General features: G+C 37.9%; 1 protein-coding gene and 1 long non-coding RNA gene across 2 annotated transcripts; one reads left to right on the top strand and one right to left on the bottom strand.

The window, feature by feature from the left end:
- Window positions 1-5,909: 5,909 nt before the first annotated feature.
- On the top strand, window positions 5,910-51,566 carry LOC139140374 (prostaglandin E2 receptor EP4 subtype-like). Its single transcript, XM_070709581.1, has 3 exons — window positions 5,910-8,585; window positions 49,903-50,095; window positions 50,945-51,566. The coding sequence occupies exons 1-3, from the start codon at window positions 7,809-7,811 to the stop codon at window positions 51,058-51,060; spliced, it is 1,086 nt and encodes a 361-aa protein (XP_070565682.1). The 5' UTR covers window positions 5,910-7,808; the 3' UTR covers window positions 51,061-51,566.
- A 54,191-nt stretch (window positions 51,567-105,757) lies between these two features.
- LOC139139631 (uncharacterized) lies at window positions 105,758-106,290 on the bottom strand. Its single transcript, XR_011553847.1, has 2 exons — window positions 105,941-106,290; window positions 105,758-105,823 (listed from the first exon to the last, which is right to left on the bottom strand). It is a non-coding gene; the product is annotated as an uncharacterized lncRNA (long non-coding RNA).
- Window positions 106,291-120,537: the final 14,247 nt, after the last annotated feature.

Raw genomic sequence — 120,537 nt, 5'->3', positions numbered from 1 at the left:
ATTCCACATATTCATCGGTCAATGTCTTTTGGATTCATTAAGTACTTTCTTATTTTCCTCTCTGATTGCCGGGTGGAAAACCCCCATTCACCGTTTTGATTACGACAGGGTCTTGGGGGACGAACGTTTTGTCGTCTGATACAAAAACTCTTTACGTCATCACTTAATTGGCGAAAAAGGAGACTACAGACTCTTTTGAACCAGGCATGTTATACGCCCAGTCTCGATTCTCAGAGGTTGCCAAGTCGCCGTGAGTTCACGAGGGTTTTGATAAAGTCGAGCTTGAAACCAATATGAGCTTTTACAAATTTCTATTGAGTTGACGTATCGCGATTTGCAATATTAAACGGCTTCTAGATTGAATATGTCCGTTTCACGGCACCGGGCAGACGTCATTGGAAACTTACTTCACAGATTAAGATCTTCAATCAAAGTCTGTCTGCAGCGCTTGCCAGTTTTCACCGGCTCGGCATACACTAGTCGTTTTATTCAGTCAGAGATCTGCAATTTAAATTAGACAATTCGGAAACTTTGAAGTGAATCAAAGGGAGACTGTCCGCTAGTGATCGCTTCATATACAGCTACTCAAAAATATTATCCTCCATTGTTGTCTAGACGATAGTGACTTTAACCCTTAAAAATATTAACTTAATGCTCGATGATAGCCATTTTCGGAGTACGGCCACAGTCGGCAATTATCGGCCATTTCGATAAATATTCTGTTCAGGCTGTAGCGAAATATTTTTGCAGTTTTCCTGGAGAGAAAAGACTCCCTTCTTGAGCAGCATCGACTGAACTCGAACTGCACGTTTCATTCTATGGACACAGAATAACACGCTGATGAATCATTGAGAAGTCCCATAAATTTTAACCGAATAAAAGACAAATCTTTCAGTTTTTCTAATCATGAATTGGTTTTCCACTCCTTAGTCATGAGTTCGTTTGGTCAGAGTGTCCCGACGTCATTATAGAATAATAATATCAATTGTAAAATGATATTCACGTCAAAATGGTAGCAAATAACGTCATCAGCTATGAAATTGGTTAATTCAAAATTTCAATGCGTTAAAAATCACCGGCTATTTGTGAAAGATATCCTAGGAAATTCCCACTGTGAATTTAATATAATAACGAGATAGCTGAATGTTGACACAACTCCATTTTCGTCCACCAATGGTCCATTTCACAATGTCTAAGCCAAACTCTCTTAACCAAATACAATGATTTTCGCACTTAGAAGGGTTGGGTTTGAATTTTCATTTAATTCCATATAGAGTAGCCTACATCATTTCTTGTATTTACCGGAAATTGCGTCATTTAACTATTTCATCATCATATACTTGCAAAGACGTCTTACGTTGACACCTCAGTCATAATAATAATTATAACAATATGTATTGCACAACTGTCACCCCAAAATACATATATACCTTTAGTGTACGATTCTGGCTACTTGAGTAATATGAATATTCATTGGCGAGTCTTATTTGCATAACTAAACAATACTCATAATACATTTTGCGCAAATAATTACATTTATGTGTTGTGCTATGTCTTACTTCAAGCATTGCAGTCAAATATGGTGACGGTTCTTCTTTAGGGACGGACCATTAGATTTTTTGGAGGTCAAAATTGAACAAGACCTTGAGAGAGAAAGTTGTTCAATATCATTGTAGGCCTCGTATACTGGAAAATAAAAACAAAATTCTTGAAAAAAACGGTGCGTTATGCCTAGCCATAAATTAAATCGTAAACGGGAAGATGATAATATTAGTTATTATCCTGACTTTAAATACCCCTCCTAAGAATGGTGTATCCCTTAATGGGATTAGCGTCATCAGATGTAATACGGTATAGCCGAGGGTCGACTAGCGTACCCGTATTAAATCACCCGCAAAGCGCAAAGGGAAACGTATTTGTTGGGGGCCATCACCATGGTAACGATATTATAATCAACGGTACTTTCCAATGGTGAGGGTTGAAGTGGACGCTGCAATTTCATGACCAGTTTTACGGCTTTGACGACATGTAGTCTGCAAATTGATTGTGTCCAAGTACTCGACGGAGAGCGTGACATTGAACTCGGAGATTTTAGCAATCCGTGCTAACGACCAATATCTACACCGAAACGACCACCTAGGTATAGAGAATGTCGGTTTACAACGGTCAAGGGCAATCCGCGATAAGCTGAGAATCAATTGCTCTGCCTTGACCTTACACTTTCTCTTGGAGAAAACATTATGCCAGAGAAACAAACAAGGAAAGGTTTAATTACTGTTGTCGTATTTCGGTATATGCATCCACTTTGCTGTGGTTTAAAATGTATTTTGGAAGTCCCTTTATGCAGATTGTCTCCAAATGCCTGTATGAATTAGAGTTTGATTAACTGGCGATAGTGTAGTTTTTGTTCAAAGAACAAACCTTCGGTATACCTGTCTGGTAGCTTTTCTGCGACACGATAAACACTGTGCAGAGGACTTCTCCATAGCACCGTTGTTAAATAGTTTTGAGATAATAATGAACAAATCCGAGTGATCGCGCAGTCATTTTGTACGCTTTTCTTCTATGCAAGTAGAGAATGTCATTTTGAAATTGAAAACGACCATTAGCACTCCCCCCTCAGTGCAAATATGTCATCTTATATTCTAAACCATAGCTAGTTAATATTCCAAGCGTGTTTTAACTCAAATGTTATTTTTCTGTAATATTTGCAATATGCTCTGAGTGGCTTACATTTGAACCTAGGCATACCTCGGCAAGTTTCTGTTTTATATCTGAAAACAATTTACATTGCGTTACCAGTGCGGTCTACCATATCAATTTTCCGGACAACTGACAGTATGTTCCGTTATTTGTCCTCCCCGCTATTTTCTCTTTGGCTTACAGATATTTTAACAGTAACCGTAGTTTGCAAATTAAACATATAATTTACACACGTTGTAAAAGTATCTGGAAAGTTTCGGGTCAATGTGACAAAAGATACCTCCTCTACCTATTCATGAGACAACGCAAATACGATCACATTGCAATAGCTGTATCTTTTATAGTGTCACTCAGCAGGTTGAACATTTCCCATGACCACCCCCTGGCTGAGAAAAGAATTCCCGGACACACCTTCACGTACCTAAATTAGTTCGGCCCAATAATCAATGATAATTACAGTTTTCTCGAGTAGCTGTTTACTCGTACTTTCCTTTCTCGTTAAGTCTTTCCTTCCACGCTCTGTTCGGTTTTTTAATTCAGCAAATGGACCGCACTGTGCTCAATGCAGCGTGAAACGCGACACAGACATGCCTCATTTTGATATCATAGGGAAATGCTTGCTTGGTTAATCAGCAGATAGATTTTCAAATATGTCATCGCGTGTCTTTCACCGGGGAAGATGGAAAATTAGGTCAATTTCTCGTTTTCCTGCACCTTTGAAAATGCACTTTTCTCTGTCTCTTCAAAAAAACAACCATGCGACGTAGGTGGTGCGAATGGAATGCAGGTCAGAGGTAGCTTGAGTAAATGACTAGCAGAGAAACACCACAGTAAAAAGGTATTTTCTGGGCAAAATGGCTGTAAGCGTTACAAATCATGCGTGTCTTAAGAGCACACAAAGGCAAACTTTTATCTACTCAAAGCTAAATACTGTAGGTGGGTTTGACCTTTGAACTTGAATGGCGAGACGGCCTTGCCATTTGCAGATACAATATTTGACAACTGAGATCTCACGTATTTAAACATGGTGCATTGGTATGCGTTTTATTGCGCGAAATGACTTGGGTTGATAATATTATGTAAATATGATTCTGATTGACATTCCCACGGCTAAGTTAGCGTCGCGTTGGTCGATTATGTCTATTCATAAAATTAAAGAATGATATTCCTGTACAAAATTCAACAATGAAACCATTAAAATTTATATGAAGATATCGACAACACGTAAATTTGGCGTCCAATGACATACAAGAAAATACGACAAAAAAGATAGTCAGAAGTCATAAATTCTGTAGAGAGTAATTTCCTTTAAATGCACATGTTCATCAAATTCGACAGAAAAGGAAAGTTAAACGCCAGAAAGAAACAGGCAAACAAATATATATATATATATATATATATATATATATATATATATATATATATATATATATATATATATATATATATATATATATATATATATATATATATATATATATATATATATATATATAATATATATATATATATATATATATAGACATCCTACAGTCAAATCAAGTCAGTACGCGCCTCGAAATATAAGAATTACTTTGCGCTCGAGCTGTCCGTACGGAAACTAAGAATATAAATCAGGGGTCACCTTGCAAACTTTGATACTAGAAAATTTAATGACCCGAAATTTGCTGACACTTTATTTTTTCCTGAGATCTTCAAAAGTGAGCTGCACAAGCGGTAGACCAAAAATTTACTGTAAAAGTCCCAATATCTGTCCTCAAAGCGCATTAAACCTCAATGCCGAGCATAAATCCAACAGCAAATATCACGCCACCTCACTTCATCCATCATCAACCCCAAGCAAACCATAACCCCATTCTTCAAATTTGTCTTCCAGGATGAATTATTTGTTCCCTTTGATTTTTCCAGTGATTGGTCGTATTCAATTTTCATTCCAGCGCGACAAGGGGGAAACTGACTATTTTCAACGACGACCATGAAACGAAGGAAGAAGGTTACAATGTTATTTCTGATTAATATTCCGATCACAAGCAAACCAGCACTACCGAGTAAATTGTATTTGTTTAGGTTGTACACTCCGGGGTTTTAACACAGAATGTGCGAACACGCTTGATCACAGTTTTCTAAAAGAAAATATGATACACTTATAAAGTTACGACATTTGAGTAAAAGATTATGTGGACATACCACGCACAATTTAAGTTTCAGGTCGAGAGGACATCAACATTTATGTGGTTCCTGACTTAATTCGCCTTTATGGAGGGATTGACTTTACAAATTTATGTACGGATAATATACATTTATGTCGTGAATTAAAGTGCGACGTGAAGAGAACGTGTGGACATGCAGCTCTTAGCTGAATATCTAAAATCTTGAATGTCAGTCAGATCTCACGATACCTGTTGTTTCCAGTCACAACTAATCTGCCGACAACGGCAAAACTCTGTGCCGCAGCGATGGATTACGTAGTTTAAAATCTACTCTACTTTCTTTTTGGAACTTTGAGTGCCTGAATTTTATAATTTTGATCAAGTCTCTGCAGGGACATAAGCATAATTTTTTCTCTAATGACTAATTTTCGGTGCAGGTTCATGTCTCAAATACAAGAAATTGGACTTTATTCCAGAAAACCATTCTGGAAAAGTGCGTGCATGCATATGCATGCATGCATGCAAGCATCCATGAATCCATATACAGATACATAGATACACAAATACACACATACACATACATAATACATAGATACATACATACATACATACATACATACATTCATACATACAGAGAGGCGACTCGTCAATTAATACACACACGTTCTTATTACATACATGATACAATTTCAATGCATATATCAGTTCATTGAAAACAACGGGAAAACTTCATCTCAGCATGCCACTAACAGATATGCTGAGTTTCAAACCTCACGTTATTATATATTTGTAATGTGTCCAGTACATTCAGGTTTTGATGATCTAAATTTTGAGCTCCATGAATCATTTGTCGTTTTTTACATACTACCTACTCGTTTTATTGACGCCACTGGCTGTCCATGGCATTTACATCGCTCGATTCCGAAAAATCGGCGCTAAACCAATCGGGAGAGGCTTGGCAACGATTCCAAACTTCTAATGATTATATAATAAAGTCTTCACGATTTATGACACATGTCGTCATCCTTTGTTTTTTTGTTGCTGTGCACTGAGTGAAGTGGCTTCTTCAAAGTCGTATCCCACTTCAATTTCCCACGACCTTTGGACTCTTAACTTTTTCTCTAGTTTTCTCGTTCGGGTACGTACGTCAGCGGATAGATACTCCCATTCTGATCACCTGCAGGCATTATCAAAGGCGCGAGATCCATCACTTCGATGTAATTGCTCTCTATCTGCATCTGACAGAGGATGCCCACAGCATGCGCCTTGTTTTTTGATGTGCACACTCGAAAACCAACAAAGCCGAGGTTGTAATGTTTCAAACAGCTTTCTAAAGGAGGGTATTTGGCAGAGCTAGTCAGCCGTGGCTTCGTACGAGTCCATTTGAGTCTGTTGTTGTTGTGAGCAGACAGCAGTACGCCCACTCTCTGTTCCACATCGCACTCGGTGGCGCAATCTACTGAAAGACAAGCCAAAGATACGCTGCTCATCACATTGTCTCAACCAAAGCGGATGGCATCCACGGCTTTCATCAGTCGGACATTTGGGAATTGACTCTGACTTACACAAGGTGCGACTGCGAGGCTTGGATTGCCGTATCATGAATTGATGTCCTATGAGAGCTGTGGTGAAACTGTAAGTTCCAGTGGAAGGTACATGTACAGATTTCCAGACGTTCTTCTTGCCTAACACTCTAGGTTTGGACCCTCGCTTTTAGTTCTATGTTCAATGTACCACCGCAGCGACCGTTGCAAGCGTTTACTGTTCGCTCACATATGCATATGTACAGTCTATAAGTCGACCTTTTCTGTACAGATGACCATGCCAACCCATTGTACTGGAATGATGTGCGTGCAAGACCGACACCTCGATACGGCGACATATAGCATATAATATACAACCAACAACAGACTTGACACGCAGGCTATCCCGGGGTGAGGATTAAGGTCTCTGCCTCTCTATCTGTAGCAGATAAAGCCTCGTCATTCGTGTATATATGGTTAACCCAGGATCGCCTAATCCTTTGTCAACACTCAAACTAACGGATTCCAACTGCTCAATCGAAAACGATAGGTGAAGGTCGGAAGCCACTATGCAGAATTTGATGTCTGATTTTCAAATCTCTTCGGTGGAAATTTAATGACTTCAATTTCTTGCATCGCAACACAAACAAGGAACGTCTTTGATAGAAGCGAACCCAGCGGATGTCCGTTACCTTGGAAACCGGAGTCGCGGTTTGTGTAAAACGGTGGGGGAGAATCGTGGCCGACTGTGTGTCCCTCTGTGAACCTGAGCACCAGTACGCTGGGAAAGAAACTTGATACGACGGCGTGGAGGTGCACTTTAAGCGCCATTAACTTTTATCGGTGAATCCGTCGATACCGTCCTATATTTCATAGTGGTGTAAAGTGCATCCCATGGTACTATAGCGAGGAAAAGCGCCTAGTGACATAGATTCACTGTCACTATTGTTGTTACCCTGTGTTTATGTGTTGTCAGATCAGCGTGGATTTGAATGAATTCTCTATGAGATCAGGCGATACCCAGTCTGGCATCACTCACGTGTTATTCGTCCATTGTCGTCTTGTCAGGCGTGCTAAGTCGATGATATTGGCATGTCATTAACAAACATTCACTGTTTTTGCCAAGGTCGACCTCGTCTGTAGAGCGCAAATGCAACGATGAAGTGTCCGGTGGTACGGATGTAAACCCAATTAACCATCTTTTCAAACGGCGTTAGTGTTCTTTCGGATACACATCTTGGCTGTAACTGGCGGCTTCAGACTGGAAAATAAATCTCGTATCGCGGTACAAGGAGGATAGCGAAAAAGTGTAAACTATTAGTTCACACTGGTAGGAGAACATTAAATTTCTATTTTCGCTCCGTGCCCGTGGTTGTCTGAGACAGCGTAGTTAATGTGACGAGCAATACAATGTCTGAAAATTTGAATCGCCATGCCGTATCGTGACGGCTCGCAATACGAGACCGTCACAAGTCCGGCTTCGCCAGAGCGTGACGTTTCCGGCGCTATTAGTACAGTCTTGGAGGTTATAACGCTCGTCGCTAACATCTTGCCTTTGCTGGTCGCCGTCAAGGTGAAGCGACGGGCCGACAGAACCGTGACCGACTACTTAATAGCTGCGCTGTCTACCAACGACATGTTGGCCGTGGTGACGACGCTGCCGGTCTCGCTTCCGTCATATTTCAACCGACGATGGCTTGGAGGTAAAATGACTTGTGAGTTCTACCAGTTTTGCCTGTTTTGGTTCCAGATTTCGGCCATGCTACTGGTCACCGCGATGTCCTTCGACAGATTGCTGGCCGTGTGGCGGCCCCTGTATTACCGGCACTGCCGACGAACATTCCGAGCTCTGTTGACAATTGCCATCATCTACGGCATCACCATGGTGGCGTCCGCCTTGCCCTTGATCGGACTGGCGCCGCCAGTCATGGTGAGCTCCTCGGGTCGTCTCTGCCAGTCCTGGTTGCTGATCCGCTCAGAGAACTGGCACCAAACTGTACTACCGTTTACCCTACTGGCAATCATCTGGATTCTCATGTTTGCCGTGTTGCTGTGCAATTGGTTCCTCTTGAAACACTTATTACAATATAAAAAGCGACTGAAGCAGCCCAATCTTCAAACGTATCTTGATAAGAAATCGTTCAAAGATTTCACGCGACTTGTGATAGTTGTTGCAATATTGTTCTATCTGACGTGGCTACCTGTTCTGGTAAGTACCCTATTTACAACATGTTATGCATCACAGTCATCCCACGCTCATCCGCTCGCCTGTCAAAATCTCCCTGAAAAACCTTCTTAATGTCTTTTTCTAGATCCTTGTCTCCAGACAGCTGCGTCTGACATCTTATCTCCATTACATCTGTGTTTACCTTGTCAGTTTAGTTTGCCCGGTATCTTAAAAATGTTCGGAAAACCAGGAATATCTTACGGCACGAAGGAGACACACCGAATTTCAGTTAATATTAAATGAGCTCTGCGAACAGGATACAATTACCTGTTAACATGAATGTCGCGAACTGTTGTATGAAAAATGACAAGCAAATAATAAACCCATTATGCGGCTATCCGTCGTTCCCAATGGACTATAATGCACTGTATTAACTACAATAAATAATTCTAACTAAGACATCATTCAAATTCTCTCATTCTCTCCCCGGTGCGACCCATTTCCATGGCAACTTAATGGAGGAGGCAAAAGAGTACCCAATTAACAGAGGAGAGTTCATGAGTGTTGGCCCTGAATATCAAACATCGGAACCTGGGGATGTTTTGACACTTGACTCTGAACACAACGGCATTGCGTTTTAGTCGCTATAATTGAATGTATCATAATTGAATTAAAAAACTAAATCAATAGACGCTTGACATCTAACCGTTTACCCCATGGCGTGTATCTCTTCTGCGGGGTCCGACTCGAGGTGTAATTCTCACGTAATTACTTGTCCCTCTTATTATGATTCATTCTTCAACCTAATTATCCAAAGTTTCACAATCACACAGTTCATTTGTGTGTGTGTGTGTGTGTGTGTGTATGTATGTATGTATGTATGTATATATATATATATATATATATATATATATATATATATATATATGTGTGTGTGTGTGTGTGTGTGTGTGTGTGTGCGTGTGTCTGTGTCTGTGTCTGTGTCTGTGTCTGTGTCCTTGTGGAAAGTTAAACTCCAGTTCTTGATGATTGTAGGATTCATGAAATTTAAGTAACAAACGCAAGTTTTGTACTGGAAGTGATCTTTTTTTATATATATATATATATATATATATATATATATATATATATATATATATATATATATATATATATTATATAATATATATATATATATAATTTGTCTATATAATTTGTCATTCACAAGCCATTTTTTGATGTGGTGATTATTTTATCGGTACAACATGTATATTGAAGATAATAACCTCATTTACTCAGAGGGTAAAATCAAACAGAAATCGTCGATACAATTTCTTCACTGGTATTAATTACAATTTAATATGGGAAGATAAGATAACCGCTTCACGTTTACATTAATGCGTTTTCTAGCATCGTGCCCTGGAGGATAGGTGCAGGTGGCCTTTGCGATATGCCGGCTCAGAGAGATTACTTTATCGGAGCTCACAATGGCTGTACGATGATAGCTTGCGATTTGAAGTCTCGGGTAAAATTGCATCGGGATTGAAAACCAGAGATGGCTGCTTAATTCTACGCTCTACGCCCAATAAAATACCACCTTCGACGTTAAGCAACAACTGGCACGACATGTTTGTTTGAGTAATTCTGCGCACAGAGATGCGTGGATAGGTTTGCCTTCACCGTCGTAATGTGTGTCTCGCAAATGAACGCCAAGAGCTTAAACCACAGACACTCAAAACGAGTGTCTACACTTAAATTTCAATCGTCGTTCTCGGAAATCTCCATCTAGTCAGATAACTCCCGCCAGTTTTACGAGCGAACATTTTCAAAGGAGAACGCAGGGAAGAGATACTTCTGATTTGCTCTGATAATCAAACCAGAGAAAGCGGCGTAATCAAGGTCACGATTAAGCAAAATAAACAAAAAGGAGGTTACCACCTCAACTGCTGTACACTGAGTACATCAAGGAAATTAAAACAACGTTTTTCGATCGGAGGGCAGAGGTTGTTTCAGGTCATAAGAGGATTACTTAGATGTCACTTTTCTGAGTTCGATCGAAGGTCTATTGCAGCTTCTCCTGTCTATGATTGCTGATAACGAATTCACTCCGAGGTTATCCGAATTGATCTGAGTTAAAAACACGCCTCTGACGTATTTGAACTTTCGCCATCTAAATCTGCTCCGCACGTGCGAATCCAACACAAATGGAATATCTCAATATCAGATGTCGAAAGAACAAGATTGGTGATTTTTCTAATTTATTCCGTGCCCAGGAAGGCTTGTTAAAGTGCAAACAGCAAAATATTAGTAAAAAGTACATTTATATATTTTCGCAAAACTGCCTCCCTGAATGTCTCCCTTTCCCCAGTCCCATGATCTCAAAGTTCCTGTTTACCTATGGGTTATATGGATGCCAGTATTTCTACAGATGCTCATGGTCATACAGTTTGCTGTCTTAAAGGGCACAGGTCATCAGTCGAAGGGACGCGAGGAGTGAGTCCCATGGCACGCACAATTTGCATGCTGCGGAGTTTATAGCCGAACATTTCATTTTTCAATAAAGGAGATAAGGTAGATGTATCGGAGGGCTTTTCTAATACGGTCGTGATGCAATTATTGAGATATTTTACTGTTTGATCCGACCATCTACTCACAGTACTGTCCGTCTGGATATAAGGACACTTAAAGGAAATTCTTTGTTTGCCGTCCTTTGATTTTTGAAAAACTTACCAGCCAGCTATGGGAAAAAAACCATACAGACAAAAAACACAAGTGTTCTAACATAATCTCAATTTTAACTTGGTTTTTCTTGGAAGAATGACGTTATATTTTAATAGTGTTAACATTGTGTTTGTTTTCTTGATCTTCTCTGAAAACCTATCAGCACGCGGACGGCAAACAAAGAATTTTATTTGAAGCGCCTAAACTTGAATAAAAGACTGATTCACCCGACAGAATAACACACGTACACATGCATCATGCTCAGTCTCTTTCCTCGGACACAAATCCGCGTAAAGTTACAAAATTAAGAGAAAACAGGGCAACTTGGATCAGACCAAGGTCACTACTTGTCGATCGACTCTGATTAGAAACCGCTATGGAACTGTGAGTGAAATATTTATCTGTAAACAAACATTTGGACATGCGCAAGTGACGGCCCTCTCCTCTTAACGGAAACAATGACTTTAGACGAGAACAAAAAGTTCTAGTTTCCCCGTCACGTCTTTTTTGTACGATCGCATTTCAACAGCTTGTTTTTGAGATGAGAGAACCTTGAGTGCGGATTTTCTTTTCTCACTCCACAGTAGTGAAACGTTGGCTCCATCAGACACTCAACCTGTCCACTCAATCTCTATGCATACAACGTTTATACGTTGCTATTGTTGAAGAATTGATGGCAGCCCAAGCGTGAATTCGTTTTGACAATCGACCATTTCATATATTAATTCGTGTTTTGTGTCCTGTGAAACGTTAACAAGAATGCTTGCATAAGTATCGAATGGTCTGAATGCGTATACTCTAATAATAACATTATTATCACTGCCAGGGCATTGAAAACATTGCTGAACGAGCGTAACAGTATCACGATTGTTCAATGTAAAAAGTGGTTTTAACGAGACCGTGCAATGTTTTTTTGAACTTCGCTATTCGACTTCTCCCGTAGAGAACAAGAATATGTAGATTGTTTTAGAATTCGCCATATTTTCACCTTTAATCGGCGGGAATTTCCCTGGCAACAACATCGCTTCTTTAATTTCGTGGCTAATCGCTAATCAAAGGACACTATCAGTTATCTTTTAAATATCTTGCATAGCAAACCAATTAAAGTGTTAGCTCGGAACACGTTGCTAAACTACCGGCGAGATTACAGGAAGGGATACAGCTAAGCTTGTGTGGTTTTCGAAGTCGATGCATACACTTAACGGCTCTCCCTGTACCTGATACAAAATAGCCGTCAGGAATACAGCAACTCGACTTGAACGGTTAAAATACTTTGGCAGTTCGAATTGGCGAAATAATAGAAAGCTAACTTCGGAGAGAGAGAGAGAGAGAGAGAGAGAGAGAGAGAGAGAGAGAGAGAGAGAGAGAGAGTTGATCCATCGAAGCAGAGTGTGTGTTGATACATAAAAGTAGATTAGTACAACACCTATAGATTTTGTCTGTTTCTCATTTCGCTTTCAAGAACTGGCTGAGAGACGATCGATCAGAATCCATCATTGTGTGGTCATCGGCAGAACTTCAGTGTTAAATGTGATGAGGTGGATATCGAGCAGTGGTATTCTTTACTCAGTTTCAGATACCAGTGTAAAAGACAGTGATATCGCCTAATAGACAACTCATACAGCCATAGAAAAACCGCCGTGCGAAAAGCTGTGCAGACAAGGTTTTATGGAAAGTAAACGTTTCATGGAAATAAACCAAGAAACGACTCTGCTTCACAGCTATAACTCACCACCCTGCCATTAAAATTCTTAGTAAATTGAGCGACTACTGTGCCTTACGTGCAGTTAGTGAGACAAGTAATAGCGCTGTGAACGTGATTTCACCCAGGTATCGCTTTACCTTCATTCAATCATTATTGTCTGACCGCAGCATCTTCCACAAATGACGACGCACAGGCGGCTTTGATAACCCTTCGCTCACCGTGAATAGAGGGCCAAACTGTATCCATGGAAACCAACACTGCCTTCAAGCGATCATCTAAAAATTGACGCGAATTTGCTCGTCTCTTTGAGAAATGTTCATTCGCCCGCACAATTTAAAGCGTTACTCGTAAAGGTTCAGGAATAAACCTAGACATCTCTCATTTGGAAAACTTTCTGTACTGAACAATCAATAAAGGATGGCAGAGTGTCATTCTCCATACGCAACAGTCACTGGGCCTGGCTTCCCTAGCGACCGTGGCTATTAACACGGTCTATTCACTATACTTTTTAATATATGATCTTTATTGTTATTGAGCTTGTCTATTTATCTGGCAGTTTCAAATTTGGTCGTTGGGACACCGAGTGGCTGTCACGGTCCTCCATCCAGGCCATCATGCAATTCGCGGGGACTCTGGAGAACATAACGTTAAATCACAGTAATGGCGTCCATAACTAAAGTTTCCGGCATAACAGCGATCACTATACGGTCTAATGAGATTTTAAGATCCAACCGTGTATGATGCCTGCATGTCTGTTGGACGTTGTGTTCGTCCATTTGTCTGTCTGTCTGTCTGTCTCCATCTCTGTCTGTTTCTCCGTCTGTGTGTTTGTATGCCCTCGACAGCGACAATGTCAATTCTGCATCACCCGGATGTTAAAATGGTATCCAAAGTATTCAGTGAGTTGTGAAAGGGATCTCGTGCAAATGGAAACGACAATTCCAAACTTACGAAATTAAATAAACGGTAAAGAGAAGAGTATGATGGAAAACTCACTTTAGAAACCACTTGTTAGACGTGCTTTGATATTGCTTTCCTAAGTGCCATAGGTAGGCTTCATGGAGATTTGTCTCTGAGACAGAGTGTCTGAAATTCTCTATTTTCATTGATTTCTTTTCGTGTTATTAATGTTTAGTTAGACCAAGTATATTCTCAATATCCCCCGGACATTCGGTTGCTATGAAATTAGCTTTGTAGTTTCTAATCGTGTTACCTTCTGAATTTGCCCGACTTATTGTGTAGTTAGTATGTGTTTGAGGACATCAACGTTGTCTTTCAATTTTTTTTTTCTACGCAGAAACTAACTACTTACCAAACTACTTTTAAATTTGATTGCGGGTTCCCATGGACGTGTTCCTTTAAACTTAGGCAAGTAATGATGAAATCAGTAGGATTGTGTTTTTGAGGATATTTCTGTCCGGTTTGGGTCAAAACCTCTTGCTCTTAAATACTTGTCACATTATATTTAAATTTGACTTTTCATGTTTCTTGAGATGAGCATTTAACATTTTGTTCAATTGCGACCAAAACCTTTAGTTTGCGATTCGCTGATCAAGTATATTATGTATCTGGTGTTTGTCTCCCAGGTAGACGTCGTGACTCTGTTGAAAATTACCACCATGGGATTAAATGATACGCATCCATAATCACCATTGTAAGCCACACATTAATGGTGATCATTGACGCTGTTTTGAGAGCTTTTATAGAAACACGGCAGGGGAGACATTTGCACTTGACAAGGTCGTATTTCGCGATGGAATTAATAGAATAAAAAATTCAGCACCTTAAAAAAAACCCCGGACACCTAGATTAATATGTGTAAACGGTGAAATGTTCAGGACAGTCTGTGGATAAAAGCATATTTATAATCTCATTTGGCACAGAAATATTTGTATATTTAGAGCACCCTGATTTTACGATACACCAGACAACAGTCCTTGGAAGTACTACGCCACGACTAAAACGACGGTGTCCAAAGGCGTCACCTTTAAATGTCATGTGAAAAAATTGACGTACACAAGAGACTCGCAGTCACAGTGCATTTCAAATTCCGCCGTTATATCCACGCCTTCGTAGATGTTACCATAGTAACAGCTACGCCGTCCTGTCGTTTGGTGTGTCAGGTTTGCCCTTTGGTTCCTCGTGCCTCTGCTACTTAGTGCAGCGACGTTACACCGATAGCAGCGTGTTCGCGACATAAATAGTTTGCTTTGGTTCGAGGCACATATTGGTTTAAGAACTATTATCTTCTGTCACGAACATTTAACAAACCAAAGACCCGTAGGGGAAGTTGTCCCGCATGATTTAAGTTGGTTTCTGAGAGATCATCAAACTAAAGTGTCATATCTGAAGTATCGGTCGAGTTGATTAATTTCTCATTAGAGCCAGCTTGTCTGGTTTCCCTTTGACGCAAAATTGATAGGTGTAGTTGTGTTTCAGCTGTCCTTGACGTTGTTGCTCCGGGTGCTTGTATCGTTATCGAGCAGTCGAAATTTATATGCCCCACAAGTGCGTATTTCCTGGAATTTCTCTACGTCTGAATTCGGTCAAGGCACAGCATAATATTGCCTCCATTAGTTGCGACAACTTTCAATAGAATCAAAAACGCATTCAATAGCAGACTGAGTACTTATTCTATATCACTATCAACGAAGTTAAGGGTGACCAAGAGAACCCCAGGTAATATATGAGGCGCCTCTGATGGGGGAATTCAGACATAAGTGTACATGTGTCCCTACCCTATCGCCTATTCAACTAAAATGATACCCTCCTCTTTATGAAGTTCGTAAACCTGACTACCTAAAAACTTGTTGAGAAATTTTGTCGTTCAATATCATTCAGGCAATAGTGGGTTCAACTAACCGACATAGCAGAGGAGCTTACATTTGTGACGTCGATACTGATGCACACATTGCAAAACAATTGGTATTGGAAACGTTACTTGAACTGCAACAGCGTACTAAATGCAGCCTGGTGTGTTGCCAATATCAGCATCATCGTCAATAATGACGTTATCATGAAATTCTGAGTTACTGTCGCTGCTTTAGTGGGAGTCACCATTGCTAGATTGACATTGTCGTCATCATCATCATCATCATCATCATCATCATCATCATCATCATCATCATCATCATCATCATCATCATCTTCCGCGTCATCAGTCAGTCATCATTTACCGCTATCTGTTTAGCTTAATCTTCTATTCAAGCGTTCAGGGTCCTCAAAATTATGACATTGTCCTAGCGATTTGTAGCCGTAGTCCTCTTTTTGGTCAAGACTCTTTTGAATGTCTGGTCAGACTATTTCTACTGTAATTTTAATTTTATCTTAGCTTACTGGTTTTCTCATTTAGATTTATTCAAAGCATAAATGCATTCACTTTGGCAACGATATTTCTGGCGTCATTTTGGTGACATTTCTGTCGTCTTTCTGTCGAGATAGTCTCATAATAAATCGCTGTTCTGATGGGTTTGATTTGAAAAAAGGATTTCTCGTTCAGCTTTGTTCAGATGTTTGAGAAATTAGCATTATTGTATTTTTTATAATATCGGGCGTCTCTTTTAAATCAAATATTTTCAATACATTGACCGGGTATTTTTTCCGTTCTAGTGTTGTGAACCTTTGTTTGCAGGATCCATCGTATTCTCATTTATTTTTTCGGAAAATGACAGGTTTCACTGAGGAACTAATTTCCTCCCTACATGTGTCTTCATTACGACTGCTTTAAATTTGATGATCAGAAGTCGTTGGTTATGAAATGTCTATTGTTAGGGTCATGTAGCTATAGATTTAACGGAGAGTTTTGCAGTAATACCGGGAGCGTTTTCCTCATTAGTGGGTATTTCTACGGATCTAGTGTAATGCTGGAAAATTGCGTCGTCGTTTTCTATGTCAGCTCTCTGGGAAGCAGGCCTGGAGGAGCAAAGAATCCACTCAGACAGGAGTAGAGGAAAACCAACCATAGCGATCGGTTGGAAAGAAAGTGACCCCCACGTGTATGTGTTAGGCATTCACGTTCAGAAATAGCGTTATAAACGAACAAACAAACAAACAAACAAACAAAAAACATGTAGCACGACGAAATTTTCCCTTTTCGTTTTCATGGGCCAAATAATAGACAGCAACAGTGATCGAGAGCAGCGACAGTGATAGATATTCCGTCGACGTGCTAATGAGCCTTAGCACGTGACTTGTGGAAACTTTGCCCAAGCCGGTGTGTTTCCAAGTTCAAAAGTGCTAGAGGAATAGATAACAGGGCTCCCCTGAACTTCTTTGATGTCGGCTTAATCTTGATAGTAAATCCATATAAACAAGGCATGATTGCATTTGATGTCATTTGGAAGATATTTTCAGTGAAAAATCGAGATAATTCGTGTCAGCTGTTGTCGTGTATCATCAGATTGCTACGTTAATTAAATTGTAAAAACACGCCCATTCCTGGAAGTGCGCCACACAGCTGTTGTTCAAGCCCACTAAATGACTGAAATCTTTGCAATGTCGAAAAATGGCAGATTTATTTTTTTTTGCTATTCACTTTTGCTATCGTTTACTTCGAGAATAACTCTATAATTTAAAACTCGTGTTGGAGTTTTGCTTCATAATATGTATCAGCACACATGTTCGTCACTACAATGTAGATAAATAATTTCAGTTCGGGCACTTAGCTACTTCTATCTCAATAAGATCCATTTGTGTAAGTTTATATGTTCATAACATATACAAGTAACGTTAGTGAGGCCGACTTGCTTTTGATTTGTACATTCCAAACGATGGTGCGAGTTGCTGTACAGCGACCGCTATGCTTAAACTGCCGGATCCTCCTCATGTTTCTAAACGTTTGGCTTTCTGTCGTCCAAAGTCGCACTGCGACGAGAAACATAAACCACAGTCCGCCGTTAGCAGTTACAATAAGAGTTTTGGACAGCAAGCTGTCTGACAGGAAGTTAAATGGCTTTATACATTGATGTGTCTCCGAAAACCTAACTTACGTAGGAAGTTTTGAAAAGTGAAATTTGGCAGTCGACTGTTAGTCTGGGACCTCTCCCCGGTTACGGTGTACGCCACACTCCCAGCATACCGTACACCTTAACCGATGAGACATTTTAGACATTCTAGTCGAGTTTACTAGAATGATGATAAAGGTGTCATGTTATGGTTAGATTTATCAAACTTCCATTCCGTTTTTCATGAAACAGAAATGAAACATGATATAAATGTGAGTCTTAGAGTTGACGTCTAACCTTGGATAACTGCTGGTAGCGAAGCTGGATTTGAAATTATTTTCCCAAAACGATAAATTATTAAAATATAGATACACAAAAGAACAGAAATGGGCGAACGTCTTTCTAGTAGTGAATTCCCGCTGGCAAAACACAGTATTTGATAGACAGATAAATAATTTGTGTCAGTGTGGCATTTAAGCTAAGCAGGGGGAGTAACTTGTGAAATGGATCATTGCATCACGGTCCAACATATTCAAAATTGAGATCAGTCGAATCGCAGTATCAATTCATGACATCGGTACAGTTAAATGACGGCGAACAGATGTAACGTAAACAGATGCAACGTCTTATTTTAGTCATATATATATATATATATATATATATTATAAGAGAGAAAATTATACATACAAACACGCGTGCGTTCCAAAATTTATATATATATATATATATATATATATATATATATATATATATATATATATATATATATATATATATATATATATATTATAGGAGAGAAAATTATACATACAAACACGCGTGCGTTCCCAAAATTCTTTTTTGTTGTCAATGCAGGCAAAGTATAGTGCTCAATGCATTTCTGCAGGACGATAGTAAAGTGCTGGAAATGGCCTTGCGAATGACACAGTAGCCGATATAAGTTCCACGATTTCAATATATAATATATATATATATATATATATATATATATATATATATATATATATATATATATATATATATATATATATGTATATATATATGTATATATATATATATATATATATATATATATATATATATATATATATATATATATATATATATATATATATATACACAAACACGTCGCCACCAAAACAAATATATTTATCAAATTTTAACACCACCTAAAATAGAATGGTACGTCCCAAACATATAAATGAGAGTGTTGCTAAGAATCCTTTCACTTCTGTCTGATGATTGCAGGATGCATGAAACTAAAGTTACAGATATTATTACTTTGTACTTGAAGTAATTTGCGTTTATTAATTACAAACTTATTTTACTTATTTTCTCATTCACCAACAATCAGGATTAAAATCAATGTACACTGTGTGTTTGCTTCTATGCCCATGCGCTCTTTTCTCAGAAAACCGATTTCTCATCTTTGCCCATTTTTCTAAGAAACAATGATTAAGTACCAGCTGCTACTTCTTGAAGGTGCAGCTTGAAACAAATTCAGTTATTTGACACCTTAGAGAGACTTAATTTGTCGTGCGGAGTACAGCTGCTTTGAGTTCGAAGTTTTCTGTAGTCTTTTATTTTAGCATCCCTAATTTACGGCGCCGCTTTTCTTTGAACCGTCGGTGTATCGTTCAGAAATCGTCAAAGCCATCGCAAAAAGGTCGTTGAAATTAAACTCGGGCATCTATCTCTATATACAATTGCCAGATAGCTATTGATTCTAGGTTCCACTTTATTCTCCGTCGGCGGCAAAGCCTGAACTGTTTAGCGAACGACCCTCGCAAAGCGCGTTGCACACATGTCTCTGAGTATCGGGAAATCAGAGAGCGCCGTTGCAAGCAACATGTAAAACATCTGCAACAATTAGCAGGAAAAAAATAAACAAAAATCGATTGAAAAATATTCAACAATACTTTGCCCTTGAGAGGGAACGTGCAATGAATTATTCTGAACTTGAAAAAAATCTAAAAGCAGAACTTGGAAAACTGCGCTATCGGCTCGCCTTGAAGTGTGTTGGCGCCAAGACCCACACCTGAATGATTATGTTCAGAACATATCCGACAAGGCCGCCGGGTTTGTGAAAGATTTGACACCTGCATCAGCGAAAGGCAAATGCACTTACCGCAGATCAATCCCGACTTTGACTGTAATGTGGACTATGAGACGGTCACTCGGAATTATTAAGATTGCCAACTCTGCGGGCCATTCTGGTAGGCGCGGATTTTATCGGTGGAAATACCGTGTGGTACGTCGATCGGGTTCATTCATCGATGAACACACCTTGGTATTTGAAATTTAAGCTTGTAACAAGATAACGTACAGCTAACTGTCGACAATTGTAGTTTTCTGAATCCAGTTGGATGTGGTTTTATGTTACGTAACTGATCCATGACTCTTCCATGCTATTACGTACGAAATAATTGGTCTGCAGTTATGCAGAGCTTAGACAAAAATTATTTTATACAACATCAAATGGTTTAGTGCAATCTGTTCAAACCATGGGCGTTGCTGTGACATGTTCCTTAAAAAACAATGTAGCTGAATACATTTAATGCTAGAATATATCAACATCAACTTTTAAAAACCCTTTCTTTGAGAAAACGATCATGCACGTATATATAATGATATAGATAAAGTTTCTGCAATAATATTTAGACACATTGAGGTAGAACGCGCTATAGAGGACAGATATTCGGACTTTCAAACTTTTACAATATTTTTTGGCCCACCATTTGTGGGGGGGGGGGTCATATTGAAGCTTATGGAGTAATTAAAGTTTCGCTGGCTTAGTTTTATTAAAATCGGGTATTTTATTTTCCTCTATAGAGATAACACAGGATGGCGGCCATTTTGAATTTCAAATATCGGTAAATATTGAATTATCTGTTTGTAACAAAATTTCCACGGTGACCCCCCGATTTTTATTCTTGATTTTGAACATGAAAGAAAATGGTTGAAAGTTTGTTGAGCAAAGTTTGAGAAAAAGTTTAAGTCTCTCATTTTCGAGGCGCGAACTACCTTAATGATGAAAGGGGATCTCCTAAGGAATTGTTTGTGCGATGTTGCTGTTGAAACTGTTTAATTAAACAATTTTTCGAGTAAAAAAAAGTTTGATAGAATAAAGTGGATGACAGTTTTCGTTTTCTTACATGTTGTGTCATGAGTTTAACATTCGGGAACAGTTTGTACACGTCGCAAGATACCTTTATGGACACTAAATCGCAGAATGTGATGTAGTAAAATCATGCCATTTGTGTTGTACACGAGTTTTACAGCATCGGGTCACATTTTAAGATCGCCTAGGCGGTAGTTATTGGAAGAGTTCGAAGACATCAAGTCTAATTCGGGTTCAGATTCGTCTGGAATTACTGAGTAACCTTAAAATCGCTCAATGACTGTCGATCAGTTGGTCTCAGAGCGTGACCCAGCTCGTCGGTAATTCTTAAGGAGTGACATCACTCCATGTATAACTGCTATGATGCCATCGATTTCTGTATTACATCGATTTAAGCTGTACCTAAGTAGGGGCGTCACCATGACGACTAGCGATGAAATATCTCCCTGGGTTTGATGGCAAAAAATCTTTAACAAGTCGAATGTTAACCGAATGAGGTAAATGAAGCATTTGGCACGATCCTAAGGTAATTTCATGCGACCTTAAGATCTGTTTGAAAGAAATACATGTAGATGTGTAGTGTTAGGAGGAAAGCTGGTAATACTTGGATTTAGTTGTAGCTCCTTATATATCATATGCAGTGGTCTGTCACAAACGAAATTATGTTACTTAATTTTGAGTGATCGCCGGTTGATACTGACAGAAGATCTACACCCGTCCGCCAAGCTTCAAATAGTTGACTTTATTCTAAAAGTTTTCTGTCAGCAATGTAACAAATTTTGTGAGGTAATATGTATGAAATTATTTAACAAAGTGTCCTCCAACTACGGGAGCTCAACCAGTGTTCTTCGAATACTTCACGGCATCGCTTCTGTTGCTGGTTAAAGAAGCAAATAAATAGTTGACTTTTACACAGTTGACCAAGCAGTACCACAGTACTGGAGATTTCCCACAATGCATCATGATTTGTACACTCGGAGAATCCCCAGTGAAGTCTACCGCGTCTCCCATGTGTACACGAATTCACAGACTAGTTTTTAAAATTCTGAAAACGTACTTTTAAGGACACAAGTCTTCTCAATTCCAATTTTAAATGATTTGGAAAAGTATGTTTGATTGAGAGAGAAGATAGCATTTTGGTAAAATTTTCCACTGATTGTGTCTTCAGCCATACATAATAATGTGATGGAAAGTAGGGAGACTAGTTGCACCTGTTGTATGAAACAAAAGGATATTAATCCCCCCAAACAAAACAAAACAGAAAGACAAAAGAAATTTACATGCTAAATTTTCACAGAGAATGATCCCTTTAGTTTGTCATAACTTGCTTTCCAAAAGCATGGCATTTGTAGTACCGGCAGAAAGTGACTTTTATGGTCATTTAACGGTTTCTTTGAAATTTGTACTGAAATATCTAAACGTACTTTTAATAAATATACTTAATCAATTAAGACAGAATTGAAAAAGTCATAAAATTTCTTACGTCGTGTGTACAAATCAAACTGAATTGTGGGTAATATGTGACGGCTTTTTGTAAGTAGACATGGCTGACGCGCCTCTTTCACCTTATATGGATATATGCAAATATGCCGTGACTGAGTTTCATCAATCCAGGAGGCACTGTACTTTACAGCAATAGTTCCCACTGAATATTATATCAAAAAAAATAGTCAATAGATGGCAATACATGTGCTATTGTAACAATTCGCCAACGTCCTCAATTGCGTTCGTCAACCGCACAGAGTAAATACAACAATCCAATTAACATTTGTGTCTATGGTGACAGACAAGTACCTTTGATGTCAGATTTACGGATATGTCAAACTGGGAAATGTGTTTTTCTGTGTGAAGAATGACACGGCGATGAAGTGGGAACGTTGCGTTCTAGAAATACGTTGCTTTGTTATCATAATTTGTCCGTTTCAATCCCGGCTGAATTCCATTTTATTATGTATCATCTGAAAAACCAGACTGGCACCAACGCCTTTTGTGTTTAGGCCCATAGGTCTTTTCGTTCGAATTATCTTTTCCCAAGTTCTAGATGACAAAGTAAAAGAGTTACGGTATTTTGTGGAACGTATTCGCAGTTCAATTGTAAAATAATGTTTCATGCCATCTTCCTGTGTAAATATTTCCGATAAAAGGAAGCACTTCATAAAAATTCCATGTATATAAAACAGATCGTTCCAAGTGTTATATTTTCTCAATAAATCGAACATTGGAACGTTACTGTCGGCAAGTGTACCAATATTTTACACGGGCGATAAGGACATGCCTTAAAATTGAACCTGTCAAGTTGACTTTGCGTTCTCCTATGATATTATTTATATTTAGACACTTATCAACCGATTTTGCTGGAATTTCAAATTGCTTGTTAACAGCATGCACGGGATGGCAATATCAGAAGGCTAGACGGTTAGGCACCAGTGCATTATATGACAAATAATATCTGTATGCAAATCCTAGAGCATCGTCCATTGTGAGACAAGGGTGGGAGACCTACAGAAGAGGGACCAAATCGACTACCGCCTACTAAGTTAATTGAGATTATGCATTGAAGAAAGATAATATCATGTAGGGCTCAGCCCTTGGTGTCGCGCCAGGGGTTAAGATTAGATTTTTTTTGTATTGATTCATGATAAGTAATAGAAAAGGATAAAATATAATTAATTGTTACTTGCTATATACGTTTGTACGACCATTATGCCCAGTTTACCCTCTGATGACAACACTTCACACAGGTACACGATTTCAGACCTTGCAGGTATAGATTTCCTGTTTATGTGTAAAAATGTTGGACATAAATTGACAATTTTTACCATGATAACTACCTATTGTGTTTAACAAGGGACGTATTGTGCCATCATTATCGTTCCAATAGTAACTGCCCAGCTTCCAATTGCAAGCTGAAAACTAGCGTTCCGTCTAATAACTGTCCATTTTGCATCTAGTTATTGACACAGAGAGCGCTTTTCTAAAATTCAATCTCAGCATTCGTATGTCCTCGTTCACATGCACGACAGTTTTCTCTCTTTTTTCTAATTTTTGGGCGTGATAGTAACGATATTTTGTAACAGTAACAAGACGGGTAATAATACCTACTGGCTAATAAAAGAGATATATTTCATTAATGGCATGTTATAAAACAATACTTTGCACGTTTCGTATTTGTCTATTTACGAGCACTCAAAAAAAACCCATGTCGGCGCCCGTGAATTCAGTCGGGTACACTTCCGGTTACTCGCCTCATGAACCTGCGCATGTGTAGTCAGTAAGCAGCTAGCACGACTATAAGAATTGGCGGCAGTTCAAAAACGGGCAGCGAGTAAACAGATTTTCTCCGACGTCTTATGTCAAACCCACTTCGCGGGTTACTTTGACATATTTCAGCAAGTCTGATCATTTGATCAATAGAATAGAGGTGATATCGTCCGTCTGAAAATAAATTTAGATGATATAGGCTAATACATCTCACGATTTATTTGTATGCTTATTGCCCGCCAACAGCGCTGTTCGGCGGTTATGCAGTATTTTTCCTTAGAAAACGATCACTGCTCTTAAAATGTCATATATTTTATTCTTTGTACTTTCCATTTGAAAAATATCAGCGATTTTGAGTTGACAGCTGAACTTTAGAATTGCCTTCACATTCCATGAAATCACGACGCGTAATAACTAATCTAACGCAGACTGCATGAGCAGTCGAGACTTGTTTGTGTCTGTCAAGTCACTTATGCACTAGCTTATTCACAAACTATGCCTGGAAACAAAGATGAAACAAAGCCCTCAGTGCCAGTCCTCTCTGTTTTCTTCCGTTGACAAATGAACGGTGTTCAGTTTGGTTAGATGTACAATACTGGCGTCACGGTAAACTGTACTGGAATTCAACGTTACTATGGAGATTGCATTTTTAGGCCTATACCGACACCCAAGAAAAAGCAGGTAGCTAGCTACTATAGGGGGTGTGCCCAGAGCTCTTCAAATGTGCTTTCAGTTTGGATATACTGTTGGGAATTAGTCAGATAGAAATCATCCGAGTTAAACAGGTGTTTTAAATCAGTTAAAGGATTAGGTTCAAATTGAATTTTCCGTCTGTCGGCAGATAACCAGTGTTCAGTAGGCCCTATAATAGGAACCCATATTCTACGAATACCCATCGACACAAAATGCTATTCTCGGGGACTATTTTTGTTGATTATCAACACTGAAAACATTAGATTGGAAAGATTGCCAGGTAAACCACAAAAGTTTCGTCGTTTTACTTAAGATGCGGACACTGTCATTCAAAAATAAAATATCTCAGGTATAGCCCCGGTTAAAGCACCGGGAATTAAAAAAGCCTGTGTTGGCACCAGATTGTCTCATCACAAAATTTACCCACCAGATTACAATTTCGATGGAAAACAAAAGGCTATCACACCTCAATAATCCTCTTACAGACTAGAACAAAGGCGATCCCATGTGTCGCGAACAGTGCCTTTAATTAAACACCCCTTGCCGACTCAATGCAAAAATTAGTGTACAGGGAAAGCTCACCACTGGGCCATTCCCTTCCTCAAGTCGCCAGCACTCCACATGAAGTACAATGGCAGGTTCTTTACTCCCCACAGGCTCAATCGTCAAGTTCAGTACTTCTGCAGCCATTAGTTGGACATCCCTTGACGTAACGAGTTAACGCTTGTCACAAAGACAATGTAGCATGGCATACACATACCTGTGAATTTGTTTCGTGGTATGATCCAACAAGGCACGCGTACATTATGCATGATACGCATGCGTGCATGGATATGCCAAATCAAAGTAGACACCGAAGATGCAATCATGTCGCTAGTATAGATAGTATAGATCATATAGATAGTATAGATACTCATTTGTACACTTCATGTATAAATTCTTTAAGATGTTGTTCAGACACTCATGAACGAATGACCGACAATATATTTACAGCTTTCAGTAAGGTTCAATAAGGATTCACGTCATCAATTTTTATTTTTTTATTTTTTTTCGCTTTTTCGTAACCCTGTGTTCACACTTTACGCTGCACATACCATCACTTATGAGACCTAAGTTAATAATTTCAACCCCTTATTTGGATATAACAAATAGTATCGTGTGCAACCATCGTGATCCAGCATGAAAGAGTGACATTCTCTGCTGCGAGACACGAACACAAGGTCAACCATATCAGAGGTGACAGCTAGAGTCCTTTGATGGACTCATCACTGAGTGAATGGAGACAACGGGTAGCTGACACCAAAGACCCTCCTCCTTACCCAGGTGACACATATAGCATAAGAAGCATCGAAGCAACTATGCTCTCCGATGCAATAGCCATTAGATACACGGATTCTGTTAACTCCCCATACACTTGTTTTGATGAACTTTTCATGAATGATCAAGTAGCTGCTTCCTTACTGACGGAAACGTCTTTGTGCAAAGACTCCTTGCTGTCTCTTACTTTCTTTATTTAACGTAAGGTGAAACCCGGAAAAAGTTGCCGTGGATAAAGAAATCGTTCTACACCGTACACCTAACCACTGGGGATTGTGAGTGTATCACCTTGTTGATAACCTTTCATCCCCAGTAAGGCCAAGCTGGCAATAGATCACCCCTTCATTGCCATTGTGTTTCATCTCAAACAGGCGAGGAAATTTCCGTCAATGTGATTGGGAAAGCTTCAATGTGTGGTTCGGTCGTCATATAGGTACATGGTTAGGCGACAGCTATTAATGTGCAACGAATTACTTGGCTGTTTGATGGTTCCGGCATGCAGCAGTATTCGTCATGCCGTATTGCCAATATTGTCTTTTCGATGGATAGCCTTAATTTGCTCATCTTCCCAGCTCTGTTACGATATTGAAGAAACGGGCATGTTTCACCTCCGGGGAAGCACCAAACCTTATTAACCTATCAGTTAGGAGGACATAATGTATTGGATACTCCGTTTACATGTCTAACAAGCCTGATGTAGTAAAAGAATGAGTTTTCAGAGAGGTCGGATAGCTCACGGGTATTCACTCGTAAGGCTTAGAAAAGAGGATTAAAGTTCATGTTCTTTGACATTTGGCAAAAGCGATGCGATGACATGATTTTCTGTTTTACCCAACCTCTACGACTTTGATATGATTCTACTTCAGCAACAATTGTTGTGTTTTTCTTTCACTTCGATACACTTTCTACTCCCTGGAGGAACGAAGGTGAGACATCGAGTTCATTAATTTTAATGATACATCGTTTATAGTGAATAGCTTATAGTTTGTAGTGTTAGCCGTCAGTGTGGGAACACTGTAGCGAGGTTTTTAGGGGGGGGGGGGCCACGCCTAATAAGAGGTAAAAGACTTGGCGGGTAGGTCTGAAAGTGATGCGGCCATGGATCATATACAATCTCATTATTACCGTGGAGGGGCTGACAATTCATTTCTTTCCTGTCGCAAGTCTCGACACATCACGTTTGGCAATGAAAACTGTGAAACCGTCATTGTGGATCTGTGCCCAGGTGCATTTCATTATTCAGTTAGGTATAAGCTTACATCATTATTTATCAAACGGAATCGCAACTCATAGAAGTACACATGAGGTAAAAAATAAAGGGACAATCATTGTGTGTGTATATATATATATATATATATATATATATATATATATATAATATATATATATATATATATATATATATATATATACATATATATATATATATACATTAGGTAAAAAATGAAGGGAAATCATTGTATTTATGTATGTATGTATATGTATATATATATATATATATATATATATATATATATATATATATATATATATATATAAATATATATATATATATATATTTATCCCCTGCAAACGCTGTCAATGCTGGACAAGGCCCCACATCACTGGTAGTGATGCCGTGCCCCGGCCAGCTACAACACCAGCAAAATTAAGGAATACCCAACTCATGTCTTTGTGGGAGAAATGGGCCACCAAATGGGTGACCATTTAATGAGAAACTGTAACTGTAAAATACATCAAACAGGCCACTAATTGATGACACGCAAGCATAATACAAAACGTGTGACCTTACAATAACTAACCTACTTACACTTGTGATAAAATTAAAGTTGCAAAGATGAGATACATCAATTAGGCCACAAAATTGGTGACCAATAAACTGACACACAAACAAATTTCCTTACAATGATTAACATGCTGCTAACTGTGAAATACATAAAGTGGGCCACAAAATGGGTGACCAATTAACAGTCTAACAAAGAATTCACCTACATAGGTAACTCATTTAATCTTGCCCCAATCTTGTGGGGCCCAAACACAATCCATATATGGTAAAATGTGGTGGAAAGGGGAGGAGGAGGGCGTTGTTAAAGATCAGATAAGGTCCAGCTGCCGAAATGGCAGTCTTGCCTGGAGGACGTCTCAGGCCAAAAGAGGATGGTACAAGCCCACACGATGACCTCTTGACCCCCGCCACAGGCGGCGCTGTATGAACGTTTGCAGGAGATAAAATTCCTTACTTTTGTAACTTCTTTTATCCCCTGCAAACGCTGTCAATGCTGGACAAGGCCCCACATCACTGGTAGTGATGCCGTGCCCCGGCCAGCTACAACACCAGCAAAATTAAGGAATACCCAACTCATGTCTTTGTGGGAGAAATGGGCCACCAAATGGGTGACCATTTAATGAGAAACTGTAACTGTAAAATACATCAAACAGGCCACTAATTGATGACACGCAAGCATAATACAAAACGTGTGACCTTACAATAACTAACCTACTTACACTTGTGATAAAATTAAAGTTGCAAAGATGAGATACATCAATTAGGCCACAAAATTGGTGACCAATAAACTGACACACAAACAAATTTCCTTACAATGATTAACATGCTGATAACTGTGAAATACATAAAGTGGGCCACAAAATGGGTGACCAATTAACAGTCTAACAAAGAATTCACCTACATAGGTAACTCATTTAATCTTGCCCCCATCTTGTGGGGCCCAAACACGCCACAAGACACACCTTGTCGGCCCCACAAGAAGAAAGTCCACGTCACTGCAGCCCCTGCGAACAGTGACTTGTCTTTATTGTTACATTGACCCGTGCCGTGTTGAGAAACTGGCAAATGAACTATGACTCATGCATGTTTCACAGATGTATGCAAATTTATACTGGCACAGCACCAGTGTCTAACTAGCAATAGCTTAGCCATCCTACTTATATACTGTGCTTGGCTACGCTACTACCCTCTGTTTTATTGCAGCAATAGAGGTAAACCCGTAACAATTGTAAAGTCTGTAAACTACGTTTTGTACTTTATCTACAAACGAGTCTTGTTGACCCCCCTCTTTGTCCTACTACCTTCGGAAACAAGGAACAAAACTCGAACTGAGTAACTGTATTTCCTACTGTGGCTAAACACAAACCAAAGAGAGACTTGCTCTAAAAAACAGAGATTAAAAACCCTTTGAGGGAAAATTCTCTCTGAAAAAGCCTAGTCAATCATATGGAATCACAATGCGTGGAATGCAAAGATAGCAAAAAACATTGTTAGCAATGTGAAATGGAATCTGCTAGTCTGGAGGAAGCGCATAGTGTGAACCTAAAAACTTCCTGAACTTTATAAACCTATTTCTAACCAGCTTCCTCCCCACCCTACAAAGCATACTTGCTCCTTATCTGTTGACACTTGAACATTTTTCGGGACATCAGATAATAAGCCAGCATGGCACAACTTACTGCAGCTCCTGCGAACAGTTACTATGCTAAACTTGGCCTTAAACTGATGACCTATATAATACTTATTTCACAACTTAACTGATTGTACCCAACGACCATTTAGGCAAATAGACTTCATACGTCCAGAACCTCTAGATGATTGCTGGAGAGCCTGTTTTTAAAGTAGCAGTAATGCACTCATATTGATAAAGGAAGGTTAACAAATTGTCACACTGGCAAACCAGAAAACACAGCTGATTTCCCGTTAAATTGACTCTACTTGAAAGGGAAGCTGGCTTACAACATTTGACTCTGTACCACGCACGGCGCACAGTTGCTGTACTAAAACTGGGTCTTCAACTGGCAAGTAGATTCCAAACATCTGAAACCTCTGATTGGTTATTGGAAGGCTTGCCTTTGTAAATATATGTGCAAGACATAGCAAGATAGATGAGCCATTACTATAACTTTGAAGTCTTATGAACAATAATACAGCTTCATATTGATCTAGAGAGGATAAACTTATATATCCTAAAGAATAACTGAAAACACTAAAATATGTCCATTTTGTAAAGTTGATGTTGTTGATTGTTGCCTTGTAGCCCTAGTGTCTGATGCAGGATTTGAATATGCTGAGCGGCAATGATGTTAGCTGCCTTCTTCTTTTTGTACAGTTTTTTTTTTTTTTTTCTATGAGCCATGCCTGTTGGTGAAAACAAAGGGAGAACTAGGCAGAAAAAGAATTCGACAGTCTCAATAATGTGGTTGCATTATACCTATTACATAGCTAATAGGTTGAGTGGCAGACAGAATCAAACATGGGAAAACCATTAAAGGAGCCCGGGCAGTAACATGCTGACACTGCCTCCCACATATGACAAGCGGATAAAATGACACTGCTGCTGACCCAGCCGATCCAACAATGTGGGGGAAAAACACAGCTGGGAAACAAATTCCACAAAGGGAAGACGCTGTACCCACAGCAACACCCTACATATTGGACCAGCACAGCCAAATCCAACCATGAGGGAAATTCCACAAGGGAAAAATGCAAAGCTGAACATACAGCAACACCCAACATAGTGGACCAGCACAGCCGAATCCAACCATGAGGGGAAAACCCAGCTGAAAAACACACTAAATTCCAGAAAGGGAAAAAGTGAAAATGCTGTAAACACAGCAACACCCCACATTGAGAACCTGTAATGGGCTGTGAGCCCAGCAAAATCCAGCTTAATGGGAAGCAATAAGCAAGGCTGCCAAACATAATTCGCATGACTCAGTCTGACGCCACTTTGTTGCAGCAAAAGTTCGACCACAGCAATGAAATGTACAGCAAGCAAACTTTATGAAGTACAATCTTGACAAATGTGAACTGGCTGATCTTGAACACATAACTAGTAATGGTAATGAAAAGCACACTAGTTGTAACCCAATGTTGGGCGACAAGTCTCTCGCGGACATGAAGTTCACCGCGAATTTATGATATCTCTACTACTATTGCTCTCATAAATTTGAACTGACAGAAATTACTTCGCGTAGAATCCCTCAGACTGACAGCATGTGAATGCTCCAAAAGAAGTGCATACGTCATTTGCCTTAACAAACTGTTTTAACTGTAGGTGAAAACAGGTATTATATACTTACTTTAGCCCCATTTGTGGATAAGGTAATTGTTACCTACATGGAGTGATGTCAGCGTGACTCTACATCTGCCTTTTGATTAAAAGGACCGTGTTATGGATAGTGTTCTGCAGATATGCCTGTTGTTGATGCTGTGGTATCTCAAGTAGGCTGTTTTGACAGTGAGAATCTCAAGCTGAGTTGAAGCCCTTGCCACTGTTGTAGAAGCTGATGACAATGATGCTGTTAACTGTCTGCTGCTGAAGACAACTACCATTGGCAGGAACCATACCTGTAACTGCTCTTTTACTTGAGGCACTGGAGCTAGCTGCCTGCTTCTGTGCTACCTTTTTGCTTCGAGCCATGGCTATGAGCAAGGAAAAGAAAACTAGGCAGCAAAAGGAAATTACCTGACTTCCACTGAATAGTTTACAATAAACCAAACCGTTCCAAACTTACGACAGCTGGTCACATGCTAAACTACTGCAAATCTAAAACAGAAAACTGAAATTGCAACGCTCCTCAATTGGACATGTGCACGACTACAGGTGATGAGGAAAGGAAAAGCTCTGGTTGAGTGGTAGCAAGATCCAAGGCATGGAGAATCCACTCAGGGACGCTGCCCTGAAAATACATCCACCCCTTCCGCAGCCAAAATGTCATAGTTGCATGCCCAGCCGGTCCCAACAATGAAGGGGCCCTACAACTGAGGGAAAAAACAAGCTGAATAACACAGCTGAACCCAACAATGTGGGAAAAAAACAACAGCGCTACGAGAGCAGCTGACATTCCACCAAAGTGGAAAATGAACAAGCTGTAAAAACAGCAACACCGACATTGGGGACCTGTAATGGGCTGTAAGCACAGCAACAACTTGAACAAGCCGCGTGGGGAGAAGTATGTAGCAAGATTCACACATAATGATTCCCATGTCCTGGTTTGATGCCACTCTGTCGACACTTCGACCACAGCTAAAACTTTAAAAAAAAAATTAAAATGATGCCAATGCTCGACAAGCGCGAAGTAAAGCACAACGTACACTCGTACACTCCGATAATCCCGGCGCATACACGGCGCGTTAGTACCCCGTCACTGTAGAATACTTGTAGCGATGACCGCCATAACCCGACATGTGACCAGAAAACACAAAGGGATTTCCCGCCAAAGCCTCCCTCAAGTTGTTGTACAGGGCGTCTGCACGTGCATTGAAGTCCCGGATGTTTTCTGTACACGGCCCCGGGCACGATGCAAAACTTAGCTTACAACTAATGAAAATACCCGAACGTTGAAATGCCGATGGAAATTCTGCATGAATAAAATAACCCTATGAGCAATAGCCTCTTGTGAATCATGCACACTGCAGAGATCGTTTGTACCGATGTCGAAAATACAAAATCTGGCGAAACGTCTCTCACGTACGATGTCCTCCGAGAAAGTAACCTCCGCTGGTACCCCTCACAAACACGCTTCGAACAAACAGAAAAAATAGCGTCAATGACACTGTAGCTCCCATCCTGGACTATTTAGTGTTTGTTCTCTGGTCAGATATTTGAACATGTGTGAAAGGGATAAAGTGCAAAATGAAATGTACTGGAGACAGTGAAATATGTTTAATGTAATTATTCAGAATATAAAATGGAAAAAATACAGAATTAGATATATCGAATACTGTGATACAACCATTAACTCAACAAGTCATTTACAATGACATAGTCCCCACTTGTAATAGGAGTATTAGTCTTGATGGGGCAGGAAAATGTGGTCATTAAGAAGTATCACTGGAGTGTATATGTTGGGATCTATGGGCACATACGTCTATGTCGTTGTTCCCAATTTGAAACACATGAGGCATGTCTAAGTTATGGTTCTAAATCGGGAAAAAGATCAGACCTCTAGCAGTATTGGCCAGCCAAGAAATACATATGCGCATTATAAATGAGGTACAAGATGTGACATCTTAAGGTCTAATATCCTATCAAAATTGGAGGGTATAGAACTTGTGGTTACTGAAATATGCATATATATGTATAATCAAGGTCAAAGGTCATCGAGGTCACATGACATTTTGAAAAAAAAAATTATATTGCTAATTAATCCCTATATGCCAAAAATCAGATCTCTACTCTATTCGCTTGCCCAGAATTAGATGTGTACATAATTAATGAGGTAAAGCGTGTGTTGTCATAAGGTCTCCCATCCTACTAAATACAAAGGACATAGCACTTGTGGTTACTTATTTATTGACATAAACATATATTTTAGGTAAAAGGTCATCGAGGTCACATGACATTTGGTCAAAAAATTTCTCTCCTATAGTTATCCTATATACCAAAAATCAGACATCCAGCTCTATTGGCTCTCTCAGATGAGATATGCGCATAATTATTGAGGTACAGTATGTGGCGTCATAAGGTGTCCAATCATACCAAACATGAAGGGTGTAGCACTTGTGGTTACAGAGTTATGGAAAAATATGTATATTTGAGGTCAAAGGTCACCGAGGTCACGTGACATTTTGTCAAAAAAAATTGTATTGCTAAGTTATCCCTATATACCAAAAATCAGACCTCTAGCTCTATTGGCTCGCTCAAAATTAGATATGCACATAATTAATGAGGTACAATATGTGGCGTCATAAGGTGTCCCATCATACCATACATGAAGGCTGTAGCACTTGTGGTTACTGAGTTATGGACAAATATGTATATTTGAGGTCAAAGGTCACCGAGGTCACGTGACATTTTGTCAAAAAAATTGTTTTGCTAAGTTATCCCTATATACCAAAAATCAGACCTCTAGCTCTATTGGCTCGCTCAAAATTAGATATGCACATAATTAATGAGGTACAATATGTGGCGTCATAAGCTGTCCCATCATACCATACATGAAGGCTGTAGCACTTGTGGTTACTGAGTTATGGACAAATATGTATATTTGAGGTCAAAGGTCACCGAGGTCACGTGACATTTTGTCAAAAATAATTGTATTGCTTAGTTATCCCTATATACCAAAAATCAGACCTCTAGCTCTATTGGCTCGCTCAAAATTAGATATGCGCATAATTAATGAGGTACAATATGTGGCGTCATAAGGTGTCCCATCATACCATACATGAAGGCTGTAGCACTTGTGGTTACTGAGTTATGGACAAATATGTATATTTGAGGTCAAAGGTCACCGAGGTCACGTGACATTTTGTCAAAAAAATTGTTTTGCTAAGTTATCCCTATATACCAAAAATCAGACCTCTAGCTCTATTGGCTCGCTCAAAATTCGATATGCGCATAATTAATGAGGTACAATATGTGGCGTCATAAGGTGTCCCATCATACCATACATGAAGGCTGTAGCACTTGTGGTTACAGAGTTATGGACAAATATGTATATTTGAGGTCAAAGGTCACCGAGGTCACGTGACATTTTGTCAAAAAAATTGTATTGCTAAGTTATCCCTATATACCAAAAATCAGACCTCTAGCTCTATTGGCTCGCTCAAAATTAGATATGCGCATAATTAATGAGGTACGATATGTGGCGTCATAAGGTGTCCCATCATACCATACATGAAGGCTGTAGCACTTGTGGTTACTGAGTTATGGACAAATATGTATATTTGAGGTCAAAGGTCACCGAGGTCACGTGACATTTTGTCAAAAAAATTGTATTGCTAAGTTATCCCTATATACCAAAAATCAGACCTCTAGCTCTATTGGCTCGCTCAAAATTAGATATGTGCATAATTAATGAGGTACAAATCCGAGACATATGCGTGAACGGATGGACTCACGGATGGACGAACAGACGGACATGACCCAATCTATAAGCTCACTGGACTTCATCCGTGGGGACTAAAAATTGTGTCACTGCATCCTTTTTGCAATATGAATACGATGAGAAACTAAATTTTTATTTTTCGTGGCCTTATACATGGGAGTCTATGGAGATCTGCCTTATACATGGGAGTCTATGGACGTGTAAACTAAAAATATGCAAATTTCACCACGATTTGCCCAAATTTGGGAAAGGTCACTCCTATGCACTTCCATACCAAGTTTCAAATCAATCGGACTTGTTGTTTCAGAGCAGCAGATTTTTTGACCAAAAATGGGGGAAATTACAAAAAAATTCATGAAAAATAGCAAGTCCAAGATACTGACCCAAGATGTGCACAATCATTTCATGTCAGCCCAAAGTACTTACATGCTAATTTTTCATGTAATCTGCTCAGTGGTTATTGAGTTTTTTCAATTTTGACTGTTTTTACATTTTTTCACTTAATTTGCATATTTTTGGCAATGACAACTTCATTTGAACAAAATCTCATCTACAGCTCATCATCCATGTACACACCAAATATCAAGATGAAATGTACAGCGGTTTTTGAGTTTTTGATGTTGACGGACAGACATACAGACATACAGACATACAGACACACAGACATACAGACATACAGACATACAGACATACAGACATACAGACATACATACATACAGACATTTCCCTAGCCTATAAGAATAGCTTCCATTGCCATATATACATATGGCTATGGGAGCTAAAAATGAGTGAGTTACGGCGCGTGTATTTCCTAGACGGCGTATGAAAGAATGCCCCAAAAGTACTACACGGATAGGGGCATGGTTTCTTGTGAAGAAAGGAATGTTATAAATACCGTTACCGTTGTTAAAGATCAGATAAGGTCCAGCTGCCGAAATGGCAGTCTTGCCTGGAGGACGTCTCAGGCCAAAAGAGGATGGTACAAGCCCACACGATGACCTCTTGACCCCCGCCACAGGCGGCGCTGTATGAACGTTTGCAGGAGATAAAATTCCTTACTTTTGTAACTTCTTATATATATATATATATATATATATATATATATATATATATATATATATATATATATATATATATATATATATATATATATATAACAAATAAATTTGGAAATTAACCAGGAGCGGTCGCCTTCGTCATGTCGACGTCAATGGCGATGATTTTAGGAAAGTAAACATCATCACGGAAAAAAATTGAAGCTTTGTGTTTTAGGTGACGTCACACGCGTAAGCTGGTCAATTCCAGAATTCGGGTTGTCCAAGAAGGAGGTGGGATTTGTAGATGAAATATACACCATGAAAGAGATTGACATACAGATGCATCACAGCATCAATCAATTTTGCCAGGGACATTCGATGATCAACTTATCCGCTTCTCTTATTAAATTTCCAGGCACCTTAGTTTAATAGTCATGCATCAGATTGGACAGTCAGGGCAATGCAAGCTGACCTTGTCATGATGAGCCGTGGCAGAGATCAACGAAAACGTAACATCCAGCTAAATTGTTACCCGCTCTCATTTTCTTGCTAAAGGAGATTCTCACTCTCCATCTCTCTCTGACCGAACTGCACAAGTATCTTGAAAGAGTTTGTTCCTTGATTTTAAAATGGTTGAACATTTGGACAAGTGCGACTGTCGGCAAAATGTGCTCGTTTGCGTTGAAAGTAATTGACACTATCTCTCACATGCAGAATGTACAAAGGTATAGCAGCAGTGTACAATGAGAACCTTTACGAAATAAACACAAATCAAACCTTATTACTACAATCCACGGCATCGTTGACGTATTAAAGCGATCGTAACATAACCCAAATGATTAAAAGCTAACGCACGTTAGCAATGCTGATATATCCGCCTACGTTGTTGCATTACCTTTGTGGAAGGTGATTTAACGTATATTATCAGTTCTTTTCGACGATACAGAGATACCATACATCTCGTTACGGCGGCTCTCGTGTTCAGATGGCAATAGTCAGCCATCGAAATTATCTGACTCTATATCGTCGCAAACTTTACACCGATTGCACAGATTTAGTACACCCACTTATGAATCGTCGTCCGAAGCCGGTTATAACAAGGCCCTGTACCAAGCCACGCGATATCATCGTAATGGTAAGCTCTTACGTCAATATACCCTGCTCTGTCGGCGTAGAAATGATCAAGACGTAGGCATATAATCCATAGACAGTCGAGAAAGATCTCTTCTATCTATACGTAATCTAACATGCCCTTAGCTTTCATCGGCAGATGTATTTCGGCTAATAGACAGTAATAGGGACCGTTTAATAGTGGTTTTTGCACGTACGCTTGTTCCTCCGTGAAGATGGGCAATTGACTTGATAAAAGCGTTAGCACTGTGTCAGGTACAATGAATTAGCCTTCTGTATGCACGGCCGACATCGTGGCTGGCTCCATGAATCCTGTGACGGATTGTTAAGTCGCGTTAAAAAAGGGGTGATTTAAAAGCGTGATGTATTACACGCAAGATTTGATTTCAAAATGACATATTCAGGTCTACAGTACGCTTACAAGTCTCTCTTTAAATGATGAACGTTCATACCTGGAAGCTCGACTTGAGACCCGTCATGTTTGCGCGCAGTCACATTTTGGCCTTACGACATGAAAAAAAGAGTCTGTGTCAACCAGAACAGATCAAATGGTTATCAGTCGATTGATCAATTAGAGGGGAAAATGCGCTGGTAATCGCGCGCGTCATTTATAAGAACCTGCGCGTCATGTGTTTTTTGTCACATCAGCACAACTATCATTACAACTATCCTTGATATCCCTGTTTGCTAAAAATGCTAAAAGAAGGGAGTATTATGCAGCCAGTGAGAAAAGACAATAACAGTTGCATCAATAGTGCCAAACCATCAAAAAGAAAGAAAAAAGGAAAATGAGAAAAAAAAGAAAGAAAAAGAAGAAGAAATAAAACAAAACAAAACAAAAACAAAACAAAAAACCCGCGTCGCGGTATCATTTCTGCTGGATGACAAGGACCAGAAACAATTTCTGTTTTGGCTTTAAAGCCCAAATAGCTGCAGAAGGTGTAATAAACCGATCTCAAAATATCTTCAGTTTTTCGAGAGTTTTCTTTGAATAAGACCCATTTTAGACTGAAAAGTGTATAAAGTGTCATAAGTGTCAAAAGTGGCATGTAAATTCAAACGGTTTTAACATAATTTTAGACTTCTCGCCATTTTCAAAAAATAACCATGTGACGGAGAAAATAAAGATTATAACAACAAAATGTTGGCCTTCGTGTTGTGCATTTAAGTGAATGGCATCATGCTTGTTTCCTTTATGGTCACGATATGTATGCGCAGGAAATACTGCATTTTTAGCTACTATAGACTATAGTCTATAGAAGCTATTGGGATGGGTATTTGTCCGGCTTTCGTCGTCAGTATGTATGTATGTATGTATGTATGTATGTATGTATGTATGTATGTATGTATGTATGTATGTATGTATGTATGTATGTATGTATGTATGTATGTATGTATGTATGTATGTATGTATGTATGTATGTACGTACGTACGTACGTACGTACGTATGTATGTATGTATGTATGTCCGTCCGTTTGTGAGGCGTCCGTCCACTCAAAAATCTTGAGAACCGCAGTACTTACTGATTTGATATTTGTTGTGTAGATGAAAAATATGATTTTGAGAAACGATTTTTTTTTGATATTGTTGAAAATAGGCAAATTAATGCCAAAAAAGGCGTTTTTGGTAAAAAATCTTCTCCTTCATAACCGCTGGTCAGACAGCTTTGTTATTTGGTGTACAGGTCCCTAGGGATAACCCGACTTAGATTTGTTCAAATTGTGATGAAATATGCAAATGTGTATTTTTAAGGAATTTTTTTGTCATTTTTGGTCAAAATTTGACTTACATTGTATGTAATTCTTGTACTGTATAAACCCTATCAATTCACCCAGAAAAAAAATAAGAATTGAATTAATTAGGAAATCATTAAAGCCAAAATAATTTTAGTGTAGAATTATCAGAAAGTTCAACTTTTTTTGACAGTTCATAGTGAAATGCTTACCATCTTGAGGATTAAAACACGTAAAGGCAACTTTCCTGAATCCCAACTTTGACATATTCTGAACTGTCATTTATCGTGCCCTGTATGTTATCTAATAGTTTGTCATGATAGGGTGGTCAAATAAATAGAGATAGAGAAAGTTCTAATTTCCATTTATGGTTGACTTGGTAAGGATAAATAAAATTACTTTTTGAAGAAAAAAATAGAGTGGTCAATTAAAAGAGTGGTCAAAGTGATAGGGTTTTTATGGTAAAGCTGGGCTGCAAGATTCCTCATGTGCTATTTATAGCAGTTATGCAATCTGTGTAAACAGTGCAATGAAAGTGTTACATGATTCCTTATAATGCTTTTGATGACCTTGAACTTCCTTAGTTTCAAACATTTGTCTCTTCATTCTCTGAGTACGTACAGTCTCAACTTATTCAACAGAACTTACTTACAATGTTAATTTGAAAGTTAAATTGTGCTTGGTTTAGGATGAAAATACTTATAAAGATAAGCAGCTTAAGATTCTTTATAACCTGACAGATATGCTGTTTTTTCATGACGTAAATCTTGATTTAAGCAAGTCTTGTTTACTTTAATTAGAATGTAATTAACTCTCGTTTATTAGCTACTATAGACTAATATAGTCTATAGAAGCTATTGGGATGGGTATCCAGCGTCCACCATCAGTCTGTATGTATGTATGTCTGTATGTATGTATGTACCAGTATGTATGTATGTCCGTTTGTGAGGCGTCCGTCCACTCAAATATCTTGAAAACTGCAGTACTTACTGATTTGATATTTGTTGTGTGGATAAAATATATGATTTTGAGAAACTGTTTTTATTAATTTTTTGATATTGTTGAAAATATGCAAATTAGCACCAAAAAGGCGTTTTTGACAAAAAATCTTCTTCATAACCACTGGTCAGACAGCTTTGTTATTTGGTATACAGGTCCCTAGGGATAACCCAACTTAGATTTGTTAAAATTGTGATGAAATATGCAAATCTGTATTTTTACGGAATTTTTTTTTCCATTTTTGGTCAGGCCATCCTGAAATGAGCTATCAAAGATATCCACCTTCTTTATCAATACATGTGTCACATAACACAGCAGAGCTCTGTCGACTGTTGAGTCGCTCGTTTTTTCAAAACCGCTGGTCAGACAGCTTTAATATTTGGTTTACAAGTCCCTAGGATGACCTTATTAGTGAGATAATTTCATTCAGTCAGGAAATACTTAATTTTGTATCCATGTCTATAGTAGCTTCAGGGACTTTGGCCCTATGTTTTATACATTTCCGTGGGGCGCCATTTTATGAGTGTGGCACTCGTCTATTTTTTTAACCGCGTAGGAATGGTCCAAATCAGCGAGCAGTGATACTCATGTCCGTCAGTTAGCACATTTACACGGACCGACTTTGGTTTGAAAATAAAATCATGAAAATAATGCATACAATTCACAGCTATTGGTTTTAATAGCTTAAACCTTGAACTCGGATGGACCATGGTACAAACAAACCAACCTGGACAAACATGCACAGGATTACGTGTATTTCTAACCTCGTTTTTTCACATGGTTTTGCTATTACCAGAACCACACGATCTATTTGGCATACTGAGTCTGCAGAACGGTGAGCGTCCATTTTATTCAGGAGTAACTATTACAACACTTTTCGGGTTGGGCGCATCTAAATCACTTTGAGCTCTTACGTTTACTGGTCACCCCCTTGATTATTTTAAAAAAGAGAAAAACTTCATCATTTGATATTCTTATGATCATTATTGTTTCATATGGGAAATGGATTTTTATTCTAATTTAAGGAATAAGTTTACGTCACCATGCTAAAAGATATTTCATGCAATGATGAGATGGTGTGCCATCTTAAATTACAGCATCAAAGTACACTACGGCGACTAGAGGCAGCGTGATGCGATTAGTCGACACTCATATTCAGTTGCTCAGATATGACATAAAATAATGTCAAAAGATCATAGCTATCTCCCTTAAATTGTAATTTTCTCCACACATTTAAGATCATTTCATGGTTTTCCATTATACCGCAGGCAACATTTCAAATTGTACGTCGCCTTGGCCCGACACATTACGGAATTGGTTATTTGTATCTAGACACTCAAGCAGAATATTCTCTCTTTGTCATATTTGATGATTGAGGTTGAAGACTGGGGCTCTCTATTTCCGATTCTTGACACTGAACGTGCCTGCCTTTGCTTCAAGTATTTCCAAAAAGCTGTTTTTGCTCCATATGACTTGATGAGATCTGCTTTGATGTAGCCAATGATTTCATCAGGTGCATCTATCGAACTGATCTATGCCGCTCGTTGGCATAGAGACCACCCCATCGCGATGTCGATCATGCTCAGTATGCTGTACTGTGTTAAGATTATATATTCACGCGGTGAGGCCGACGACAGAATCGCTGCAGAGAGTACAGCTTGCAACAGTCGAAACCCGAGTCTGTCATTTTTTGCAGTAATATTCACAGTACAGTAAATCACTCCTATCGATCGTGTCGGTTACCTGTGAGTTCTGTCACTTTCCAGAAGACACGCGAATAATTTTCTCGGTTTGTTTGTCACGTGATCTCCGGAGGTGCTAGCAATTCTCTGAATATTAATAGTAATTGACACTGAATGGAACTGTTTACCAAAGATTACACGCGCTTTTAAAGAGATTTCCGCGACTGTTAATGGTGTTCAGGTGAAAGTGAATAAATACGACCGTTTATCCCCGAACGCTTTCTGTTCGTCCGTTCCAGGGCCGTGACGCGGGAAAGTAAAATCGATCGGTTACGGAATACTCAGTAATGGTTGCAGTCGATTGGATGAAACCAAGGATAGGTCCATTGTGTTTATGTCGGTGAATTTTTCACAACACGCAAGAACAAGAAGAGGTTTAGGGGAGAGAGGTTTAAAACTAACCGAGATGTAGAGTCATTATGTACCCAATACAATTTGTGAGACACACAGGACAATTGGTTGAATCATTGAAGGTAAAACGTGCCTCGTATTTATTCAAACTTTTCCCATGAAAACTTAAAAATTATTTGATTTCATAATCAAAAAATGAACAACAGAGGTCACCATGCGAAAATTTTTGGCTTAGAGAAATAAATTACCCCAAATTTACCGATAATTGACATTCAAAACTACCGCTATTCCCTGTGTACGCTATTAATGAAAAAATAAGATTTTCTATCTTCACGCAAACAGGAGGGTGAAAACGTCACTCGCTTCATAGGCTTCATCAACAAGTTTTCCACAAAAACAGCAGAGGGATGAGTAGAGGGTGCGGTAAAAATGGCCGCAAGAAAATGTGTTCCCGGGAACATTATACAACGTTATATGTTGTATTTCTTTTGACATCATTTTTTGATAACTTCGTACAACATATGAAGTCTGTAATCTGCCCTCATAGGGTGCTCGAGAAAATAAACCTTCACACCGTCGGACAGGACAGAACAGAACAAAAAACCCAACGATGATGCATTTTCTAATATCCACTACATCCAACGTTTGTCATCACACACTACAGGGCTTATCTCTTAGTATGGCAAGGTAATTTATAAGTTATATCGAGAAAGTGTTATATTTTCTCTGAAATAACGACTCTTCTCCTTCACGTAAAAATCACAACGCCCATTTTCACACAAAGACTCAGCCGGTATGCTGTTGACATTTTATTTGCAGCAGAGCAATGTTTAAAAAATCTTGACTTTTTTGATATATAAATATATCAACGAGATACAATTCCCTGATCTGAAATGATTAGAAATGGAACGAGTTCTATAGAATGACCTTGAGCATCATTCCTGAAATATATCTTTTTCACAAAAGTAAAGATATCATTTACTATGAAGCCTCGTTCAGGACGCTTTGTGTCTTTTCAATATTCCCCGTGAACTTGATTTTATTGGGTCTGGAAAATGTTTGGACAAATGAACAATTTCAGGAAATATTATGTGACGCGGGAGACAAGTTATGAAAAAAAGACAGTTAATATCCCGATTCTTCTAGTAAATCCATATTGTGCCCATGGATATTAACTCTTAAAGGGACTATTGTGAATAACAGCAAATATGATGTCAGAATATGATATATTTGTTTACTGGATATTGACGAAAAAGGACATAAAATATACACTAGCGGCGACGTCTTATTTTGTTGGAAATGAACACTTCACGCTGGTTTTCGCTGGAAATTACTCAACCTGAGAGACGTCATAGAGGAAAACCTCGTTTTGATTTTACGTTAACCTTTGCCCTCGCCCATCAACGAGGTGAAACGAAGATACCGTTTTAATAAATCAACGCGTTGATAAAGTGTTTGTGGGTCGTCTCTTAAGCGTGACTTTATTTATCATCGGCTGAGTGTTTGTTCGCGCTTCTGTAAATCGATAAACGAAAGCGAAAAGTTGGGTTGCCTACAGGAACCACATCGAAAACCGTGCCTTGTAGGTAAAGGACACTTTTGATAGGTCGATAAATGCCTTTGGAACTTTACACTAGATTCTGTATGCCTTGGTATTACATGCAACTGTTTTTTAGTGGTTGCTGATACTGTCGAGCGCCTCCTTAAAATGTACCTGAATCTAAATCTGCGCAAAAACATATCTGACAATGTCCGAATTTCAATGCCTGCTGGCTTGACCCAGTTTGCTAAATCCCCAATGTATTGACAGAGGGCCTGCATAACATCTAAGGTGACGAAGATATATTAGAATTTGAAAGCGATCAGGGTTTGTCAGGCGCTTGAGAAGCAAATCGTGTAAGTGTCATAAGGTGATCGATCGACTTGGCACCAGGCAGTGCGCAACATCGCCACTCTGATTTGCGAAACACGAATCTTATACATTTATTCATATATCAAATTTTGATTACGATTTCTGATCAACCTCAGAGATATCACCAATATGTCAACGCGTATATACATTAGGTGCGCAAGTCTTTGCCTCAGTAACGCATGGGTTTGAGAACCAATCGATGAAGCCACTGATAGAGCCAGACGAAATATGCTGCTTCTTGGAGTTAGAATTAAAAGGTCCACGTCAACATCGTTATGTTTTTGAATCCAAGAGGGATGCTAGGGGTCACAGCGCCTCCATCGCTGTATTCTAGTCATCCTCAAACTGTACATATACAGCTATTAAGGCATGTTGATATTTTGCAATGCTCAAACTCAGCATATCTACACTGTAAAGGATGTACTTTTAATTTTTTCTTCAAAAATGAAATGATCACTGCCGAAAGTCTGATTTTAATAAAATTCCCCTGTATGAATTTAATGTTGTTAAGAAGCTTATCAATGCTGTGTAATAAGTGAACTCCGTAAAGTGCAGTCGGATGAGCTTCCCTTCCGCACTTGCTAAGCCGCGTCCATCGGATATATGCCTCTTTACGCACTGTCGTACAGCCTCATTCCACACCAGGTAATCTTATCGAGTTGTTTTCCGGTTCGTTAATTTCGGCGCTGCCTCGGGGGCCTGCCTTGCTTTCCCGATGGCCGCGATGTCCAATTTACTTAGCGTCTCTCCAGTTAGGTTCACGTGATATTCCAGATACTCAAGGATTGTCAGTCTCCTCGGTCTGCGACGCGTAGAAATGGCAGGATTTTAATCTGCGCAACTACGGTACGCGGGTGTCAGGTGACGTATTATCGAGATATTATAGAGTCCAGTTTGAGCCATTGCTTTTCAGTCACCTTGCAACGTGGTTCAGCATGTATGTCCCCAATCTCTGCAAGATCCTTCATCAAAACAACCTCAAGATGAGACTCTATACAGTCTCCGACATAGATTGTTCGATCAAGTGAATACATAGTGTTACACAGGGCGTATACACGCACACACTTCGCAAGCCGCTACGGACGGTCCTTGCATGCCAATATTCACTATTATGTTTTCATAATTGATCATAAGGTAGAAACTAAATGTTTCGTCGTGTCCGCCATTTTTGATGCGTGGCTTGCGCAAAAGAGAAGACAATATTAAAGCCTTAGTAATATAACAGACACAAAAAACTTGCTTTTTAAAGATTTTTTCCCGAGTCGTACAATTTTTAGCGCTTGATTGTACCATGTGCAGACATGCAAGCGAGAAACATTTTACCTTTGACCTTTGATTAAAGCCATTTCTAGAACTGAACCTCTAATGCGTTAAAGTTCTGCTTGTATGGGCCCATATGAGGAGGATGTACGCGAAAACCGAATAATGCTTCTAAATTAGGGCATAGAACTGGTAATATCTCATGCAGAAATCCTACTGCGCAGAGTCCACTGTTCAGGACGAGCCCGAGCAGAAACGTTCCCTCGTCGACATTTTCAAGGGGAAATACAAAGAGACAAACAATACACGAGAACTGCAGTAACGACTTAAATTTTCTAAATTTCACCGGCGACTAAGACTAGGTCTAGCCTCTACTAAACGTTATTGAAATAACTTGCAGAAATCCGATTAAATTGCCAGAATCACGGGTAATTGCACTCCCGATATTTCAAACGTCAGAACGCGTACGAGACGATTTCACACAACCTGCCATGAGTTCAGTGAACGTGATTGTCTCGATCGCTCTTAATCAACAGGTTTTGGGAACCTAGTTATACTTTGAACGAAAATCTTGATAAGTAAGAACTCGCCTGGAAACTGAAAGTCTTGAACTTTTTCTAAACCTTTCCCTCAGGAAAATGTCAACCATGCTCTTTCCCAAAATAATAAGAATAAAAATCAGGTGTCACTGAACAAATTTTACTACTAGAGAAACAAATCACTCACAACATTTACCGATATTTTAATTTTTAATTCAAAATGGGCTCGCCCCTGTGTTAACTCTATGTAGAAAATTAAATTTTCGATTTTTAGATTTTTACGTATAAAACTAACACAATGACATTTTTCCTTACTTCTAGAACTTTAAAATGAGTAGCCACAAGCGGTAGATGATGAGAAAAATATTGTCCAAAATTTCCCCGGGGTGCATTTTACCTTTAAAGAAAATGGGCGATGATTTTTCTACTAATGTTACAAAAACAATCGGCATGTTATTTATGAATAAGCTAAAGGGACAATCGCAGCTGTAACTTATAACATATTCGTTGCAATTTTAGTTCTTTTAAAAACAACCAAATTTCATTATTCTTCTCCCTAAAGCATGTTGAATACAGACTCTAACTTAGCTAAGACAATGTAGTGTGTACACTATGTAATATTATTGGTGAAAAATGTTTTATGGTCCGGACTAAAAATAATATATCAACAATAAGATTGACTTTGACGTATACAGCCTTTGTTCACTTGGCACGTTCAGTAATGTAACATTAGGCATACTTTCGGGAGTAGAACGAGAAAAGGTACGTCACGAACAGAAACAGAAATACCAGAAAGTACACCTAAAGTTACAGCAAATGTATGTGACCTGTGAGTGCGTTGTTACTTTGGGTGACCCTTGGAAATATTGGAGAAATCGTTGGGTCGCTGTATTTACTGAACGATAGACATCGTTGGCGATGGAGGGACTGTGTTGGAGCCATTCCATGCGTACAGCAGTGGCCTGGTAATGGGAATGCATTTAAGCTGATTTATGTTTATCTGACGATCGGAAGTGCAGGACATTTATGCCATGACATTCTCAAAACATTCTCAAAATACAGCGAGCAATTTAATGAAGCGGTCAAGTTTTGATTTTGCAAATAAACATCGTGGTACTCGGCAACCTCTCTACATTTTTATACGAAACGATCATGATACCGTTGTGTCCTGTTAAAGTGTGCGATTTTCTTGTTTAAAAACAATGTATTTCGTGCACGATATCTAGATGCACCTCATCATCATAGCTGCAACATTTAAATTATACGATGTAGATTATGACAGACATGTTTTAACTTTCATCAATCACCATCGTACCTTGGATTCAGTGTTTACATTGGTCGTACGGGTCCCATACGACCTTTGGGCAGTTCCGACGACTGTATCCCTTTAAGTGGATGATCCCTAAGCAATATACGTCTCTTTTGTCAACCTTTACATTTTGCAGGATTGGTTTCCAAATGCAGGGAAACGTACATTGTGTTTATCCCCCTTATGAAACGTTGCTTAGCAATGAGTCATTTAGTATCGCGTTATCGCAACCGACAGACCAGAGAATTTACAAGTAATTGGTGTACATTCAAAACACAGGGTCTTGCTAATTGGATGAAATCAGTACAGAAATACGTGGATAGTATATGTTGAAAGTATGGATATGAAAATGTTTTGAAGAAAATATTTTTGAAGGCGTATTACTACAAAGTGAGTGTCCTCTTCCCCACTCCAATGCTTTTTTTCGATCCTTTGAAATTGCGGAGTGCAAGCGACAATGAATACAAAGACCATGGAAATATAGAATTCGAATCGTAGTAACATGACTTATGATTTCAGACACTGGAAGCTAATCTACGTCTCAACTCGACGCTTCGTAGAATTCCTCAGAGTTTGTAGAAACAATTTGGAAAAAGTGGTAGCGCATTTATACATGTACTATGACCATCTTTGATCGATGAAAATTGATGAAGTGGTATCACACGGCGATCTTAATCTCCGTCGATTCCCGATGGACAGACGCCCAAGGGAACTGTTAGAGTCTGCGAACGATAAAATGCACATATCAAGACTTATTGAATAGTCATTGTGACAGCAGACTTTACAAATTGCCTGAAAATGATAATACCAACAGTAGTAAATGCAGGGTTGTGAACTCCTCTCATTACTTGGGGGCTTAGTACACTTAGTACAACATTTTGCTAGGAAAGAATTCGTCCTGACAACATGTTATGCAAAGGTGTTCTGCTTGGGAAAAATGTGCGTTTTGATGGAGCACATTGATCGCACCTTGGCCGTATATCCCATGAAACGGCGCGCCTGCTTCATCAACTTTCATTCTTTGATTTCGCACCTTGTATTTCGAAATTTTCACACGTTGAAACTCGTAGGTGTTCACACGGTCTTTGTGAAGTGACCGTGGTGTAGAACAAAAGTCTACAGTTACAGCTTATGAACAGTGAAATATGCATTATGCAGTGTCTTATAACAGGACTTCAGCTGAAACAAGTTCCGGAAAGCTAAAACGACTTCATTGCCAGCTTATTAACAGCGGGTATATTAGCTAACGACATTTTCAGGAGTAAAGAATGACGAAAGATTGTTTGCCGCGCCGACTATTCATGCAATCCCGGCGCACGTACTTTCTTGTGGTATTCTGTCCATTGGCGGCGCTTTGTGATCTTCCGCCGAATTCACTTCAATTCTTCAAGACGGCAGGGGACGCCTCACCTCCCGGCAAAGTAAAGTACTACCTAGTGATGTTTTGAAGTGTTGGCGGCACATATAGAGGCGCATGCGAAAGGCACGGTGGCAGCAGTTCAACATGTGTGCAATTAAAGCTACCGCTTTCAACAGTATTGATGGGGATCCAAAAGCTCAGATGTGACTTTGACCATAGACCCTAGAGGGTCCATGCTTTAACCAGATGATCTGACAACCTCCAACGCCAGCAGAATCAACAGTAGCCATCGCTCAAGAGAAACTACCATGACTCCAATGTAATCTAATATGATTTCAAGTCTATTCAAGACTTGTTATTTCGCTGTGAATTTTCGCTCTCGATATGTCAGGGATTACTGGTTGCCTGCCACATACAGAGCATTTTAAAGGGTCAACCACCAGTGGCTTGAGCCCAGCCAAATTTGTCAAGCGGTCAGAACCTACTTTAACTAGGATTTGAGTAATTAACATAAATTTACCTATTGACAGCATGTTGAAATAGAAAACACATTGCAAAACATATGCAACTTGTCATTGTCAACAGTGTTATTGACAAATGAATGATATTGTAGTCTGGACTAGAATTCAATTGCTGTCTGTAACATCGGACATTGCACGCACAGGCTTTGTTGACAAGTTGAATACTAGTACTCGATATTTCGACATGTTTGCGGCAATGAACTTTGGAAACAGGAGCCAGTATCGTCGAGACAGAGGCAAAATACTTAGAAGTACATCAAAATTTACAGCCATTGGAGCTGCAGAGTTCCACCGGGACGCTGTAGGCAAACCAGAATAAATATTTTGCGGAAATTGCGAGCAACAGAAAAGGGACAGGGGTCGAGAAGAAACCGAATTTAACGTTGATGGCTTTCATCCATATGTCTAAACCCCCAGAATATATTTGGTACATAATACCGTGCACGGACAACAGGGGAGGTATCATATACATATTGGGGAAAGCATTGATATGGCCAGAGTTGGTGAATTACAAAAAGTACATGTAATTTTAAACGACATGTTTTGTATCTCTTCTTTCTTTCGCGCAAAAACTGACTTTTGTGAGCGCATTATTTACAGTTCACGGCCAAGGCACCAGAGTAGAACCTACGCTGTATAGCTGGACGCGATCCAGCTGGTCACTCCGGGAGTCACCCCCTCCCGGAATAGAAGATAACTCCTCTATATCGTGTTCACTTTAATACACGGAAAATGACCGAAATCGGTCCGTAAGAGTGCATAACTGTTTGTCTAAGCATAAATTTTTAACTGGTTGTCAATATATCATAATTTGTTTTTTGTCACTACAATCCTTTTAATAAATTGATCGCCATTTATTGTCATTTTCCTGTCATTCAAACAGGTCGTCGGGACTTTAACACAGTGCGGTCTGAGAGTCGACGAGCTGATAGCCCTGTATGCATTTTCCAGTACAACACTCAACGCCCTCCTCAACCCGTTCGTGTACTGCGCCCTCAGTAGACAGTACCGGAGAGGATACATGGAGATTTTTCATGGAATTTTAAGTTCGTTGCGGATTCAACATCTTTGTGGGGGTGAGTGTTTGCCCATGTTTGCTATAAATAACTTGTAGGGTTTTGTATGTTATTACCATCTGTGCGGACCATATCCCTAAGTGATAGGCAGCCATTGAAAGTTCTTCTATTTGAAGAACACACAACTACATTATATTTCTTGGAGAAATTGTTTGCCTTAGTTTATGTAAGAGCCGTTTAGGCAGACATGGCCGTCATGGCTTTCGCTTTCACTTTACGGCACAATCGTAAAAGGGTGACAAATTTTGTTTAACGTACTATCTTTTGCAATTTGATCCACTCTAATACAGTTTATCTTTAAAGCCTAAGTTTTGTCATTTTATGAAGTCTATGTACATAAAAGTTAAAACTATACAACTCGGTTGGCTCAAAGATAAAAGCATGTCACTATCGTGACTTGAAAATCGTATGTAGTTTCCATACAGTGTCTTTGTGATAATGAATGTGAACACATTTGTTTTCGTCTGCGAAACTGGTATGATCATGCTATACCTATCCTTGTTGACTGTTTCTTGATTAGTGCGCATTTAATAATATCACGAGTTAGAAAACCATGCTAAAACTCGTAAACTTAACATTTAAGATTAAAATATACGCAGATTAAGCTCATATAATTAAACGGTCTTGTTTGTGTTTGTGCGTTTTTGTCATACATGTACTGGTGCTGATGTTGTGCTATTCTGAAATTGGCCAAATCATGGACACCATGGAAAAAAAACGAGGCCGTTTGTTATCGAGAGAGGCTTGTAGGAGACCCTCATTGGCAATAAACTGAGTGTAGTGTCGAAATACTTTAACAACAAAATGACCTCTCGCCTCACCGGTGAGTTTCTTGTTTTCCCACGACAGCATGTCACCGGAGAGAATACCAGAGAAGTAGCGACCTCAACGACGAGGAGGGATACCAGGCTGCCAGTCACGTACCATCAGCGGAGTTCGTGGAACAAAAAGTAACTGTGCTGTGAAGGACGAAGATGGAAACTCTGGACAATGACCACAGATAAACAGAGGCAAAATCGAAATTTGTGTTCTGCAGTGTTTTAAAAAAGTGTAAACTTACTGCTTTTTTGTATTGACAAATGCATTGAATCACTTTTGATGAGTCGCGGCGTTGAAGTACCAATGATAGCAAACCCTGAACTCTTCGTAACGGCACTTGTGACGGGATGAAAGTGACTTAAATGGCTAGTATGACGCTCGCCAGGTAGGCATAAGCACTAGCACCGGTGAACATTTTGGAAGACACGGTGGCCTGCCACAGAATCCAACCACGTACATTCCTAAAAATTCTGTCGGAGAACCATCATCATAGTTAGGCAATCAAAGTTTCGCCACAGTTTGAGACTTGATTGACTATTTTCTCAGATTGACATCAGCTTGTTGTACACCAAGCACTCAAAACCAGTACACTTACAAAAAGAGTGAGTTGTTTATTTTGTAAATTGTGAAATAAATATATAATAATGTGCCATTTGATGTCTGGTTCGGCCATTTTGTCCGTTCGGCATAATTTGTTTTCGCGAAGAAAGCCTCCAGAGAAGTCAACCATATATTGACTGTTGTCAGCATTTTAGTTTGATGGCCAATGAAGTTCGAAAACCATGGTAAAAAGATTCTTTCTCTCTCTCTCTGGTTTGCAATCAAATCCATCGGGCCCAATAAAATCCCGGAACAGAGCCATTCCAATACACTCAAACACACAAACAAACAAAACAAAAAGAAACAAAAGGCAAAAACAACAAAAACATGAACAACGTATTCCCCTACTTACAACTTTCAATCCATGCCACCTAAAACTTTAAACAATCATCGGCTCCACAAAGTTCAGCAAACCTATTTACACCCGAATTACTCGGTTATTTTAGCCTACTTTGCTAAATACAGCGGATTCGGCCCGAAGGCCGAGCCTTACATGCTACGAACACTTGTTTAAGAGACCACAATCTTCTCGATACGCCCCATCGGTGCAATATACTGTGGTATCTAGGGTATTTTCGACCGCCGAGAGTTACTTATCTCTCGGCTGATCTCGCCTTTTGCTGATTTCTAAATAATCGTGCGATAATTGTGTCATAGAAATCACTGTGCAACATTGTTACCCACTCAATGTGATGATTGAATCAAACTATGATCACTCCCGGCAGCATCGTAATGGTAATCGTACAGGGGCATCGTTATAAAACGCTACGCCACAGCATGATGCTATGCTTGTTTACAGTGTATAGGCTACCATGTAGCAGAACCTCATGATGACGAAACATGACGTTTGCCTGCGTCTGTCGCTACAATATTTCTGACACCAACATTTTACCTTTCCAACTGAATCATTCTTGTCCGGATCAGAATTCAAGTGTCAACAACAATGCAACTCATACATGTAGACTGAGTCACAGACAAGGACTGTCAGTGACCGAGTTGACAACGTCAATGCAGTTTATCTCAACATACTTTGGGAAGAAGAGCAAGAAAATGCACTTGACGTTTAGTACAAGAATACTGAAATTCAAAAGTTGCAGCTACTGATTCTTTATACAACGAGGGAGGTTTTTTTGTAGACCGGAATGATGTGAAAAGTTCTGAAATACTGATCACCTTTTACCTGAACTGACAAAAAATCGAAAAGCTCGATCTCGAAATTCGCTAAAGATAAGAAACATCTGCATGGAAATAGAAGTTCTTTATCGTCAATAAAATTAAGTGATACTTCGATAAGGCTATATGGAACAGCAAACACAAGACCATGACTCACCACAGTTACAGTAAAAAATACATCACTGGTATTGACAAAATTCTTAAGTACAAGTACAGAGGCACATTTGGATCAAACGAAAATATTCTCGGTGCTTAAACATGGCATATCTCAGAAAATATTCAACAGTAAGGATTAGACAATTAGGTCCCGAGGGAGGGAATATTGTCTGGATGACATGAGTATATATACGCCCTTCTAGAATTCATTCAACATTTTTAATTTTTCAGCAATTTAAATGTTTTTCTGTAAACATAGCAAGGTCACCATTTTAAACAAGTTTTGCTGACCCCGAAGATGTTCTTCCACCTTAACCGCCTCCAAAAACCGACCGGTCTACCGGTCGACAAATCATTGAGACCGAGACAACAAAACTTTTTGTCATAAAACGAAAAAGTTCACCAAACACACTTTGGATTAAGAGCAACGAGCATGCAGGATGTCTTTGCAGGCCAAAAACAAATGCGGCGCCGAAACGTCAACTTGACTGTCGACTGCAGCGATTTCGAAGCTGTTATCCAATTGGTTGGCAGAATCGTACCGTTATAATGAAATAATACAAATAAACTCCCTAAGTTGCTGTGAATAGTGACAATCGACCAATCAGATATAACCTTGCAAACACGCTGCGAGTCAGCCGCAACTTGACTGTCGACTGCTGATAGTACGATTGAGCTGCCGTGTAAAACCTTCGACCTAGGACTGCTCTTTTAGTAGAATTTTATCTCAATGTCAATTTATTTTAGAACGTATACTATTTTGAAAAGCTGTATGCAAAATGATAAGAAAGTTACTTGTCCTTGTCCTTTTAAAAGTATAACTTCATTTATTTCTTCATTAATGTAACAGAGGCCACATTTATGCACATTTATTAATTGAAAATGTTGAAAGCTAGCCTTATATGCTTTAAAATTTTTTGTTTTGAGCACACTGCTTATCCTGTTCCATATATCGAATTAGAATACATATTTCCTCCTTTCTCTATTGCATTGAAATAAAAAGACAGTGATGAATGTTTTCATAAATTTCATTCAAACACTTCCCTTATTGTTTTCAGGGGAGTTATTCAGTTACTCCCTTACCACTCGCGCAGCTAATTTCAGGACAGCGATTTTCAGCTCGCCGTTTTTTTTCAAATCACATGCCCCGTAACTAGTGAGAGTTAGAAAATAATACTAGTGATTTTAGGTATTGTAAACATAAAGAAAAATCTTGTTCTTGATCATCTCTCAGACCCATCAACTGACCTTCCAAACCATCAAAATGCATATTTCAGGATAGCGTAAAACAACTCTAGTACGTATTCAAATTGTTTCACTCTATTTGTGACGTAAACTTGTTTTCCAGGCCAAGGACTACATCAGTTCTTGAAGAACTACTTTCTTGGTCCTCACCAGATTTTGTGTGTGTGATTTTATTATTGTTATTTTCATTGCTCTGATGCTAATATTGTATTTGTATCATATTTGCTGTTATATCTCATCTCGTCAGTCTGGGGAGTTTGCTCACTGTCGAGAGGTACGTCGAGATCTTGGACAGAATAGAGATTCACAATGTAGTTGGATGTCAATCGATGGTGGTTTATTGCTGAAATGTAAAGCTTACACATCACAGATGCCCAGCTTACTCCGAATGAAGATAGTGGGTGATCATCCTTTTTTGTAAGAAATTGTAGCATCATAAGTAGATTAAATTAGTTAAGCCTCCAATCACTAATCAGCAAGTATTTCTTGAGTGGCTAAAATAATTACAATATTCTTCCCTTCGAAAAATACATTATTAAACTTCCTCTGATTGGGCATAGCTCATATCAAATTTTACATAATCTGCATCCTTGGTAATTAGTTACCAATGACGCACATTCGATGTCCCTGACAACGAAGTTTTACTCAAGTTGAAGGAAAATTCGTAACGTTCATTAACCCTTACACAGACTTGGACAGTTCAGCCGACTCGTTCACTGACCTTTATACAGATTCCGAAATTACAAAACAATATCAAAAAGCCAGAGAAAATTCAGTCTGTAACATTGCATTATTTTCTTATTTTTTCTCATGTTAATTGCATTTGTATCTTTTGCATCATTTGTATCCCTGGTGAAATAAATAAATAGATAAATAAAAATTTTGAAATTCCTGAACTGTTGGTCTGACCAGTTAAGGGTTGGCATTCGAAATCCCTGAACGTTTGGTCTGACCGGTCAAGGGTTGGCATTTGAATCTTACCGATGCTGGGTGAGGATTTTTAAATTTATATCAGACATAGTAATTATAACTTCGAGAGTCCGAGCCAGATAAGATTTTAAATGCCATTGGGAGAATATAATGTATGAAGCTTTTAAAAAGAGCCTAAGCAAAAGTCTTGACATCCCTGTCAGTGCTGCCACAACTTATTTTCACTATGCAATTTTTTTACATGTCAAAGCTAATTAGACACGTTTGTTTGTTTGATATCTCCTAAACAAGGCTCATCCCAATTTTGATTATTTAGAGAGCATTTGTTTTTTACGGGGGGCGGTGGAACTTAAGTTACAAAAGAAATGCAAGAGGGACACTCTCCAGCATTTGTTTTTTACGGGGGGGGGGGGCGGTGGAACTTAAGTATACTTAAGTTACAAAAGAAATGCAAAAGGGACACCCTCCAAATGGAATGTCTAAATTTTGACCTCCGCAAAGTCTTCAATTGTGAAATGTGATCCCATTTTCCATCTGATTTGACTGATTAACCCTTTGCATCTTAATGCTCCGGGTGGAGCTGACTTTGAAGTAGATAATCCATATCAATAATATCTTAATTGATTTATAATTTCTCATTTCACCTTTAAACTTTCAAAGAATATACTTTTTAATCTTTATAAATAATCACTTAGGTGAAATTCCAATCCCATATTTGTTGGTAACATCTGCTTTTTTAAACACCCTATTCTCATCATGTGCATTTATATCAATTGTCAAACACCTATAAAAGCACAGATTTAGTTAGTTTAGCATTGTAAAAATATAAAAGCACAGACTCAGTTGGTCCTGTGTTGGAAAAAAATATTCATAGTTGCCTCATAGATTACAACGTATCGTGAATAAAACATTTTAGTGAAATTGAAAAGTCAAATTTCTTGCATACACATTCACTTGAAACCATCATAGTCTAATCAAATACATTAATGATTTAGTTATCAAGTGTCTACAGATACATAGATTTAGCAGTTTTGAATTTGAAAAAATATTCTTAGTATGCCATAGACTACAATGTAAAGAAATCAACATTTCACTGAAATAAAAATCAAATTTCTTGAACACATGCACTTGTAACCACCCTAGCCTAATAAAGTACAATGATATCAATAATCAAGCATCTATAAATACACAGATATAGCTACTTTTGTAATGGAAAAATAATTCAAAGTTTCCCCATGGACTATAATTATCATGATACAACATTTTGGTAAAATTAAAAATTAAATTTCTCTCATACACATGCACTTGAAACCACCCTTGTCTAATCAAGTACATTAATATCAGTTATCAAGTGTCTATAAATACACATATTTAGCAGTTTTGATTTGGAAAAAAATGATTCATAGTTGCCTTACAGACTACAATGAACAGTGAATCAACATTAAGATAGAATGCGCCTACGGGACAGATATTCGGACTCGCAAACTTTTACAATTTTTCTGATATACTTGATATATCACGTGCAGGGGCTCATGGCTTAGTTTTTCGAAATTCGAAAATGTTTATTTTTTCTCCATAGAGGTAAAACAGGGATGGCGGCCATTTTGAATATTAAATATCGGTAAATCATGGGTTATTTGTTTCTCTAGTACCAAACTTTGTATGGTGACCAACGACTTTTATTCTTGATGTAGAAAGAGAGTGGCTAAAAGATTCCTCAAAGTATATCAATAATCAAGCATCTATCAATACATAGATTTAGCTAGTTTAGTATTGGAATAAAATATTCATAGTTTCCTCATAGACTACAACGTATCGTGAATCAACATTTTGGTGAAATTCCAAAATCAAACTTCTTGCCCACACATTCACTTGAAACCATCCTAGTATAATTAAGTACATTAATATTAGTTATCAAGTTTCTATAAATACACATATTTAGCTACAACGTACAGTGAATCAACATTTCAGGGAAATTCAAATATCAAATTTCTTGCACACACACGAATTTGTAACCATCCTAGCCTTATCAAACACATTAATATCAATAATCAAGCACATAGACTTAGCTATTTTGTTTTTGAAAAAAAAATAATTGTATACTCATAGACTACCATGTATCGTGAATCAACCTTTTGGTTGAAATTCTAAAATCAAATTTCGTGCACACACAGTCACTTGAAACGAACCTTGTCTAATCAAGTACATTAATACCAGTTATTAGCAGTTTTGAATTGAATTATATTATTCTTAGTATCCTCATAGACTACAATGTACAGTGAATCGACATTTAAGTGAAATTGCAAAATCAAATTTCTTGCACACACATGCACTTGTAACCACCAAATCTGACCAAGCACATTAATATCAGTTATCAAGTGTCTATAATACACATATTTAGCAGTTTTGAATTTGAAAAAAAAACTATTCATAGTTGCCTCATGAACTATACTTTACAGTGAATCAACATGTCAACGAAATACCAAAATCAAATTTGATGCATACCTATGCACTTATAACCACCGTAATCTAATCAACAAGTGTCTATAAATACACAGATTTAGCTAGTTTTGTATTGGAAAAGATTTACGAAGTTTCTTTCTTGACTACAATGTATAATGAACCAACATTTTGGTGATATTCCAAAATCGAATTTCTTGCACACACATCCACTTGAAACCACCCTAGTCTTATCAAGTACATTGTTATCAATAATCAAGTATCCATAAATACATAGATTTAGCTAGTTTTGTATTCGATAAAAATATTCTTAGTTTCCTGATAGACTACAATGTATTGTGAATCAGTCTTTCGGTAAAATTAAAAAAATGAAATTTCTTGCACATACATTTACTTGAAACCACCCTAGTCTAATCAAGTACATTGATATCAATAATCAAGCATCTATAAATACATAGACTTAGCTACTTTGTTTTTAAAAAAATCTTAGTCTTCTCCTAGACTGCAACGTATCGTGAATCGACCTTTTGTTGAAATTCCAAAATCAAATTTCGTGCATACACATTCCCTTGCAACCACCCTTGTCTAATCAATTACATAAATATCACTTTAATATTTGCAGTTTTGGATTGAATTATATTATTCTTATTATCTTCATAGACTACAATGTACAGTGAATCAACATTTAAGCGATCCTTCTATCCGTATTTAAGCGAAAATCATGACGATTTCACGATTTCAGCAAACGATCAGGTCAATGTCTTATTGAGTATTTGGCTCAATGTCAACTCATCGTCTCATCTGAACGTGTATTGGTTGGTGATTGACATGAGCGGGTGTAGTTCACCTTATTAGAATCGAACACGCACCTAGAAAACATAGCAGAGACCCTAGGGAGAGGCCATTGCCATGGAAAGGGTACACACATTACACATGTACCGCAGATCTAACTCCTCTAAGTTTTGACTAGGGAAATGTTGATCCAATATACACTTCTGACCCCTGTTATTGTGTCCAGTGCGATTGTGACCTAATGCATTGTAATAAAAAAGTAAAGTTTTAACACTAGTATTTGGGACAAAGTGTAGACTTCTGTCCTCCGATTGGACGGACAGCTGTAGAGTGTTTGCTCTGAACTTCTAAGGGGCTGACAATTTGATATCCTGGGGGATCTGGGAGATCGATGGCGTAGCATTAATTTTTTTACCTGATCTATTGTACATATTTTTTCCACTGTCCCACCTTTATATGTCAATCCTTCTCTGGCTGATTTTTTTTCAGTGACATTCCCTTTGTAATGTTTTCCCCCTAAATATTCCAAATGGTCCATCCCTAATGCTGTCCGGTACATCTGTGCCGAATTGGGAACTGAGTGGCCCCTGCCTCCCTAGAGCGGAGGCTCACATACTACGCAACTATATCTACTCGACGCCGGGAGTTAACTCTCCTAGAGAAAACAGTCGCCATCTCATAAATAAACTCAAAAAATTCGAGCACGGTAATCATTGAGAGTCCTATGTACAGGCCTAGTGTCCCACCTATGTCACTGAAAAGCGATTCCATCTGCAAGAGAAGAGATGAAGAAGGAAAACATAAGTAAACTATAATGAGAGGTTAGTAAGTACCTATTATTATATACTCATGTAGGTAACCTATTACATTTCATCGTACTGTACGATTTCGCAGACGGCATCAGTTGACGCGGAGTACAACAATACGGATGCGGAGTCAAACAACTTGCGGCATTATTGGACGTTATTTGACTTTTGGCCTCATGTAGCTTTATGTGTGACAAGATTTGTTAGTTTTCAAAACAATATACATTAAATCATCAATATGTCATACAGTGAGCGATGGACAGTCAAAAAGATTTTATGTGAAATAATCCTGCTGAAGTACAATTTCTTCAAGAGTACTGTACATATCGACTCGACATATCACATACCGACATTTCACATTTTTTGTCTTTCATTTCCCGATCCTTTAACTCCTGACTATGGCAGGATTTTTCTTCCAACTTTTCTTAGGGCAATTACCTTTTAAATCTGTCATTGCGATGTGACAATGCTCATGTCACCTTAGCAGATTACTATATGACTAGTAAAACAGTCAATAGAACTGTACACAATTATAGAAAATGTAAGGAGAGACTATTCACGCTACGATGTAATTAGGGCAGGAACCCTCATGGAAAATGCCAGCGCCTGACCATATGGCGTGCTTCACCTGCAGTTATCTTAGATCTGAGAGTGATGGCATGCCATCACAGTGCTATTGTAAATCGATGCTCCATTTTTAACCGAATAAGGCTGCATTCACAAACGCCTCTGGAAGGGAGGGGGCGGCAGAAGTGACGGGGAACTTGAAAATATCAACGGTATGTTTGGCGGCACTTAAAGGGTTTTGGGACCTAAAAGGGGACTCAGAACAAAACTTTCTCTGGTTGATATGAAATGTGTGTTGGGTTATCAATTTTAAGCTATAACTAATTGCCTAAATTTTGGGCAGTTTTGTTTTGTGTATCCACTGTAGTTTCTTGTTCTACTTCCTGAAGCATAATGAATAGTCCAGCACAGCCATATGTGTACACTAGAATTCATTTGCCATCAATAACAATAGCGCTCTTTACATTTGCCTATACACACTATTTGCAAAACAGAATTTTGTTATTTTAAGATGCTGTGGGGGGTAGAATAAGAAAATGCCGTCAATACACAGAACAAAACATAGTTGATTTACCAAAAGGTACACCTAATGTGTCCATTTTAAGCAAACATGTTAATTGTGTTCTGTTATCTCTACAGGTGAGGGAAGTATTCCTATTTCTAAACCTTCCTTATGTGATCGCGAAAGGGACAATGGCTGTAATGTTTTATACCTTCATTTATAGTTTGGCTTGTAATTATACAGAAAGCACTTACTATTATTGTTTATCACGAAACATTACAACCTAAAAGTCAATATTTATAAACACTTATAATATATACTAGATACATATATACTTACATATCACAGATATGGCAAGTTTTGTCAGGGAAATATTTATATTAATAGTTTACCTGTAGACGACTAAACTGAGAGGTGACATAATTTTGGGTGAAATTCCAATATAATATTTGTTGTCCACATCTGAACTTCCAAACACCCTATTTGAATGAAGTACATTTGTATCAATTGCCAAACACTCATAAAAGCACCGATTTAGTTAGTATCGTAAAAAAGTATCCGTAGTTTTTTTAGAGAATCCCATTTATAGTGAATCAACATTTACGGAAAAATTCAAAAATCAAATTTCTCGTACTCATATGCACTTGTAACCACTCTATTCTAATTAAGTACATTTATATCAATTATCCAACGTCTATAAGTGCACAGATAGAGCTAGTTTTATATTGGAAAAATTATTCACAAATTTGACATAGACTCCCATGTACAGTGAATCAACATTTTCGGTCCTGGTGAAATTCCAAAATTCTTGTACACATGTGCACTTGTAACCACCATATGCTAATCAAGTACATTTATGTCACTTATCAAACGTCTATAAATGCACAGATATTGCTAGTTTTATATCGGAAACAATCGTTCATAGTTTCCTCATAGACTACCATGTATGGTGAATCGACATTATCGATGAAATCCAAAAATCAAATTTTTTGTACACACATGCACTTTTTACCTGCTACTCCAAGCAAAGTACATTTACATGAATTATCGAATGAATATAAATGTACAGATATAGTTTGCTTTTTTTAATGCGAAAAATGTAAATAGTTTGCCGAATAGACTTCCATGTATTATTGATATTTTTGGACGAAGCACTATATCGGCCACAGGTTGCCTTATTCTGAGGGGGACTTCAAAATTATAGAAAGTCAGTCGGGGGATTTGAATGCATTGTGAGTTTGTTATGGGGTGGAAAAATATTTTATTTTAAACCTCTACCCCCGGTACTGAGGTGTTTGTGAATGCAGTCTAAGGGATGGTGCTGTTTAAGAAGGAACCATGCTATCTCAATGTGGTACCTTGCTATATTAACAAGGCGTAAAAATTGCTCTGGAAGGAGCGAGGTTTGACGGGTGTGTTCTATTGCTGCACCATCTCAGAACAAGGCCAAACCCACAACTCACATTCTCTGTCACAGGGTTTGAATGGTGCACAGAGAAAGTTGTACGGAAGAAGCGTAGTTAATAATGCACGTACCGAATAGTCCTTGCTTTCACTTATTAGTTGGTAATTCAATTTCTCGAAGTAGACAACAAGACTAGCCAGATTGAAGCTGAAATAAAAGGCAAATTGAACAAAACACACAAATTATGATTCACACGTAAATGTCGATGCTGTTACGTGTGTAATTTTCGATCAGCGGACAAAGAATCTGGTTTGAATTTTTCCGGAAGCCATGCACCATGATTACGCTATTATTAAGATCTGGAGTTGGTAAACAAACTATCATTCAGTGAGTTTGTATTTGGAATCACTTTTGATATATGTACTTGGTCTGTGCGCTGAAAGAAATTGGGACACCTGAAGAATTTGTGTATCCTGTGTAGCAAGGGAGTTGAAGAGCCGCTTACATGGATCCAGCTCGCTGGCTCGAAATTTCTCATATTTCTATGGTATAGATATTTCATTCTTAACTAACTGTATATTTTACACGATTTAACACTCACCTGGCGGTCTCCATATTACTTAAGTTTCGTGTTTTGTCATTTGTTGAATGCAGAGATCTCAACAAAGGTTTCTAGAAAAAAAAAGAACGTCTTCAAAGAGTCACTCGATTTCACGAATATCAGACACACCTACATTGAAATAGTTACTATATCGTTCTGTGTTACTAAAATATATCGTACGTGCAAACTTTGGTTAACTATGAATTTTAGTCATTTCATAGCTGTTACCCGATTTCTTCCTTTTTGTGGATGGATACAGGAGCATGTCACAGATAGTGCATTTTCCGTATTAAAGGTATACTGTCACCTGTTCCAATTTTGCCACAGTTACCATGGAAAGAGAAAATCTAACCAATCACAGATTTTAAAGCGGGTGGCCGCTTTTAAAAAACAGCGCCCTCACATGGGCATTTTCAATACCAAGGAACGCCCCTTTGACCATATAGGACATTTTTAGATTACAGGTGACTGTATACCTTTAATAAGTGATGTTTGCAAGCGCAACTGCTGAGATAGCAAAACTTACCAGGTACACTTCTGCCGGCCATGAGGACTGTGATATTGCATACGTGTAGTACTTGTCCCTGTGTTAATATACAAATGGGATATCTCAATGTCAGTACATTGGAAGCCGTTTCTTGTGTATTTATGATGGTAGAAGAACGACCATTACTGACACTAATCATATAAGGTTATTCACAAAATACCGGGATTTATGTCCGAGTACATGGTGCAGCGGAGGTATTGTCCGAGACGCGTCCGTAGCGTACGATGTACGAGGACATTAATCCCGGTATTTTGTGAATAACCTTATTATTATACACCTTTTTAGTCCAATTTTACCTGAAAAAAGTCAAAATTTAGGCGTTTTTTGGATGCTTCTCGCGCACTACACTGAGCGATCGCGAGCAGACTGGGAACGCGTTCAGCGCGTCCCTAAGCGCACAGAACGAAATTTCTACCGGCGCTGCGCAGTGCACGTGGTAGAAATTTTACGTCAGCAGCATAATTTCACTCAAATTCACGGGTTTTGGACTGACCAGGATTTACTTTGTGAAGTACTGAATGTTAAGATGTATATATTTTTGTGAAAAATGTAAAATATTCTCCTCTTTTTCCTCTTGTTGACGTAAAGGTGTTTTGAGGTCAAATAGCGTCCAATAACACCTAAGGGACTGGTCAGTTTCTTCAGCATGGGGGGGGGGCACCCTGTTTTTGACTTTTGTGATAGGGGGGTCACCATGTTTTTGAAATGCCCAATAGGGGGGGGGGGGGGTCAGTGTGTTGTGAATTTTGACACAGGCTCATCATTGCCTAAACTGCTAGTGTCAGCCACAAATTTCATCATTCAGTTGTATTTTTCGGCGCGCCCTTCGGGCGCGTAACTTTAATAATCAGTCATATTTTTCAGGACACCCAACTTTAACATATCAAGCATACATACATCAGAGATATCTGTATATTCAATATTTTTCAGCGTGCTCTTCAAGCTCATTACTTTAATATATCAGATATTTTTAAGCATGCTCTTCAGGTGTATGACTTTGATATACAAGGCATATATATCAGAGATATCAGGATGTTTCATATTTTTCGGCGCCCCCTTCGGGCGCCATACTTAATAAATCAGAGATATCTTGATGTTTGCTAAGTGAAAGTGTACCATTATGAAATCTGCATTTCATATGAAAAGGATGACAAATTCCTGATACTTTTCTGTTCTCTCTATGATAATTCAGTATGAGAAAGCAACATGCACAATATTTCACAATATATATTTGATACAGTGACTTATTTTAGAGATAGAAAAATGACATTATATCTTTCCTTCTCATTGATGCAGTTATTTTCCTTTGTTTCACAGGTTTTCTGTAGAAAGATGCTTTTTTATGAACCAAATAACAGTTATAAAAGGCAGTTTTTGTCATTATTAGCTGTGCTTTTATGGTTTCAATGTTACAAGAAAAGGTCCTCTCAGACACTGTACACATCAGATTTGGCTAAAAAAGGTCTCTATGGCTCCTCAGGAGATTTAATTGGATTGTTAGCAAGTCTTAACACCCATCAAAGTTTTTGATTCACTGCTTATTCCTCTTTGATATTAATGATTGACATCCATTTCTGTACAACAGTTCAGGACATCTGGTTAAGCATAGAAAGTGTGAAATACATTCACAGCTCATTCAAAATACAGCTCATTCAAAATGTACCGTACTGTATTCAAACTTTAAGATTGACACTTTGAAATTCCTATCTTACAACTGACATGTCAACAATTTCATTAAAACATAGAATGACTATTTAAAATATAAATATATGTAAAATATAATACATACACACACACACACACACATATATATATATATATATATATATATATATATATATATATATATATATATATATATATATATATATATATATATATATATATATATATATATATATATATATATATATATATTATAATTTATGTCCCCCTTTTGTTTTACCTATGTCGTGCCCCGGGGGGGGGGGGTCACCCTGTTTTCGAAATTTGGAATAGGGGGGTCACCCTGTTTTCAAAATTTGGAATGGGGGGGGGGAGGGTCAGCCACTTTTGACTTCGGCAAAAATAATCCACCGGCTCCCCCCCCCCAGGCCGAAAACTGACCATTCCCTAAAGTTATTGTACTCAGCGTCAAAGTTATTGTGTCTCCGCCGCCTCTGATACCGAACTTACTGTAACGACGAAACTCCATAGGTTACAGACGTAGGTGTATAATAATGATAATTATCATAATCGTAATGGTCATGAATAACAACAGCGACACCATCACCATCCTCCTCCTCATCCTTATCATCATCATCATCATCATCGTCTTCGTTGTCGTTGTCTTCGTTGTCGTAATCTTTGCCATCAACAATACAACGAAAACGACGATGATGGCAATGAGATTAATGAATTCCCCATTACCATGTTCTCTGTGGTGTTTACCTGTGTTAAAGTACCGTACGATGAAGACTGTGATACCGATGAGCTACATAGAATCAGGTCTGCAATGCATTCACTGCAACTCTACATCTCCATGTTCTACAAATGTAAACACGTCGACAAGAAGCGTCCGTTTGCATTGTCAGTGCTGAAGACTATACTTGCTCTGCACTGCATGTACTACTCACAAGGCAAACACGAAAACATATATAGTCTACCCAGCTGTGTCAAAACACTCATTCGATATAAATAATATAGAACTTACCAGCAGGGAAAATGACAGTCGCAATCGAGCAGATTCCTTTGGAAAAAGAAATGCATCAGTTGTTGACATAAATCTACGGGAGAAAACACAATAGAGTAAAAACCGGAGACACGATCGTGGTGTTATCCGTGAAATATGTAATGTGTGACGGGGACTCGAGTAAAATGACTCTAACTTAACCTTGGTGACGGAAATGAATGGACTTGGTCTGTATTTTTATGATAGATTCATGCAAACACCAAATTTTGTTTTACTCATCGCAATAAAGTTTTACATGATGATGAAGGTAACCTTTTGATTACAGAACATGACTTTTGTTTTTACACCATCTCATCATCTTTGCTTTAAGTGTTTAAGACCTTGAAAGTGTTGATGCAGCAAAGGGCGACTTCAAATTACCTTTATTTCTTCTAATAGACCTGTATACTATAATTGGTCGATCGGAAATAAACCTCGTGTCTTTAGAGATTGAACGGATTCAGAACCATGTCGAATCGAATGAAATATGAACTTTTCCATCAAACAAGAAAGCTCGTTTAAGAATAGTGCTCATATTGACGTCGGTCAACGTACATGTGTAAAGGTCTACATGTGACATCTAGATGTTCCAATGGTTATGCTCTGTAGCAATTTTTATGACAATTTGACCAACGCTGCTTAAGTCAAATGTACGACTGGACCAAGATGTGTCTACGGGTCGGTCGGAATGACACACATTTGGCACTGCCATTTATTATAGTCATGTAGAGGCGGCAAATCATTTAAAAGATAACATGAAAGTAATCGTTGTCATAACCTGAGAAGTCGATGAAGTCATTACTCGCTTACCTTGTGTTTTGTTGAGTAGAGAACATGGTGGTAATTCTTCAAACCGGAATTGTTGATAGCATCTGCACTCCAGGGCAATTTTACGTCGGAGACATTCGTCTTGGCAGGCCTGGAATATTGTTCAATTATTGTCAGTAAGAAAACTAGTGCATTTAATTATACAGCTTTGGACCCATTTCTTCGAGAGAGCATACCTGTAACCTAGTGTACGGACCAGTGAACATTGCTTGATAGATATAGGCGCTATATAAATTTGTTTATCATATCCTATTCTATCCCAGCTAACGAAATTATGTTGAGCTACATACAATGACTATTATGATGATATGACATCAGCGACGAAAATAATCAATCAAAATAAAGTGACCAGATGACCTGATGACGACTGTCATTATTTTTTCGACATGCGAGTCTGTAGAGGTGATGTGCAGGTCTGCTGACTCACCGTACAGGATTACTATATGGCAATACCGTATATCAACTTCTTCTGAGCCAATTGTATATAAATGTCGACAATCTATTACTTTTATGGTTCAATGAATATTGTTTGTTAGATTCTAATGCGTAAGTTAAAGTAAGGTTAAAAAGTTCATTGCTACTCAAGGTAGGGTGCGCATTAGGACATACATCCGGACTCTCAAACTGTTTACAATATTCCGTGGGGACTCATTTTGAAGCGAGAGGACTGAATAAAGTCTTCACAGGCTTTTTTTGTGAAAAATTGAAAATCATAACGCCCATAGAGTTAAACATGGACGGCGGCCCTTTTGAATGTCAAGTGTCGGTAAATAATTTGTTTCCAGTAGGCCGAACTAGAAAAATTGTGCTGTTCCGAATACCAGACCTACCCTATTTTTTTATCTGCCGACCCTAAACCTTTTAGAGCTACGTAAACACAGAAGTGAAAAAAAAAGGAAATAAAAAACCCATAAAATCACGCGTTCGTTACTTGGCATTTGAATTTTGCTTGAACGCGGATGTCTTTTATGTTTTTGTTCCTTTTATATGTATGATACATTTTTCTGGAAATGTTGTTGCCAGTGTTTGACCGTCCAGAACCTCTGAAAAATTCATATTTAAAAATAAAAATATTTTGGAAAAAAATTCCGGTCGACCTATACCTATCCTAATTTTGAAAACCATGTCATTGGAACAGAACAATTCATTTTTTGACCGTATCAATATTTGTGCGGTAATCCCCGATTTTGACTTTGAAAGAATGGTCGAAAGTTTGCCGGAGGAAAGTTTGAGCAAAAGTCATTCTCGAGGCGCTAACCAACTTAATTGATAAAATGCATGACAACAAATTCAGACTTAAACTCAGCTATATTATTCTGTTCTTCAAGTAGATGCCGAATGACAGTTCCAGTTTCTATGACACGATTTGACTGTTAGCTTGGTTTTTGAAAAGTATACAGTAGTTTCACATATTTAACTAACTCTAGGTCAGAAGCTTTTGAAGGAAGCAGGAGATCATACCTCAACCTTGTATCGATAACCGCTACCGGTATCAGCATCTCCTTGCATTGTACTTCGGTCACCCTCACAATCTCCATAAGGATCAGGTAATCTTGTAACTACATGCTGTCATAAATGAATGAATAATTGAACAAACGGAAAGCGTTAATATCATAAACACTACAGTGACAAGATTAGCATGAAAATACCGCCTGTGAGCCGTTAAATGTACCTTGCAAGAGCCTCGACCTGGTTTTCAGCTGTAATCGACAGACAGAAGTAAGTACCAACCTCATTTAATTCGCAAGTGAAGTCACTGTACCCGGTTTGATAGTTATTCCCTCCGTGAACGGGAAACTGGGAACGTCGTAGGGCACGATGATCACACGCGCACCGGCATCTCGTCCGTAAATGCTGATGTATTCCGACTGCTCGAGGAACAGTGTCAGTTTAATCCTGTATGGTATAACACGGTATAACACGACGTGTCAATAATTTCATGTATCAATATGAGGAGTTATTTGAGATCTTGATATGAGAAAAGCCTTAAAGGAACCGAAATTTGAAGTCACACAAAGGAACTGACACATACAAATAACAAAGGTGTTTTTTTCAATAAATATCATATCATATTTGAACTTGCATTCACGTCACACCTGTCTTCCTCTGAAATACAAACAAAAAATTGTTTATTACTCAGACATTGTTGCCGCCGCAGTTGTAATTGGCAAGAAAGACACAAGAAGGCTTTAGTCTGAAAAAGTCACATCACTAATTAGTTAATAAAAACATAACACAGGCTCCTGCCTATGCATACCTGATCACTTGAACACGAACACTGTGAGTCATTAAATATCTCTTTAGAAACTAAAAAAACCAGGTGATTGACTAAAGGCACAGCCACACAATAAGTAAATTAGTCAGTTACTTTTATGTCTCTGTTATCGGTATTTTTTCCGTGGAATTAAGAAAACAAGCGTGTTGTACAAAGAAATGCTAATATAAAAGCTCCCGTATCACGCTTCATACAGAATCTAGCGTTGTGCGAATGTACACAAGTTACAAAGTGAAACAAAGAACAGCAAGTTGATCTTATCTAATTCTATTTTACAGACTCATATTGATTCAGAACCCCTTCATTAAGATTATCATCAATTCTTTCTTCCAATCTATGCAATTCTAAATAAAGGTCTCTTTCCTTATCTTTTCTGTCTCTGGCTTTCTTTTTTGAATATGTAATTGTTGAATCCCTTATCTTATATTTTAAAAATTCAAAAAGAGCACTATCACTTAAGTTTGCATTCTCATGTATTGTTTCTGTAATCAGTGTATTCATCATTTGCGTGTATTGTGTATCTTCTAATAAACTGCAATTAAATTTCCAAAAACCTGGGCCTCTTCTGCTTGTTGAGATCTCTAATGTAAGCGTTATTGCATCATGATCTGATTTGATGCTAGGAATAATATCACACTGTTTTACTTGCTTCTGAATAGAAGAAGGTATAAAAAAGTAGTCTAAACGGGATGCCGAGTTGCCCCTTCTCCATGTGAATCTATAAGCGTTTGGATTGCGTATTCTAAAAATATCTACAAGGCTAAGAGTGTCTATAAATTTATGGACCTCACTTCTGAAAACATTTCTAGTGTCAAGAGTATCTCCTCGTTTGTCCATTATTGGATCAAACGTAATATTAATATCACCCCTACAATAATTTTACTGTGAGGAAAATTTGCATGAAAAGCTGCTGATGCACTTTCCAAAAACTCAATTTGCTCACGTTCTTTGTTTGGGACATAAAAACTTGCAATAACAATCATAAAGTCATCAATACCGATTTCAGCATATACAAATCTACCAAAAGTATCCTTTACAACACTGTTGAGGTGAAACTTAAACTTTCTATGAAAAAGAATAGCAGTACCACAGCTATTATTTGTCCCATGCGAATAAATTATATTACCACCCCACTCTGATTTCCATTTGCGTTCAACTTCCAAAGTACTGTGGGTTTCTTGCAGAAGGATAATATCTGCTTGTTGTCTTCGACAAAATCTGAAAATAGCTTTTCGTTTAGTATATTCCCTTATACCTCGTACATTAAGACTTACAATTTTTACAGACATTCAACAAGAAAGAAAACAAAAAAAGGACACAAAATGCTGCCAAACAAAGAAAGCAAGAGAAAAAGAACAGGCAGCTGGAAAGTTATTCCGGAGAACAAATTTCAGTTTTCAATTTACAAAACTTGAAATGCTGTTGATAGTACTATCGAGATATTTTGAGTGTTCAAGCAGAGTACATTTGTCCGTTTACATACAGTTTTCCATTCCGGAAAGACGGCTTCTTCCCTTCAGCGTACGCTTTTTTCATGACCTCGCCGAGAGACCGCTTCTTTTGATAGTCTTCTTGTATTAAGTCCTGCGTTACAAAAATACCAGTTTCTTTAAGCGCTTTTCTTGCTTGTATTTTAATCTTCTCTTTCGCTGGTCGGCTGTAAAATCTCACAATAATATGTCCGGGAGAATTTTTCTTCCTTTGGCCTCGTACTCGATGGGCGTTCTCGACTCTGTCCACACCTGGTGCCATCTTGAATTTATCAACCAGCAATTCCTCGATTATCTGTTTGCAATTTTCATTTTCCGTCTCTTTTAGCCCACCAAAGCGCAAGTTGTATCCTCTACTGTGTCTTTCCATGCTCTTTTGTTTCATCATTTTCTGCATATTCTGTTTCAACTCTGTGTTTTCTCGCTCCAGTGTTTCCACTCTCGACGTCAGCACAGTTAGCTTTTGTGTCAATGCATGGGCGCTTTGCTTTTGCGTTTCTACCACTCGTCAAAGTTTACCTGTCTTTCTTCTACTCTTTTTCCACTCTAACCACTCTTTCTGTCGTGTTAGCGATATCTCCTACCAGTCTCTTCAGGTTGTTGTCCAATCTCAGAAGGCATCTCTCATGAATTTCCGAAAGTCTTCTTCACTCTGCGCCTCATTGTCCGCAACTGCACCTGTACCTTCCACGTCGTCGCATACTGCCACGTATTGCGTAATTGATGGCTGCGTATCTGCTTTTCCTGTGGCAGGAGTTCCATCCTTTTTTGCCTTGCTTTTTTAGCTCGAGTTCCTCTCTCCATCCTGTCAAAATTGCACTCGTCGGTGTCTCTTGAACGTATGCACTCTGCTTGTAGCACACTTTCGATAAAGTTTCGAAGTTTTCAGCAGAGATAATTTAGTGTTCTCCGGAGCAACGTGTAGGCCGGTCCTACCAGTACGCCATTACAATAGCGCCCTCATAGAATAGATAAGATAACAGATGTAAAGGTGAAGGGATCAGCTGTCAGATCTAGAGAACAGTGGTATAAAGAAGGTGAAAGAGTTCGAAATATTTTTTAAATTTAGAAAAAAGAAACTATACTAAGAAAACAATAAGTCAACTGAGAGTGAGTAATCACCTTATTCAAGGTGAAAAACAGATTTTGCATGAGATAAAAAACATTTTATTCCAACTTGTATTCTTCGTCTTCCGTAGATTTAGATACATCTGATGGTTATGGTTTTTTCAATCATTCAAATATTCCAAAAGTGCCTCCAGATAAAGTTCATCTGTGTGAGGGTCCCCTGACAAAGGATGAGATCTTTAAAGCACTAAAACGAGCTCCAAAAAATAAGTCTCCTGGTAGTGATGGTCTACCTCCAGAGTTTTACTTGTTTTTCTGGGAAGTAATTATTGATGCCTTGTTAGCCTCTCTGAACTTTGCTTATAACAGAGGAATGCTCTCAAATTCACAAAAACAAGCTGTCATTACTTTATTATCAAAAGCTGGACAAAGACCTATCCCAGCTTCGTAATTGGAGACCAGTATCTCTGCTCAATACTGATTACAAGCTGGCTAGTAGATGTATTGCCAAAAGATTGGAAAATGTTTTGCCGTTAATTATTCATGAGGATCAGTCCGCATTTATCCCAGGAAGAAAAATTATTGACAATATTCGCTTAATTTCAGATATTATAGATTTGTGTGAAAGCACTGGGCAACCAGCAGCAATGATGTTTATCGATTTCACTAAAGCGTTTGACACCTTAGAATGGAATTTTTGAACAAAGCCATTGATTTATTTAATTTGGAGATTCCTTTAAGAAATGGTTATCTGTATTTTACAATAATATTGAAAGCTGTGTTCTTAACAATGGTCACTCTACTGGTTGGTTCAAATTACAAAGGGGAATTAGACAAGGTTGTCCCCTGTCTACTGCACTTTTTGTGATAGCAATAGAGCTACTGGCTATAGCAGCTCGCTCCAATTGTAATTTAGAAGGTATAAGACTACCAAATGGGCAAAAACAAACCATTTCTGGATTTGCAGATGATACCACTTTAATTTTAAAAGATCAAAAATCTGTTAAAATTGCTTTGTCAATGCTTAGCCATTTTAAAGACTTTTCAGGGTTGGAAGTTAACTTAGAGAAGACAGAATTATTGCTTTTGGGTACTTTGAAACATCAGTGGAAAGCGATTGATGAAATAACACCCACAAATGATCCAATAAGGTATTTAGGTATCTTTCTAGGCCACAATGTCTCAAAGAATTTATATCTAACTTCAGTTGTAAAATTAAAAAAATGTGGGACAAGTTAAATATTTGGAAATCAAGAGATCTTTCTATTAGAGAAAGTGGTACTTTTAAAAGCTTTTGGAGTCTCAAACTTACTTTATGTTTTGAATTCGATTTCAATTCCAGATAAGGACATAAGTTGTACAAGGTCTCATTTGTTCAGCTTTTTGTGGAGGGGAAAGAAACACCATATAAAAAATGACTCGCTGATTGGAGGGTTGGAAGAGGGTGGACTACGTATGATTGACATTGAAATTCAAAATAAGGCCTTCAAATTAGCATGGGCCGTACGTATTGCCGAAAGTACTGCTTCATGGGGAATAATACCCAAATTTTATTTCCGTCCTTATGGGGGATTGAAATTTTTATTGAAGTGTAATTACAATATTCATAGAATGCAAACCATCATCCCCTTGTTTTACAGGGATGTTCTGAGATTTTGGAAAGAGTTACAAAATTATGTTTACCTACAACTCCTCAAGATGCTATCTCAGAGATAATTTGGAATAATGAGAATATTCTAGTTGAAGGTAAATCAGTTTGTTATGATAAGTGGATTAACAAGGGCATCGTATATATTCATAATCTTATTGATGATGATGGTAAATTCATGTCATATGCTAGCTTATTAGTAATATAGTGTTTCCACTGATTTTGTAACGTATTTGGGCATTATTAATGCCATACCAAGAGAATGGAAAGATTTAATTTTTGCTTGTAACCACATTTCAAATGTAGATATTTGTGAGAGGATTGTTGTGGATATTGGTAAAGGTAAATCACAGGACTTTTATAGTTTACTTGTTAAAAGAAAATTTGCAAGACCTACTGCTGAGATTAAGTTTGAGCAAATGGACTATGTTAAAGATACAGAAGTAAACTGGAAACAAATTTGGCATCTTCCTTACAAAGTTACCAAGGAGGAAAAGCTTAGAGTTTTCCAGTTTAAGGTTCTTCATCGTACTCATAGCAACAAATCTCTTCCTTTTCAAAAATAAAGTAAGAACTGATAATACTTGTGAACATTGTAGCCAGATTGAAACTGTAGAGCATCTATTTTGGCATTGTGAAATTGCACAAAAGTTGTGGAAAGCTATAGAAAATTTTTTGAAGGTCTATGTAAGTGTGTCATTTTCATGTAAGACCATTATATTAGGTTCTCCAAGTGATTCTAATGTACTGATCATATCATACTTATTGGGAAATATCTATTGTATGCAAGCAGATATACAAAAATTACACCATCTTTAATATCCTTCACTAAGAAAGTAAAAGAAATAATGGCCATTGAACAGAACGTTTTAAGTGAAACGAAATTTAATACGAAATGGGGTATGTTTGTGCCCCTAGTAATGTAAGCAAGCTTCTTTACCTCGTACACCTGTTTTCTGTGTTATGTATTGTTTTGTTGTCGTTTTGTGCGCTTTTTTTCTTCAAAGTAAATAAAAATTTAAAAAAAAAAAAAAACCCAAAAAAACCCCCCAAAAACCCCCCCAAAAACAGCGAGTTGATGTCAATAAGCTTCTTGTAGGCCTAAAGGTCATACAGGAGAATTTGCTGTCTTCTAATAACGATACCAAATACTGAAATTCGCTTAGAAAGACAGGAAATTATGTCATCTCTTTAAGTGCGCTACGTTAATTTGATATTACATTTTACGACTTTGACAATTTTGGAAAAGAACTCAAAGGGAATGTGAAAAAGAAACTTTGCCAGCAATTCGGGAGAGGAAAATGTTCGCCAAGAAAATTCAAGCGGTAAAATACTGAATTATTAGGCTTTTTTGTTTCTCACATAATTTTATATTGTGATGGGCCATCCAGGTTGATTGATACAGAAATTTCATTTCATTATATTCCTATTCCTTTAGGTATCACCATATATCAAACTATGTATTTGATATCGGTAATTTTACAATAAAGGATTTCAAATAGTATAGCTGGCTGCCAAAAGTACGTGCAAAATTATTAATATTTTTGAAATCTTTTCGATGTTAACTTGAGGTACTTAAACATGGCAATGGGTATTTCACGCTACAACACCGGGCGCTGCAATCTTTAGTAGATGACAATTTTCTCCACTCACCATAATTACTGCTAGTCCTGGTTGCATGGAACACTGGTAGCCCGTCTTTCCCATGATTGAATTTGAAACAATTACCGTACAAATGATCTTGAAATGTGTAAAAATCGTGACTGCAAGAATAAATATAAAATGATGAATAAATATATATATATATATATATATATATATATATATATATATATATATATATATATATATATATATATATATATATATATATATATATATATAATATATATATATATATAATATATATATATATATATATATATATAGACACACACATGCACGCACACAAAACTATGTATATCAAGTGAATAATTTTCAGCGGATATTTCTACAGGGGATTCAATGAGTGAAACTGTTAGTGTGGTATCAAAGAAATTCGTTATGTTGTTATTCGGGACACCAAGGTTAAAACGTCAGAAATGTAGATGCACATCCTCAACCTGTGGCTTAATATTACCTTCAAACCTCCATACGTCAAAATTGTAAGTCTTTTATTCAGCTGTAAGTCAGAAGTGGTCTAATCAACTTGTTAAAGAGAGATGACTTTCGGTACACTTAAAAGAATATTCATTTCTAACTTGGCCTTTGAGAAAACAACGCTTTCAGTCCTTTCTGTTTTAAATCTTTTAAAATATCTTTTATTTTGCTATCTGGGCTAAAAACTACGGTAGCCCCTACACGCCACGGAACTCTATTACTTTTGAATATAAACTCTAATTCGTTTTCTTGACAATGTCTTTAATATTTGTAAGATATTTTATCGAGTCCACCGCGAACTTTTAATTTTGTACGGGCAACTTTATTTTTAGAGTAAAATGTTTTAAAACACTTTGAACAAAAAACTTTAACTTTTAAAAAATAAACTTAACTTTATCTTAACTTTAACTTCTCGAAAGTATTTTTAGTTTTAACAATAAAAAAGTATGTTCTCAAAAGTATTTTTTTTGTAAAACAAAAGTAAAATTTTTTCAAGACAACAAACTCCCCTACACGTCATGGAAATTTATTACTTTTGAACATAAACTCATATTTTCTTGGCAATATATTTAATATTTGTAAGAAATTTTATTTCTCCACAGCAAACTTTTATTTCTGAACGGGAAACTTTATTTTTGGGGTAAACTGTTTTTAAAAACTTTTAACAAAACACCTTTAACTTTTAAAAAATAACTTTAACTTTGAACAAAATATTTGTTTCTCAAAAACGTTTTTATTTCGAAAAGAAGTAAAAATTGTTCACAGCAAGAGTATAAGATTTTTGCTGAGCGCGAACTGAGTTACTTAAATGACATAACCTTATGTTTTTAGGGCTGAAAACTTAAATTCTTAAAGAAAAGTTTATTTTTCAAGAGTAAAATTAATTTCTTTATGGAAAAAAGATTTTCTCAGAGCAGCAAATTGAAATACAGTGAATAAAACTTTTTTTCTCAATGGAGAGAAATTATTTTCTGAAGACAACAAAACTAATTCTTTCAAGATATATTTTCTACATATGAGTGTGGTTTAAGAATTTGGTAAAAGTGAACTGAGAAAGAACGAAAAAGGAAGGATGAAAAAGTCAAACTTACTTTTCTTCAGAGCGTAATTTATTTCTGAGAGGAGAAATATTTCATGTGAGGGCGCAATTACCTATAATGCATAGCACACTCTTTCTAGCGAGAGTAAACATATTTTGGAGAAGAGTAAAATATTTTTCCGACGAGCAAAACTTTATTTTAACGGTGGCGGAAGTTAAAGTATCCCACCATGCAATACCCGCCTGCAGAACGAACATGTCCCGAAGTCACTTTTGCACATCTTGCTGACGTAGAAGTCTTAGTACCCGCTATCTAACTACCCATCTTGCTGATGTAGACATCTTAGCACCCCTTATCTAGCTACCCATCTTTTCTTGCTCACGGCACTTGATCTCAGCCTTGCTTCATGCTCCTGGTCCAAGTTCATTCATTCTAGGCCATCAGGCTGCCTGCTAAGCTATCCCACCACATTCCCATCTCCTCCCTGGCTCCACTAGTCTGCTTTCCGCTGTGGGCCGTCTATTGCATGTACCCCCACTCAAGAAGGTGGTCTCCACCGGCCCGGTGGAACCACTTTCACCTTCGGCTTTTCAAAGGTCTGCAAACACAACTTTGCAACCCAAACCTTTGCCCCGGCAGCAGACTGGCGGAGACCCCTTACCCAATCTTTGATTATTTTGTGCTTAGTCGGGACATAGTTTTTGCCTAGTTTTTTACTTTCTTAGTTTTGCTTGACATTGTACTTTCCGTAGTTAGGTTATCAATGCTTTATATTTGTCCACGGTATTTCCTTGAACGTCATATTCTGTGTAGCGGTGTGTGCTTACAAATGAAATTAATTTTACTGTTGGAAAAATAAAACGTTTCTTTAAGAATTTAAGTTTTCTGCTCTAAAGACGTAAGGTTATGTCATTTGAGTAACTCAGTTCGCGCTTAGCAAAAGTCTTTAACTCTTGCTATGAACAATTTTTACTTCTTTTCGAAATAAAAACGCTTTTGAGAAACAAATATTTTGTTCAAAGTTAAAGTTATTTTTTAAAAGTTAAAGTTTTTTGTTAAAGATTTTTAAAAACAGTTTACCCCAAAAATAAAGTTTTCCAGTTCAGAAATAAAAGTTTGCTGTGGAGAAATAAAATTTCTTACAAATATTAAATATATTGCGAGGAATATGAGATTATGTTCAAAAGTAATAAATTTTCATGACGTGTAGGGGACTTTGTTGTCTTAAGAAATTTTACTTTTGTTTTACAAAATAAAAAATACTTTTGAGAAACATATTTTCTTTATAGTTAAAACTTAAATACTTTCGAGAAGTTAAAGTTAAGAAAAAGTTAAGATAAAGTTGCTCCTACAAAATCAAAAGTTTGCGGTTGAGAAATAAAATCTTTTACAAATGTTAAAGATAATGTCAAGAAAAATTAGAGTTTATATTCAAAAGTAATAGAGTTCCGTGGCGTGTAGGGGCCACTGTAAAAAACTTATTCACAAACCATTTTATATTCCTTACGTTCACGTCCTCTCCTGGATAGATGAATAAAATATCATTAAGACTTTATATGATCTATTGAAAACCATTAGTTTTGACTTATCCGCAAAAACTTTAAGGCGTCTCTTTGAGTATTTTAAGAAAAGTTTTAAATTGTCGAGACGTTTTTGAAGAGCAAATTTTAACATCATAACAATGTCATCCGCATAAAGCAGACATTTCACAGGAATATTACTCAAGATAGGCAAAAGCAGACATTTCACAGGAATATTACTCAAGATAGGCAAGTCACAATAACCAGAGTCGAAAATTGTCTGTATCAATGTAAATCATGACGTAAGAAAAAAATTAAGAAAAGTAACGTCACAGATTTTGCCTGACCATGGCATAGCGCTCTCTAGTGAAAATTTGACTATGTCTAAGCAGAAATACGAAGGCGCACTCACACATGTTTCACAGGCACAGTCCCGCAGTCTCGTTGTTGGAAAGAGGCAGTCCTTAAGAAGTACACGAGATAACTCAACCTTTGTTTCGCTGTAATTTAAGTCATTAAAGTCTCACAACAAACACATTCATATTATAAAGTTGAAAAGTAAAACACCGAAGAACAGAAAACGTGTGTTCCTGATGTGTAAAAGTAAGGCTAAATCTAAAATTGAGACATGGGTGCATGGCACTAATATGTTAATATTACCTTATGTTACATGGTTTCTCGTCGTACGTGCACTGCAGTACAAAATCTTCCAGCTGGTGTCCGTACTTGTGAACCTCGTCTTTTGTCAGCTTGAGAACATCCTCAAGGTCGCTGAAATCGGGCGTGGAACTAAAGGTCATAAATCCCCGCCAATCCGGCGGGTGCTCACCTTTCACCCTTTCGTAGCGTTTGTCTTGGTAATAGTTAAGGCGGAAATCGTCGAAGAGCCTCTTGTCGCTCGAGAAGTGTAAATAGTCGTCGTACCAACCGTCTCTGAAAACATTTGTTCTCGTGTAATCTGAAGAGTAATATGATCGACAGTACAAGTTAGATCATGTGTATGGGGTGAGATTAGTGCCAAAACAATTGTGTCATCATTATTTTATTATGTTTACATTATTTCGTTTTGTCATTTTCTTTGCACTTTTATGTTATTATGTTAACATCTTTATTTCGTTTTCTCATTGTTTTTGCATTATTTTGTTATCTTTACATTTTTATTTTATTGTTACATTTTTATTTCATTCTTTCATTTTGTTGGCATTTTATTATATTATGTTTACATTTTTATTTCATCTTCATTTGTTTTCATTTTTATATATTATGTTTGCATTTTTATTTCATTTCTTTTCATTTTGTTTGCATTTTTATCATATTATGTTTTCATCTTTATGTTGTTTTTCTTATTTTGTTTGCATTTTATTATGATATATTTACATTTCATTTCTAGACATAATGAAATAAAAATGTAAACACAATGAAAGAACGACATAAAAATGCTAACATAATGACATAAAATGCAAACAAAATGAAAAATGAAAAAAGAGTAAACATAATGAAATAAAAATGTAAACAAAATAAAAAAATGAAATAAAAATGAGAACAAAATGAAAGAATGACATAAAAAAGCTAACATAATAAAATAAAAATGCAAACTAAATGAAAAAAGAAATAAAAATGTTAACATAATGAAAAAAGAATGTCATTTTTTAAACATTATGTAACAACTTAGCCGGCTATTGAACCACTCTTTATTTGGAGTGGAGATTCAGCCGAGCCGTTCTCTCTGTGGCCTCTCTGCTAGGCGACTGATGCCGTATGTTGTGGGTTCGAACCCGGTTTAAAACTAGCCGTGGACTTCTTTTAACCATTTTGCTTGAATTTCTACGTAATAATGTTTGCATTTCTATTTCATGCACTCATTTTGCTTTCATTGTTTTTTATTGTGTTTGCATTTTTATTCGTTCACGCATTTTTAAAGTTTTTTATAGCGTTTTCTCAGTATTAAATTTTTTATTTGATTGTGTTCACATGCTTATCTATCTCATTATCATAATTTATGTTTTCCCTAGCCTAGCGCCGAAAGTTCACTTTCCTGTTTGTGTGAAATACGTTATATGCGTTCGCTATCATTTCAGTTTGTAAGGCAGATTGTGAAATTTGCAGTACTACATGTATGGTGTCCAATCCATGCCAAAAGTACTACTTGTTTATAACTTGACATGCAACTCCGTTTTCTATTTTACTACTCAACATGCTATTCCACTGCTCTGTATCCTATTCCACAACTGTGTATGCTATTCCATTTTCCTATTCACAATTCAACATGCTCTTCTGAATTTCATTTGACAACACAACATGCCATTCCAAATTCTATTTCACAATTCAACATGCTCTTCTGAATTTCATTTGACAACACAACATGCCATTCCAAATTCTATTTTACAATTCAACATGCTCTTCTGAATTTCATTTGACAACACAACATGCCATTCCAAATTCTATTTTACAATTCAACATGCTCTTCTGAATTTCATTTGACAACACAACATGCCATTCCAAATTCTATTTTACAATTCAACATGCTCTTCTGAATTTCATTTGACAACACAACATGCCATTCCAAATTCTATTTTACATTCAACATGCTCTTCTGAATTTCATTTGACAACCAACATGCCTTCCGAATCCTATTTTACAATTCAAAATCCCATTCTAGACCTAGCCTAGATTCTTTTTCCGTCTGCTTGCCTCCGTACCTCCGTCCCCACTACGGGCTGGAGGTACGGAGGCAAGCGGACGGAAAAGGAATCTAGGCTATTCTAGACCTAGCTCTGCGGAACAGGGCAGTGTTACCAAGATTCAAAATGGCGGACGCGAAATGGTCCCCTCGCACAGAGAGAAAGCGAACTTTGCATTAGTCTAAAAATGCAGCTTAGCACATTGTGTATCTAAACAAGATGAACGTGCTCGAAACTAGGATCTATCACGATTTTAAATTAAAAATTGGCTGTTTTAGGAAAAGAAACTGTGCGTTAAAATCAGCGGTTTTGTCTATGGTGCACCATGGGAGGCTTATCGTGTGCGCGGCTCATGTGAAAGACCAGGCAAGATCACGTCTGATACGGATTGGTCCCATCGCATAAAGAGGAAAAGTGGGCTTTGTGTAAGTCTAAAAGCACAGCGTAGCACATCGTGTATCTAGACAAGTTGAGCGTGCTCAAAATAGGAGATCGATCACGATTTTGCATGAAACCCCCCCCACAAATACCGATCGTTTCGGTGGAGAAACCGCGTTGCAACCAGTGGTTTTGCCCACAGGCTCGTGACTCAATGCAGGCGAACCGCCAGACGTCACTGATGCAATAACCTCGAAAGTCGACGTTCTGAGAGGAGTGAAACAAGAGAAAATTGTGAAATATGTAAAACTTCTGAAGAGAAAAAAGAAAATTATTTTGTCAACAGAAAATGATCATCGTAGATTGTTCATAGCTGAGTGGTGGTTAGAAATAAGGGACTGGTCAGTTTCTTCGGCCTGGGGGGCGGTGGATTCATGGGGGGGGGGTCACCCTGTTTTTGACTTTGGTGATAGGGGGGTCACCATGTTTTTGAAATGCCCAATAGGGGGGTCAGTGTGTTTTTGAATTTCGACACAGGCTCATCATTGCCTAAAATGCATCGTGTCAGCCACAAATTTCATCATTCAGTTGCATTTTTCGGCGCGCCCTTCGGGCGCGTACCTTTAATAATCAGACATATTTTCAGCACGCCCAACTTTAACATATCAGGCATACATATATCAGAGATATCTGTATGTTCAATATTTTTCGGCGTGCTCTTTGAGCACATTACTTTAATATATCAGACATTTTTCAGCACGCCCTTCCTGTGCATGACTTAATAAACAAGAAATATATATCAGAGGTATCAGGATGTTTCATATTTTTCTCGCCTTCGGGGGCCATACTTTAATAAATCAGAGATATATGCAGAGATATCTTGATGTTTGCTAAGTGAAAGTGTACCGTTATGAAATCTGCATTTCATATGAAAAGCATGACAAATTCCTGATACTTTTCTGTTCTCTGTATGAGAATTCAGTATGAGAAAGCAACATGCACAATATTTCACAATATATATTTGATAGAGTGACTTGTTTTAGAGATAGAAAAATGACAAGATATCTTTCATTGTCATTGATGCAACTGTTTTCCTTTGTGTCTCAGGTTTTCTGTAGAATGCTTTTTTATGACCAAAATAACAGTTAAAAAGGCAGTTTTTGTCATTAGCTGTGCTTTTATGGTTTCAATGTTACAAGAAAAGGTCATCTCAGACACTGCACACATCAGATTTAGCTAAAATGCCTCTCTATGGCTCCTCAGGAGATTTAATTGGATGGCTGGCAAGTCTTAACACCCATCAAAATTTTTGATTTACTGCTTTTTCCTCTTTGATATTAATGATTGACATCCATTTCTGTTCAGGACATCTGGTTAAGCATAGAAAATGTGAAATACATTCACAACTCATTCAAAATGTACTGTATTCAAACGTCAAGATTGACACTTTGAAATTCCTATCTTACAACTGACATGTCAAACAATTTCATTAAAACACAGAATGACTGTTAAAATATAAATGTATGTAAAATATAAAATATATTAATATTAAATAATATATATATATATATATATATATATATATATATATATTATGTCCACCTTTTGTTTTAACAGTTGTCGCTGCGGGGGGGGGGGGGTCACCCTGTTTTCGAAATTTGGGATGGGGGTCACCTTGTTTTCAAAATTTGGAATAGGGGGGGTCAGCCACTTTTTGACGTCGGCAAAAAATAATCCACCCGCCCCCCCCCGGCCGAAGAAAACTGACCAGTCCCTAATATTCATTACAGAGTGCTAAACTCGACGCTCCTTTGTTTGCAAGGCTTGTTTTCGCCCGAGTGCTCATTGGTTGAATGATTACGATTGCGGCGGATATACCAACGCTTCCCTCGCATAGAGAGAGAAAAGTACGCTTTGCGTAAGTTTACAAGCGCGGCTAAGCACATTGTATACCTAGGTGAGATGGGTGTGCTCGAAAACGATGATCAATGCAAGTTTTGGATTCAAAATCGGCTGTTTTCGGCGGAGAAACCGCACCTTCTTTCCGAGGAGCTATCATCTGCAGCGGTTTTGCCTATATACTAATAGCATTTGTGGTGGGAGGCGGTATAACACCGGTAACACACCCCTGCCATGCAGAACTTGGTCTAGAATGGGATGTGTGTTGTGAAATAGAATTCAGAATGGCATGTTGTGTTGTCAAATGAAATTCAGAAGAGCATGTTGAATTGTAAAATAGAATTCGGAATGGCATGTTGTGTTGTCAAATGAAATTCAGAAGTGCATGTTAATTGTAAAATAGAATTCGGAATAGCATGTTGTGTTGTAAAATAGAATTCGGAATGGCATGTTGTGTTGTCAAATGAAATTCAGAAGAGCATGTTGAATTGTAAATAGAATTCGAATGGCATGTTGTCAACCAAAGTTTAACCATGGACGTACCACAGCATAAAAATGTACTAAGTTAAAGGGCAAAACACTAGTCCCCGTCATAGCCGCCATGCCAGCTGTCCATGCGCTGGCAGTGGTACCGGAGACATGCTACTCTGAACAGTACCATGACATCTGTGGCGTGTCAGGCGTTAGTAAGGGAGCATTCGTTTTTTACGGGGAGGGGGGGGGTTGGTGGAAATCGGGGGGGGGGTGACTTTACAAAACCGCTTTTTAGGGGGGGTCAAATTTTACAATCAATGATTGAAGGGGGGGGTCAAATTTTACAAAGGTTGTATTGAGTTATGGAAACCAAAATTGACTTTGGAATTTCACCAAAATGTTGCCTGTGTAACCGATGTTTCGAGACGGCAGAACAGAATAATAACTGACCGAAGCTCAGCCAAATTTATTTCTCTAGCAGGGCCAACAAGTCCGAGACTGGCGTTAACCTCTCTAGAGCAGCAACAGAGCATGTAGCCCTGAGTACAGGTCTGTGTGTTCCTGGCGTATACGGCCTCCACCACAGCCCTGCAACGGTCTGTGGAGATAACTGGGGTCTCTGCAGCGAGATTCAAAATGGGGATCTCCATGGGTAAACAACTTGTCGAGTATGTTATGTTTCAGAAAATGAGCGGTTTTGGACGTTAGGAGAAGTCAATCGCATCTTTTCTGGGATTGGTTAGGAGGTAAAGGTAGGCAGGGAAAGGATTTTGCCCCAATAGAGCAGAATTTCGGCCAAAAAGACCGTTTAGTCTTCATTGCGGTCCAGATCCAGGCCGCAGAGACCTCAAGTCTGTTCAAAGACCATTGCAGGGCTTTGGTAGAGGCCATATAATGCTGGGAACACATGTGCACACACCTGTACGCAGGGCTACACAGCATGGGGCATGAAATGAGGAACCAACACACAGTCATATAATGTAACAAACAACTTCTGTATATTACTATATTGTGTCAAATATCGAGGTCTACATATAAAATAGTAAAACCATGGTAACAGTAACCGTACTGATCGACCTCCCGACGGCAGGAGTCGAACACACTTTCAGAACAAAACTCTGTTCAAACCCTTTCTAAATGCTTAACAATTTCTATGGAAAACTTAACGTTACCGCAGAGGTACCTCAGACTTGACCACGCGGCTGGGAAACACAAATAGTTCACACGCGACTTTAACTAATGTTCGATGATGAGCACAATTGTAAGTCCCGTGTAATGTCTGCACATGAAAGTCGGCGACAACACAGGCAATTCACTGCTAAGCAGCGTCCAGTTCAGCTACCACGGGAGCAGCCATCTTAGATCTTTTGTTTACTTCCGGTCGGGACATGCCGAACTAATCTGAAGTCTTCCTCTGCTAACTCCGCGCATCGACAAAAGTTCAGTGGAACGATCATAAATAATGTTCTCATGACAATCTCAGACATCTGACTGAACTCATAAACGGAATAAAGTTCACAGTTAACACACAATTTGCTGCAGAAAGATCAGCTTTCAACTTGTGGTGATATTATCATCTTAGCGTGCCAGTGCGTATATTGCAAATATACGGCACGGCTTTCACTTGTGTGAGCAATGTTCGTTCCATCGACTAAAGTAGAGGATGGCGTAGGGTTTAAATAAACAGTCCGATCCGCATAAAATCGATCTCTGCCACTCACCAGTTTCTTTACATATCTGCTGACTTGAGTAAGACTCAAAATAGAGAAATATCTGACTTAAAAAGCACACGCTGACACTCAAACCTTCCAGTGCCAGTGCAGCATGCAACGTAAAACACTCTCTGGAAAGTTCCCGTCTTGGACTCCCTAGGTATACAGTGATAACACACAAGAACTCCCAGGCAAAATAGAAAATACACAGGTCCTCCATACATAATCTATGAGAAGCTATGAATAATTTCTTTTAAATACAAAACTAGCTAAATCTGTGTATTTATAGACTCTTGATTATTGATATTAATGTACTTGATAAGACTAGGGTAGTTACCAGTGCATGTGTGAGCAAGAAATTTGATTTTGAATTTCACCGAATTGTTAATTCACTATCTTGTCAGAGGAAACTATGAATAGTTTTTTTCCATTACAAAACTAGTTAAATCTGTGTATTTATGTACGCTTGATTATTGATATTAATTTACTTGATTAGACTAGGGTGGTAACAAGTGGATGTTTGTGCAAGAAATTTGATTTTGGAATGTCACCGAATGTTGATTCACTATCTTGTCTATATGGAAACTATGAATAATTTTTTTCCAATATAAAATTAGGTAAATCTGTGTATTTATGTACTCTTGATTATTGATATTAGTGTACTTGATTAGACTAGAGCGATTACAAGTTCATGTGTGTGCAAAAAAATTTGATTTAGGCATTTCACCAAAAATGTTGATTCTCTAGTATGTGAGGAAACTTTTTCAGCCCGGGGCCACAGGGTGCGAAGGGTTAATGAATCAAATCTGATGAATATTTTTCATGGGGGGGGGGGGGGGGTCACATTTTACAATTGATGAATTGAGGGGGGGGGGTCAAATTTTAGAAATTTGATTTGGAGGGGGGTCGCTTTTTACGTTTCATTTGTCGCTCAAATTCCTCCAACCCCCCTCCCCGTAAATAACGAATGCTCCCTAAGGCCAGCAGCTTGCTTTGCTGTAGACAAGTCCTTTCGGTAGAAGGAAGACGCTCAGTAGCAGCAATAATAGTAACCAACAGGCCGTGCTTCGGCTTTTTCTGATATGTTAGCTGTGTAGAACTCTACATGTGGCGCAGGCCTGAAGAAACGCAGAAATTTTGCTGTGAAGAGCAATGGTCGCACAGGTGGCGAATTTTCTCTTATCCCATGGAGATGGATACGATCCCGTCTATGCTAAGGAAATGGTCGACGTTGTGTATTTTCGATTGGAAAACGACAGTTTAATCATAGACAGTAGTCTGGCGTCCCCTTGTCTGTGGTTACATTCGGCAAGATCATCATGGCAACGTGCAAGATTGCGGCACGGCGGGTATGAAGGAAAGCTTCGTTTGTTTTCAGCTTTCATAAACCGTTGTTTTTCAGTTTTAAGTATACATGACATGTACACTGTCGACAATGTCGTTAGCATAGATGGCATCGCTGATGACCAGGCAGCTAGACTATGGTGACATTTCCATGAGGTAAAGGGAAATATATTTTTTATTATCACCCAAACGGGATTCGAACCCTCACACACTCACGGCAACATAGCAGTCGGCTACCGTTTCCAACCCAAAAGAGTTGGTCACAGCAACCGACTTAGATGTTACAATCCTGTGCGCGACCGAGCAACACAGTGTGCATGGAGCAGACGACACACAGACACAGTACAAACACAAATATAGTAATCGGAAAAGCACGAAGCTTTTTATTGAGCTATCAGACAGACTCGGAGACAAGTAAATATCCACCAGCAGAAACTGTCCACTCAGGTTAAGAAATATATTTTTACTATAACCCAAAGAAGAAGACTCGGCGACCGTTTCTGGGCACAGTTGATCTGTGCACAGTCACTCGTAAGCTATTCAGCTCTGGGATTCGCCACAATGGACGAGTGTACATAAGTGAGGGTCTTTTTCTCACTTATGTACACTCGTCTATGGAATAGTCCCATAGCTGAATAGCTCACGAGTGACTGTGATCTGGTGCAAAATTTCCGCGTTTTCTACGGATGGAATTGTAGTCCGACCGGCGACCGCTACAACACAACCAACGCCGTGACGACATAAAACTGGCGCACGGTCCGTGGGCTGCAATTATTGCAACTACATCTAATCTAAACCAACAACAATAATGCGGCTGTTGAGGACACAAGTAACCAGGGACGAGCTGAGTAGGTATTTTCGCTCAGAGTCGTACTCATCATCAAGTGCGAGACAAACTGTCATCACATCATGCCTACAGAGTCGTCCAACTTGACATCACATTTTGACAAGATATACGGTTAATAAAAGTTCTACTCACGAGAGCAAGGCCTCGTTGAGAAAAGTTACACATGCCGGTAAATGAAATGGCTTTTAGGATGTTGAGTTTTTGAACATTGCGTATCCCACAATCGAAAGTGCAGGAGGTGTAGAAATTTGCTGAACATTTCGAGGTTCTAAAACACAACACTACCTTAGTCTCGAAGCTGGTTTGGCGAAGTTCAATTTAGGGAGCCTTCAGTAATTACAGGGGGCGGGGGAAGCGGGCGAGGGTCACTTTTTAGAAAACAGTTCAAGGGGGAGGGTCACTTTTTATAATACGATTTTCTTTGGGGAGGGTCACTTTTGACAGAAGCTGATTTTATGGCCAAAACTTTGATTGTCCGTTTGATATTAAATCCTGAATAGGAAATCACCAACAAAATACGTTCACATTATCCAAAAGTTTCAAAAACAAAGAAGATGCAGTGGTATCCACATTAAACACCTTGAACAGTTACAACTGATAAAAGACAAGCGACAAAAACATATGCAACAGGTTGAAAGTGTCTATCGATTATCAAATGTACATAAATGCAAAGATATTGCCTGTTTTATATTGGAAAAAATTGTGCATAGTTCTCTAATAGACTACCCATATACAGTAAATCAACTTTTCAGTGAAATTCCAAAATCAAATTTTTTGCACAACCATGGACGCATAACCACTCTAGTTTAATCAAAAACATTAATATAAATAATCAAGCGCACATACATGCACAGATTTACGTAGTTTTGTATTGGAAAAAAAATTATTCATAGTTTCATCATAGACCGCCATGCAAAGTGAATCAACATTTTGGTGAAATTCTAAAATCAAATTTTTACACAACCATAGACTTGTAACCACTCTAGTCTAATCAAGATCATTAATATCAATAATCAAGAGTACAAAAATGCAAAGATTTACCTATTTTTGTATTGGAAAAAAACTATTCATAGTTTCATCATAGACACCATGGATAGTGAACCAACTTTTTAGATGAAATTCAGAAATCAATTTCGTGTACATGAATGCACATTTTACTTCCCAGTTCAAGCACAGTACATTTAAATACATTATCAAACATATATAATATACAGATATAGCATGTTTTGTGGGGGAAAGTTGTCAATAGTTTGCCTGATAGACTCCATGTATTATGATTTAATATTTTTGAGTGAAGCACTAATCAGCCACATCTTGCCTTCTTATAGTTGCACAAAAAATGGTGACCCTCCCTCAAATGTATGAAATACCATATCTATTCATAAATTCTTGCGTGATAAATTGCGACTGTCCCTCCAAAATCACAAGCCCTCCCCTCTGTAATTTGTCCCTAACATAACAATTGAACCAACTGTTATGTAAATTAGCTGATACTGTTTGAGTTATTCCTGGGGAGAATACCACAGTGGTGGGGGGGGGGAAGGGTCAAGTTTTAGAATGTTGGACAAGGGGGAGGGTCACATTTTAGACAGGAGGATAGGGGAGGGTCACATTTTATGGTACAGGTGTGTGCGAAATTCCCTGGACCACCCCCCTGTAATTACTGAAGGCTCCCTTAGCTGACGACTGAGGAAAAGGCAATTCCAGTTGGAGTACAATAAGTTCCTTTTGACAAGCACCTAAGCTATCATGTATATATTCCAACTAACAAACTTGGTAATGCTGATTGAAGGAAATCAGCAATTTCTAGTGCTAGTTCATCAGCCGGTGTCAAACTATTGGAACCAGCAATTTTTTAAAAGGACTGTGGGATATTTCTACGAATTAAAAATGTTAACATAATGAAATAAAAATTCAAAACAAAATGAAATAAATAAAATGTAAACATAATATAAATAAAAACAAACAAATTCAAGGAATGAAATAAAAATGTAAACTTAATATGTAATAAAAATGCAAACATGATATAATAAAATGCAAACAAAATGAGACAGTGAAATAAAAATGCAAACATAATATAATAAAAATGCAAACAAAATGAAAGAATGAAATAAAAATGCAACAATATTTATTAATAAAAATGCAAACAAAATGAAGAGAATGAAATAAAAATGCAAATATACTAAAAATGCAAACAAAATGAAAATGAAATAACAATGCAAACATAAATAATAAAAATGCAAACATAATGAAAAAATGAAAATAAAATGGAAAAAAAATGGGAGAATGAAATAAAATGCAAACATAATATAATAAAAATGCAAACATAATGAAAGAATGAAATAAAAATGCAAACATAATATAATAAAAATGCAAACATAATGAAAGAATGAAATAAAAATGCAAACAAAATGAGAGAATGAAATAAAAATGTAAACATAATATAATAAAATGCAAACAAAATGAAAGAATGAAATAAAAATGAAACTCATAATATACAATAAAAATGAAAACAAAATGAAAGAATGAAATAAAAATGCAAACTAATATAATAAAAATGCAAACAAAATGAAAGAATGAAATAAAATGCAAACATATAATAAAAATGCAAACAAAATGAGAGAATGAAATAAAAATGCAAACATAATATAATAAAGATGCAAACATAATGAAAGAATGAAATAAAAATGTAAACATAATGAAATAGCAATGCAAGCATAATAAACTTTAAATGCAACAATGATAAAACGAAATAATGTAAACATAATAAAATAATGATAACACAATTGTGTTGGCACTAATCTCACGCCATACATATGGCAGAATGAAACTACAAACTTTAAAAGTGAGGCGGGGAATGGGGTAGAGAAAAGTGGGCAAATCGAGATATTCAACAATACATTAGACGCATGGTGAAGAAAATAGAGATTTGCCCTTTTGAAAGTCATTCGCAGAAATAGATTGCATTACTTTTTACAGAGCAGTTTAAGTCTTCGTCGTGGCCTCCAGGGCAGTCTTCAACGGTGTCACATGTCTTGTATCGGTTGATGCACAACGTTGCATTGCCATAACAGTCGAATTCCCGTTCGTTACATTGATCTGCCTCAGAGCAAGATATAAAAACGTATAAATACGACAGTTGTCCTCGGGAAGGACGAAGAACGCTTAGTCTTCCGTCCCAAAATCTCACCCTCTCTCTCTGTCTCTCTCTCTCTCTCTCTCTCTCTCTCTCTCTTTCTCTCTCTCTCGCATTCATGAAGCGCAGGATGAAATAATCACCTATGGTGGCCGTACATTTTTATACGCTGCACCTAAACTATGGAACGCACTGTCACTCAACATCAGAGAATCCTCATACTGAGAAATTTTCAAAAGAAAACTGAAAACGCGCATGATCTCCAGAGCATACCGTGCGGACTAGCCATGGAGCGTCACAGAGCAAATCACTGTGTTTGGATTTTGGCGCTCTATGAACTTTGCTGATTGAATGATTTATTGATTGATTGATTGACTGATTGATTGAAGTCTTTCAGAAATCCAAGGGGGTGACGAATCATTTGGTGAGATAACGGGCTCACTAATCCAGTTTACTCCTTACGCAAACGATGTATCAAGACTCGGTGAACTAGTACGGTTAGTCGAAATGTGTAGTATTACAGACAAATAGAAAGACAGACTAGCAACGCGGCACACCGTTTGATTCATTGTGGTCTCCGAAAACTATGGCCTTTTCATATTAAAATGAGCTTCACAGGTGTCAAACACGACAGTTTTCATCCTGTGAACACTGTGTGAACACTACGGTTGGTCTTGCTGGTGTGTATCTTGGTTTGTTCTTCGCTCGTTGACTCTTCCTCAAGATGGTCTCATTAGTCTCGCATATATATGCTGGATGGACGTGTGGGTCTACGGCACGCAAATTGTTTCAAAATTATTTTAATATTTGTGAGGATCCAGAAAAAAAATCGCTAGGGTTAAAAAAAAAACGAAGGAGGTCATTCAAGATAAAAAATAGCTATGAGTAAATAAAATGGCAGAGGAGACTGTGGTAGATAGAGAAAAAAAATCGCCGGGGTTATTAAAAAGGGGGTGTATCCAGAAAAAATTCTAGGGTATTGAAAAAAACAAGGGGGGGGGGTAACATCCACAGAAAAATCGCTGGGGTTAAAAAACAGGGGGATACTATTGTAGTGGTAGATCCAACTTAAAGAAAATCGTTTGTGTCATTAAAATAGCGAGGGGGGATTTGCGCTTGTGTAAATAAAAATGGGTTGATTAAATATTTGTGATAATCCAGACAAAAGTGGAGGGTTGGGGAATACAGTTTTTAAAATTCTTTCAGATATTTGTGGTGATTCATGAAAACGGTTAGGGCAAATAAAATTGGGAACATCCAAAAAAAAAAAAAAACACTGGGGAGAGAAAAAAACAGAGGTATCACCGTTCACTTTGGGAAAAATACGACTGATCATGATGCAAAACTTTTCAGTGGCTTATATATGACTGTCAGAAAAAAAGAAGAGAAAAGGATAATGAGAAAAAAAACGAGCCGTACTTTTTGAAAATGTGCAGTACTTGTTCGGTGAGAAAATCAAGATAGGGGGTCTACGACTCAAAATTTGTGGAGGACAGAATCAAAAAGTTAGGGGTCTTGGTATCCCGTTTTTTTTCCGTGAGCATTTCGCGAGCTGCAAAAAAGGGGAGGGTGATCCTTTCTGTCATTATTTTTGGTCAAGTAAAATAATGAAGGGGAAGCTCACTCATTATTTTCAATATATAGTCAATGGTGTACTTTATAATGACCAAAGAAAGTTTGTAACAAGGTGACCAAACTCGAAACTGCTTAATTCCTTGTCATACCACAGGCACTAAGTCGTGTGTTCAGAAAGTGAAGGGTTATCAATCGTTTATATCCGGATTTTTCGTGTCTTGTTTCCCTGCGAACTGTAAGGCGGGCGGACATAGTAATCACTGACATTAGTTGTATGCGAAGCATCAGTGACTCGATAGTCACTGATTGTTGAGATAGGGATGCTCGCACAGGTTTCTCAACGCCGATGCTTCACGTTTTGACAGCTGATGTAAGTATGATTCGATCGATGCAAGTCTCATGAAAATCGCACTCACTTTCATAAAGTAACGGACATTCGAAGTTCTCCGAATTGAGCGTGTGAGTATGGCCCTGCGTACGATGCTGTGTGTTCCCGGCGTACGGCCTCCCACCATAGCCCTCCTAAGCTCCGTAGCTAAACCGGCGATATGCGGTCCAAATCGGGACCGCACAGGAAAACCTACTTTTCTAACTATTTTCGGCGGAAATCCAATCGATTCCGATTTATGCCTACCTGAATTTCGGCGGAAATCCACTCGATTCCGATTTATGCCTACCTGAATTTCGGCGGAAATCCACTCGATTCCGATTTATGCCTACCTGGATCACTCAATTGCTCACAAACTGAAAAAAATGCCCTCTTGACGCCCCAAACCGTTAGTTTTCCAGCGATGCACGGTCGAGGGCCCAGTGGCCGGCCACTACATACGTTCATGTGATAAGATATGGCCGATAACTGGGACCTTGACCGTGCATCGCTGGAAAACTAACGGTTAGGGACGTCACGACAGAGAGCAAATTTTTTTGCAGTCTGAGAGCGATTGAGTTATTCTGGTAGGCATAGAGCGGAATCGAATTGCCGCTTTGGCTTTTGAGCCTAGCAGGGATGTGGTGAAAGGCCCTATAGCGCCAGGAACACAGAGCCTTGTCCGCAGGGCTCTACTCACACGCTCAATTCGGAGAACTTCGATTGGCCGTAACTTTATCAATCTGATTAAAATCCAGCTGTAGTGATGTGCTCGGTATTTTCGCCCATACCGTTATGGTCATTTAGTTCCGTAGTGAGGCGAGGCCATGCGGAGGTAAACGAGTACAACGGTAAGGGCGAAAATTTCGAGCACATCACTACTGCTGGATTTAATCAGATTGTAACTTTATCAAATCGAAGCCGATTTTCATGCGACTTGCATCGATCGCATCGTATACTGTAAAGTTAATTGTTCAAAGATAGAACACCTTTTAAGGCCTTTTTGTAACACTTTTTGAACGCGTCTAGACGTTCAGAAATTTAACATGACGTGTTCAACCAACGTTCAATTTTTGAACACACGTGTGTAGATTTTGAACGCTACTTAAAGGCTAGAACACATGATGCGCGCTTGTTGAACACCTTTAATTTCGGGCGTTCAGGGAGTGTTGAAGCCTTGAAAAATCATTACAGTCCACTGATATTCAGTAAAATTATTTTATTCTAATACACAAAACATTTCTAGAGTAAAATACAATAATGTACTGTAAAATTGGGCAATAAAAATTGCCACTTTGTATGTAAAGTTTGTCAAAAGAAAATACTAACGGTAACCCTCCTGTCAAAGACATAAGCAATACAAATCCCCATAAACATTGTAGATCGTTTAAAAATTATGAACAAAGTAATGACAAAACAGGTTTTACTTAAAATATTGTGGATTACGTTTTATGTTCACACTTCCTTAAAACATATAAAAAAACTCGTCTGAAAAAGCTCAAATTTGGCTTACTTATTGTGTTGAAAACACGTATAGGTATGAAATGCATTCTCAATTTTTGTAAGATGGTTTCTTAAAGACATTTCCTCTTGTATAGACAATTGTAAATTTTGAAGAAAAAAAGTTAGTCAAGGCTTCTCTAGTGCACATTGTATATAGTTGTCCACACTAAAGTAAACACAACATGTCAAGTTGTCAAAGTGTCACGGTAAGGCACAACATGCATAAAGTGGGGAAAGTGGGTCCATGGCAGGGTAAAACCTATTTCCTTCTCCAACTAAGTCCTTCATAAACAAAAAGGTTTGTTGTTTGTAATATCTTTAAATAAACCCTGAAATAAATCAGTGACATTTAAAAAAATGTACTTCTCAGAAATTAAAAACATATTCATTCGTAAAGACCTTTCAAATTCTGGTGTACCCTGCTATTAATTTTTATACAATTTTTTTTTACGAAAAATGGTAAAAATCACCCTTAAAAATGTAGATTTCATCATAATTTGAATATATATCACAATCTGGTAATCCCTAATGTCTTAAAAATGTCTGAAATGTCTTTAATGTTTTAAAATACCAAGTTGCAAATTTCTGCATAATTTGAACAAACTGAAAAAGGCTGTCTGTGGAGATCTATGTCCTAAATATCAAAGTTGTTAAATTAGAAGTTTTGAAGAAGATTTTATAAGATTTTTGACCAAAAATGACAAAAATTGCCATGAAATATAAAAAATTGAATATTTCATCGCAACTACCACAAATTTGACTATGATCATTCTTTGGGACATGTTTACCAAATATTGAAGACGTCAGTAAAAGAGAAGAAAATTTTTGCCAAAAAATAGCAAAATTAGCCTCAAAAAATATAATTTGCATATTTCATCATAATTTGAACTTATCTGATTAGGGTAATCCCCTTGGATGTGTAATCCAAATATTAAAGGATTCGTACAGGCTGTTTTGAAGAAAAACCTTGGGATGTACAAATTTGAGGACAATGCTACACATCCACCTATTTATCTGACAGAAAAGCTAAAAACCAGTTGCTAAGAACAAGAGCGTGTTGAGCTACAATACAAAATAATCTTAGGTTTGGTAGCAGCTATGATCAACTAAATGTTACAGTGCATAGGCTTTCAAAGACGTGAAGTCTCCTTCATCAGATGCAAGTGTGAACGAAAAATTGAAGCAGAAAGTGACAGAAAATTCAGAGTGAAAATATCAGAAAATTCAGTAATTCAGAGTGGGCATTTTACTCTGAATTTTCTGTCGCTTTCAGCTTAAATTTTTCATTCCACCCTTGCATCTGATAAAGGAGACTACATGTCTGTGAAAGTTTATTCTCCGTCAACATTTAGTTGATCTTAGCATGCTACCAAAGCTTAGATTAATTCTGAACAAAAATACAGAAACTTATCAAAATTCAGTTACTGACCTTGGAAATTTAAATTTACATCAGAGATGAACTGAGGTCCTCAAGCTTGTTTCCAGACAGCTACCTGTACGATTATCTTCTTCATTATCTGTACCACTAGTTCTGCAACAACTCTTTGATTTTCAGTTAAATGCAACTTTTACATCCTGAAAATAATGCAACAATAGGTAATATGGCGAGATGAGACTTTAAATGAAAGACAAGGGGCTGATGAGGGTAAGGAAAAGAGAAGACTTTCATATACAGTGCCTCTTTTCGATACTGTTACAAAATATTTGCTTCTTCTTGTCATCAAATGATTAAAAATAAAAAAGCCAAACTATCATATGCTGAAACAATACATTGTATACTCTACGATGTTTAATTGATGTTTTACATCCGATTGTGTCTACTAAAAGACATGTGTTAGCTGTTATTACGCAGCGGTACTTTGCAAGGCGTTTCGATCGCGCTCAGGTCAAGGGTTATCGCTACAGCTGTGTTGCGATGACCCTTGACCCGAGTGAGATCGATCGATAGGCCATGGCCAATGGCGTATTCACAGCTAGTTGTTGTAGGAGAGCGGCAGGCTCACCTATTTTTCACACTTAATGTACCCACCTTACATACGGCCACATCATACATCATTTGAAAGCTTATTATCTCTACTTCAAGAAAATTGACGATGTGGAGCTGCCAAGTGGGGCCATAACCCCTAATTTGCATAATTCACACGGGTACCCAATTTGCATAAATGTGATATAAAATTAGGTTATTTATTGTTAACTACTCTAAACATACTTTTAAACTATCGAGTGATATATCAAATGAAAGGTATTACATATAGAATACAAAATTGATATCCAAAAAGATATTTGAAATGGCTTTACTGAAATATTTTCATATTTATACTGACAAAAATATTTTACCCTTTTGAATAACAATATTTTAAAAATTTGAACACATACAGCCACATCATATAGCCACATTATACATCATTTGAAAGCCTACTGTCTCCACTTGAAGAAAATTAACAACATTCAGCTGTCAAGTACGGCCGTAGCCCCTAATTTGCATAAGTCCGACGGGTACCAAATTTGCATAAATGCGATATAATATTAGATATTTATTATTCACTACTCGAAACATACTTTTAAACTATCGAGTGATATATCAAATGAAAGGTATTTGCATGTAGAATACTAAACAGACATCCAAAAAGATATTTAAATTCATTTTACTGAAATATTGTCATATTTATATTGAAAAAAATATTTTCCCCTTTCCAATAACAATATTTTAAAAAAATGTAATACAAAAAGCCAAATCGTACAGCATCATCATACGTCATTTGAAAGCTTACTATCTCTACTTCAATAAAATCGACAATGTGGAGCTGTCAAGTGCGGACGTGGCCCTTAATTAGCATAATTTACATGGGTGCCCAATGTGCATAAATGCGATATAAAATTAGAAATTTATTAACTACTATAAACATACTTTAAACTATCGAGTGATATATCAAATGAAAGGTATTTGCATGGAGAATACAAAATAGATATCCAAAGAGATATTAAAATGATTTTACTAAAATGTTTTCGTACTAATGTAGAACAACATACTTTCCCCTTTTGAATAACAATATTTTAATAATTTTAACATATAGAACCGCATCACACAACCACATCAAACGTTATTTGAAAGCCTATTATCTCTGCCTCATGAAAAATGACGATATGCAGCTGACAAATAGGGCTGTAATTATTTAATTTGCTTAATACACACGAGTACCTAATTTGCATGAATACGATATACAATTACAAAAATCAATTGTTAAGTACTCTAAACTTACTTTTCAACTATCAAGTGATATATCAAATGATAGGTATTTGCATGTAGAATAGAATCATGAACTTCAAACTGTATTCAAAATATTCTTATTGAATATTTTCAATTAAATCGTAAACATCTTGACTAGTTATTAATATTCAAAATATTGTGTAGTAAATACGAATAATGCTCACGTTATTGGGATAAATATCTGAATTTGTTTTGCAATTGATTTTTTGTTTATTAAGGATACGCAGACTGGAACCTTTTCCAGTCTAATTCCCACATAGCTTAACAACAATAATACATAAAACCAATTGGAACTAATTCGGGATAATCGGGTCTTCATATTTTGCAAATTTTCTAAAACGTGTTTTGTGCTCTATAGTTAAGTGTTGAAATATAACAAGTTACTCTTAAAAAACAAGTAAAAAAAAAGCAGATGAGCTTAAATTTGCAAATTAAACCGACATTACTTCACCATCCAATTATCCCAAATTAGTTCCAATCTCGTTATAAATTATAGCTGTGTGTTGAATGGCCCTTTTGTATTATTGATGTCATTTTTGTTTCAATTTCTCTAGAAATCTTGTTTTGATGGAGACATCATTGGTTACTACATCTGTGTTACATCTGTATTTTCAGTTCAGTTATGTGGAATATGTAGACGGAAGGCACCATATTCATTTATCGTATTATTAATGTTATATAATGAAGGAAAAGCAACTCAACACACCGTTCATATCTTCGTTGTTTGCATTTTGTGTATGATATTGTGTATATTGTCAGTGTATATTATGTTTGGCTGTTTTATATAAAGTGTTAATTAGCCATGGCGATTATTCCAGTTAACAGTAAAATACTAGCACCACTTACAAGTTGGTACCTCATGCTAAAAATACAAGTGAACAAAATGACGCCCACGAGGAAAGTTCGTGGCCGCCCAATTATAAGTGGATGATGCAGTCCAACCTTTCACAGATCAAAATTCATTGACTATTTTCTCAAACAAATCTTGAAGAAATAAACAACATACATCAAAGATACGACAGATTTTAAACGGAAAATTGAGACAATGAAAGTTCCGGCCACAGCGACATTGGTAACACTAGACATTGTTTCAATGTTCACTAATACAACGCACAATGAAGCAATGGAATCAGTTGACAGAGCATTAAATCGGGAAAGATCTTCAAATGATATTGCATAATCAAACAACCAACAACAAAATACATGATAGCTGTGCTGAAAATGATCTTGAAAAACAACACTTTCAAGTCAACAGTGAATTTTACCGTCAGGTATTTGGGTGAGGTATGGGATCTCAAGTTTTACCAGAAATTCCCGACATTACATTTCACAAGACGAAATGAGAATAATTCAGCAACACACTGAACAAATATCGCTCTGACTGAGATTCAGAGACGATGTATGATTCTCATTGGAACTAAACACGAGCTTAATGAATTCATATCAAACATGAACAAATGCATCATACTTTCAAATTTTCGAACGCTCTTCTCAAGAAATCATATCGTTAGACCTCATTATCTATAAAGGTCATCGGTGGAACAAAGAGAACATTCTCGACTGCAAAACACACACAAAACCAACAGATACAGTGCGGTTCATGAAACCAAACGGCAAAATTCAAGGGCCTTGTTAAACGCGAAACATTACGATACATAAGAACAATCATGCAGCAACAAGACAATAGAGAATACAAGATATTTTCGAGATAAAAGTAATGAAATGCGACCAAACGATTCTAAATCTTGTTTAATTATTACTAACTTTGGACAATCGGATGACATTTAAATGTTATTAAATTTTCATTAAATTAATTTCAAAAGCTTGGAATCGTAAAAAGTAAAAGGGAACCAAAACATTTTCAGGTCCCCTATATGCAGATCAAAAACTCCAAGTACCCCTCTACAATCTCCCGGAAATTTCGAATCCAACCCGAATTCCTCCGCTTCTCACCGTAATTTGTGAGCGTAGCCTAATCACATACATAAGAAACGGAAATATAAGCGTTACGATGATGCCAAACTTCCCAAAACCTACAACAGTCCGATCTCCGATTCAAATGAGCATACACAAATACAGCCTGAACGAACAGTAGACATTCTGGCTTCCGTACTTGAACAAACTGAACTTCAGTAGAACAACTCGATAGGTAGCACCTACAATCATTCAATCAGTGCATATGTTTCACAATCAGTGCACATGTTTCACCAAAAAGAAAATGAAGGACTGATGAAGACAACTCTATTCTCGAAAGGTAGCATCAAAGGATCGCAGTGTCACATTAGTCTTGCTACCCCATAGGGCAGGACACGTAGATTAGGGTTACGTCTCGCCATGCAAATCAACACTATACATAAAACGGCCAAACATAACATAATATACACTTACAATATACACAATATCATACACAAATTCAAACAATTACGATAAGAACGATGTGTGGAGCTGCTTTCTCTTATAAAATGTCACCAATTGTGTCTGCTGTCAAATTAATCTTCCCTGCACAGACCTTTGTTCCTGCCAAGGCAGCGATAACTGTGGCAACCCTTTTACTCATGACAATGCTGGTGAAGAAGAGGATGATGAATTCCTACAATTACTAGATTTACTGGAAATGACATGAATGATTTGGATCATAATCATGCCATTACTTTGACTGCAGCTTACTCTGACACATTGTTTCAGCTACAGAGCTACATTTCAACAACTACAATAGTGTCGTTCATGTGGATCTTTTTGTTGCATTGATATTTAGTTAATTTTTTTAAATACCATTATTCAAAAGAGGAAATATTTATCAACAGAAATATGAAAATATTTCCGTAAAATCACTTTAAATATCACTTTTGATATCAATTTTGTGTTTAACATGCAAATACCATTACCAAAGACCATATATCACTCGGTAGTGTAAAAGTGTTTTAGTATAGTTAACAATTAATTTTCTAATTTTGTATCTCATTTCTGCAACTTGCATACCAGTGTAAATTATGGACATAAAAGGGTACGGCCTTCCTTGACAGCTCAACATTGTCAATTTTCTTCAAGTAGATATAATGAGCTTTCAAATGACGTATGATGTGACTGTATTATAGGTCTGTATGTGTTAAAATTTTTAAAATATTGTTATTCTAAAGGAAAAATATTTTTTTCCATATAAATATGAAAATATTTCAATGAACTCAATTTCAATATCTCTTTGTATATTCATTTTGTATTCTACATGCAACTACCTTTCATTTGATATATCACTCGATAGTTTAAACGTATGTTTAGAGAAGTTAACTATAAATTTATAATACTATATCGCATTTATGCAAATTGGTATGCGTGATTATTATGCAAATTAGGGGGTTATTGCCCGATTTGGTAGCTCCAAATTGTCAATTTTCTTGAAGTAGAGATAATAAGCTTTCAAATGATGTATGATGTGGCTGTGTGTTGTGGCTGTATGTTTTAAAATGTTTAAAATATTGTTATTCAAAAGGGGAAAATATTGTTTTCCATATAAATATGAAAATATTTCAGTGAAATCAATTTCAATATCTCTTTGAATATCTATTTTGTATTCTACATGGAAAGACTTTTCATTTGATATATCACCGATAGTTAAACGTATCGTTGGAGAAGTTAACAATAAATTTCAAATATTATATCGCATTTATGCAAATTGGGTACCCTTGTTAATTATGCAAATTAGGAGGTTATGGCCCTACTTGGCAGCTCCACATCGTCAATGTTCTTAAGTAGAGATAATAAGCTTTCAAATGATGTATGATGTGGCCGTATGTAAGGTGGGTACATTAAACTCCTAAAATAAGGCCCTTTTTGTGGATTCGCCGCTCGCCTATTGGTATACCAGCTACTGAAACAGAAAAGGTTTCTTCACTAAGTTAAGCTGTTTCAAAGTACAATACAATTAATTTCAAAAGTTAAAATACAGATGCTTCAAAATCTAATACCTTTTACTATTTGGAGAGAAAACTTACCCTTTCTGGTCTTGCTTCCGCATGATCACGACTTCAGGGTGCGCTTACAAGAAAATGTCGCAACTTCCGTTTTGATGCATCATGGGATAGGAAAAGGGCACCAAACTTGAACACCAAGTGTTTAGAAGTAGAACATCTCTTGCACGCCGATGTTAAAATTAAAACGTTCGTGGTGGTTTTCTGATTTTTCTTTTCAAATTTTCAAAATTTCAACCCGTAATAAACGTGTAAAATTATTTTGTATACTTCCTTTTTTAGAAAAAACATGCTTTCAGCAATTGTAGACCGGAAATATTTTTCACTTAGTGTGAAATTCGTTACACCAAAATCCGTGTACGTTTACCGGACAGCGAGGCAGTAGTAAATTTAATATAGCCATTGTAAAGTAAAAAACACAAAAGATTGTTAATTGTTTCACAGTATTGTAAAATTTCTGTGATGCTGAGTTTTTGAACACTTGAAGGAGATGGTTGTTAACACAACGTGTTCAGGTTTAGAACATCATCATTATTAATAATATGAACACTAGCCGTTCAAATTTGAACACCGACATGTACATTTTTGAACGCGTAAAGACGCGTCTAGCATCCACTATTTTTACAGTGATTGATAACCCTTCACTTTCTCAATACACGACCTAGTGGTCGTGGGATTATGAGGAATTTAGCTTTTTCGAGTTTGGTTACTGTTGTCAACTTCTTCGGTCATTATAAAGTACACCATGGACTCTATATTGAAAATAATGAGTGAGCTATGGGATCACAACCCCTTCATTTTTTTACTTGACCAAAAATAATGAGAGAGCTAAAGGATCACCCCAGCTTTTTTGCTGCTCGCGAAATGCTCACGGAAAAAACGGGGTACCAAGACCCCCTAATTCTTTTTATTTTGTCCACCCACTCCACAAATTTTGAGTGGTAGCGACCCCTATCTTGATTTTTCCCACCAAACAAGTACTCCACATTTTCAACAAGCACGGCTCGTTTTTTTTCTCAGTATCCTTTTATATCTCTTCTTTTTTTTCCTGACATTCATAAAGCCACTGAAAAGTTTTGCATCATGATGCACTTGTATTTTTTTTTGTATTTTATGAATTTTTCCCAAAGTGCATGGTGACAACCTCCGTTTTTCTCTCCCTGTGTTTTTTTATTCTGGATCTTCCCATTTTAATTGCCCCTCCTGAATCACCACAAATATCTGAAAAATTTTGAAACTGTATTCTCCCACCCTTAACTTTTTGTGTGGATCCTCACAAATATCTAACCAACCCATTTTTTATTTTACACCAGCGCTAACTACCCCCTCGTGTTTTTAATGACACAAACGATTTTCTTTAATTTGGATCTGCAACTACAATAGTATCCCCTGTTTTTTTACCCCAGCAATTTTTTTTCTGGATGTTACCCCTCCTTGTTTTTTTCATTACCCCAGATTTTTTCTGGATGTACCCCTCCTGTTTTATTTATCCCTAGCGATTTTTTTATCTTGGCTGTCCCCTCGTTTTTTTTAACCACAGCGATTTTCTTTCTGGATCCTCACAAATATTTAAAATAATTTTGAAACAATCGTCGCGCCGTAGTGGGTCATCATCTTTTACATCAATCTTAACAAGTACAAAATGTCTTCACTGGAATCTAACACTTTGGCATAACGACCTCTCCTCTTTAATTTTTACGATCAGTAACCACACACTCTACAGAGACTTTTCTGATTTCTTATGATGACTTATGGCCATGGTACTTCTGTGTCAGATACCGTACACCTTGTACCTACTGCCATGGTACTTCTGTGCCGATACCCTAGAATACACATTATTCAAGAGAAAATATTATAAGGTTATTAAAGGATTCATTTACATGCAATTTGCCAGCATGATATTCGACACGGTTGGACACCATACCCCCACGTGAGGTTTGTCACACGCTATTGGTTTTGTTCCAAGTTAAATGTCGATTTGGATTTTACTTTCCAGACGATGCGGCACGCGTCGATTTGTAAAATACCTGATGCGCAAACAAAAATGATGAAAATTAACAACGGCCGGCCGTTCCACAGTTGTATGCAACACACATACTCGGTGTATATGGTATATGATGATAGATATACCAACAAATAACGAAGCAATCGACAGTTTTAGTACATATTTGAAAAACAAAATTACATGTTGTTTTGGTAGGATAGCCGCCAGAATAGTACGTTCACTTTCATTTTCAGATGTGTATAAAACAGTTTTGACTCGCAAGCAAACACACGATGTCCTCCGGGGAAAGGAGGAAACACAACCGATCCATACGTACGTAACGCAACGGGCCTATCTTTGAGATTTTGACCAGATTTTTGTCTCCTTGTCTTTGGTTTTGATAAGACGACAAGTCGATGGCGTCGTGCTGCCTGTCGCGTAGCAACCATGAAACAGATATTGACTTTTTGTGCTTTCAAGGCAGAAGCACTGCTTCATCCCAATCAAAACATAACACGCCAGCAGTTTCATAAACACTTCCTCCCATGACGAACTTGTAAAGACGATATGACTGACCATATACCATTGAGTAAGATCTGACAGTATGAACTTTCAAATTTGGTTCAGACACACACATATTATATATTCATAAAAAATCTGAGCGGAATTTTTAAATGGTAAAACTAACCTCCCTGATGCTCAAAACTTTTCTGTTTTTCGTAAGCACACTAATTCCGCTCAGCAGCACATTACAGCAACACGAACTTTGCCCAACATACTTTCGCTTAAAAATTGGCGAAAATCCGGAAACTACCGAAGGATGCATGGTCGGCACTCTTCGGAAAATAGAGTCAAGAGCTACCTGAGGCGAGGCGTACAAGGAGGGGTTACCCAACCGCTTAACACCTTGAACAATACCCGTTGCTAGTCTGTATTCTGTTTGGCTGTGCACAGATCCGAGATACATGTATTTGAAAGGGATGCAATGGAGGCGAGTTATATGCCAATCAATCAATCGACCATGAGCTCACATCAGATTTTGTCTCGCGTCCAAATGATCACGGAGTTGACATCTGTTTATTCCACTGTCAAAGCTTGAAATGGGACAAATGGGAATTCCTGGGAATGAATCCATTTTGACAAGAGCGGATGTTTTGATTTACAGAGATTAATGCTTCGGTCCGATCTGTCACATGATCATTGCTTTTTGGTCAAAGCACGATTATGGTGGAAGAAAAGATATATAAAACATAGCGTGATTGAAATATGACATATATTCCTTTAGGCAATGCAGGGAGAGAAGGTTTATATATATATATATATATATATATATAATATATATATATATATATATATATATATATATATATATATTCTATATATATATATATATATTCCTTTAGGCAATGCAGGGAGAGAAGGTTTATATATATATATATATATATATATATATATATATTATATATATATATATATATATATATATATATATATGTTTCAGGATATTGCTCTTACCTTCTGATCTTTCTTCTGATCGATTGTCGCATTGCGAGTAAATGCAACCAATCTATAGGAGACGTTATATCCCCGGTAGTTTACTGAGCCATCAGTTCTAAACCTTACGGCGACTTTCTCAGTGTCAGAACTCCAAGCTTCAGGCAAAGATCGGCCGCAATATGCTTTGAGAAGCGATGTGTGTACACGTCTTCGAACTTAAATAAAAGGACGTTAAAAATGGATTTTACATTAACCACTATTAGTCAGTAATATCTACTTTTATCTTTTGATGGCACAGCTTTTATTTTCGCCCTTCTTACCACTGACAAGTTACTTACGGCACCTATCATTTGTGCACCCAGATCAGTGGATATCGCTGTAATATGTTGCTCCCTTTTTCAAGAGTGCGGAAGTGACTTCTCATCAACGTATAATGAAAAAAGTGATTTAACTCAAAGACGCATAGGATGAAGGTGTACATAATTATGCCCAACGTCAGTTGATACTAAAACTAATAGCTGAAATGCATGATGATGTAAAACTACTCTTAAGAAGTACGCGCCTCGAAAGTGAAATAATTAAACTTTTGTTAAAACTTTCCTAAATGAAACTTTAAACCATTCTCTTAACAAATCGGGAATAAGATTCAGGAGTCACCGTCACAAAGCTTTAATAGAGAAACAAATTACCTAACATTTACTGATATTGAAATTAGAAATGGCCACCATCCCTGTGTTAACTAAATGGGGATAATAAATTGTATATTTTCAAAAAACTAAGACGGTAGAAATTTATCTCACTCCAGCAGCTTTAAATGAGCCGACAAGTGTGGTAGATCATAAACAATTGTAAAAAATTTAGAATATCTGTCCCCGAGGCGCATTCTACCTTAACGATTGTTCGTCTTCAGGCTGACTGGACTGTAACGTAGGGCACTAAGAGAAAGATTTTACTATCAATGGTCATCACTGAGACCCTGCAAACCTGCATTTAATAAACTATAGCAATAATGGTTCGGAGATTTTTCTGGACACTCGTCACTTTGTTATTTCTCGGCCTATACAATTTTCGAAATTTATTTAGCTCTCTAGCGCTACATTCGCCCTTATTTGCAAGTTATGAACCATCGTGATTGCATACCCACCGACATATAAATATAAACATAAATAAATTTAAATAAATAAATAAATAAAAATATATATTACATATATTTAATTATAAATAAATAATACATAAATAAATTAATATATAATATATAATATATATATAATTATATCTATATAATTATTATATATTATATACAGTGCTCGATGCAAAGCAGAGCGTTATAAATAAACAAATTACTTGAAGTACAAAGTAGCATAATTACATAATATATAATTGTTATATATAGATATATAGATCTCACTACTTTGTACTTCAAGTAATTGGTTTATTATAAACGCTTGCTAAGCATCAACATTGTAATTTCGATATATATAATAATATATATCTATAATAATATATATATATGTTAATATTATATATATATATAGATATATATATATATATATATATATATATATATATATATATATATATATATATATATATATATATATATATATATATATATATATATGTTCGACTGTGGTTTTTCAGGTTGTCCCCAGTGTTGTCGGTGGCGTGGTTATGATAAATTCGTTTGTAGGATATTACACACGTACCAATCTTCTGGTTCAAATAGTTTATTATAACAGCACAACGTTTCGTCCTAAAAGTAGGACTTCCTCAGGTGCTACAGATCAAAAAGTTTCAACACGGAGTAAGTCACAGTGATATTAACGTACAAAAGTTACATGTCGGAGAAAATACTAAGTGACAGTATGGTGAAAATACAGGAGTTGTTTCTTACCTATTTGAATGGCTCAGATGTTGAATGGCAATTGGGAGAATGTTTGAATGTGTATTTATAGTGTGGCTGGGAGGGCGCTAGTGTTGGAATTTGAATAAAGACAATGGGAGTAGCTAGCTGTGAATATTTAGGCCGTCAGGTGTTAATGTCTTTAATTTGGAAATCCACAAGGATTCCAGCTTTTTTCGAAGCGGGTCGTCCATTTTATTGATTTTCACAATGCCAACTATTGAAACGTCTTGGATTGTGTGTTGATCTGAATTGAAATGGAGCGCTACTGGCATGTTTGAGTTACGACGGATGGTGGACAGATGGTTATTGAATCTTAATCGAAATTCTGTTTTGGTCTCTCCTACGTACTGTTTTTTTGCATTTATTACAGGTATAAGATATATTATGTTTTTAGACTTGCATGTGATGTTTTGTGTAATAGTGTGAACTGTATTATTTGAGTGGCTATGGAAACTGGTGGCATTTGTCGAATGTTTACAGATGTTGCAGCCCCTGGTTGAGCCACATTTGTAGAAACCTGCTGGTGCATCGGACTGTTGTAGTTCACTGTGAACTAATAGATCTCGCAGGTTTCTACTACGGCGGTGTGCTATGATTGGAGTTTCAGCGATGGCACTTTTACAACGGGGTGATTTTGTAATATATTGAAGTGAGTTTGAACGATCTGTTTGATGTTTGGGTGCCGAGGGTTAAATGTAACTACAAAAGGAATACGTGTTGGTGTGGTTTTATTTTGTATTGTAGGAGGGTGTTTCTAGGAATTGATTTGGCCCGATTTATTTGGTCTATAACCAAGCTTTCTGGGTATCCCCGCTTGATTAATGATGTTGTCAATTCCTTTAAGCGGGTGTCCCTCCAGTCATGCCTGGAGCATATTCTACATATGCGGATGGCTAATCCATAGGTATGCCTAGTTTTGTGTGCCTAGGGTGTGATGACGTAAATGCCAAATGTTGATTCGTGTCTGTTGGTTTTTTGTATAAATCTGTTTCGATGTTCCCCTCTTTATCCAAGTGTTGCGAGATATCAAGAAAAGGGACGGAAGTTTGTGAGAGTGTCATGGTAAATTTTATGGTGGGGTGTATAGTGTTGATGAATTGATGGAATGCATTGACTATGGATTTATCATGTGCCCAGATTGAGTTGATGTCATCTATGAATCTGGCCCAATCAAGTGGTGTTTGTGGCGCTTTTTGTAAGATCTGAAGTTCCAATTCGCCCATGAAAATATTAGCATAGCTAGGGGCCATCTTTTGGCCCATCGCTGTGCCGAACACCTGTAGAAAGTGTGAGTTATTAAAAGTGAAATTGTTGTGGTGGAGAATGAGTTTGAGGAACCTGATTATTGTTTTTGTGGGTGGAACCTGTTCTGTGCGTTTATCAAGTACTTTTTGACATGCTGCAATACCCTCATCTATTGGAATGTTGGTGTAGAGTGCAGTGACGTCAAAGGTGGCGAGAATACTTCCTTTATGTATTTGCCCAAGGTTTTGAATACGTTGAAGGAAGTGGGTTGTGTCTTTAATGTATGAGGGCAGAGTGGGAACTAATGGTTGTAGATAATGGTCAACATATTCAGAAAGTTTTTAGTGGGATGATTAATCGTAGAAACAATAGGCTTGAATGGGATGTCGTGTTTGTGTATTTTTGGCAGCAAATAGAACTTTTCTGGATTTGGATTCGTGCATATAAGATAATCCCTAGTATCTTTGCATATGTTGCCTTCTTTATATTCTTCCTCGATTGCTATTCTAATGATTTTATAATCTCTAACATCCGCAAGATTTCACGAGAAATGGAATGATATTTACACAAAACATCCACCGCTCTACAGAACATCCTCATAAAAGAATGCAGGTATCTTGCGACCCAACATCAGAAATCGTCAACTCCAACTTGTTGAAATTGAAGGAACAGTGTTCTCCAGACTCTTTATCAGTCATCTCCGAAGAACTCGAACAATGGGAGAAAGATATTACACGACAGATCATCCAGACTAAACAACATAAACTCCATCGATATGGTATCAACGCCCGCATTTCTGACTACCAAATCAGTCAACACATTCATAAACAGCTATTTAGCCAACCACCGGAAAAGAAACAGAATGAAAACAGTAAGACTGAAAAAATGAACTCCGAAAACACACAAATGAACTCAGAAAATTCACAAACGAACTCCTCCACTGTCATCAACTTATCAGATGTTCCGCTCACTGAAGCCGAGGTAAGTCTCCTAGAAAGGGGCCTCACATTTTGTCCCACCCCATTGAAAGTAAATAAAATTCAACTCGACACAGATGCGAGCTCCTTTTACAGGCGCCTTCGTTTAGCGGAATTTTTCCATGATGATGATGACACCTCGCAACTTACTAATGAAAACCCATTCCGCAAAAAAAGTTGCTTTTCACCACCGATAAATCGTGACCCCTTTCTGGAGACTTACATCGCCCTAGTCACGGAAGACATCAAAAAACACAAATGCACCAATTATAGCAAAGACAACCTCAAACCACATGAACGGGAAGCTTTAACGAATCTGAGAAAAAGAAACGATATCGTCATCAAACCGGCCGACAAGGGGTCATCAATTGTTATTATGAATAAAAGCCACTACGTCTCAGAAGCAGAGAAATTCTCAATAATCCAAAGCATTACAAGCAGCTCCGTTCAGACCCAACTAATAGAATAAACAAAATCATTAGAGTAGCAATCGAAGAAGAATATAAAGAAGGCAACATATGCAAAGATACTAGGGATTATCTATATGTACGAATCCAAATCCAGGAAAGTTCTATATGCTGCCAAAAATACACAAACCAGACATCCCATTCAGGCCTATAGTTTCTACGATTAATCATCCCACTCAAAAAATTTCTGAATATGTTGACCATTATCTACAACCATTAGTTTCCACTCTACCCTCATACATTAAAGACACAACCCACTTCCTTCAACGTATTCAAAACCTTGGGCAAGTACCTAAAGGAAGTATTCTCGCCACCTTTGACGTCACTTCGCTCTACACCAACATTCCCATAGATGAGGGTATTGCAGCATGCCAAAAAGTACTGGACAAACGCACAGAACAGGTTCCACCCACAAAAACAATAATCAGGTTCCTCAAACTCATTCTCCACAACAACAATTTCACTTTTAATAACTCACACTTTCTACAGGTGTTCGGCACAGCGATGGGCCAAAAGATGGCCCCTAGCTATGCTAATATTTTCATGGGCGAATTGGAACTTCAGATCTTACAAAAAGCGCCACAAACACCACTTGATTGGGCCAGATTCATAGATGACATCAACTCCATCTGGGCACATGATAAATCCATAGTCAATGCATTCCATCAATTCATCAACACTATACACCCACCATAAAATTTACCATGACACTCTCACAAACTTCCGTTCCTTTTTGATATCTCACAACACTTGGATAAAGAGGGGAACATCGAAACAGATTTATACAAAAACCAACAGACACGAATCAACATTTGGCATTTACGTCATCACACCCTAGGCACACAAAACTAGGCATACCTTATGGATTAGCCATCCGCATATGTAGAATATGCTCCAGGCATGACTGGAGGGACACCCGCTTAAAGGAATGACAACATCACTAATCAAGCGGGGATACCCAGAAAGCTTGGTTATAGACCAAATAAATCGGGCCAAATCAATTCCTAGAAACACCCTCCTACAATACAAAATAAAACCACACCAAACACGTATTCCTTTTGTAGTTACATTTAACCCTCGGCACCCAAACATCAAACAGATCGTTCAAACTCACTTCAATATATTACAAAAATCACCCCGTTGTAAAAGTGCCATCGCTGAAACTCCAATCATAGCACACCGCCGTAGTAGAAACCTGCGAGATCTATTAGTTCACAGTGAACTACAACAGTCCGATGCACCAGCAGGTTTCTACAAATGTGCTCAACCAGGGCTGCAACATCTGTAAACATTCGACAAATGCCACCAGTTTCCATAGCCACTCAAATAATACAGTTCACACTATTACACAAAACATCACATGCAAGTCTAAAAACATAATATATCTTATAACCTGTAATAAATGCAAAAAAACAGTACGTAGGAGAGACCAAAACAGAATTTCGATTAAGATTCAATAACCATCTGTCCACCATCCGTCGTAACTCAAACATGCCAGTAGCGCTCCATTTCAATTCAGATCAACACACAATCCAAGACGTTTCAATAATTGGCATTGTGAAAATCAATAAAATGGACGACCCGCTTCGAAAAAAGCTGGAATCCTTGTGGATTTCCAAATTAAAGACATTAACACCTGACGGCCTAAATATTCACAGCTAGCTACTCCCATTGTCTTTATTCAAATTCCAACACTAGCGCCCTCCCAGCCACACTATAAATACACATTCAAACATTCTCCCAATTGCCATTCAACATCTGAGCCATTCAAATAGGTAAGAAACAACTCCTGTATTTTCACCATACTGTCACTTAGTATTTTCTCCGACATGTAACTTTTGTACGTTAAATATCACTGTGACTTACTCCGTGTTGAAACTTTTTGATCTGTAGCACCTGAGGAAGTCCTACTTTTAGGACGAAACGTTGTGCTGTTATAATAAACTATTTGAACCAGAAGATTGGTACGGGTGTAATATCCTACAAACGAATTTATCATAACCACGCCACCGACAACACTGAGGACAACCTGAAAAAACCACAGTCGAACATATATATATATATATATATATATATATATATATATATATATATATATAATACTACTTAACTTCACAGTACAGAGTATGGTATCTGTTACTTAAGTTTCATGCATCCTGCAATATTCAGACAGATAGACTGTCTGTCTGACGGTAGATTGCAGGTTGCATGAAACTTAAGTAACAGATATTATGACTTTCTACTAGAAGTAATTTGTGTTTTCATAACACTCTGCTTTTACCATCAAGCACTGTAATTTCCACGAGGACATCTGTATATGCTATATATATATATATATATATATATATATATATATATAATATATATATATATTATATATATATATATATATATATATATATATATATATATATAATATATATATATATATATATATTATATATATATATATAAATTATAGGGTGAGACACAAACTACTCATACTACTAAAGAATAAAGAGCAGAATAACTTGTTGAGGGAACAACACTGTTAGAGTTCCAGACTCAACCGTCTCCCGGTTGTGAATCTTAGACCCTGCCAGATGCAGCATGGCGCCTTAATATTGACAAATTCTTGTTGGAAACTGAACAAGTCAGCCAGAGTGCAACGAAAAATAACATCAGAATTGAAAGAGAATCCAAGTATGAATAATTCCAAATTCGCTGTGAACTACCTCGTATGTAACAGCATACCTGCAGAGAATCATAGAAACACGAGGGTTGACTGTCTTCAACGCTGAAATCAATGAATTCAAACTTGACCGTTCCTTGACCGAAGTTGCTCACATCGATGGTGATGGCACAGTTGGTGTTGTCAGCATAATTGTTTGGATATCCTGGTGAAGCGAAACCCCCACTTGGGCTTGCATCGAGGTCTTGATCATAAACGGTCACCACTAACGAAAAAGATTACACTTTCTATGGAAAGCCATGACTGACTTAAGTGGTCTAATATCAGGTTGTGCTGGGCATTCAATATATTGTGCTGGGCATTCAATATGTTTTGCTGGGCATTCAATATGTTGTGCTGGGCATTCAATATATTGTGCTGGACATTCAATATATTGTGCTGGGCATTTAATATGTTGTCCTAGGCATTTGATATGTTGTTCTTGGCATTTTTGTCGCCCTGTGAAAGGGCCATGACGTTTTTTGATTCAGCGTAATTCGCGACTTTGGCGGAATTCTCCGAAGAAAATTAACTTAAACAGTGAGGCACTGACTCAAATTAGGGGTAGAATGTACTCCTAGGCATAATAGCCTGCCAAGCTTTAAAACCAAGGCCCAGTTACGCGTAGCCTAGCCCAGGCCAATCGATTATCTGATTAAAATCTGATATCGACATGGGTAGGTATTATTACGGTCTTTTCATCTTCAGTCACATCTCAATGAGGGATATACCGCAGTTAAAGTTTGTAATACGATTGAGATCGAGCCTAGCCCAAACAACAATACAGGGGCTTCGCGAAACGCCGAAGCCACGTACCTGAAAACACAACTGAACAGCAAAGCCAAACCAAAGGCTACACTGTCCGGTTAAAATTACAATTACAGTAGCGAGCAGATTTGACGTTTAAATAGAGCTGGTTATGATAAAGTTAACACGATTGGAACTAAATTGGGATAATTCGATTAGCACATTTCTGAAGAATTTTAGAAATTTGTGTAATATTACACCATATTTGCTTACAATCTTTAACATTTTTTATTCAAAATTTATAATGCTGTTGACATGTTTACTGAGTAAGTATCAGTGCATGACGATGTAATGCAATATTGTTCAAAACTATGAAATGAAAATGAAATGTGTGAGCTTGTCTGTTTCTTCATTACTAGAAATACTAGTACTAGTACTAACATCAAGTTTGTCACTCTGCATCGACAAAAGAAAGTTTTTCGATTGATTTACAGTTAAGTCGTCGCGGTCATTTAAAATGTGCCCTGACTCAATTAACTGTTTTTGAAGCCTAAATTCACGAAATAGTTAGGACATTTTAAAAGTGCCCTGACTCAAAAGTCGTCAATTAGAGAACTTTTATTGCATTTTATCGCACTCCCTAATACCATTTACACGAAAATAAACTTTTTTTCATAACAGTGAATCCGATGAAAGGGGTATGCAATAATCGCCGTATTTTTGCTGTTTTGTTCGATGAGAACAATATTTCAAATTTTACACTATTCTTTCATTTTGTAAAGTTTCAGCTGTAAAATTTTCGATTCGTTACATTTTCCTCATAATTACTCTCATCCAATTTTCCCAATTTAGTTCCAATCGTGTTGGTTGTAGTATTTGTTACCTACTCTGTTCCTAAATGTCAACCACTTGTTCAAAAATATTGCTTAACTAGCGGCAGGGTTCTCAAAGACAAAAATAATAAACAGTACACAAACTCTTTTCACACTTAACAACCAGTTTCCTATTTAATTACCCACAGGCTTGTCTCATCAGTAACAGCTGATTACTGCAATTAATGAAATCTCAGAACGCATTGGAAATTACAAATCCCAGACTAATACAGCCTTTACATGACTTTATTTTGACTCATTCTGTGTGCCAAAGCTCCTATGTCCCTGTACTATGGCTAATCGACCACGTTCATTCAACATTTACCCGATGCACAGTCAGTCGCCTGTGATTGGTGACACGAGAAAGCCCTCCTGAACTTGCGCCAATCAAGTAATATTTTCTTGTTTTTTTCACCATATTTTGACTTTAGTAGTTCTTGTTTTCACATTTTATACCCAGCGTGCCGTGTTGTGCGGCAGTGTGTAAAACAGTAGAGCAGTGAGGTCAAGCTGCACAGGCCAGTGGAAATTGGAGTGTGTTGCGTCATTTTTCCAGGGGACGCTGCGTGAGAGCGGAAATCAGTTGGTATTTTATTGCTTAGGAACCGCTCAGTTTCTAAAGGGAGGGGGCAAGTTTGCATTATTAGTTTTCAAAAGTAGATAGACCTCCTCCTTTCAGGACCAAAACTTGTGACCCCCCCCCCCTTTTTGACAGGCGAAAAGATATGATGACATTGCCCCCCCCAAAAAAAAGTTAAACAAGCATGAATAGAATACTAAGAACACCTAAAAATAACACATGCCCATACTATTGCATCATGGGTATACAAGTAATCACCATTATATAACCAACATATCAAATGCCCAGGACAATATATGAATTCCCAGGACAACATCTCAAATGCCCAGCACAATATACTGAATGCCCACCACAACATATTGAATGCCCAGCACAATATATTGAATGCCCAGCACAATATATTGAATGCCCAGCACAATATATTGAATGCCCAGCACAACATATTGAATGCCCAGCACAACATATTTGTGGCTGGGCACATTTAGAAGCAGGTTCTATATTGCGTGATGAGAAAGTTACGGTGCAGAGAATGAGAACGACACTGTCTCTCCTTTGATGTGTAACAACGAACTAACTTTATTGCGTGAAAAGAGGCGCGAAAGTCACCTCAACCTGTCAATCAACCTGAACAACTTGCAACATTGTCTCAACTCAGTCTGAGGTATTTTTGCGTCCCGACATTTCTCCGGGGGCGCCAATAAAGAGTAAACCTGCATAAGTACGTACTCTCTGTAGTTGTCTCAACAACTGAACAAATGAAAGTTGAAATATGAATAAACATAGTGTCAATGACAGAAAGTTGTCATCGATTTTTCTAAGTAAAGCTCTGGTCACTATGATGTGACATGTAACTAGATAACGACAAAATGTTCATTTATACAAATGACTGTTAGCGTTCTTACGTGACATCAGTCCACGGAGTGTTCATTTCCGACATGCAGAATGTTCTCTGAATGCTGTAATATGAATTAAACAGATCGCTCAAGCGGCGAGTAATGCAACATCTGAATAATAACACAGAAAGATTGTTGAATCATCAAAGAACAACGTTAAAAAACATGCAATGGTTCATGAACTGTTTCAAATTTTCCACTTAGAGTCTACTGTTAGGAAGAAAATCGTTCACTTTCGTAGTAATTCAGCCCAACGTCTAATCTTGTTTTGGGCTGTTACGGCAGCGTTTCTAATTGAACGTCTGTCATTAGATGCGGACTCAGTCGTGATCTGGTTTCCAGGGTCAGAATCACTAGCGGTGACATCACAGGTAGAGTTTGGGTCGTTACAAGTGATCTCAAGGGGGTACAATTTACTAATTGGACGATTTGTATGTCCGGATTTGGTTTTCACGCTAGCTGACCGAACTAGTCCGTCTTTTCCGTATCGTAATTCCTGTACCACAGCAAGATTCCAGTTGATGCGACGTTTGTCATCGTTCTGTACTAGGACCACGTCTCCTTTTTTGATCACATTACCCGTCTTACCCTTAGGGCTGTGACGCTCGCGAAGTGCGGGTAAATACTCCGCTGACCATCTTTGCCAGAAGTGCTCGTGCAATTTGGCAAGATATTTGACACGTTTTTCAAGTGTCGTCTGTTTGCTGGTTATGTACGTATCGTCCGTTAGTTCATCATCGTCGACAAGTTCATGAGGCAAACGCCCGTGTAACAGTAATGAAGGCGTTAACGGATTACACTCATCGACGTATGTGATGGGGCGGTCGTTCAAAGTAGCTTCGACTTCCGCCACATCACTTGTCAGTTCATCCAAGGTCACGCGTGCGTGTCCGAGCACTTTCTTTAGTGCGGTTTTAGTTAGGCCAATTAGTCTTTCCCAAAATCCGCCGAACCACGGGGCTCTTTTCGGGATGAAGAGCCATTCTACACGGTGATTGTTCATATATTCTCGTATTTCCCGGGAGTTGAGTAACTTCGTTATTTCTTCCGCAGCAGCGAGATATGTTGTCGCGTTGTCTGAAACCATTTTGGATGGTAGCGACCGTCTGGCTGCGAATCTGCGAAACGCGTTTAGGAAGGTAACGGTCGATAAGTCTGATACCACTTCTAAATGGATAGCGCGCGTGACAGCGCATGTGAACAAGCAAATATATGCTTTGCTTGCCTCTCTGTTTTCAGTGTTTTTAACGAGGAGTGTTCCCGTAAAGTCTACGCCAGTGACCGTGAAAGGAGGCGTTTCATTCACTCTAAATGACTGTAGAGGCGGAGATACAGGCATAGTGTAGGCCTTTCCGATCACTTTCTTGCATATCACGCAGTTTCTGAGTACCGATTTGACAGTTTCTCGTATACGCGGTATCCAATATCGTTGTCTGATGTGAGTAACTGTAGACGGCATACCGCTGTGTAGAACTTTTTCGTGGGCATGTCGAATGAGTAGCTGCGTGAATTTGTGTTTTCTGGGTATCAGCGCTGGAAATTTTGTTTCATAGTCGATTGGCGCATTGTGTAATCTCCCGCCCAGACGAAGAATACCACTTTCGTCGACAAATAAACGAAGTTGTCTCACAAGAGGTGCTTTGGTTGCCGATTTCTTGTTGAAGGCTTCTATTTCGCGGCTGTACTCCTCAGATTGGATTGCCTTGATCCACCTCTTTTCGGCTTCTCTGATTTCTTTGGCTGAGGGAGAAGTAGAGTAGTGAGTTTGACCTTTGCCCTTCACCATGGAAACGAATCTGAGTACTAAGGCGGTTACTCTTAGCAACTTTGCGAACGAACTGTAGCGATTTATGTCTATGATTTGGGCGATGCTACCGTTTGTGGGTTGGTCTGTTGCGTTTACTTGAGTGACGTCCGGCGATTCACTGCGCGTTTCTGGTTGTAGGGGGTCCGGGCTGTCGAACAACTCACATATTGGCCAGTCACCCTGCCCTAGCCAGGTGGGTCCGTTCCACCATAGGCGTGAGTTTTTGAGTTCTGTAGCTGATATTCCCCGCGTCAGTAGGTCAGCGGGGTTGTCTTTAGATGGGCAATACTTCACTTTGTAGGCAGACTTGTTGATTTCATTTATTCGGTTCTGAACGAACACCGGGAGTTTTTTATTGCCCGTGATCCAGTGGATGACAATTTGGCTGTCAACCCAAAGTACTTGCTCGGTGAAGCAAATGGTATCGCGTAGAGCGTCGACTACGTGGTTCGCTAGTCTTGTTGCGATCAAGGCTCCCATTAATTCCATTCGCTGGTAGTGTAATATCTTTCAATGGTTTGACACGTGACTTGGCCATCGCGAGTGACGTTTTCTGACCACATCTTATGTATACTGCTGCTCCGTAAGCCTGCGGACTTGCGTCAGAAAACACGTGTAGTTCACAGCGATCTGGATCAATGTCCGATATGAATTGGCGTGGAAGTTTTACATCTTGTGTACCTTCTAAGTCAGCGCGAATTTTACGCCATTTCTGCTCTAGCTTATCTGAGATTGGAACATCCCAATCAAGTTTCTCCTGCCAAGGTTCCTGAGTAAAGATCTTTGCCTTGATGTGTACAGGCGAAAGGTATCCCAAAGGATCAAAGATTGTTGACGTACAGCGAACAATCTCTCGCTTTGTAGGGAGGATATCGCTTTCCTCCAGTTTCAACGCGTACGTCAATTCGTCTGAAGCTGTAAGCCATTTAGTACCGAGGGTATTTACATCTTTTTTTGTTTCAAGTACTCCGTCTTGTCAAGCGACTGTGTTTAATTTCGAGTCGTTGGAACCGGATGACTGCATTAGCGAGTTTGCCACTCTGTAGTACTGTATGGCAGAATCGGAGTCGTTCGTTCCACTCACAACGTTATCCACGTACATATTTCTCCCGATATCAGTTGCAAATGGTGACGGGTTTGCTTCCATGTGCGTTTTGACGACTGACTGTAAGATAAATGACGAACACACGGCACCGAAGAGTACTACGTTGAACTGATATGTCTTGAAAGGGCTTTCTGGATCTGTAGGATCAGACAGCCAGAGGAATTTGGTATATTGTCGATCCTTTTCATCTAGATTCACATGCAAGAAGGCTTTTTCGATATCACTAGATATGCCGATGTTGTGTACGCGGAAGCGCAGAAGTATTTCGCTAAGTCCGTTAAGTAAAGACGGCATTCATTCAGGCTTGGCTGATCGGCAGACTGTTTACAGCTACAGTCATACACGATTCTTATTGGTGTGGTCTCAGAGTCTTTTTTCACGGCACGATGAGGGAGATAGTGTCCGCGCGATGTGTCATCATTGATGACTTCACTGATAAATCCACGTGACACCTGGTCGTTGATGATATCGTTGTATTTTGCTCGTAGCTCTGGGCTCAGTCTTCGAATCATTGAGCGCGTTCTGACGTTGCAGATACCGTAGTTGGTAGGTAGCGGTGGGTGGTTATCAAGCCAAGGTAAACTCGCGGTGTACTTTCCTTTTTCTTTACTCAGATGAGAGTCACGATATTTCTCAAATTCATCGGTCGTAGATGTGCCTGAGCTGACATCTCTGACGCCGATTGTTTCTAAGTCCCAATAACGTGACGTCAATTTGTCCTCCATGCGACTGTCAGTCATGACGTGTAGGATAGTTGCTTGAGTGACATGAGCAGAAGAATCGTGTGCACGTGGGTGCGTAGGCCCGGACAACAGGTATCCAAACTTGGATGAAACGGCAGTGGGTCCGGGTCCCCTTATGATGTCATCACCAATTATTGACCAATAGTAGTCAGAACCAATCAATATGTCAATTTCAACAACTTCAGTGTCAGCGTGGTTTGCTATAATGTTAAACCTTGTAGGTGGGGGAGATCGAGCACTGATTTATTGATGTGAGATTTCAGCGGTGTTGATATTTTCGGTACCATCAAAACTTGAATGGTTATGTTTGAGCCAGTGTTAGTTTCAAGTGTCACTTTGGCGTTTTCTATCGAGCATATGCCATTTGATTTAGCACCAAACGGTGCTAGGTTGATGAGCTCCTTATGCTCAGCTTTCAGTTTCAACTGTTCGGCACAAGTCGTAGTGATGAATGATCTTTGAGCTCCTTCGTCAATGAGAACGTTAGCTTTCATCTTTGTTTTTCCGTTGATAGCTGTTACGACCGCTGTTTCAGTAAAACGGTCCAGGGTGTGTTTTCTTTCCTTCTATTGCGAGTTTGGTGTGTACTGTTTCTATCTCAGAGTTCTTTTTAGGGTTTCGGCTTGACTTGTCTTCGTCGACGGATCACAGAGCGCGGTATGATGTCTCCTATCGCACTTCTTGCAGCAATATTTTGACTTACAAGCTGATACCTTGTGTCTACCGAGACAATTGAAGCAAAGATTGTCACGCTTTACCACTTGTAATCTTTTGGCAGGATCAGCTACAATCTGGCAGTCTGTCGGTGTGTGAGACAATGTTTTACAAAAAACACAGTTGCGCGGTCTCGGCTTTGGCTTCCCACCCTGTACCAAAAAGGTTGCTGTGCTTTCTTTAGGCTCCAATGAAAATCCGTCAAATTGCTCGAAACTGTTTTCTGAGTTGTTGCCTGACTGCAGGACTTCTATTTCCTTTCGAAGTGCTTCGCGGAGTTCGCTGAGGTTCCACTCGTTGCTACCATACACTCTTGTTATTTGTTGTCGGGTGCTGGTGGGAATTTTGTCGAGAATTAGGGGTACCAGCAGTTCTCCATAGCTGTCTTCCGCTTTCCCCAGTGCTTTCAGTCCCCGGATGTAGGACTCAAGTTTATCATAGAATGACCTGAGACTCTGCACATTCATGGTTGGTCGTTCTAGATCCCACAATGCCCTCATGTAAGCACTGATAACTTTGTGGGGCTGTCCGTATCGATTTGTCAAAAGTTCCATGGCTTGTGTGTAGTTTGAGTTCGACAATGAAAGGCCATCGATTGATTTGGCAGCTTCTCCTGTAAGATGCGCCTTCAGATATTGGAAACGTTGTACGTTACTGAGGTTAGCGTCGTCATGTACTTCCGCCTTGAAACCATCGTAGAAACTTTGCCATTTCAGGATGTCACCTTCAAATTTCTTGAGAGTCAGCTTGGGTAAATTCACGTTTTTCTGAGTTGTAGGTATAGTTGGCGTTGCAACGGCGATCGGCTCTGGTCGTTTACCAAGTTTTTCAGAGAAGCGGCGAAATGACACTAACCTGTCTGTGATTCTGGCGTCGTAGTCGTCTGTTCCCCAATTTCGTTTTCAAGTTCGGCGACATCCATTGCGGCCATAATGTCGGCATCAAGTTTGTTGAGGTGGGCCTGTTTCTTGGTGATATTTTCGATCGTCGAAATCAGAGTATTTACCCCCTCTTCGGTAATCTCATCGTGGCCTTGTCCTAATATTTCTGATGCTTTGTTGATGAGTTTCGTCATCTGACCGCGATGAGCTCTTCTAGACAACTTCAACCGTTGAATGTGATGAGTGGTGGTTTGTTCACCGCCCGTGCCGCTGGCTCCTCCTGTTTCTGGCATTTTCGAAATTGTCTGTGATTCTTGCACCGTATGCAGGTAACTGAGCTTTAGTCACACAATCCTGGTCTCGGCACCAAAAATGTGGCTGGGCACATTTAGAAGCAGGTTCTATATTGCGTGATGAGAAAGTTACGGTGCAGAGAATGAGAACGACACGTCTCTCCTTGATGTGTAACAACGAACTAACTTTAGGGACTGGTCAGGTTTCTTCGGCCTGGGGGGGGGGGGCGGTGGATTATTTTTGCCGACGTCAAAAAGTGGCTGACCCCCCTATTCCAAATTTTGAAAACAGGGTGACCCCCCTATTCCAAAGTTTGAAAACAGGGTGGCCCCCCCTGCACGCGACAACTGTAATATGTAATATGTTAAATATACAGGTAATACTGTAATACATATATATATATATATATATATATATATATATATATATATATATATATATATATATATATATATATATATATAATATATATATTTTACATACATTTATTTTTAACAGTCATTAAGCGTTTTTAATGAAATTGTTGGCATGTCAGTTGTAAGATAGGAAT

This window comes from Ptychodera flava, chromosome 9 (assembly GCF_041260155.1).
Source record: "Ptychodera flava strain L36383 chromosome 9, AS_Pfla_20210202, whole genome shotgun sequence".
NCBI lineage: Eukaryota > Metazoa > Hemichordata > Enteropneusta > Ptychoderidae > Ptychodera > Ptychodera flava.
Note: the sequence above shows the minus strand (reverse complement) of the source record. Positions and strands in the feature narration are given on the sequence as shown.

Excerpts from the sequence above, each read along its gene's own strand:
- LOC139140374 (XM_070709581.1), top strand. The coding sequence starts at position 7,809 with ATGCCGTATCGTGACGGCTCGCAATACGAGACCGTCACAAGTCCGGCT. Across the intron at positions 8,586-49,902 it reads TGACGTGGCTACCTGTTCTG|GTCGTCGGGACTTTAACACA; the intron begins GTAAGTACCCTA and ends TCATTCAAACAG. Across the intron at positions 50,096-50,944 it reads GATTCAACATCTTTGTGGGG|CATGTCACCGGAGAGAATAC; the intron begins GTGAGTGTTTGC and ends TTCCCACGACAG.